Raw genomic sequence first — 144,179 nt, forward strand, 5'->3', positions numbered from 1 at the left:
CTGAAAAAATAGAGGTACACAATTTAGTGTACACAATTCAGTTTCTAATGGATATTTTTTGTTTCTATTTTGGGGTATATGAGTTTCTTTCTACATGTGATGGTGAGTCTGGTGTGGATGGAGGCAGTGCAGTACTTTGAGTATAGCAAACAAAAAATAATCTGCTTTTAAAATTACAGTGGTGACTGACTAAGCATCTAAACACTATGAAAAGAGATCTAGTATGAAATCTCAGTGAGCTCCCTGTTAGAATAGGTACTGCATAGTAGAAACATCCATTTGAATAAAACAATAGCAAGTGTTTTCCACATACAAATTTCCGTGAAGTACAGATGAAAAGTAAAACACTGCCATCTGCTGACAAAATGGAAAATGGCAACAATCAGCTAAGGTTCTTGCAGTGAGATCCTGGCCCTCTTGCAATCAATGGGAGTTTTGCCATTGACTTCTAGAGTCAGGATTTCACACTTGCTCTTAATTTGTAGATGAAACAAGCTGAACTAAGGTCTCTTCATACTTTTTTCAAAACCATACACATCTCTTTGCAGTAGAAAACAGTAGATAGAGATAAAAAATAGAGGCAGCTAAAGATGGATTTTGGCAACAAATTTTTTCATATGGAAACATGCTTCCTTTAAACACATAAGAAAACAAAAGTAGAAAGAATGCTGGAAATGGTTGCTACATTGTAGCTGTAACAATACCACAAAGGACAGGGCCTCACTGTATTCATCATATAGTGCAAAAAAGTTGTCTCAGGGCAATCTATTGCTTCTCTGCTCCTGATGTTGCCATTTCCAGCAGCATAAGTGCATCAGTCTCCTGTACTGTTGATTCCCAGACACACACTGACATGATTGGAGGGGGCCTAGATGTACCACCTGTATTTATATATTTTCTTGTTTTAAACAGAAGGAATAAAGTGGATAGAGGGGAAGGCAGTCTCTGTGGCAATAGGATTATTATTTATATTACAATAATAGATAGGAACCTGGATCAGATACTTACTGTGTTTGAACAGTGCCTAGTACATGACCAAAGAGACAGGTCCTGCTCCAAGGAACTTATCTATTGTCTGTAACTCACCCCCCACTAAACTAACCATGGTGATGTTTGCTTCCTCATTTCCTTTTCTGAGCAAGCTACACACAAATCCCATTACATTTGTTGTTGGCAAATGGAGCCCTGAAGATTCTGGGTCAGATTCACTGAAGCTAGGACCTATAAATTACACACAGTTGTGCCAACATAGCTCTTGGCCTTCTTGGGGGGATTCAGCCAGTAAAGATCAGGTGTTAGAACACCCAAGAGAGAGCTCAGTGGCACTAACAGAGATGGAACATACTTAACTCTGCTGGCCATTCCACACCAGTTGCAAGGGAGTATGCAGTCACTTCCCACAACTACATACTCCTCCTCTGGCATGCTTTTTGGGCTCCTGGCCAGAATTTATGCCTGCTGAAGTGAAGACTTCAGTAGGAACTGCAAAGAGCATTAGCATTTAATCTGAAAGCCAAGTTATATAAATGTGTCATGTGGATAAATCTCTATGTTATGCATCCTGGACATACATATCATCATGGAAACGAAGTGTTGGTCCAGCATCCCAGAGTAGTAACTAGAACTACATGATTCGGAAGAATTAAGCTATAGTAGTACAAAGTTTGCATTAGAGTGCTCATCTAAGACTACAGATCATATTGTCTGAACACACAAATGCAATCATTAAAAATGCTATGTCTGAATCCTGTGGTTGCAGTTACTCTGTATCTAACAAAAGCAAAAGTTGTGAATGGAGATGTGGAGGGGTGTTAATATTTCACTGGTAAGAATTGAGAGAGATTATTGCAAAAGTTCTAACTGTTCAAATATTTTAAAGTTTTTAAGAAACCAAGGAAAGACCAGTGGAAGTTCAACTGAGAACAAAGGGAGAATTTCATGTTGGATAGTCCCAAGTAAGTCAGTTGTTCTAGGCTAGAGCAGTATGCCGCAAAGGAGAGACAAACTCCACTAAAATTTGCATTATATTTTCTTTGAAACTGTGAATGAAAACTTGACTTATTTGCTCCACCGTGGTATGGCACCTGAAAGTGAAATTGCAGTTTGAGACTAGTAAAAGACTGTATAATAAACAAAAGAAAGTAAAGTGAAATTGCTAGTAAGACAATGAGACAGTGAGACATTTGGCATATGGTCAATTCTCTTCCCAAGTGTATGCTGGACTAAATCCTGCTCTATTTACATGCTGCACAACTCCCCTAAAATTAATGGAATTGCACAGGGTACAAATCAGGGCAGAAGCTAGCTCTAAATGTGTTTGTGAAATCAGCCATTCCTGAGAAGCTTTTGATAAATGTTGACTTTTATTGAGTTTGGAAAGTTCATGTATCTTTCTATTGCCTTTGTTCTCTGCTTGAGTTATTTTATTGCAGGCCTGTATAGAAAGCTTTATACAGGATTTTAGTTTACGGGGTGTTTGTGTGCATGGTATATGTGATGCTCTTGTCCGGTTCAGATTCTTCTCTTTATGCTAGAAGCTATTAAACCGTACCACTAGGTTGCTGGTTTCAGCCAAAATTTGTAGTAAGTGCATATAACCCTTCTCCCAGGTGGAGTCAGGAGCAACAAGGGCTGGGTTCAGTATCTAGGGGTTTCTCTTAACAATAGAAAACAGAACCAGCTCTAGCTCCCACTCAATAATCTGGGAAAAGTAAACACCGCCGTAGGCATCTCTAAGAGGGAATACTTCCCCATTCACAAGCACTGAGTCTGGATATGGCAAAGAAACCTTTTTAACAAAAAGGGGAAAGGAATCCAGCATTAATGTGGGAAAACACCACAACCAGATTTGAAAACATATGACCCTGAACAAACATCCACCGCAGAGTATGTTGGACAGTGTCTTTTTCCCCAGTTTCTTACCTTGCAGTGTGAAAGTCCAACAAACAAATGTTCCTTTAACATGCCACCCCCTTCTTCCTCCACTGAGAGAATTAGGGAAGGTTGTCCATTTAAAAAATACAATCCATCAGAGAAGTATTTCAGTTACTTTCCTTACTGTACTTCTCATCAGAACTCTAGCTCATCCCTCCTGGTATTGCCGATGTCTGGTGATGTGTTCTATATAGATGTCCTCAACCATCTGATGCATCTGACACCATGAGTTGCTGCATCAGCCGAGCGTAGCATTGACCAATTCCACATTCTCTCAACACTCGGTTGTTACTGCGGTCTCTTGAGCCCAAGGCTCTGACGATCAGTGCGTGTGTCTGAACCTGGTGACCCCTAGCTCTCAAGGTTTCAGCTAGAGGGGCATATATCTCCACTTTTTGAGCTCGGGCATCATGGAAGGCCGGGGTCCTGTTCTTGAAGGGCACTATGAGGTGTCCACCATGATGATCTTCTTCTGGTCCTTGTTGGTGAGGATGATGTCTAATCGCAATTGGCAGTCGGTCCCGGGGATGGAGTTCACGGCAACCTTCCCTATGGGTGGTGGGATGGCTCTGACCAGGCGATCTTGGATGGTGTTGATTTGTAATCCAACACCAGCTGAAATTGATCATTATGGCAAAGCAGCTCCATCATGCGGCGCACCTACGTAGAATAGGTGTATTTATGCAAATACTGTCTGTTCCTGAAGTCTTCCCTCCCACCCCAGCTCATCATTAGATGTCAGGGGAGAGCTCATTCAGACTTTGCTTACATACAGGAGGACATTTTTATTAAAATTACAAAAAAAAATCTTGTCCTCTCCCCCGCCCCCACATCGCAAACATACAGCCCAAAAGCTTTAAATTCTGTAGAAGTGATGGTTTTAATACCAAGTCAGTTTGATATTTAAGGTTGGAAAACCCTGCAGAGTTTAGATCATGTGAGCCACAAACTACATAAAAAAGTGCTGTTCTGTTCATAGAGATGAACAGGCAGTGAGACAATCCTGCAGGTTTGCAGGGAGGTTAGCACTTCTCTTCCCCACAACGTTGAAGAAACTCCATCCTCCTCAGAACACCCCTATAATCATCCACCCTCATGGTCCCCTCCCTCCCTCATCTATAAAGGATGCTTAATTGTTGCAGCACCCCTGCCCCCATCTCACTATCTACTTAAGTACTTATATTGCCATTTTACTACATATTTAAAAAGAGAAATAAGTACTAACATCTCCTTTGAACCTTAGCCTGTCAGAGAAATAGCTGGATTAGTTTATAGGGTTGGCTAGGTGTGTGTGTGTGTGCTGCATAAGAAGATGGAGGGAAAGCTAAATAAAGAACTGGGTTTTGCATTCAGTTCTGAAAGCTGTGATGGGTGTGATCATCTTATTTTATGGGGATGAGCATGCCACACTTTTGATCTAGCTACTGTGACAGTTTTGTCCTCCAATGGGGGAGGCTTGAGGACATTTTATTTGTTTCCAGGAGATGCAGCAGTTGTATGAAGTCATGGCTGTAGAGGGAGATAGGACAAGGTGATTTCTCATGTATCTAGGACTAATCTCATAGAAGGCTTTGGACATCAGAACAAAGACCTTAAATTGGCCTTTGAATTCACTGGAGAGCCAGTATGGATCAGAGCACTGAAATTATGCCTTCAGAGACCTGGGCTGCAACACAGCTTTTTTAGGGTTCGTGGCTTCATTCATGGATATAAACCACAATCACTAAGTCTGCATATCGCAAATCCGTGGAGGTCACCATGACCAGATATGGGTCTAATAGACTGGGGCTAAGCCTGCAGCCATTCAGAGGGAGATGAGTGTTCTTTACTGCTGCAACTATTTAGGAATCCAGAAGCACTGAGCAGCCAGAGGAGCCTCAAGTTGACAAACCCAACTTAAGCTAAGGACAGACTCTCAAAATAGTAGATGTTATAGAGTAAGACAGTCTTTAGAAAGGCTTTACTCTTGCTGTGAGCATCAGCTCAGTCTTGCCTGGTTCAGCTTTAGCCAGCCATTCATTCCAACTAGGACCTGAGAAAGCAGGGAGGGGGTGCTGGTTCCATTTACCATAAGAGAGAGAGCTGGGTGCTGAGTGCATTCTGCTGGTACTTCAGCTTATGTTGTCTCACATAAATGAACAACATGGGAGAAAGGATTCGATAGTTGATTTGGTGAAATCTTGGAAGTTGGAGGAACAGATTCGCATAAGAATGCTCTGGGTTCAGTCTGAGAAAACCTGAGTCTTTTTAGGGTATTTCCATTCATATTGGCAGCCTCTTTGAGGCAGGATAGGAGTGTTTGATCAACAGTAACAAATGCTGCAGAAGGATCCTGCTGCATATACCTCTTGGTGACAAGAATCCCCGCCCCAGTGTGTCAGGGAGACAGAGTGGCCCCTTCAGCAGGGTTTTCAAGGTAGAGACACCAACTAATGGCCACTGCTCATGATTTATGGCTATAGGTTGGATGTAACTTTCACACTTCTTGTAAGATAACTGCTTCATACAACTAAGCTCCTTTAATGAAACCAGATAACTAAAACGATAGTGGCCCCCACTCCAAGAAGAGGTACGTGTAAGTAGAGGGGTCTAGACTGGCTATGGTTTTGTGAAGGTTTGTGTGTCTGTGAAAGAGACAGAAATGCCAAAGAAGATAAGACAGTAAGGAAGCATCAAACACAGCCTAAGCAAGCACTGGGAGTGTGGCCCTGAGACAAGCCTAGCGAGCAAGCTTTTGGGGCTGAGGGCTGGCTGAAAGAGGCGTGGAGCTGTGAGCAAATAAACTCTTATTTGAATCTTCCTTGGGCTGTAGCATAACATTGCTTTCGTAAAACATTACTCTTACAAAACCAAAAAAAAAAAAAACCATATTGTTACTGGAATACAAAGAGCCTTAAAAGAAGTGTTTTATTTTTCTCCAGGAGACATTTGGTTCTACTTTCTCCCTAAAAAGAAACAAGTAGTTCCAAGTCAGCTTGTGATAAGTAGCAAGCTTAGAGGCCCTGAACTTAAGTTTAAATAGCTAAGCTTCAGTATGCTCTAGTTAAAACTAGAATTATTTTAGGGAAGTTCTATAGCCTGTGGTATGCAGGAAATCAGGCTAGATAATCTCAGTAGTCCCTTAGAAGCTATGAACAGTGCCTCATCCAGCCTTGATTCCTTCTCCACTTCTATACCACAAATGCACAGCTTCCCCAACCCCCAAATTCCATCTCCCTGGCACCTTATTCTCAGACACCCTCCTCAGCCAAGTCCAAATACACAGACAATCCTGCACACCTTACTCTAAGAAGCAGAAGAGAAATGTTGCTAGAAAGTTGCTTCTCTGCCTTGTAGTATTGCCAGCTCCCACAATTTTATTGAGTCTTGCAACATTTATTTGTTTTTCATGAAATCCCAGCTCCTGAAGTCATGCAATTACATGCAACACTGCTTCTGCTTTAAAAAGAGTTTCAAGTCTTCATCATTGCAGAGAAAAGCTTGAAAGTGTGAATGCCAGCAGGCAAATAAATGAACAGGAACAAAGATAAATTTAAAATCCTGTTTCAGGGGCCTGACTCAGGATGTTTGAATGCTTGAGGCTGGCACTTCCATGCACAAGCCATTCTCCTCAAAACAAAAAACAAACAAACATTCTGCACTCTGTACCCCCTGCAGCTGGAATAAATTCATGACTTCATGGATTGCTTCCTCTCTGCCCCCTCTGTCACTTCCTGTTCAGAAAGCAATACAACTCTGAACATCACCTGGAGCCTATTTAAGCTACTGGCTGCTTTACAAATGAAGAAGAGGTTTTTATTTTTCTTCTGCCTCATATCTTTACCCCACTCCCACAAGCCCTTCCTAAAAAGTAATTCCTCAACAAAAGCAAGTTTGTAGGCAAAACAAGCAAAAACAAATCACCAACACCACAACTTTGTTAAGTTAAATACCATGCATAGGGGGTTAGCATCATATTGACATTGATGATGTGCCCTCCGTTCTCACCCACCACTTGTCACTACAGAGGTGATTCACACTGGAACTTTCTTAGCTGCCAACTGTGTGAAGTGAATGCAGTAAAGCTGGTCAAGAAGTGACCAGAAATGGTTTTCCAAAAAAAACAACTTTTTGGTAAAAAAATAATTAGTTTCCCTTTGGAACTGATATTTACATTTTTGACACATGCCGAGGAAAGTGGGGGGGGGGAAGGGAGAGAATGTCAGAAAAATTGAAACAAATGTTCAACTGGTTTATGAAAAAAAATCAAAAAGTTTCTGTGAATAATTTCAAATGTTTTTAACTTAAAGTTTTCATAGAATATACTTAGTAGCCCTAGAGCACAGCAATTCTACCCAATTCTTCCTTGAATATAACAATCTCTGTTGGAAGAGTGATGGCATAAATGAGAACATGGACATTCAAGAAGTCTGCCTTGATTCATGCCCTGCCCCTTGCCAGCTTTAGTGGGCTGAACTAAGTGTAAATCAAAGCAGAGTTTGGCCCATAACTTCTGCTTTAGGCTGAGTGTGTTCTCCTTAAGCAGCATTTCACCTTGCCAGTATTTAATAACAAATGTAGATATAAGAAGTGTCTTGATTTTGTGTATCAATTCTTTTGCTTTCATGTACCCTAGCAGAATTATTTTACTTCATCCTTAAGATTTCATTTATGCAAGAATGAAACTTAGTGGCAGAACATGTAGGATGGGGTCCACAAAGGGGCTTAGCAACGCTGAGCATCACAGGACCTAACTTTCAGACACCTAGAAAAATCACACAAACAACACTGGGATCCACAAAGTTGTAGCTTTTGATAAGTTAAGAATGCAAATTGCACTGGTTACAAATAACAGGTTCTTTATTCCAGCGGTTACATAAAGATTTTTGTTCAGGATGAGATTGGTGGATACACAAGCTTTTAAAACATGGTCTTCCATTTTAGATTTGGCAAGGAAAGGACAAATTGTATTTTCCCCAATGGTGGCAACATTTTGCATGTATGTATGCATTTATTTAGTACAGACAAATAATTGAAATAGTCAAAAAATATAATAAAGCAGGACAGATATAGCATTATGCATACTTACAATATCATGGAGCCCATCAGAAGTAAAGATGGAAAGAAAAGTATATGGATGGTGCCCTATGTGGGCTTGATGGTACTACAACTTCCACCATTTGTCATCTGTAGTATCTCAACTAGGAGTTGGATTTACACATTATTTTATACTTCATATCTCCTTTTCCTGAACACCCAAACATCTGGTGACCATATTCAGATTGGTTTCCTGGACTGCCATACATGGATTGAAGGCTGGAACACATAGTTACAATTTCATACAGGATTGAGTTAGATGCTCCACACACAACACTAGCAGGTGTGGGAGGCGGCTACCTTGTAACTTTTAGCCCAGTGATCAAAGCACTCACCTGGGATGGGGAAAATCCAGGTTCAATTCCTCCATCCCTGACAGAGGGGGAGAAAGGATAATGAAAGAGTAGTTGGACTGAACCTTGAGGGCTTCAACTGGAGAGACTGAGGGAGCTGTATAGCTCACTATCCCAGTGATTAGAGAATTCTCCTGAGAGGTAAGAGACTCTGTTCAAATCCTTCTCTCCCTCTGGCAGAGCAGGGAGTTGAGCTTGGGTCTCCCACATCTCAGGTGAGTGCTCTAACCACAGGGCACCAAGAGGGAGAGAGCAGTGCACAAGCTCAGAGGCAGAAGCTTAGGTGCCCAGGGAATTTTTACCTTGAAGGCTTAGATGCCAAGTGAGTTTAGGCTCCTATAGGATTCGGTGGGAGTTTTGTGAAATGTAGTAGAGCCAAATCTGGGATTTAAGTACCTTCATAGACCTCACCCATAATCTCTTGTGCTCTCTCTGCAGAACAAGCTCCCACTAGGTTTTTACCACCCCTCCTCCCACACACATACAAATAGCAAAAACAACGTGTATGTTCTCCCATCTAAAAGACTTGTTTCCTGTTTTGAAGAATCTAAAACAAAGGAAGAAATAAAGCCTACTAGAGAGAGCGGGGACTCCCTGGAACAGTCTGCATCTGATGTGAAACAAAGTGATGGCACCTGCCACCTGCTTCTACAGCGGGCCAACTACTACCTTTACAAAGAGGTATACACTGGATTTGTCAATGACGTTGGAAACCTAACTCCCTTCAACTCCATTGACAAACCCAGCCACATTACACAGACCTCTCTTTTCAGTTAGAGACGCAATGATTTTAGGAGACTTTATGGGTTGAAGTCAGTTATTAGTTAGGGCAACACTTTGTTATTTTATTTTACTCCCACATGCAAAAGTCACCTTCTGAGTGTGGCACCAGGAATGCTAAAAAAGTAATCCTGGTTGTGCCATTTATTCACTTTTTGAGCATGGGAAAGTTATTTAACATCTATAAAATGGGAGTTGTGTTCACAGGGAAGGGAGGCCTAGTTCCATCTGCAATGGTGATGAACATTAAAGTACTAAGAACAGGAGTACTTGTGGCACCTTAGAGACTAACAAATTTATTTGAGCATAAGCTTTCGTGGGTTACAGCCCACTTCATCGGATGCATAGAATGGAACATATAGTGAGGAGATATATACACATACAGAGAACATGAAAAGGTGGGTGTTGTCCTACCAACTCTAAGAGGCTAATTAATTAAGATGAGCTATTGTCAGCAGGAGAAAAAAATTTTTTAGTTATAATCAAGATAGCCCATTTAAGATAGTTTGACAGGTGTGACAATACTTAACATGGGGAAATAGATGGCTCAGGCATTCTCAATCTCTGTTTAAGCCTAAATTGATAGTATCTAGTTTGCATATTAATTCAAGTTCAGCAGTTTCTCATTGGAGTCTGCTTTTGAAGCTTTTCTGTTGCAAAATTGCCACCTTTAAATCTGTTACTGAGTGGCCAGAGAGGTTGAAGTGTTCTCCTACTGGTTTTGAATGTTATGATTCCTGATGTCAGATTTGTGTCCATTTATCCATTTGCGTAGAGACTGTCCTGTTCTTTTTGCGGATACAGACCAACACGGCTGCTACTCTGAAAGTACTAGAAGGTGCTAAGAAGAGTTTTTAAAGAAAAAAAAATCCTACCTTCTAAACAATGCTTTCACTAAGCAAATTTTTAAAACATGGTCTTCCATTTTAAGTATGGCAAAGAAAGGACAGTTTGTGTTTTCCCCAATGGTAGCAATATGTGTGGATGGAGAGGTGATGTTGAATTTACCTAGTTCAAATGTGACCAAAATACTTGCCAATATTAAATTTTCTAGCTTTACCCAGTTAATCCTCCCATCAAATATGGCCAAAATTAGTTACTGGAGATAAAAAGCCTGAATATTTGTTAAGAGAGACATTTAAAACAAAGCTTTTTGACTAGCCACTTTGAAGGATTCTAGTGTGTAGCCTACATCAAACTAGAGTGTTCGTGACAAGAGTTGCTCTGTTTAATTACAGTGTGAGAACCAGGATCTCTCAGTAATTTTAGTTTTGTTCTAGGAATCACTTAAAAAGTGATTGAAAAGTATTAGAAGTGTCAGCTCTAAGGCCCTTACATGCTAGCTGGAATAAAAGCTTTCCTTTCACGGCTCTGAAACCTGTTGTCCAGTCACCATTTTGATTTGTGCCAAGTATTTAGCATGCCAAAAGTTTGCTTTTGAGAAATACTTAGGAAAGCCAGTCTCCCACTGACTCAAATTGCATTTGTTTTTCCTATGGAAAAAAAGTAATTATCCAAACTTCACCTTGGACCTATTTGCCAGAGCCAGGCAAGGGGAAAAAAAAAAAGGTACTGTGCTTAAACCAATAAAGGCACCAGTAAGAACTTGGATAGGGAGACAGTGAGAAACAGAGTCTTGAAGCCAGGAAGAGTGTTTCAAGGATGATTTATTTAACAATTAAAAACTTGTTTTTTTCCTTTATCCAGGAATGAAGATAAAATCCCCAGGTCTTGAGCATCTCCCAGGGAACTTCACCTATCAAGGCAGCCACACCACTGTGGGACCTTTGGAGAGTCAGGGTTTTGAGTCTTGAGCTGTCTGATCATGTCCACATAACTAAAAGCACAGTCTCTACCTAAACTACTTTCTGGTTTCTTTAGTGCCTTTAATGCTAGCTGAAGCACCACCTGTGCTGTAATAATAAAGCACACACACCAGGACCTTTAGCAATGCCTAACAGCAGGAAGAAGGGTGGACTAGAGCCCATTTCCTGCATGACAAAGGCCCCTGCTGGAAAGGACTTTAAACATCAGCAAGGGAGCATAGGGTTGTGTTTTAATTTAAATAAAGAATTTTCTTCAAGGGTGAACCTCCATAAAGAGAAGCAAGTTTACTGCCAGAGGAAGAGTAAATGTGAAGTGTACATCAAGAATTGCATATTCATTCAGCAAGTTAACTGTACACTGAAGATTTTGGAAGCTTCTTTGCAGAAGGACTACACAAGCTGCTAGGCCACAGAGAATTATGCCCACAAGGTAACCCCAGCAGAGTCACAGCTAAAATGGGTGGTGCCAGGTATGGACTAGAAGGGAAATTTGGGATGATTTCTCTGAAACAGTTCTTGGTCTGTGTGACCAGTCATAGCTCCATTAGAGATAGAACAGTTTATACCAGCCAAAGATATGCCCCTCTATCTCCAACAGACTTTATCCCTACTCTGGGTTCTAAATTATTCCTGACATGACTTCTCCCTAGCACTCAAAGTAATTCTGAAGAGCACATTGTCTTTGGTTTTCTGAATGGATCAAATTGCAGATATTTTTTTTAAAGATTCCCTCTGGGAATATACCTGAGTCCCCTGTCAGTTTCCACTTCAGCCCCAAACTTCACTTTGCCTAGTTCCGGGGCTTAAAGTCTGAGATTATTTCCCAGAGCTCCCATACCCCAGTTAATCAGGGTTCCGGGCTTCAGCTGTGATACAGGGGCTCTCAAGGCTTTAGCCCCATGCAGGGGACGGGAGGGCTGGGTTTCAGCCTCATGGAGCACACATAGGCTTGGGGTTTGGGGGCTTCAGCCCTGCTGGAGGCACCAGGGGTCCTATGTGTTTGAAAATATTTACAGGAGCTCTGCTCTGGATGGCTTTGGCTGAATTTAAGCCCTGTCTCGTCCCCTCATCTCTGAGAGCATGCACACACCCCTGAGACACAAGTTTTGCCACAAACTGAGAGGTAGCATTTTTGTAGGTGCACCCTTGTTAACACTGGCAGCTCATTTATTACACAGAATTTAAAGGCAGGGGAACAGGAATTTTACCTTTCCATTTCAGAAGCTCCACGCATCAGAGACACACACATTTACAAACTTGGAGTATCTAACCTTGAAGCACTTGAGTTCCTATATCTCAAACACCACTTTTAGAAAGAGGCCTTTGAACTGTCCTCAAATGACATGTAAATGGAGAAAGTTTGTTCATCCTCAGTTAACAGCTTGAACAGTTTATGCGTGTAATAGTCACTTGCAATTAGGGTGACCAGATGTCCTGACTTTATAGGGACAGTCCCGATATTTGGAGCTTTTTCTTATATAGGCGCCTATTACCCCCCACCGCTTGTCCTGATTTTTCACAATTTCTATCTGGTCACTCTACTTGCAATAGTCACTCCCAATGGGAGTTAGGCACGTAAATACTTTTGAGAATCTGGGACTGTGTTTTAAAATAAAAAGAACTCAGGTTTAGTACAGACAAAGTGTAATAAGAAGTTCTTGTAAACATTCATTAACTGCATGCACACACCACCTGCAACATCATACTCAACAGATAAAAGATTTACCATAAGTTAACTTGCTATGGCCACATTGTAAGCTCCCCTGTACCAGCTGTACACTGTAACTGTATTGACTCCAGTAGAATTAAGTTCTGTTTACACCAGTGAGATCAGAATTTGATCATAACCATTTTAAACTTGATGCTTCCAGTAGCTAATCATAAAACAAGGTTTCCGCAACTTTGCCTATAGCCAGAAAGCCATGGTAATGCATCAAGAGTGGGATAAAAGTAGTAATATTTCTAAAGCTGTATGTTGCGCTGACTCCACTGTGTCATTTTATAAAGCCATAAATTTATACTGGTTTAGGACATGAACAGAATGTCATCTTTAAATGAAGCATGAACCATCACCCACTGATCTGGGTAAACATTTTTGTCTACACTGATAAGCCCTGCATCTTGATATCAAGAAATTTGGTACTCTGTTTAGTCATACAAGCGTCAGAACTTTAGGAATTGCAGTTTGTACAGAGAAGTACTTCACCCTGATAAATGGTTTATTTTGTGCTTAAATATTAAAGAACTGGTTGAAGTTTTTCAAGTAAAAAGTTTGTCAAAAAGCAATTTTAAAAACATTTAGATTTGGTCACAATTTTCAAATTTGATAGGACTGGACTATATTGTCTCATCATTCCCACCCCCTCCTTTTACAGTAGAACAAAACTGAAATATGGAGAGAAATACAGGGGGAAGGAAGGGGAAGATTGTCCAAAATATTTTGGACATCATTTTCACAAGAAGATTAATAAACTAAGATGTATTTACAAAACTTGCAGAACAAAAAACAATGACTGAAATTTCTCACATATCTTGAATAGGGATTTTGTACATAATGATATAAGCTTAGGGTATGTCTACACTACAAGAGTAGTTCGATTTAACTTAGGTCGAATTTGTGGATTCGACCTTATGAAGTCGAATTTGTGTATCCACACTAAGGACACTAATTCGACTTTGTGAGTCCACACTAACGGGGCAACCGTCGACATTGGAAGCGGTGCATTCTGGGCAGCTATCCCACAGTTCCCCAGTCCCCGCTTCCCATTGGAATGCTGGGTAGAGCCCCCAATGCCTGCTGGGGGAAAAAATGTGTCGAGGTTGGTTTTGGGTAACTGTCGTCATTCAACCGTCACTCCTGCCCTCCCTCCCTGAAAGCGCCGGCGGGAAATCTGTTTGCGCACTTTTCTGGTCAGTGACAGCGCGGACGCCACAGCACTGCGAGCATGGAGCCCGCTGCGATCATCGCTGCACTTATGGCCGTTGTCAACTCCTCGCACCTTATCGTCCACCTCTTCCACAGTCAGCTGCTGAGAAATCGGGCGAGGAGGCTCCGGCAGCGCGGTGAGGACATGTAGTGTCAGAGTGGCACAGACCTCTCACAAAGCACGGGACCCCGCGCCGCGGAGATCATGGTGGCAATGGGTCACGTTCATGCTATGGGATGGCGATTCTGGGCCCGGGAAACAAGCACGGACTGGTGGGACCGCATAGTGCTGCAGGTCTGGGATGAATCACAGTGGCTGTGAAACTTCAGGATGCGTAAGGGCACTTTCCTTGAACTGTGTGACTTGCTGTCCCCTGCCCTGAAGCGCCAGGACACCCGGATGCAAGCAGCCCTGAGTGTGCAGAAGCGAATGGCCATAGCCCTCTGGAAACTTGCAACGCCAGACAGCTACTGGTCAGTAGCGAACCACTTTGGCGTGGGCAAATCTACCGTGGGGGTTGCTGTGATGCAAGTAGCCCACGCAATCATTGACCTACTGCTCTCAAAGGTAGTGACCCTGGGAAACGTCCAGGTCGTCATAGATGGCTTCGCCGCGATGGGATTCCCAAACTGCGGTGGGGCTATAGATGGGACTCACATCCCTATCCTGGGACCGGCCCACCAGGCCAGCCAGTATATTAACCGAAAGGGCTACTTTTCAATGGTGCTGCAAGCACTGGTGGACCATAGGGGACGTTTTACCAACATCTACGTCGGGTGGCCGGGCAAGGTTCATGACGCGCGTGTTTTCAGGAACTCTTGTCTGTTTAGACGCCTGCAGGAAGGTAGTTTCTTCCCGGACCACAAAATAACTGTTGGGGATGTGGAGATGCCTACAGTGATCCTCGGGGACCCAGCCTACCCGCTAATGCCCTGGCTCATGAAGCCCTATACAGGCGCCCTGGACAGTGACAAGGAGCTCTTCAACTACCGGCTGAGCAAGTGCAGAATGGTGGTGGAGTGTGCTTTCGGACGTCTCAAGGGGAGATGGCGGAGCTTACTGACTCGCTCAGATCTCAGCGAAACCAATATCCCCATTGTTATTGCAGCTTGCTGTGTGCTCAACAATCTCTGTGAGAGCAAGGGGGAGACCTTTATGGCGGGATGGGAGGTTGAGGCAAATCGCCTGGCTGCTGATTACGCTCAGCCAGACACCCGTGCGATTAGAAGAGCCCACCGGGAAGCGCTGTGCATCCGGGAGGCTTTGAAAGCTAGGTTCCTCAGAGAGCAGGGTAACCTATGACTGTCCAGTCACTTTACAGAGAAGCTGAACCTGCCCCTGTTTCAGTTACTATTGACTTTTTTCAGCGGTTACATACCCCGTTCACCAGGTTTCCCCCCTTCCAACAGACGTTTAAAAATAAAGTTATTGGAACATTTTTAATTAACAAAGTTTTCTTTACTAACGAATTCGCGTTAAAGGGTTCAAACAGGGACGCAGACTGTGGTGGGTACGGTGTGCAGTGATGTACAGACCGCTTCTACACTCGAGGAATGACAGGCTCCTGCTCCTACAGCGGTCTCTGGGGGGAGGACGGTTACAGGAGGGTGTGCAGGAAGGAGTGGGTTTGCAGGAAGGGGTGAGGGGTGTGTGGGAAGGGTGAGTAGGTATAGGGGGATGATGGCTCTGGCTGGGGCTCAGGGCATCGGAGAGGCTCATGGCTAGGATGGAAGGGCATGGTAAGGGCAGCCTGCCTTGCCATTTGTGGATGCCAGGCGCTCGGACCCTGGGGCAGCATACACCTCCCAGACTGACCTGGGGCAGCAGACACCTCCCAGAGTGACCCGGGTGCCTAGTGACTGCACTCTGTGTGTGACCTGCTGTTGATCCTGCCCCCATGTCTGTACCCTGGTAATGGTGGCTGTCCTATGCAATTAACAAACCCCTATCTCCCCTTCACACAAAGTCTTCTGCAAAGAAACATGACGGAAACAGTAATGAACAGCAAACTATTTTTAATATTCAACTACACAGTTGGGGGATGAAACTGGGATTTTGGATTGGGTGAGCCAGGAAAGGAAGCAATTCTCATACTTTAGGGAATGAGAGCTGTTTGTTACATGAGCGCTCTGCTGGGGTGGAGTGACAGTTTTCACGGCCCCTAGAGCCCCTCCTTCTTGTGATTTTGGGTGAGGGGGGGACAGGACTTTGTGGCGGGGGAGGGCGGTTGCAGATACAGTTCAGGGGGGCTCTCTGCTCCTGCCTGCGGTCCTGCAGAACATCCACAAGGTGCCGGAGCGTGTCCGTTTGCTCCCTCATTAGTCCAAGCAGCGTTTGAGTCGCCTGCTGGTCTTCCTGCCGCCACCTGTCCTCCCGTTCGCTGTGTGAGCGCTGCTGCTGAGAGAGGGTCTCCCTCCAGTGGCTCTGCTGGGCCGCCTCGGCTCTGGAGCAGGCCATCAGTTCAGCGAACATCTCGTCCCGAGTCTTTTTCTTTCGCCGCCTAATCTGCGCCAGCCTCTGTGAGGGGGATGCCGGGGCAGGTCGGGAAACAGCCGCAGCTGTGTGATGGGAAAAAGGAAGTGATTTCCTTGCAAAGATACATGTTTGCGAACACTGAACACAGTCTAGTCTGTTTCTGTGAACAAGACCATACACGGCACCTATCTCATGCGCTCTCAGGACAAGTTCGAATTTTCGGCATTCGCTTTCATTGCCTGGGGTCTTGCACTGGAGATCAGACAAGCGGAGCAGGACAGCAGAATCCGTGTAGCAGCCAGGCCTGGTAAGCCGTAAACTTTAGGCTGCTTAACAGTTAATGGATAGCAGTGCCCTCCTGGTGCAGGCAATCTGGAAAGCATAAAGTCTGACCCTGTTCCACCCCCTCGCAGCTGTCCCCGGGAAAGATCCCTGTATGCTTTCCCTCTGCAGCCTCCACCACGTGGCTGTTAAACGACGGTCATTGTTATGCAAAGGAAAAGTCAAGCATTCCCAATAGTAACATTACACTAATTCCCCTAATTAGATGCAGCAGTCGCCGAGCGAGATCACCCTGAGGCGGGTCACTAAGAGAGACAGAGAGCGCATGCTGCGTGAAACCCTGCACAGACCAGGGCCCTATGCTGCCATGCTCGTCGAGGCAATGCTCCCACTGTACCTCAGGATAGCCTGGCGCGGAAGAGTGTGCTTCCACGGAGCACCCAATAAGGCACCTCTCCCCAGGAACCTCCTGTGGAGGCTTTTCGAGTACCTCTACGAGAGCTTCGTGGAACTCTCCCAAGAGGATTTCTGTTCTATCCCCATATGCATTGACCTTCTTTTCATATAGTTTTTATTCCTGTTTTTAAAAAAATAAATGTTTACATGTTTATAGCACTTACCGACTGATCCTTCCCCTGATTCAGAGTCCGGGTTAATGGCCGGGGAGGGTTGGTAGGGGATCTCTGTGAGGCTGATGAAGAGATCCTGGCTGTCAGGGAAAGCAGTATTGTAAGCGCTGTCGCCTGCCTCATCCTCCACAAACCCTTCCTCATCTTCCCCATCCGCGAACATCGCCGAGAAACTGCCCGTTGACACTATCCCATCCTCAGAGTCCACGGTCACTGGTGGGGCAGTGGTGGCAGACCCACCGAGAATGGCATGCAGTGCCTCGTAGAAGCGGCATGTCTGGGGCTGGGCTCCGGAGCATCCGTTTGCCGCTTTGATTTTTTGGTAGCCTTGCCTCAGGTCCTTGATTTTCACGCGGCACTGCGTTGCATCCCGGCTGTATCCTCTGAGTGCCATGGCTTTGGAGACCTTCTCGTAGGTCTTTGCATTCCGTTTTTTGGAGCGCAGCTCCGAAAGCACAGACTCATCGCCCCACACAGCGATCAGATCCAAGACTTCCCGGTCAGTCCATGCTGGGGCCCTCTTTCTACTCTGAGATTGCATGGACCCCTCTGCTGGAGAGCTCTGCATCGTTGCCGGTGCTGCTGAGCTCGCCCCGATGTCCAACCAGGAATTGAGATTGAAACTGGCCAGACAGGAAAAGGAATTCAAATTTTCCCAGGGCTTTTCCTGTATGGCTGATCAGAACATCTGAGCTCGGACTGCTGTCCAGAGCGTCAACACAGTGGTGCACTGTGGGATAGCTCCCGGAGCTACTAAGGTCAATTTCCGTCCACACATAGGCTAACTCGACATAGCCATGTCGAATTTAGCGCTACTCCCCTCGTCGGGGTGGAGTACCGAATTCGAACTAAAGAGCCCTCTAGGTCGAACTAATTAGCTTCCTGGTGTGGACGGTTGCACGGTTAAATCGAATTAACGCTGCTAAATTCGACATAAACTCCTAGTGTAGACCAGGCCTTACATGCTGCTTCACAAATTGTGTATATATATAAAAATTTCGACCATTGAAGAATTTACTGTGCAAGACATAAGCCAAATAGAGATCAGATGCAACACAGCTATTCAAATAAGGGAGGATGTGTGGAGAGGTGAGGTGGAATTAGAAGAACTGAGTTTGAAGGAAAAACACGAAGACCTTGCTAGACAGACAGTTAGACAGACTGTTCCAAGCATAAAATGTAAAACCAAGGTGATAACCCAGACATAGTTGGGGGAGGTTATCTGGGGTCTTGAAAGAGAACGAGGAGAATGAATTTAATAAACAAATATGCAATTTTTTTAGAGAAATCCTCTGCATATACAGGTTAGTTTTTTTCTCTGCACTTCTTAATGTTTCAGTTTGAAATGACATTCCCAACTTTCTGGCTATAGAGGAAGTGAATGCCAAGTTCTGTTCAGTGCTATAACAGGGGGAGAGGGCGCATGGGGGAGAGAGAGAGAGAGAGAGAGAATACCATCACTGACCAGCTTTGGATATCAACGCAAGGTAAAAAAATGTAGCATCAACATTAATAGATGTACAGTCTAGAGTGGTACAATAACTAGTTTAAGATAATTATATCCAAGGATAACATGATTCAGAGGGACATACTAAAATCATCCAAAAGTTGAAAAACTGTGAAATACTTCAGTCATATGACTCATAATTTCCTGGATATACACACTACAATACAGACACTAGTGTAAAGTACATCCCATAGTGCAAATGTATATACTTAGTATATATTTATGAAGTCACAGTAATTGATAGGTAAGACAGCAGTGCACCATTAAAAACAGACAGAGAACCTGAGAGTGATTTCAATGGAACTCAAACTAGTGGTCAGTTTCTTTCCAGGAATCTCCTATTTCCAGCATTGCATCTTTCTTTCTCTCATAGAAAAACACATGAGGTTGATCCCAGATGACTGATAAACCATGTTCAGTCTGTCTTTAGGATTAAGCTTCTAGAGTAGTAGACTAGTGTGTTTGATAAAAACAGATTTGACAAGCATGGAACACTTAGCAAGTTACAAGCAGTGTGGGACAGTGCATAATTCATGGCACAGTTTTTCACATTCAGCTGTTGAAATAATTAGAGTATGGACGGTTGGTTGCAGTAGTTTCAGATCATTGAGCACAACTGATCCATGATTGCCCTTAAATTCCTAAATTCCATTAATGGATTCTTGCTGTCATACCTCTAGTTTCCTTCATAGTATGTCCATTGGAGTAGGCCACAAATACTTCAGGATGGACAAACGTAGTATAGTCCTGTGTTTGAATGGTCTACCATTCCGCATTGTCCTTGGTTTTTGCAATCTAATAGATGAAATGGCAGTGTTTGGTCTTCAGTGGCCTATCTGAGGAACTGCCCTAAGTTTCCTCTTCTTGTATTAATAATCGTGATAACAATTCATAATCTTGAGGAAGATTTAGATTTTGCCTTTGTAGCTGCAAAGAGCTCACACATTTAAGGACAGATCCACAGCTGGTGTGTCATAGCTCCATGGTGATATGAAATTTGCACCAGCTGAAAATCTATTCCTAATTCACAACTCCTAAATTGCAATCAAAGCATCATTACTCACCCTTCTAAGTCAGTTTACAAAATGTGACAGATACTGCAACTGCATGTGGGATCTTCGGGGACCATACTGTATTACATTTATGAATGTTCTATGTATCATTGTGGGCTAGGAATTGTATTCAGTTCCATGGAGGCAGGGCTATCACTCTCCTCCAGGAACTAAAATGGGGAGAGGGGGTGATTACTGCAGACCTTGAGATAGTAAACAGTTCCAGAGAAGTATCACTCCTGGGATGGTTTGCATATACTGGTTCAAAGAGGTACCAGAGGCCCAACAAAAAAACAAAACAAAACAAAAACTGAGTTGGAAAAGACTCAGGGCCTTTCGTTTTTTATTAAAAAACACCCATGACCTTTATAAATCTTGAATAAATGTACTCTGCTTATGAAGGCTGGCTGGTCACTGTCATTGTTCTTGGAGAGAAACTAAGGAGTAGGGGGCTGGACGTCCATCAGACCTGCTTGTGATAATCACAGTAAAGAAGAGGGGGAGGCAGCCTAAGAGTTGGAGTCAGAAGGGAGTAGGACCTGGGTGTCTGTCCAGAGAAAGAACGGCTAGAGCCCTGAGACTCGAGAGAGCATTCCTTGAGAAAATCATGGAGGGGAATTAAAGGTACAGTTACCCCAAACTTATGACACGGAATCCTCTCCCCAATCACAGTTATACTACCATAGTTAAAGGATCAGATGCTATCACAAAATATTGCTAGCCAACAGCATAGTTCTGGCACAGCACTTTCACAGCCCATAGGCTAGCAGCAGCTAGCTGAGTTCTGGATGTTTTGCCAAGTATTGAAGGTCAAGTTTCAGTGCCATCCCTTGTATTTTGTATAGATTTTTGATGCAATATATGTGCTGTGAAGTTTGTCAACAAAAATTTGGAAGTGGGTTACTTGCATTACCTTTCACAGCTTTATCAATCACTAATTCTAACCAGGGACTCATGCACTGCACTGTGGCACTATTTTCTCATCAAAAATCACAGCCACATCTGTATTTATTTTAATTAAGAAAGACCCTTATAAACAGAAAGACATCCAGTTCTTAGCTAGTAGGTCACTCAGTATTTCCTAGCATGGTGTTGATGCAGACAACTGTTTTCATAGTGCTATTAGAGCTTCCTGATATGAGGTCTGAAATGAAGTCTGGCTACTGCAGTTCCATGCTGATCAAACACATAACTTTTATTAGTAGATACTTTCTAGTGAATGCCAAATAGATTCTTTCAGACAGATGCTCTTCACTTTCACCTTCAGATACTTTCTGCTACATAAGCTGCAGTGTTGGTACATTTATAGTACAATTGAACCATCCTTTCCCTCCCCACCTATTCAGCTGCTGCAAAACCACATCCATACAGAAAATCTGAACGGCTGACAAGTTTAGACTAGAATTTAAAGGTATTTAGGCACCTAAAGATGTAGACAGGCAACGCACCTAAGCACCTTTAAAAATCTGGCTCCTTGTGTACAGTTCTAGATAGCCTAAAACTGGTTATGTCATGAAGGGGAAATTAGAACCAAGACTTGACTACTTGGATTTTTTGGCCTGCTTCAACGTCTGCAGTGGCAGCCCAGTGACGGCCCTCTTAATGATTGCTGCTGCTGCAAAGGGACGTTTCCAACTTTTGTAGCTGACCAGGATCTCCATTCATTACATCCCACATTTTGTGTAGCTACACAATTATAGTCAGGTCCATTTTCACTCACTACAAGCCAGACTTTCTTTACATTTTTATAATCACATATCTAAGGTTACGTTCATCCTTGCCTTTATTGGCTAGGATAGGTGCCTCAGCTCCCCTCCCCCCACCCAGCCTGGGTCTCCAGGCCAAGTCTACCATTTTCTATAAAACAACCATTTTACATAGTTCAGCATAAACTCCTCATTAAAACTATTCTAGTCCACTTTCCCTCCAACTAATTTTCCTACTACATTTAATTTTGTTTTCAATTTGCATTTCCTCCTGGATCATCCTTCTCTTTTTGCTTCAGAAGTTCTCTCCTTTTACTGATTCTACATCTCTTATCACCTCAACTAAGTGCCTTTGCTCCACTGGTTCAGGCCAATACAATTTGATTGCCTAACGTGAACAAGGCCCACTGAGATTTCAGCCAAGTTACCAAGTTTTAAACTGACCCGTGCCATTCTAATACATATTAAAACCACTTTTGATTTATATTGCTACTATCCTAGGTTACAAAAGCTAGAATTTTAGAAATCCAATATAATATTTGTTTTTTCTATAAGATTAGACTAATCATTTCCATTTTCTTCTATAATTAGTCTCATTTGCTTGCTTTACATTACATTAGCAAGATGCTGCAATGCTTCAACATCCCTGTGAGGGGAAGAACATCTCAACTGCCCAACACTGTGGCCTTTAATTTCAAAAGGGGGAACTATACAAAAATGAGGGGGTTAGTTAGACAAAAGTTAAAAGGTACAGTGACTAAAGTGAAATCCCTGCAAGTTGCGTGGGCCCTTTTTAAAGACACCATAATAGAGGCCCAACTTCAATGTATACCCCAAATTAAGAAAAACAGTAAGAGAACTAAAAAAGAGCCACCGTGGCTTAACAACCATGTAAAAGAAGCAATGAGAGATAAAAAGACTTCCTTTAAAAAGTGGAAGTCAAATCCTAGTGAGGCAAATAGAAAGGAGCACAAACACTGCCAACTTAAGTGCAAGAGTGTAATAAGAAAAGCCAAAGAGGAGTTTGAAGAACGGCTAGCCAAAAACTCCAAAGGTAATAACAAAATGTTTTTTAAGTACATCAGAAGCAGGAAGCCTGCTAAACAACCAGTGGGGCCCCTTGATGATCAAAATTCAAAAGGAGCGCTTAAAGATGATAAAGTCATTGCGGAGAAACTAAATGGTTTCTTTGCTTCAGTCTTCACGGCTGAGGATGTTAGGGAGATTCCCAAACCTGAGCTGGCTTTTGTAGGTGACAAATCTGAGGAACTGTCACAGATTGAAGTGTCACTAGAGGAGGTTTTGGAATTAATTGATAAACTCAACATTAACAAGTCACCGGGACCAGATGGCATTCACCCAAGAGTTCTGAAAGAACTCAAATGTGAAGTTGCGGAACTATTAACTAAGGTTTGTAACCTGTCCTTTAAATCGGCTTCGGTACCCAATGACTGGAAGTTAGCTAATGTAACGCCAATATTTAAAAAGGGCTCTAGGGGTGATCCCGGCAATTACAGACCGGTAAGTCTAACGTCGGTACCGGGCAAATTAGTTGAAACAATAGTAAAGAATAAAATTGTCAGACACATAGAAAAACATAAACTCTTGAGCAATAGTCAACATGGTTTCTGTAAAGGGAAATCGTGTCTTACTAATCTATTAGAGTTCTTTGAAGGGGTCAACAAACATGTGGACAAGGGGGATCCGGTGGACATAGTGTACTTAGATTTCCAGAAAGCCTTTGACAAGGTCCCTCACCAAAGGCTCTTACGTAAATTAAGTTGTCATGGGATAAAAGGAAAGGTCCTTTCATGGATTGAGAACTGGTTAATGGACAGGGAACAAAGGGTAGGAATTAATGGTAAATTCTCAGAAAGGAGAGGGGTAACTAGTGGTGTTCCCCAAGGGTCAGTCCTAGGACCAATCCTATTCAATTTATTCATAAATGATCTGGAGAAAGGGGTAAACAGTGAGGTGGCAAAGTTTGCAGATGATACTAAACTACTCAAGATAGTTAAGACCAAAGCAGATTGTGAAGAACTTCAAAAAGATCTCACAAAACTAAGTGATTGGGCAACAAAATGGCAAATGAAATTTAATGTGGATAAATGTAAAGTAATGCACATTGGAAAAAATAACCCCAACTATACATACAACATGATGGGGGCTAATTTAGCTACAACGAGTCAGGAAAAAGATCTTGGAGTTATCGTGGATAGTTCTCTGAAGATGTCCACGCAGTGTGCAGAGGCGGTCAAAAAAGCAAACAGGATGTTAGGAATCATTAAAAAGGGGATAGAGAATAAGACTGAGAATATATTATTGCCCTTATATAAATCCATGGTACGCCCACATCTCGAATACTGTGTACAGATGTGGTCTCCTCACCTCAAAAAAGATATTCTAGCACTAGAAAAGGTTCAGAAAAGAGCAACTAAAATGATTAGGGGTTTAGAGAGGGTCCCATATGAGGTAAGATTAAAGAGGCTAGGACTCTTCAGTTTGGAAAAGAGAAGACTAAGGGGGGACATGATAGAGGTATATAAAATCATGAGTGATGTTGAGAAAGTGGATAAAGAAAAGTTATTTACTTATTCCCATAATACAAGAACTAGGGGTCACCAAATGAAATTAATAGGCAGCAGGTTTAAAACAAATAAAAGGAAGCTCTTCTTCACGCAGCGCACAGTCAACTTGTGGAACTCCTTACCTGAGGAGGTTGTGAAGGCTAGGACTATAACAATGTTTAAAAGGGGACTGGATAAATTCATGGTGGCTAAGTCCATAAATGGCTATTAGCCAGGATGGGTAAGAATGGTGTCCCTAGCCTCTGTTCGACAGAGGATGGAGATGGATGGCAGGAGAGAGATCACTTGATCGTTGCCTTTTAGGTTCACTCCCTCAGGGGCACCTGGCATTGGCCACTGTCGGTAGACAGATACTGGGCTAGATGGACCTTTGGTCTGACCCGGTACGGCCTTTCTTATGTTCTTATGTTCTTATGTTCCGTTCCAAACACAGCATAGAAGCAAAATGCCTTCAAAGATAAGGTTTAAGAATTTTCTGGAAGCATTTATTTTTATGCTGTTTTATGGCTATCTGGCAATTTGCATGGAGCTTGTACTTCAGTAAGAGCCAGCTGCACAGTAATGAGGCAGCAGGTCCTCAAGTAAGTCTCAAAAGTTTAGAGAGCTATTTTAAGGGTTCAGACGAGTGCCACAACCTGATTCTGTTTCAGCATAGTTACATTTATTTGGGAAGATAAGAATATCACAAGCAAGAAGCCTGCAAGAGTATTAGTGGGTCCATTAAGCCCCAGGGCATGGGTGCTGACTCCATGGGTGCTCCAGGGCTCAAGCACCCACAGAAAATAAAATAGTGGGTGCTCAGCACCCACCATTCAGAGGTGCCACTGACCAGCTGTTTGGCAGCTGGGGAAGGGCAAAGAGCGGGGGTGGGTGGGGGCCTCAAGGGAGGGGTTGGAACAAGAGTGAGAAGAGGAAGAGTGAGAGTGGGGCCTCGGAGCGGGGCAAGGGTGGAGGACACCCGGGGGGAAATAAAAGTCAGTGTGTATGTACCAGGCAGTAAAGAGAGTAATCAGGGAGAATAAGGACATTGCAAAGAAGCAAAATGGATTTTCTTTCCTTCACCTCAGAGGAAGCCAGAAATAACTACAACAGACCTAATCTTTTCAGGTAAGAAGATGAGACACTGTTAGAGACTGAGGTGTCAGAAGTAGTGTTGGAACAAATTCACACATTAAACAGCAATATGTCACAGGACTGGATATGTTCATCCTAGAGCTCCGATAGAACTTAAATGAAACGACTGAACTAACAAAACAAAAAAAGTAAAAGGCAGTCTCTGAAGTCAGCTAATATACTAGGGGCTTTCAGGGTAGCAAGTGTTGTGTAAGGGGACTGTTGCCCCCTTACTAACATTCAGTGGGGGTGTTTTGGTTGCCTAGCTCCCAGCACTAACTGACTGTAGGGACAGTTCCAAAAGAAATTAAAACTGAAATGATCTCACTGGTACATGATAATGGACATATGGGAATAGATAAAAATATGACATGATATATGTCAGGGGATATGTACGCACTTATCGGACTATTGGGAGAACAAATATTTATTCCGTTAAGGATTCCTCTGTCTATTGACATAGGTATTCAACGAATAGAAAATGTATAATTTGATTTAGTGAATCTTGGAGTCGGTAACAGAGGATTCATTGGTACAGATATTATAAGAAGGTTAAATTGATAGATATAAAAGCAAAAGTACTATGGAATGTTGAATAGGACAATAAGAAGCAAGAATAAGAAAAGTATGATATAGAAGGTGCAAATATTAATAGATATTAGGTAGAGTAATAAGAGTAGTTATAAGTATAGAGTATAAGATAGAAAATAAGTGTAATAAGAGATAAGTTAAAGTTTAATAATAAGGTTAACAATACTAATAGTAAGTACACCTCTACCCCGATATAACGTGACCCGATATAACCCGAATTCCGATATAATGAGGTAAAGCAGCAGAGAGCCCCCGGCCCTTTAAAGCACCACCCAAGCACCGCTGCTTTACCGTGTTATATCCGAATTCAGGTTATATCGGGTCACGTTATATCGGGGTAGAGGTGTACTTACTATTAGTATTTTATTTCATTATTGCTGTGAAGGTACTGTAAATATACTAGAAGACGAGGAAGTGGGACTTGGAGAATGAATGGTCCTCACTTTAGTTATCCTTTCTCTTTTACATGGATATCTAAACCAGAGTCAACGGGCATTGGTCTCTATGTTGTGAAAGAGGATATCAAGAAACAGTTGATAATAGATCCCACCTATTCTCTAAAGAAAGTAATGGTAGACTTAGAACATATGAATATTTCATGCCAAAATCCTCAATGTAAAAAGTACACTAACCCATATTTGAGGGTTGGAAAAAGTGGATGGAAACTCAACTTCAACTGAGAACTCCAACCGATAGAATGAGAAGAGATTTGATGGGTACAATATTAGGAGGAACAGGTACAGGCTTAGGTGTGTTAAACAGCATAGATACCTAGGTATTGGCCAATAAATTAAATTCAGGGGCAACATTTGGGAGCAATTTCAAAACCTTTACCATCATCTCTGAATGATATGAGTGTTAGTCATCATTTTATCATGAATTTGCTTCCTGTCTGGGAAAAGATCATTTGACTACTCTAAAGACAGTAGAGGTATTGCAAGACAATGTATCCTTAGCTTTAGCATGTATACAGGCACAAACTTGGACAAATGATGTGGTAAGGATATTGTAAGAAATGGAATGAATGGTATTTTTCCTCTTGAAATAAGAATCATTATGTGGAAACATGCCTCTGAAGCCAAGAAGAGATTATACTCCTGGTGGAGGATGGTAAACTCTACATACAATCCTCAATTAAACCAAGCAACCACATTCATAATTATGATGTCTTAAGCCTATATTAAATGGATATCTCCAATTATCACTTGGGTTAAAAATTAACGCAAGTGTAATGCAACCAATTGAACATAAACTTTGGGCAATAAAGTAGAATCAGACATGGAAAACTGTGGAACTTGAGGTTTGTATGGAAGAAGGAGGAATTGGATATCTTTGTAGTAATGATGCAATTCAACATTATGACATATGTTTAAATGAAGAAAGAGGAAAATGCCATTACCAATTAGATCCTTTTCCATTTAATGGTTCAATTGTTGTATATGTTGGAAGAAAATGTGTATATATTAGAAGTTGGTGCACATTATTTGAAAAAAATTACATATACAATGTAACACACAACCTTTATAAAAACAAGTGCTTGTATAATGTTACCTCAGTGAGTGGATGCGATTTCAAGTCTGCACTACCCAAAATTGAGAGTGAGGAAATTAAAGATCAATATCAGATATGAGAGAATTAACCCAATCCCTTTAGGATTAAACATAAATTTAGTTAGGTAAGTGATGGATCATCCTGAATTACAAAGACAGTTACAAAAGGATCAGGAGAATGCACAGAAAGTTATGATCACTGTCCACCCTTCCACTAAGAAAACTGAACAAGTATTGAGCATATAGGAAGTGATACCAGACATAGATGGTGGGAAGTGTTTTTAGGACGGTCCCCCACAGCAATGGGATTCTTTAATGTAGTTTTTCATCCAATTGTAGTAGTCTTAGCATTCCAAATTTTAATGATAATTACACTTATTGTCCTGGTATACTGGGTCAAGTGAAAATTCAAACTAAAGTACATGCAGATCCCCTACCTGAAAAGGAATTATTAAGAAACACCAAGGAGTGTAACCAAAGTGAGAATTGAGGGTGATGAGGGATTGTGCCAGTATGAAGATATGATGGCTTGGTTTCCGGCAAAGGAAAGCCTTGAGTCTGCTCTGGACAAGACCCCACGCTCATTCAACTCACTGGATTATGAAAATGCTGGATAGATAAATGAGTTTATCATACCAGCAAGGAGGGGAGTGTTACCAGTCTTTCTTTTCCTTTCTTTTTCACTTGCTTAACTTCTGGGTAGTTTGCATCACCATGTATAAATATCTTCTGTCTGTGTGTTCCACTCTATGCATCCGAAGAAGTGAGCTGTAGCCCACGAAAGCTCATGCTGAAATAAATTTGTTAGTCTCTAAGGTGCCACAAGTTCTCCTGTTCTTTTTATGGATACAGACTAACACAGCTGCTACTCTGAAACCTCTCATGGAGATACTGACAGCCAGGAGAGGGGAAGGGGTGAGAAACATCATAACAATTCACCTCTCCCAGTTAGCATTTCAAAGGTAGTGTTAGTAGGCTAGATGCTTTAGGGAAATTATAATTAATGATAGTTTATAGTTAAAAATCCAACATGGCTACCGCTATTATTTTCTATTAGGAATTCCCAAATGGAGGACACAGACTAAATTGACCAATAGCAAATCAGAAACAAGGGTTGAACAAAGTTCAGGAGGATGACTCAAAATACCTGCAGGGAGGGGGCAGCTAAATTAACAAATCAATTTAGAATTATAGGCAGACCAATATTGAAGTACCTTGGGTCCAAAATTTGGGGTAACATGTTCATTGAGGATAGGACAAGAAATAATGGGCTTAATTTGCAGCAAGGGAGATTTAGGTTAGATATTAGGAAAATCTTTCAAATTATAAGAGTAGTTGAGCTCCGGAATGGGCTTCTAAGGGAGGTTGTAGAATCTCCTTCCATTCAGGGTTTCAAAAACAAGTTTGACAAAAACTTGTCAGGGATGGTCTAGGTTTACTTGGTCTTGCCTCAGTGCAGTGGGCTGGACTTTATGACTTTTCAAGGTCCCCCTTCCAGCCACACATTTCTGATTTTATAAAGTGGCCACAGTATGTAGCATACATGCATAGCTTCTTCAGATCTTTGTAAGACTATCAGCATTCTCATTTTCAAAACATTTCTGTGTTGTCAGAAAAATCATCCAACAGCAGATATGTGCATGCGCGTGCATCAATAAGCCACTGATGTGAAAGGGCTGTCTTCAGCAGATATTTATAAAATTTCCCCCACTCCTAAAACTCTGATTTTCTGTTATAAGGTGAGTAAATAAGGCGTGACCTGCTGTGACATATCTGAGGTACAATACAGACTAGTGAGTATCTGTGCCACCCCTGCCCTCTAATCTGGGGTGCCCTTGACACTGCTTTGCCGCTGTAGCCTCCAATCAGGACTGTTCACAAAATAACCACCACCATGTAAGTCACTCCCAACTTTGTGCGCATCTGCAGCCTACGAATCACTCCTAGTCTCTTACCAGCCTGAATTACATTGCAGGGTGACTCCAGCACACTCCCAGTCCCAGATTTTTCCCCAGAAACATATGTCCTGTTCAGCCTTCTCCTGAACAATACAAGCTTATAAAAAATCCATCATTTAATTAACAGAAATGATATGCATCTACCGGTATCTTGTTACCCCAAATGGAGCTTCTCAAACACTTCATTTAAACATACTGTATTAGATAAAACAATAAAACAAGTTTATTAACTACAAAAAAGATAGATATTGTGAGTACAAGTAATGAAGCATAAAAGTTAAAAATGGTTACAAGAAATAAAGATAAGTAACTAGTGCCTAATCTAAGTTTTTCTCATCACATGCTCTGAACAGTCTTACTGGCCAAACTTCTTAGGCCAGGACCCCTTCTTCTATTTAATGGCTGCTTCCTTTGTTCCTTCGGGTGCAGTGAATCGATGGATAGAGAGTGAGGAGGATGGGGGGTACATTGGGGTGTCTGCCCCTTCTTTTTATAGTCCTGTCTTCCCTTGGAGAACCATTTCTGGCTGGGAGCATGGTGACAGGTGACTGCATGGACGGGGACTCCATGCTGCTTCTTTGCTAAGTAGATTTTTCACCCTTGTCCCCTTTCCACTTAGCAAGTAATTGCCTATTGACCTTGTTTACACTAAGCTGAGGTGTCAGCTTGCCCTTTGTCTCTGAGGAACTGGTTTGTCCACTCCCCAGACGTGGAAAATATTTTAGTAACACCACCAAGTAGAATCTTATAACTTCACATACAATGATGCCACACATTTTACCAGGACAATAATGACAAGAAAATTAGGAGCTTTGAAATGATACCTCACAAGCATACCTTGTACAAAGATTATTACAATAGTGTGAATATAGGGGTACAGGGGTGAATACAGGGATACAGTCCATCACACTGCCCAAGTGGCTTGCCTACAATAAAAACATCCTATACAGCTTCAGAAACAATACAGAGCACATGTAGTAATTGCCACCATAGGCACCAACTCTGTGGGGTGCTCTGGGGCTGAAGCACCAACATGGAAAAAATGATGGGTGCTGGGCATCCACTGGCAGGTCCTCCCCCTCCCCGCAGTGCCTCCTGCCTGCCTGCGGGCCCTGTTGATCAGCGCCTCCCCCTCCCTCCCCACACCTCCTGCCCGTCGCGATCAGCTGTTTCACAGCGTTCAGGAGGCTCGGAGGGGGATAGGGGGAGCAGTGAGGATGCAGTGTGCTGGGGGGAGAGGGTGGAAAGAGAGGGGTGTGGGCAGAGGCGAGGCCTGGGGCAGAGCCAGGGGTCAAGCACCGCCCCCCCGGCACATTGGTAAGTCAGCGCCTGTGACTGCCACACCATTTATGGATGTTTCTGGACCAGGTGATCAGTCCTACACTCTGCAGATGCACTGAGACACAACATCACAATGTTTTAGGTAAGCTGAAATTATTTTTGTTGCAGCCTATCAGGCTGTGTCTCCACAACTTTGTGGCTATCACAATAATGGATTAATTAATATTATCATCATAATGTAAGAAAGGTGTAAACTCAACAAATGGCCACTTTACTTCTGAATGAGAGCGTCCACACAGGTTTAAGATGCTGTTGTAACCCACACACCTCCTGGGTGTGGTGTTCCTAGCCCATCTAGTGGCACCGAGACCACTTGGAGAGAGGGGGAGGGAGAGATAAAATGAGTCTGCTCTACAGCCTTAGCTAACACCCAGCTGGCTTTTTGCTCACGTGGTAGCGGCTCATGCACTAAGCTCCAGAGATCTCAGCTTCAATCCCACCCACCAATGACCAGGGGCTGTTGGTGTTGCACTGTAACTTATGCACCTTAACTTCACACCTTTACTGTCATACCATCTAGATAGTCACTCAATAAGGGAAGAGAATAGGGGGAGGATATCTTAATTTCTTTAGTATAAAATGCTTTCAACTGATTTTCCATGACACCTGCATAAATGGGGTCTATGGATATTCAGGCTATGTCTACACTAACACTTACTGCAGATTAACTTATGTTGCTCAGGGATATGAAAAAGCCACTCTCCCTGAGCAACACAAGTTACATCAAGCTAAGGGCTGGTGTAGACAGTACTATGCTGGTGGGAGAGGTTGTTCTGCTGACATAGCTACTGCTGCTCACGGGGCTGGCGTAGTTAAACCGATGGAAGAGCTTTCTCCTGTCAGCACAGAGCTGTTACATTTAGAGAGTTTACAGTAGCGCAGCTGCATTGCTGCAGTTTCCCCACTGTAAACTGTCTAGCATAACCGTGGCCTCAGATATAAATCTCTCTACTGGCAAAGGAGTAGCCACACAATCAGCATCAGAGTGGTCAAGCAATGAATAATAATGGTTCATTTAATATAGTCTGTGTCCTCAGTGCTAAGAGAACGTGAGTTTTTACCATGGGGTAACTAACATACATTAGCTATCCCACTGTAAAAACATGGTAGAGATAGGACCCGTTAGTTTCAACAAAAGGCAAATTAGGTGAGGTCAGCTCCATGCCCGCCCCCCTCCCCCTTATCCAACCAATGCAAAGGAGGAAAAGGATAATTCATTTTTTTAAAAATCCTTGATTTTGGCAGCACAGAGCAGTAAACTTGTCAAAATGAAGAACATCACTAAAATATATCACATCAAAATATGAAGCATACATAAAAGGCTATGAAATTAAAATATCCATAAACAATTCAGTAGAAATTTTAACATTTATGTATGTAACCAATGAAGCAATAAAAGAGTGAAGTGTGCACTTCAGTGTTTGCAGGATGGCAAATTACTTACAGAAATAAGGGTTTTTAATAAGTTTTCATTTACAACGGGCGCAGAGAAAAAAACACATCTTACTGGAAGTCTAAAACAGCTCTGAATGTTATAGGAATGTACAACTGTTGTAGGTATATGGATTCTTTGGGAGAGGTAATGGAAAAAGTATGAAGCTAGTGCCGCCTAAAGGCTCAGAAACAAAAAGGCAAATTAAAAGAACCTAAAATGTATTTAATTTTCTGACTTTTGGGAGCATAACTCATGATTTTTGAATACTTGTGGTTGTATACTTATATTTAGAAAAAATTACAATAGAAATTTAAGTTTGAGAAGGATTTCACAGAAGATAGTATAGTGCCCTCTGGGCCAGATTTTTAAAGGTATTTAGGTGACTAGTGGGACTTTCAAAAGCATTGAGACATTGACAACCTTTAAAAACCTGGCCTGTAGAGACTGTTTGCGAACCATATTCTACACACCAGTGGCAAAGGAGGAGGGTGCTGGATAGCAAGGCAAAATAACAGTTGACAAAAGCAATTTTGACTGGTGGATTAAAGGAAACTTAAGTTTGACATCAACCCTGGAAATCAGTCAGCCTTGATGTGATATGATCCTAAAGAATACACCGGTGTATTAAAAAAAACAGAATTAAAAACTAATTAAAACAGAATTAAAAAGAATATAAACAGGAAGTGCTACACTAGAAACACTGAGATGTGATTGCTGAACCTACTAGCAACTATGAATATTTTAAAATGATTATTGCTCCTAAAATATCATCTAAACAGCACAATGACATTCCTCTGCCATGGGTTAAGGAAGGTGAATGAAGTGCTAAGAGTAATAAAAATAACAGTTTAAAAATAAAGAACTTAAAGGAGCGAAACTTGACTTCCCGGCGATGAAAGGGGCAGGCCAATTCAGGCAGTGAGAAATGCAGCTCCGACACATCTGTGAAGCGCGACGAGGCTTTATACAGACAGACACAGACACTGACACGGGGCGCGTTTAAACAGTGGCCACGCTCATTTCCAGCGGGATGGCGGGAGGGCAGGTAGGACACGTCTCCGTGACCCGCTCAGCACAGGGCAGAGCTGCCTGGTCTAGGCATTGGGATGCGCTGCCCTGCAATGGGGGCAGCCCCTCCGCCCGGCCTGCACCCCGCGCTCAACCCCAGCTCCGAACCCCCCTCCCCCGCCTCCAGGTGTCTGGCCAGCCTGGGCCACCGCTTCGGGCCCCTCGCCCCGGAGACCTGCCGCTCGAGCAGCAATTCCCAAGCCAGGGCAGCGTGAAGGCAGCGGCTTCAGCAGCCGCTACTGAGCATGCTCACTTCACTGGCGCATGCTCAGAACCAGTCGTCCCACCCCCTCCTATTTCTCTCCGGTGCGCGCTGCCAGGGCATCCCGGCGACCCGCATCGTGGCAGGCAGAGGCAGGGGCGGGGCGGGGATTGGAAGCGCCGCTAGCTCAACCGGCTGGTAAAGACGGCGCTGCTGCGCGCAGCGATGGGGCTGCGCCTGGGGAGGCCAGAGCCGGAGAGTTCGGCTCGGATGTTCCCGCCGTGGGACCAGGGGCAACGGCCGCTCCTCCCCATCGTCCCTTAAAGGGCTAGTAGCAGCGCCCCTCTCACTGTGCGAATCAGCCCCTACCCGCAGCCGTGGCGCCGCTCTCGGTCACTGCTCCTCCCCGCTCGTTGTCTCTCGCTTCCTCCCTCCGTTCCCTTTCACTTCCGGGGTCAGAGTTGCCGCGGCTGCTACTCGGTAACCAGCCTTTGCCTGGAGCCTGGGCAGCGGAGCCGGCAGCCGCCCGCGCTCTCTGAAGGCCCCGGTCCCCCCATGGCCAGTAACCCGCAGCCCCAGCCCCCGCCGCCACCGCCTCCTCCTCCGCCCCCACAGCAGCAGCCGCCGCTGCCCGGGGCCTCCGGAGGGGGCGGCGCGGTGGAGCCTGAGCTGGTGTCCGTGATCGTTAATCACCTGAAGAGCCAGGGGCTGTTCGACCAGTTCCGCCGAGACTGCCTGGCCGACGTGGACACCAAGGTACGGGGCGGGGCAGGTCTGAGGAGGGGGTGAGGGACACAGACCTGCCCCGGCTCTGCGGGAACATCCGCCTCCGCTGGCTGGGCTGGGGCCGCCCCGGTCGGGGGAGGGGGGCCGGCCGGCTGGCTGGCTGTCTCCTCGAGGCGCGCAGCAGGGTCCGCTCAGGTGAGCCGCGAGCGTTGCCGGAGGCGAGGCAGGGCTGCCCAGGGCACGGAGCCGGCGGCTGTTCGCAGCGTTGCGGAGACTCCTGCCTGGCTAGAGTGTCCGGGGAATATCGCTCCCCATGGGCAGGGGACACATCGCAGCCGCACATCAGCGCTTTGCCTCTTGCGCTAGACCGCTGACATCCTCGTTAGCGACAGATCCGTGGCGGTTCCATGTTCTGCCTGCCCAAGGAATGAGCTCTCCGGTGTGCTCCCCTCGAAATCAGTTACCAGTGACTGACTTCACTAAGATCCTGCCGTTTGTTTAGAGAGGCTGGTCAGTGGGCCCTGGTTTTAGAAGAACATGTTGTTTATGTAGGTTATATAAACATGCTTCCAATACGGGTCATAAAACGGTTATAGGTAAATAGGTTTCTGTAGATGGTCTTTGCCCATCAGAGGATGGCAGACTGTGTCCTGGTATTTGTATCGACTCAGCAGTTAAGATCTAGGGTTGTTTTTTTTAAGTTTCTCAGCTCTTGTTATTAGGAAAATGAGTTTAAAGCACCTCTTCTTCTTTTTTTTTTAACATCTATTCTCACTTTTTTTGCCATTTTAGCCTGCCTATCAAAATCTGAGACAACGTGTTGACAACTTTGTTTCCAACCACCTGGCAACTCACACTTGGAGTCCTCATCTCAATAAGAATCAGCTGAGAAATAATATTAGGCAGCAGGTTCTCAAGTAAGTCACAAGTTGAGTTAATATTCTGCTGTTTTAAAAGGTGAATGGAAACCTCCAATGACAGGTGAATGGAAACCTAATTAGACAAAGAAGTTCCACAACTTCTACGAAGAGAGAATATTTTCTTAGCTTGAAGGGTTGGCATTGCATCAGATTATAATAGTTAAAGTCAGTCGTGTGATATGTTGTAATAGCCTCACATGTAGGGATTCTAGCACTACTGCTACCTCATAAGTAGGTGATTCAGCAAGTTACTAGTTGTTGTTAGGTTTTGTGGGTTAAATATTTGGTTATTAATAGGATTGTGGATATGATAATCCATGTATGTAGAAGCACAAGTCAGTTACTCAAAGTCATGTTCACAAAACAAGAATTCTTAGACAGACATGATTTCTATAGACAGCAAAAAGTTTTGTAAGATTGCTGGTAAACAGTCATATCCAAATAACTTAGAATAAGCATTTACAGTGACCACACTTTGTGCCATAAACACATTTACCTCATTCTCCTCTGCCTAGTGTTGCCAGATACACTAATATAAGAAGCAGCCTAATGTTACTCCAGACTAACATGTGTAGATTAGGGGTGTCTTCCTGTCAACTTTAGTGACAGATGAGAAACTTGAGAACAAAAGTACTGGCTGTGTAAATAGTGAGCCTTTGCCACCTGTTGCACAAGTTAGTTGTAGGAATCAGCACTTGAGGATAGTGCAAAGACAAGTGTTTTGTAATTCAGACTTGATGAGACCTGGTTTCCATTTATGGTGTTAAGTGAGGTGTAGCCACAGACAGCCTATGCAGTTTTCTAGAGTGTGATGAACAAAAGATAGGCCATTAGGAAGCTAACTGATTCAACACTTAACCTTTCGATTTAAATACAGGTAAGTTAATTATCTGAACTCCACTGTTTAGTAGCTGTCACCTAATGCCATACTGAGAAATCTTGACATTGGGATTATGAAGACAAATGATATAGTGCTGACACATTCCAGGGTGCCCCTTCTGCATGGAATACCCTCCTCAAACTGATTTATAAAGATAAATACCCTCTTATCTAAGTCCCTGCCCAAAACCCACTATTATCGCAGTGCCTACAAGAAGTTAGCTATTGATGGCATGGTAGTATAGCTTTTATTACTATCTTTCATATTCTGCAAGCTTTTTTTTGGACAGGAACTGTTTATTCCTGTGTGTGTTGATAGACGTTTTGAGTACTACCTAGACACAAGTCCACTATGGGGGTTCCTGAAGCAAGTGAAAAAAAGTTACTTTCTGAGAACTTAGTGCTTTATTGGAAGTTGTGTGTGTGGAAGGAACACCCTTTAGATAAACCAGATCTGTTTAAGGTAGCTTGTGGGAATAAATTTCCTTATATTTAAATATTAAAATGATTTTGTTTCAGGTCTGGAATGTTGGAGTCTGGAATTGACAGAATTATTTCTCAGGTTGTGGATCCAAAGATCAACCACACATTCAGACCTCAGGTGGAAAAAGCTGTTCATGAGTTTTTAGCCACATTAAATCACAAAGAGGAAGCAAGCCCCAGTACAGCCCCTAGTGAGGAAAAAGCAGATGTTTCCATCACAGTACAAGGTATTTTGCCATTACTCTATGTTGTCTGTTTTCTACCTGGTTTTCTCCTCTTGGCAAGTGGTATTATTGATCATCACTAGTTCTGCTGTTAACACTAAATATTTGAGGTGTCAGTAAGATGAGCTTTGTGAGAGAGAACAGCCCAGGATACCGATTTGTTGCTGCTTTGAGGGGTGAGGAGAAGAGGCGACACTTATCACAATTTCACTACTACTTGAAGTTACAAGGAAATCAGTCTGTCCTAGAAGTGACAATCTCAAAGTTAAATACTGACGTTCACAACAGGATCAAGTAGGATCTAGGCTATGAAAGATGAGTAGCCAATTATGTACTGAGATGTAACTGTCTTAATGCAGTTTTTTTGTTTGGAAAGATTTTTGGGCATTTAGGCTGTCCTTAAGATACCTTAATTCTGTCCCTTCTGCATATGTATTATAATAGTCTAATTATTCAATTTTTCTCTTAACAGACTTCTGAGATTCGAGTTTAATTTGAAAAGTCCTTCCCCTTCAAAAATAATAACCAGTCAGTGTAGAAATATTTCTTTTTAACAAATGTTATGGAAAACTTGGTTAGCTAAAACGTTTTATTTCTTTTCTAATTCTTTAAGGTGTTTCTACTACTGCTCCTAGTGCTAATGTAGCTAGTGACGCCATGTCCATTTTGGAAACAATAACTTCTCTTAACCAGGAAGCAAGTGCTGCCAGGGCTTCAACAGAGAATACAAATTCCAAGAACAGTGACAGAACTTCAAAAAGATTCTCATCTCAACAGAGTGTTGATGGTAGCACAGAGAGAGAGCAAGACTTGCCAGACCAAGAGAAACCCATTTGTGATTCTTCAGAAGGAAGTGAAGCAGTTGCAAAGTGTGAAGATTTAAATGAACTCCCCTGTCCAAGTGAAGAAATCAAAAATTCAACAAAAGATGTTAACAATTTAATTCATCCAAGCAAAGAAATTCTACAGGAAAGTGATGACCAGAAAAGTAAATTAACAGATAAAGGTGACAGGAAACCAGAGAGCACCGAGAAAGGGGAAAGAAAAAAAGAGAAAAAAGAAAAGAATGACAAGAAGTTTGACCATTCAAAGAAGAATGATGATGCCTTAAAAGCAAAAGAAGAGAAGCAAGTGAAAGAGAGAGAGGCAGAATCAGTAAAACAGTTGGCTCCTGAAAAAAGCAGCAGTAAACACAAGATAACAGAAGGTGTAAAAGAAGGTATAGAAAAGGCAACTTAAAAAATATTGTGGGATGGAGGGACATTTTGTATTGGTGTGGAGGTTTTCAAAGGTGAATTTAGAAAGTGAAAAGATGTTGGGCCAATAATATTGTTAACTGTAGTCCCCTTTAACTAGCCATGGAACAGTAAGAGTATAAAGTCAACAGTAATGCTAGCTTTCCCCCACAAAGGCCAGAACCCTCATCTGAACAGGTGGACTTGTAAGAGAAGCCTAAATCTTGCTTACCTTACTAACACAATGTGAATAGCTCCATTGTAGTCAGTGGGGTTATACTTGTGGTTAAAGCAAACATTTGGTCTATAATTCAAACTGGGTTCAGAAATAATGTCTCTCTCCTGTGTACCAGAGTTTTAAAAATGACAAACTTTTCTTAGGAAATGAGCTAAACACATTGGTTTGATAAGTTGCATGGTATGACTCTTTTTTCTTCTTTTTTTTTTTTTTAAAGAACATATCTTGGAGGATTCAGACGTGGATTTACTCAGTGATATCACTGTTAGCTCTGTCCATACCAGTGACCTCTCTTCCTTTGAAGAAGAAAGTGAAGAGGAAGCTGTGGTTTCCGATAGCACTGAAGAAGGAGAGATCACATCAGATGGTAAAAATAATATAAAAAGAATACATTTGTTAGCAATATCCTGGCTGGTGTATTTCCCTGCCATTTGAATACATAGTACCTTACAGACTGATCTATTTTGAAGTATATTTTATCATACATGTGTAGGGTGATAATAGAGAATATTTCTTTTGGGGGTGGAATTCATAGCATTTCTGCTGTTAGTAAATAATAGTCAAAATAGATAATTTGGCATTTTAAAATAAAAAATATTTATATAGTCCAGTACTTTTAAAATTATTTTTTGTATATTATTTCAAGATGTAGTGGTAACACTTCATAAAAATGCCTTCTGATTTTTGTGCTGTTTTATTATTTTTTTCCCTTTTATGTGAAATTTGTGTAAATGCACATCTGCACTGCATGCTTCTTTCTGCAGCATGGGGAGTGCATACATAGGTTGCTCCCCTTAGTATGAATATAAATAGCAGTGTAGATTGTGAGCACAGCTTAGGTGAATTGAGTAGAGACATGCCTGAAGGTGTGGGTATGTACCTGAGTACATATCCTACAAGATGTCTATTTCCTCAAGCCTGTGTCTCCCTTATCTACATCTGCATGTAGATAAACATGCAACACTGCTGTTTTTAGTGATGTCAGGCTTACAGAAGACTACCGAAATGGTTCCAAAGCAGTCAATCCTACCCAGGAGAAAATTCTGTTGACTGCTGTTTTTAGCAGTGTAGTGTCCTGCTGTCTCCCTGCTGCCAGTGCCTTTCCCCACCACAGGGAACTGCTGGAGTCTTTCTCTGCTGTAGGAAAAGATTCTGGCAGGGAGAAGGCACCAGGGAATGACTCTGCCAGCACCCCACTGCTGGAGCCTTTCCTTGCTGCAGTGAAAGGCTCTGGGAGCTGTTGAAGCCTTTCCCTTAACTATGTTAAATGTCCTTAACTATGTTAAATGACACCTTTATAGTACCAAAATGGAATGAATTTTTAGATCTAATTGCTTCTCTCACTTTATGCAGTTTATTTATATTTTGCATTTTTCTCTCGACAATGTGAATGGATTGATCACTTCTCATACTTCAGTAACATTTGGCTGTAAACACTGAATTGGAATCTCTCTGAAACCATTTTTTTTAAAGGAAACATTTCTGTTTGGTCTTTTTATGGAAGTTCGTTTTTACCAAGCTTAAATTTTATTATAACAATGTCACTTAAATTTACGTCCGCTTTTTTACTGACTAGATGAAGAAGAGAAGAACAATCAGAGTAAAACAAAGCCTCAGACTAATGAAGTTTGCGATGGAAAAGCCAAACCTGTCCGTCATGCATATGTTCACAAGCCTTTTCTGTACTCCAAGTACTACAGTGATTCCGATGATGAACGGACTGTAGAGCAACACCGTCAGTCTATTGTAAGTTTCAATACAATCACTATTAACATTTTAACTCCATCTGATTGTTTTCTCAATACAAAAATTATGCCCTTTATTAATTTTTTTTTTTCCTGGACGCCGCTGATACTTCCATAGACTGTCTCCAGCACCATGTGATCTGTCAATATTTCATGGCAGTGATCCATTGACAGTCATTTTGAGAACTACTGGCTTATCTAACTATCCAGCTCCTCCTGTTTTACAACAAACTCTGGCTGATGATAATGTCAGATGAAGCACTGAGTGTGCGGTGTCTTCCCAACATCTCAGCAAAGGATGGGTTCTATTTTGGCTAACTGAGTAATTTGGAGAAGAATGAAGTGAAAGAGACTGCACAGATAGGGGAGTCTGGGGCCAGCAAGCTGAGTGTACTCTGCCAGTTGAGGGAAGGGGAAAGAGAAGAAATCCCTGATCTACCTACCACCATCTATCAAGGTGGATTGTACATATCTTTAATATATAACAAGAACTGGTACCTGTTTGGCCCCAACCATCTTCCTCACTCTTCTTCCATGTGATGCAGTTAGTACAGCCCTTCAGCTGCAGTAATTCCTGCTGTCTCTGACCAGCATGAGGGGGGAGAGCTGTTCAGGTGTACACGTTGGCCGGGTTGGAGGGCTGGGCTCTCATTTACATGTTATGGACATGTTCTTGGAGCAAGTCTCAAAGTCTTTGTGCCTGTTTCTTCACCTGTAGAATGGGGTAAAACCTTCCCATCTCAACCAGCAAATCTATTGAGTTTCTCATCCTCTACCACCCCACTCCCATCCCCTAACCTTTCCAGGATAGACTGGCTTGCTGGACTTCCATTTTATGCAGCTTGTCTGGGTTTCAGCACCACAATACTGCTGGGTTAAACTGGGCTCTGGGTGTGGCCATGTAATTCTTATGTACAACAAGAGTTGAGGGATGAAAGAAAAGAATTGTAAAGTTATTTGAAAGTGGAGGTAGCCTTGTCTAGTGGACTGAAATTGGGGCTGGGAACCAGGAACATCCTAGTATTAACGTAGTCTCTGACATGGAATCATAACCTCCGTGCCTGCTCATTCTCCACTTGCAGAATGGGGATAAAACCTTATAGGCTCGGGAAGGGGTTAATATCTCAAAGTATTTTATGAGGTTTACTTTTAACTAAAGTTTGTACAGCACTTTGTAAACTGTAAACAGCACTATTCGAGAACTTATTGATTTTTTTTTTTGCTCTTATACTGAAACGCTGAATTCTGCCAAGGTGTAGAAATTTACTTGTATAACGTTTTTTATTTTTTTTTAACAACTTCCATCATTCTTCATTTGGTTTAATGATACAAATAAATCACCTTTTTCATTGTTTTTCTGTCTGCAGGCCAGAGAAAAAGAAGAGAGACTCTTAAGGAGGCAGATTAATAGAGAGAGACTTGAGGAGAAGCGTAAACAGAAAGCTGCTGAGAAAACAAAGTCTCTGAAAAGTGGGAGTCAGGGTGCTGAAAGTGATGGTAAAATTACAAGTTAGACTTGGGTGTGTTAACCAAATAAGGTGAAATTCTGGTTCCATTGAAGTCATTGGGAGTTTTGCAGTTGACTTCAATATGGCCAGAATTTCACTCATAATATTATAACTAAGTACTGTAGTAACTAAAATATTGTGCAAAATTCCATATGTAACTTTGTCATGTCCACAGTGACATTCCTGAAACATAACAAAAAACAGGATTGGTAATTTCCAAACTGTTTACAATGTCACTTACAAAAATAATAAAAATATGTGCTTCTCAAACACCGTAACTGTTTGTTGTATATTTTAGGTAAAAGTGGCCTGAACTTGGAAGATTCTTCAACAAAAGATTTTGAAATGAAACTTACTGGTACCAGCATTAAGGATGTTCTTAAAGAACAGAAGTTTTTAGAAAAAAAAGTAGCCCTGAGCAGGAAAAGAAAAAGAGATTCAAGGTATTCCTTATATTTGTTTTTAAAGAAATTAGATTAATACATACTCACTTTTGCTTATAAAATAACTTCTCTTCATTTTTGCAGTCGCCACATACCTATTATAACAATTTCCCCTTAAAGCATGCAATAATATTTGGGGGATGTAAGCTTAATTTGAGACCAAAAAATGTGATTTATTTATTTATTTATTTATTTATTTATATTTAAGATATTTATTTTAATTTATCATGGGGTTTTCCCATTTAACTACTATGCTTCTAGTTTAATGTATTGATAACACCCTAGTAGCCAGTTCCTGCTATGTTACAGTAAAATTAAAGTGTGTATTCTGAATGCCTCTGATGACCTTTTTTTTTATGTGCATTTAAGTGTGTGTTTTTGTGATCCTTCTAATGTCAGACTTCCAGCCCCCAGCTCACCACCTCTCTCTCTCTTGGTTTCTCTCTCCAGTCCTAAATGCCTCTGAGCACGGTGGGTGTGGGAAGAGTGAATTAACCAGTGAAGTATGCCGAAGTGAATTAATGGTCTTCCACTGTCAATTCAATCGATAACGCAACCAGACTAATTCATTGCCTGATTATGTATATTTCTTTTAACCTTTCACAAACTTTCAGTTTAAAACATACAATGAAAATAAAAGTGTATGAGGTGTAATTGAGGCTGAGAAATTCACCACTTGGTAATCATGAAGTGGAGAGTTAAGCCTGAGATTTGTACTTTAATTCTTTCCCCTTGGGCTTATGCCTTACTAATTGTTTTAATATAAATTATGTATTAATTAATATAGTCATAGAACCATAAAAATGTAGGACTCAGAGACCTTAAGAGGTCATCTAGTCCAGTGGTTCTCAGCCAGGGTTCTGGGACCCCCTTGGGGGCTGCAAGCAGGTTTCAGGGGAGCCACCAAGCAGGGCCAGTATTCGATTTTTCTGGGGCCAAGGGCAGAAAGCTGAAGCCCCATGCCATGGGGCTGAAGCCTGGGGCCCTGAGCCCCACCACCTAGGGCTGAAGCTGAAGCCTGAGCAACTTAGCTTCGTGGGGCGGCATGGGGCTGATTGCTACCCTCTAATGCTAACCCTGGCTTTTATATATGGCAGATATGGGCCATGGAGTTTTTATAATATGTTGGGGGGACCTCAGAGAGAGAGAGAGAGAGATTGAGAACCCCTGATCTAGTTTAGCCCCCTGTGCCAAGACAGGACCAAGGATACTTAGACCATCCCTGACAAGTGTTTGGAGGTTTTAAAAAACAGGTTTGACAATGATGAGGATTCTGCAGCCTCCTATAGAAGCCCATTCTAAAGCATAACTACCCTTACAGTTAGAAAGTTTTTTTCCTAATATCTAACCTAAATCTTCCTTGCTGCAGATTAAGCTCACTATTTCTTGTCCTATTTTCATGGAGATGAAGACCAATTGATCACAGTTCTCTTTATAACAGCTCTTAACACATTTGAAGACTATTAACAGTTCCCTCCTCAGTTGTCTTTCTCAAGCCTAAACATGCCCAGTTTTTTTAACTCTTCCTCATGGGTAAGGTTTTCTAAACCTTTTATCATTTTCGTTGCTCTCCTATGAACTCTCTAATCTGTCCACATCTTTCTTAAAGTTTGGCACCCAGAACTGAACACAGTATTCCAGTGGAGGCCTCACCAGTACCAAGCAGAGTGGGACAAGTACCTCCTTTGTCTTGCATATAGCCCTCCTCTTTAATACACCCCTGAATTATATTAGCGCTTTTCGCAACTGCATTGCACTGTTGGTTTATATTCAATTTATGGTCCACTATAACCCCCAGATCCTTTGCAACAGAACCACACGTAGCAAGTTATTCCCAATTTTGTAGTTGTGCATTGGAATTCTTTCCTTCTTAAGTGTCTCTATTGAATTTCACCTTGTTGGTTTCAGATTAATTCTACAACTTGTCAGGGTTGTTGTAAATTCTAATCTGTCCTGTAAAGTGCTAGCAATCCCTTGATTTCATCCACAGATTTTATAAAATGCTCTCCGCTCCACTATCCAGATAATTAATTAAAATAGTCAATAGTACTAAATCCAAGACAGACCCTTTCGGGACCCTATTAGATATGTCCTCCCGGTTTGACAGAAACCTACTGAAAACGCTCTTGAGTACACTTGAGTCTTTCAACCAGTTGTGCACCTGCAATATGCTAATTTAATCTAGACCACATTTCCCTTGTTTGCTTATGAAAATGCAACTGTGTGAGAAGCCTTGCTAAAACCAAGATGTATCATGTCCACAGCTCCCCCCAGCCCACCCCATCCACTAGGCCAGTAACCCTGTCACAGAAACGTATTAGATCAGTTTGGCATGGTTATTACTTATTACCCTATCCTTTAGGTGTTTACAAATTGATTGTTTTATAATTTTGTTCCAGTATCTTTCCATGTGGTGAAGTTAGGCTGACAAATATATAATTCCCCGAGTCCTCTTATTTTAAGATAGGTACCTATGTTTTCCCTTCTCCTATACCTGGGGACTTCACCCATTCTCCATGACTTCTCAAAGGTAATTGCTAAGGCTTCTGAGATTGCTTCAGCTAGTTCCTTAAGCTGTATTTCATCAACCCCTGCTGACTTAAATGCATTTAATTCATCTAAATATTCTTTAACATGTTCTTTCCCTATTTTGACTTGCATTCCTTCCTCCCAATGCATGGTGCAGCGCAAACTGGAATGTTTTATGCATCCTTACAAAGAGTATCAGTACAGTCTCCAGATTTGGCTTGATTTTTAAGTCTCGAGACATACATAAGAAGCCAAGTTTGTGGAATATCAATTCAGTATTTTAAAAATTCTTTTCTGTAGAAAGCAGTAGAGTAAGGATACAGGGAGGGATGTTTGTTTTCGCCTGTGCAGTGGTCCTCTTTGCTCATCCAAGTTACAGGGGACACCTAGTCATACTTAACAGTACTAATACTTGTGTAGTACTTTACATTTCAAAGCACTGCACAGACATTAATCTTCACAGCACATCTGTGAAGTAGGTAAGTATTGTCGCCGTTTTGCATATGGAGAAACAAGCTTACTGTGTTAAATGACTTGCCCAAGGTTATGCAGCAAGTTCTTGTTAGATGCTTTAGTGTGCAAATGTCTATTTTTTCTTAGTTTAAAAACTGATCATCTGTGAGTCGATGAGTTAGACTAAATTGTTACGACATTTTTCTAATGCTTTGACTATCTATTTAGGCATGTTGAAGATAGTTGGGAAAAGAAATATGAGCATCCTGAAGAAGATTCCAAAGAAACACAAAAGACAAGTGAGGTTTGTGTCATAGATCAACTAGTAAACTTTATTTTAAATTTCATATCAAAACATCTTTGTTTTACTGTACAGAAATTATCAAATGTCTCTAATCTCTTATCATTTTTAATTGGAAAAATGATTATCTGTATATACTAAATTTCTCTACTACTAGATTAATCTTTATGAATTATTTTTCCCTGTAATTCTTTCTCTTGGTTTAATTGTCTAGCCTTGTTGTTTTAGTAATGCTGCTTTGCAGCTTTTTAGCACAGCTAATATAGAAAACCTTTGTAGTGTTTCAATAAGTAGGAGTTAGGGAGATTATATTATCTCTGTATTCAACATTGATGGAATACTGTGTCCAGTCTGGCATTCATACTTCAAGAAAGACGTTGAAAAATTGGAGAGGGTTCAAAGAAGAGCTCTGAGAATTATAAAAGATTTGGTAAGCGTGCCTTTTAGGAGAGATTCAAGAAGTTTCATTTGTTTAGCTTATCAAAGAGAGGGTTAAGGGGTGATTTTGATCAATTTATGGATGGGGAACAGAAATTTTGATAGGGCTCTTCTTCTAGCAGACAGATTGCCAGAAAACACAGATTTTACTGTATCTTTATCAACCGGAAAACTCTATTAATTGGCATTTCTGATCTTCAATAGGGTTGCCAGGTGTCCGTTTTTTCACCGTACACCTGGTCAAAAAGGGATCCTGGCAGTGCCGATCAGCACCGCTGACGAGGCTATTAAAAGTCCGGTTGGTGCAGGGCCAGCAGGCTCCCTGCGTGGCTCCGCATGGCTCCTGGAAGTGGTGACATGTCCCTGCTGCTCCCAGGCAGAGGAACGGCCACGGGGGTGCTGGGCACTACCCCTGTCCCGAGCGCTGGCTCCGGAGCTCCCATTGGCTGGGAACTGTGGTCAGTGCGAGCTGTGGGGGCCGCACCTCCGCCTAGGAGCAGCAGGGACATGCTGCCACTTCCAGGGAGCCATCCGAGGTGAGCACCTCCCGGATCCAGCACCCCAAAAGCCCTTGCCATGCCCCTGTCCCGTGCCCCCTCCTTTACCCAAACTCCTTCCCAGAGCCTGCACACACACCCCACCCACCGCCCAATCCTGAGCCCCCTCCCACACCCAAACTTCCTCTCTATTAGTTAACCGGAATTTTTGACTTACCAGCACTCTCCATTCCCTCAACATGCTGGATAACAAAACTTTTACTGTAACAACATTTAGTGGCTGGAAATTGAAGCTTGTCAAAATCAGACTGGAAATAAGGTGCAATTTACTAATAGAGTGATTTAACCATTGGAACAATTTACTAAAGGTGGTGAGATTCTTCATCACTAGAAACTTTTAAATCAAGATTGGATTTATTTTAAAGATAACCTCTAGTTCAAACAGGAAATAATTCAGGGAGGCCTGCTAATTCTGATTATTATTTCATATTTGTACCTATTGGGAGGGGGGAATTAATTTTGGGTATTACAAGAAATATTATGTAACTAATTATTTCAAAGATCTAAATTAAGATGATAAATGGATTCCTCAGTGTAGTGAATGTACTGATTTTTGTTGTTTTAGACCTGTGAAAAAATCTCTTCAAAGGAGCTGAAGCATAATCATGGAAAAAGCGAAGTGACTAAGCCTGTTAGAAGAATTTCAGAGTCAGTACATTCAACTGAGGAAAGCAAAAATGATCCTAAAGTGGAAAGAGAACATAAAAGAAAAACATCTACCTCTCTTCAGATAGAAGGAACGCAGCAGGACACAGAAACAAGAGATTCCAAAAAGCAGCTGGAGAGAGCTGAGATTAGTACTGATGAACTGCAGAAGCAGAAATATGCCTTTAAAAATGAAAAACATCTGAAAAAAGATGATACAGAAATTCAAAATTTGAGAATTGTTCCCAAGAAAGAAATCAAATCATTTAGAGATAAAAATGAAAAAGAAAGAACTCTTTCAGAAGATAAATTGTTAGTAAAACATAAATATAAAGGAGACAGTGTACATAAAGTAAGTGATGACATTGACCTCCATTCTTTTGAGAGAAGCTTGAAAGGTGAGGATAGTGTTCAAAAACATAATCAACAAACAAAGGTTCCATCAGATGATAAATCTGAAAGAAAAAATAAACACAGAAGTGAAAGGAAAATATCAACAACTAGCAAAGATGGAAAAAATGTTTCTGAATACACTTTAAAAAATGAAGAAATGTTGCGTAAAGAAAATAACAAAAAAGACAGACACATTTCAACAGAAAAGTCAAGAGCGGAATACAAGACCAAAAGGTCATCAAGTGATTCTAGGCCACAGAAGGATTCTCAGGGTAATTCTAAGCAACTTGTTTCTTCATCACAGAGAAGGAGTGAAAGCTATTCAGAAGATAAACATGAAATAGAATCAACTAATTCAGATAGTAATTTAAGGCAAGAAGATAGTATTCACAGAGAGAGACGAAGATCGAAGAGCTTCTTAGAAGACAAGTTTTTGTTAAAGTCTAAATCTAAGTGTCATAGTAAACAATCCAAACCAATTGAAACAGAATTACAAGAAAGTTTTACAAAACACGAGACTGTTCAGAAACCAGACAAAGATAAGAACATGGAAGAGAATGACACAGATAAACAACGCAAATCCAAGAATGAAGATAAAGTTTTTGAAGAAAGCATTGTTGATTTTGAGCTGGAAAGTGGGATGCACTCAATTTATAGTTCACAAAAAGACATTAGTCACAGAGTTAAGTTACAAGCAGGCGAAAAGGTTACTGTAAAAGAGAAAAATAAGAGTGATAAAGATTTAAGTTATTCCAAACTAGAAAGAAAGCTGTCAGTAGAAGGTCACAAAAGCAGAAACTTAAAGCATAGCAATAAGGAAATGAAGAAGAAGGAAGAGAGTAACAAATTGGAGGACAAAGATATTAAAGAAATAGACGGTAGCCATGAAAAGGTACAAGGGATTATGGATAAAAAGTCAAGTAAGAAATTATCTTGTGAAAATAAAAAAGGAAGCTTGTCAGCCCATGAAATGACAATGGAAGAGGAAAAATTAGCAACTGATATATTTGTAACCAGTCATATTCCAGCCACTCAAAGACCAATCAGGGCTAGTGATGACTTGTTACATTCTGAACAAGGAGAAGAGCCAATGGAAGTTGATTCAGAACAGACATACACAAAGGTACATGAAGCATCTAAAATTGAAGAAAAAAGTAGTAGTAATTCACTACTAGACGTGGACTCTGAAAATACTGCTAAAGAAAATATGAACCTACATAGTTCAAAAAATGAATTAAGAAACAGGTTGGTGGATTTTGAAGCATGTGTATCAGAGTTTCCAGCTGACAGAAATTCTGAACAAACCATTGAACATGAAAAAAATCCTATTGAAGGAGTTGATGCACTAGATACTATGTCCAAACAAGCTTCTGAGGAGCAAGGACCCATTAAACAGGGGGCATATCAAATGAACATTGTATATGAAACAAGTGGCAGAATTTTACTTAATGCTCCTATTAAGGAGCAGACTTCAGAAGATGCCAGACAACCAAAAAAATTAAACAAAGTCAATCCTATTGAAGAAAGTCTTTCTTTAGCAATTAATTCATCCAGACAAGATGCTTCCCATAAAAAATCCATGGATATATGTATCTCAGACTTCACAGACTCTTTGCCTAATGTAGCTAAAGAGGAATCTCATACTTCAGATAAGATTTGTTTGAAGAAAGACTCCTTTATTTTAGACAATAATGCAACACAAACTGCATATGTGGAACAACATGGTAGCCCTGTGCTAGGTTGTGTTATGAAAGAAGCTGAGGTCACCATGATAAACACTGAAAAAAAAGATGGTGAGACTCGTCTAATTGGTGAACAAGCAGTAGAAGAAAACATGGGTGATGTAAGTATACAAGAAGGTTATGATCAAGTGACTATGTTAGATAGTGTGCAAGGAAGAAATGCATATAATGTAACTGGTGGAATAAAAGGCAAAAGCTCGATGACTCACCAAGCTGCAGATCATGGAGGTATAAGTATGAAAAAATCTGTCTTGATGAACCTGGGGAAAAAAGAAAGTTATGATAACTTAAATATAGGCGCTGCTGCAAAGGAAGAAAAGGGTACCATGGTGGACATTGTCAAAAAGAGTGAAGGACATGATATGGGTGACATGGTAGAATCTTCTTTGTTGCTAGTGCCAATGAATGTTATAAGAGTTCCAGAAGAAATAATTAAAGACTCTTTTATAGTTAGTGGAGCAGAAGAAGGTGATGGCATAATAACTGACACTGAAGATAAAAGTGAAAGCAATGTAGTGGGCACCAGTGCAGGAAGTGTTGATCACATATACAACAGGCTAGAAACAACTGAGGCCACTGCAATAGGAACTAGCACAGAGAAAATGATTGAGAGCACTGTAATGGCCACTAGTACAGGAGAAGGGAAAAGTGAGGGTGCTGCAATACACTCTGAAAAAGAAAGTGATGCCACAACCACTTGCTCAGAAGAAGAAAGTGAAGTTACTTTAATCTGCACAAGCATAGAACCCGATGAAGGTTTCACAAGTATATGGGCGAAAAGTAACAAAGGTGTCAGTTTCAGCACAGAAGCAGATGGTGAGTGTACTGTTGCAGCAGCTGAAGAAGGTGGCGGTATTGTCACTGGAGGATTTGCAGAAACGGAAAGTTTCCTGACTAGTACAAAGGAAGGAGAAAGTGGTGAGTGCACCATGATTTATACAGAAGAAAATGGTAAAGATTCAGTCAATGCAGGCAGAATAGAAATTGAGGATAATGTGAACAGTGCTGGGACAGAAGAAAAAGATGATGCTGTAACTAGTGCAGGCTCGGAAGAGAAGTGCAAGACTTCAACTTGTAGACATACAGGCAAATTTGAAGGTTCTGTTACCTGTATAGGTGAAATTGAAAGTGATGGTGCTGTAACCAGTGCAGGCACAGAAGCAGGTGAAGGATTCATGAGCAGCAACAATTCAGATGAATGCCAGAGCAATGTAACTGGTGCTGACCAGCTAAAAGAAAGTGAGGGTGCTGTGACTTGTACAGGTGCAGAAGAAAAAGGTCATGGCTTCATAATTGGCTCAGTGGATGCACAGGAAGACAGTGCTGTAACTGGTGCATGTGTTGAAATGGTCATGAACAACAATACCATGAGTGGAACAAGTGCTGACAAAGGTGAAGATATTGTAAATGGTGAAAGTGCAGTGACCAGCACAGGCATAATAGGAGAAGATGATGCTGAGACTGCAGCAGTCTGCACAGGACTAGAAGATAGCAATGAAGGTTTTGCAGTTGGCTTAGACGTAGAAAAATGTGAAAGTGCAATGGACAGTACAGAAGCAAAAGAAGAAGCTACTATCACTATGATCAGCATAGGGCCTTGTGACGATGAAGGCTTTGTGACTAGCACAGGTGCAAAAGAAGAGGATGAAGAAGGTGAGGGTATTGTGACCAGTACAGGAAGAGGAAATGAAGAAATAGAGCATGCTTCAACCTGTGCAGGAATAGAAGGTGAAAGTGCACTCATTTGTATAGCATCAGAAGAAGGTGAAAGTTCCATTATCTGCATACAAGTAGAAGCTGAGTCTGGTATGGCTGCCACAAATCTAAATAAAGATGGGGTTGACAGCAATACTGGTACAAAGAAAGAAGCTAATGGTGGCATCTGCAAAAGTGCAGTGGGGATAGTTGAGAGCAGTGTGACAAGTGCAAGTATAGCAGATGACACTCTGACCCCAAATACAGAAGAAGATGAGGATGCCATGATGTCTCTAGATGTTGAAGCGTATGAGGGTCCCATGACTAGTGTAGTGACAGAGAAAGATAAGAGTCAGTCTGCTGCTGCAGCTCAAGAAAAGAATGACAGTAGTGCCGATGGAAGTCATGGCAGAAAATGTGAGGGTCCCATAACCAGTGCAGTCACAAAGAAAGATGAGAGTCCTCCTTCTACTGATGAAGAAAAAGCTAAAGGTGACGTGATCTCTACCAGTACCGTAGAAGAAGATGTTGCTCCCATGCCATGTTCAGCCACAGAAATTGAAGGTTCCCTCACTGTTGCAAGAACAGATGAAAATGAAAGTACTGTGGTCTTAACAGACAGAGAAGAATTTGAGGCTCCTATGCCTAGTACAGCCACAGAATTCAAAGATAATACATACGCTGCCAGCAGTAAACAAGCAAAAGATGAGTGTACAATGATTTCCACTAGTATCATGGAAGAATTTGAAGCTCCCATGCCCAGTGCAGCTATGGAATATAATAGTCAGGTCACTGCTGCAAGAAAAGAAGTGAATGAGAGTACTATGTTTTGTATAGACATGGAAATATATGAGGTTGCCATGCCCAGTGCATCCAGTGCTAGAGATGATGGAAATCATCCAACAGCAAGTGGCAAAGAAGAAAAAGATGAGTGTGCTATGATTTCCACAAGTATAATGGAAGAACAAGTGATCCTCGTGTCCAGTGAAGCCACAGAGGATAGGATTCAGCATGTTGCTGCAGGCACAGAAGAAAAAAGTGACACTGCCATTATCTCCACAAGTATGGAATATTTTGAGGCTCCTATGCCCAGTGCAGCCACGCAAGATGAGGATCAACTCACTGCTTCAGGAACAGAAGGAAGACTGGAGGCTGCCATGATCACCAGAAGTGGGACAGAAGAATGTGAGATAGTCCTGATCAGTGCAGCCACACAAGCTGAAAGTCAACTCATTGCAGCAGAAACAGAAGAAAAAGATGAGGGTTCCATGATCACCCCAAATGCAGCAGAAGAATGTGAGGTTGAGACCAGTGCAGCGAGAGATGAGCAGCGTGAACTAACTGCTCTAAACACAGAAGGAAAAAGTGGTGGTTCTATGATTATTGTTAGAAAGGTGGTAGAATGTGGGGCTCCAATGCTGAGAGTTGCCAGCAGCAATAAAGATCAACACATTGCTTCAAGTATAGAAGATAAAGAGGAAGGTGCTGTGATCACTCTCAGTACAATGGAAGAATGTGACAGTCTTTTCACCTTCTCGGTCATAGAGGAAAGTCAGCTCATTGCTGCAAACACAGAAGTAAAAGATGAAAATGTCATCTTTAATAGTACCAAAGAAATTGAATGCATCCTGTCCTCTACAGGCACAGAAAAAAGTGATAGTTCTTTGCCTATGGGTGGTAGAGAAGGAGATGAATGCATATATAGGGGAGAAAAGGAGATTCATGAGGATGCTGTGATGGGAGAATCAGTAGTAGCTAAGATCACATCAGACACTGAAGTTGCAGAAACCGCTGAGACTACAGTGAACCTCATAAGTGTAGATGAAGCCCTCTGTATGGAAATTAGTACAGAGTCTACAGTCCTTGTTAGCCCTTCTACAGAGATGGGTGCAAGTGGTGAAAGAACTGAAGAGTATATTCCATATGTGGAAGTTACATCAGAACCTTGTATTCCTTCAGAAGAAGCAAAGAGGAATGATCATTTTAAAAACATAGACAATAATGTTAACAGTAGCTTATTATTAGGAAGTGACTTTTCTGAAGCAAGGACTTCACCTCCTAGGGCACAAACTCTTCCGCTAGTTTCTGAACATGAAAGCAAATTAACTGTAAATACCAATCAGGGTGAAATAACTGTAGAAGCAAAACTGGGAGAAAAGAGTGACTTCCCTGTGTCACATATGGATAAACAATTTGAGAATGATGGCAAAAGGAACACCGTGGAAGTAGATGATAACCTTGGAATCGAAGTTTCTTTTCAACAAAATACAAGCTTCAGTTCAGGTAAGGTTTTCTTTCTCTTCCCTTCCGCACCCCCTTTGATTTATAAACTGCATGTACCTAACATACTTTTGTAGTTCCTGAATCTACATATGTAGGGGAAATTCTGTTGAAACGCCCTATAATGGTCTGTCTGGTACTGATGGATCTTTTGAGAAGGGTGTAACACCTCATGAAAATCAGCCTCTCCCATTAAGGCCCGGTCTACACTGGGGGCAGGGGCAGAGATCGATCTAAATTACGCAACTTCAGCTACGAGAATGCGTAGCTGAAGTTGATGTAACTTAGATTGACTTCCTTTGCGTCCTTGCGGCGAGGGGTCGACGGGGAGCACGTTCGGGGATCGATGTATTGCATCTGGATGAGACGCGATACATCGATCCCCGATAGATTGATCACTACCCGCCAGATCAGCGGGTAGTGTAGACATACCCTAAGTAAGGTCTCTTTCCTGTCTACTGACTTACACAGTCACAGAGGCTCACAATACAGCCGCTCAAATATTACCTTCAATATGGGATTACAGATGTTATGAATGAAATTAATGCATGCAGCAACTGACAAGCATTCAGTAAAGTCTCAACACATTCTTATAATTCATACTACTTTTAACAATGGTAACACACATGTGATTCCAGCTATATATTTGTCAGTGGTCAGCTGAGACATGGGGACCTCGACATGAACTGCTAGCATCAGAGTTACTTCAGTGCAGACTCAGAAGAAATTGGGCTGTAAAAGAAAGAAAGCTCTCAGATATACTATATCTTCATTAATAGTAAAGGAAACAGAAAATACTGGTCAAGTAATTTTCCTTTTATAAATGCTTTCTTCTTCTTCTCAGGTTTTCTCACTAATAAAGATACAATGTTTAATGTATTTCTTCTAAGACACATTTTTTTCCAGAAAATATGTCAAATTGACAAACCTGAAGACTGAAGTTCACTATGTATAGAATAGGGACAAGCATGGGCCATGACAATGCAAACTACCACTCATTGCCCTGCAAATCTTCCTCAACCCTGTCTCCCCTGGGGAATACTGGGTAGTCCAATCTTCCTATTCAATTTTTGTTCTCCACTGAAACAGCCTACATGGATGCCAGTTGTACTCATTTTATTTGGTGGACTGCAACCAGTGAGTCATTTCACATAGATCATCAAGCAGCCTTCAGATGATAATGACTTTTGGTTAACACGATTTTCAAAAATGAGTTCCTGAAGACTTCAGAATCCATATTTAGATGTGTAATTAATTGACCTGATTTTCAGAGGCGTGGAGCACCTTGTGGCTCCCATTTGAAGAGTGTGTCGGGGGGGTAGGGGGGAGACTCTTCAGGATCTTGCAAAAAGACAATCATTATATTAGTTGGAGCTATTGAATATTTAGCCTCTCTGAAAAGCTGGTCATTTATTTGGATGCCTAATTATGGACTTAAACTCTTAACTTTAGGCACCTTTTAAAAAAAATAATAATAATCTCGATTTATGTCCCTTAGTGCAACTCCTGAGCTATCTAGTGACTCATACAGTTTTAGTGGTCTGTTTAGATTTTTACATAATGAAGTCTGATATTACTAACAGTATTTAAAATAAAATATTGAATATTTTCCATAATTTTGGAAATCAAGCATCAAAATTAAGCTGAGAAAAACCTGGGATCCAATGTTCTCTACCCCAACTCTCCCATCAAAAAGTAAAAAAGTGGATGGGAGAGCGAACTTTATTTTGTGGGGGACAGATTATTTTCAAAATGATTAATTCATTTCATCACTGGGGTAGCTACATCAGATGCCTCAAGTTTATATGATGTTCCTGGGGAACAGCAGTCCTATTGCGATTCTATACAAATTAATAAAATAATTGTTAATCTACTTATATTTCATCAGGCAAGAAAGAAACTTTACCAATCTTGGCTGAAGAACTGGAACTGAAAACGAACTTGAAAACTGAAGAGGTATTTTGAAAATAGCGATAACATTCTCTCCTGTGTAGTTGTGCACAATCTTAAATTGAAATTTCTTTTTTTATATTTATTACTATTTAAATAGAATGTGAATATGCTTATTATGATAAATAGTTTTTCTGAACATACTTATGCATGCATACATTTTATAATCCTTAATATCCATTAGTTAGGTATTTTGAAATGAACAGATGCTATTGATCATTTTCTCTGCTCCACGTTTTTATGCTGAGCTGCAAAATCACTTGTTTTAAGAGAAATCCAGGGAAGACTGGAAAAATTGACTGTCTAAGGAAGATATTTTTATTGCCACAACAGCTACATACTCTGGTGATAACTACTTTAGAAGAACTTGTAGATGGAATACACCACTAATCTAGATTTATACTAAAGTACCTTCAGAGAACTTCACATATAGGGAGAATAATCCCTCGAAACTGCATCTGGATTTCAAGTGATTTCTCTTGAGATCTCTACATTACAATAATCCATTGTTTCTGTGGCAGATTTAACAGTTAAGTAGAACTAATGGTGCTGTACTTTTTGGTTATATAATACTGCTAATCCCCACTACTAAGCTAATATGATGTATCAATATTTGATTGAAAAGCTGTTTAAAATCTTGTAATTCAAAGCTCTCTCGACTGCTTCGCTGAGGCTATACAGTGATACCTGTTACTATGGATACGAGACAGGGTTTTTTTTTCCCCCATAGACCTGAAGTATTTTGTTTCCTTTGTATGCTGTTTTTAGCCACAAAAGTCTAGAAGTCCAACAAGGGAAGAACTGCATGAGGAGCCTCATATTGAAGAGTGTCTAAAAGGTAGATTTATTTTGTTGTGGCTTAGTACGTCTGTTTGGCACTGGTGCAACCAGTACTGAAATATTTTGTACAGTTCTCAGGTCCACAATTCAAGAAGGATATTGACAAATAGGAGCGGGTTTAGAGAAGAACCACAAGAATGATTAAATGATTGGAAAACATGCCTTAGTGTCATACTCTGTTTAGCTTAACAAAAAGATGATTAGTCTGATACCTACATTGGAAACAAAAATTTGATAATGAATCTTTCAGTCTAGCAGACCGAAGTATTTATGGGAATGGTTGGACGCTGAAGCTGGAAATAAGGTGTACATGTGTAACATTTAGGATAATTAGCCTTTGGAACAATTTACTAGGGCTTGCGATGGAGTCTCCATCTCTGGCAATTTTTAGAAAAACCACTCAATCTTAATTTGAAAGATATATATGCTCTACTTCAAATAGGAATTAATTCAGGGAAGTCCTATGGCCTGTGTTCTGCAGGTGGACAAACTAGGGTAGGCAACCTATGGCATGCGTGCCAAAGGCGGCACATGAGCTGATTTTCAGTGGCACTCGCACTGCCCAGGTCCTGGCCACCAGTCCGGGGGACTCTGCATTTTAATTTAATTTTAAATGAAGCTTCTTAAACATTTTAAAAAACCTTATTTACTTTACATACAATAGTTTAGTTATATATTATAGACTTATAGAAAGAGACCTTCTAACGCGTTAAAATGTATTACTGGCAGGCAAAACCTTAAATTAGAGTGAATAAATGAAGACTCGGCACACCACTTCTGAAGGGTTGCCAACCCCTGAAATAGATTATAAGAGTGGTTATTTCTGTCCTTAGTTATGTGTCTCTACATTTTTATGATAGTGGTTTACAGTTTCATATTTGGGAGTTTAAGTACTATCTACTAATTCCTACACAGATAAGTTTTAATTTAGACTATGCATAGAGGGCTTGAACCAAAGGCCACTGAAGCCCATTTGAAGTCTTTCCATTGATTTTTTGGATCAGAATCAGAAAAACTAGTCATCCTAAAACTGCCTTATGTCAATCATCTTGACCCATTGCTTTAGAAATAATACCCAGGGAAAAGCAGTTTAAGTTAATAAATAAAATTAAAAAAAAAAGTAGTAATATCACAGGGGGTTAAAGACCCCAAGTTCTGCCCTGTGATGAAGTCAGGTGATCAAGGGTCACATGACGCTGCAGCACCTCCTATAAGCTGGGCTGCATAGGCTATCTGTTTACTTACTGGACGAGACATGAGGAGCAGGAAGGCTCTGGTAGTAGAGCAAGGATTGTGGCAAGTTAGGGAAGCTCGTCAGAATTTAGGCATAGGCCCTAGAAGGAAGACTGTGGAGGAACCTGCACAGCTTGGTTGGGGAAGAACTGCAGTCTCTTGAAGTGTGGCTGCAGAGAATCCTGCTGACCAAGTGAGGAATGATTTGAACCTGGAAGGGCCAAGAAAACTCACTTGATTATGTAACTAGAATGGTTCAATAAAGCAGACCCCAAGAGGAGCAGTTAATGAAAACTCCTGGGTGTGAATTAATTGGAGAGTTGGGCGGGGGGGAACTGAGCCAGGCTTAGGCTCAGTTTCCCCCCCAACTCTCCAATTAATTCACACTCAGGTAACTGTATTGCCATATCATTTGGTGGCCAGCTCTGAGCCACACTTTTCAATGGAATAGAATAAATATGTTGGGTTGGGGGTTGGAAATATGCTATTGTAACATGACAAAAGTGGCTTATCCTATGAATTTGTATTGAATGGAAATAGCCTTTCTAAAAGGTTAAATCAGAGCATCAAAGTGATTTAATACACTAAATACACTAAAAATTTAGTAATACACTAAAAATTTGCTTCATAAATCTTCAGATGCTACTATTAATTGCTTGAGACAGCAATCTCATTTCCATCCCCTTATTTCCCATGTTGGCCTCTATGGAAGATTTCTAATTGCAAACAGATTACAAACTGTTAATGTTCTCATAATGTCAGTATTCAGGTAAAATACAGCAACCTTCCCATAGGGATGTAGGACTAAACTTAGAATGTCCTTGTTTTTAGTGTTTTAACAAGTCCTTTGCAGAGATGGTGCTCTAGTAATTGCATTTCTATTATGGCTGAGTCAGAGTGTCTTGTTAGTACTGGCTTCAGAGGAAGATTTCATGTGTCTTCCCCGCTAGCCAGAAGATAGCAAATTCATATCCATTTCCCATAGTTTGAAGAGCATTTATAAGTTGAATGATGGGAAAATTGTATTTTCTTGAGTTAAAGGCCGAGTTATTTTTAGGACTATGTAACCTGTTAGAAATCTCTTCCACTGCAAATGTTTCTGCACTCACTTAATTTCTTCTCAAAGTATTTTAAAATATTTATTGCAGTTGTTTTGTTATGTCTATAAGGCTGAAAAAGAACAGTACTGATTAGAATTTTTTTTATATATTTTTCCTGTCTTCTTGATGGAGTTTGTGCTCCAGGTAATTTTGTAAGGACATTTGCCACATGACTTAGACACAGAGATCATCTTCAATTATTGCAACACCTAGATAACAAGACTAAGCTGAATTACAAAAGATAACAGGGATAACACTAGGTGTGCATGGCACTGTCCAAGGAAATTAAAGACACAGTCCCTTCCCCAAATAGTTTAGCATTGAAGGCCTAGAGTCAGTAATGTGTTACAGCTGGGTATACAGTTACCCCCCCCCCATGTTGATTTTGAAGCCAGCTGAACCCTTAGGTATGATTAGGATTCAGATGACTTGGCTGCGGGTTAGACTAGATAACCTTTGCAGTCCCTTCTAACCCTGTGAGTCTATGCTTCTACGTGACGTACCGGAAGGATAACCTTGACAAGGAGGGCAGAGAGGTAGGTTTACCTAAAATAGAATATGGGGGGTTAAGTCCATTCTTAATATAGGTAAGTAGATAGATAGATATAGACTTTAATATCAATCTGCTTCCGTTGTGTTGAGTAACATGGCAGAGCCTTTGATAAGCCCTCAGCTGACCTACTTGTATAGTTGAATTTTTTTCTGCTTCCACTTGTGTTCTTCCACCACTTACCCCAAAAAAAAAAAAGCCCCTCCTCAAAAACAGAATAAAAGTAGCCATAATTATTAACATATATCAGGCCTAAGAGTCCCAATCCTGCCAGGAACTCTGCAGAGGCATTCCCACTATACCTATGCAGATCCCTGTCAAAGTCAGTGAGACTCCTCATAGGACAGAAGTGTGCCTCCTTGGAGGGTTAGAAGGAAATTAGGAATCCAGGTCCCTTCCTCGTGTACAATATACTTTTTTTTTTTAATTATTTTGAAAAATCATCATCAGCCCTCATGTGACATTTGATCTATCCAGGAAAAGTTTTTATATGTCCAGGAAATGTTTTTATTTTGCTGATCCTAAATTCTTTAAAATTGTTTATTTTGAAAATAAAATACTTTTTAATAAATGATCAAGGGAGAAATGGAACACTTCACAAGTGTGTACGAAAGTCTGATTATGTGGTGCTGGTTAATATAAAAAATGCAATCATGGTTTTGACCAGTTTTGAAGGTTTTGACCAGTGCTTCATAGAGACCAGTGCTACATAGATGGCAAGGTCACAGTGTACACTGGGTGATTAAGCACTGCATGAGTGGCAATTTTTTTGTAGACCTGTGAGGTTCTAGATTACAAGATCTGCAAATTCCTGCTGACATGACTTTAGGTATAAATGTAATTGTAGATTTATTGTTCAGGGGATCAAATTCATACAGACAGCTTTAAAGATGTAAAAACTTCTGCTTCATAAATGCATGTAAGGAAATAGGCATTGCTCAGATATGCATTTATGCAAAAGGTTTTTAAACCGTGAATATTGGCTGCAGGGTATTATCTTCAGAGGACCGATTTTACTTTCGTTCTTTTTATTATTATTATTATTATTATTTATTATTATTACTACTACTACTACTTCTGGTCTCAGGATACCATGCTAATTTGTCCTTTGAGATTGCTGTACTTTTTAACATGCACTTCAAAGCACTTAGTTACTCAGTCATCCAGACGCGCAGTACTTAGTTTAAAATGTGTGGACTGAACTGGCTAAAGTAATCTTTCATAATGTAAAATGTTTCACAAAAGAATCCCTTTGTTGTGTAAATCATGTTAGATATGACACATATTCAAGATTTTAATGCTGTGTTGTGCTGGGTAGAGATTTTTTTAAAATAATCTCTTTGCTGTGTTTGGTATAGTTCAACATACGTAAAAGGAAGTTGTTTAAAAGACAAATGTGTATTCTGTCACTGTTGAGTATGAACAGCAGGCACAGTAGTTTAGTAGTCCAAGATTCCAAGGAATGTAAACATATCATTGCTGTTTGAGTGGCTAGGATCTAACTCTTCAATTTACAGTGCTTTTAAAAATTGAAAGATACCATTTTGCAATCTAAGGGTGAACCAGTACAAAGTTTGACTATGTTGAATACTTTTAAGTAGATTAACAATATTGCCACCATGGATGATTTAAATTATGCTGGATACTGGCTCTTGTATCTTAAATGTAGGATAGGAAACTTAAATTGCATGGAATGTTTTTAGTTGCTTTAAACCTTTAATAAGAAAATATGAAGTTGGTGCTTCAGGGACCAGATTTTCAAAAGTGCTTAACACCTACAGATGGTAACCGCTTTCAAAAAGATTTCAGCTCTCATTGACACATCTGAACAAAATGGCCAGATTTTCAAAAATACTCTAGACCCCAGCAGCTCCAGTAGTTCCCTGTCAGGAAGCAAAGAGGGTCAGTGACTTGTACAAGAGCACAGAGAGAGCTTTATCTGATCCAGAATTAGCACACAAGCCTTGTGCTCTGACTGCTAAATTATGCTTTTCTCTCTTTTTAGTGGATTACAGAAGTGACATACTTGGCTCTTGCTACTGGAATCATGTGAGCTTAGGTTCCCCTACTGAGCCTGATGCTCCAGCATTTGTTATGTACTATCCCATGATCCAGCTCTGTGATTTTAAATATATAGCGTGAGATCCTAATCCCATTGAAGTAAATAGCAGTGCACCATTGATTTCAAAAGGGCCAGAATTTCACCCATGAATATCTAAATTATCTTCAGCCATAAAACACTAGTGATTTTATACTACCTTACCCTTTAGGTAAGGTAGTTTATTTTTTTTAAACCCATTGCATTACATAGTACATGAACTTCACATATTCTGGAACCTTTTTGGGTACATCATGAGGCAACAAAAAGCTTCTGCTGGGCTTTTTGATTTCCATAAAATCAGTATTCTGTTTTATTTTAACAGATTTGCCACTGAAGAATGCTTCTTTGAAGAAAGACCCTATAGATGTAAGCTCTTGTTACATTTACTTTATTTTACGTTTTGGATTTACACTGAGCAGTCTCTGAAGGGAAGTAAGAGAGACAGGGTGGGTGAGAAAATACCTTTTATTGGACCAGCTTCAACAGAAGTTCAGCCTCATCCATCTTGTCTCTCTAATATCCTGGGACCAACATGGCTATGACAAAATTGCATGCCAAAATCTAAAGGGAAATGTTATTTCTAGTATATAGAAGGTCTATGTATCAGGTAATGCAGCTATGCAAATTGATGCAAAATTGCTACTTATCAATTTGCCACATAAGTGTGCATAGAGTACCTCAGCTCTTCCTTTCTTGACTTCACCATCCAGAGCTTGGTTCTTATCTCTGAACTGTGCTCTCAACCTGATAGGTGTTGAGAGCATTGCGGATGCAAGCACATTGAACTTTTTAGGAAAGAGGTTTTGTTACGTTACTCTGCAACAGTCTGTGGCCATTTCAGGACCAGTATTGACAGATTGAAATGAGAAATTTCATTAAATCTCCTGAGAGGAAAAATGGGGATGATGATTGAAACTTTAAGAAGGCCAGGCTTTCTGTTACATACTATCCATTGTGATCATACAAGGATTTGTAGGTTGATAAATATAATAGGGTGTAGCTGAAAAGATTGCGGATGTAAAATGTCATAGGGTATTAAAGGCACATACTTTATAACCCAAAGCTGCTAACCCAGATGACAAAATAATTTATTAAAGTATAAAAATTAATAATCTATAATGTACTTAAAAATTTTAGAATCACTAAGCATTTACCTGTCTGAGCTATTGCTAGAGAATGATTCTTTCTGTAAGAATTATTTCCCAGTCCTGTATTATGATGATGATTTACTGCATTTCTGGTCATCCTAAAACTGCTATTTATAAATTTAGCATCTGCACGTAGCTGTGTGCTGTCCCATTAATGCAGATTAGTATGTAGTCCATCCTATTACATCCTTTTCAAAACATATAAAAATATGTTTTAATTGAAGCTTGAAGGAAAGCCCTCATTAAAAATATGGTAAGTAGAAATTCTGGAAATACTAATAATTATAACAGAGCTAGACTGCTCTTCCATCATGTTGCTGTTCTGTGGTATTATAGGTATTGAAGCTCTAAGAACAAACTTGTTTGTGTTCATTCAGTTCTTTCCTTCTACTGCGTATTCTCCTTTGAGAGTAGCAATTGGGGAAAACTTTCTCCTCTTTCAGCCTTCATATCTTCAGTGAATAAAATTAAGTATATTAACTTTGCAATTGTAATTTATGCCTAGATGGAAAACTCTGACACACAAAGAGTTGAGGAGTGTAGCAGCAAAGAAAGGAAATCTAAATCTCCAGTAACTACAGATAAAGAAACAGGTAAGTAAGTACATTCTTGTATACTGTACAACAGAGCTGGTTAGAAAAACACAGAACCATTTTCAGTTGGAAAGTGCAGTTCTGTGAAAATTGAAAAGCATCAATTTTGCCAAAATTTCCTTTCAAAGAAAAAATGGGTGGGAGGGGGCGTTTCAGCCTTTCTGGGACAAAAAAATTTCCTTTTGAAACAACTTTTTGCTTCACTTTTTCTTTTTTTATTTTGTATTGTATATTATAATTTAAGTCAGAGTTGAAATAAAAGTTTCAATTGACCAAAACCAATTTTTTTGTGGAATTTTCTTTCATGGAGAATTTCAATATTTTAGGGGTTTGTTCTGAGTTAGAACAAAAACAAATTTTCAAAATCTTGAAATCCTCCTCAAAATGGAATTGCCATTTTCCACGCAGCTCTACTGTATACACACATAGCTAAACAAAAAGTGGAGTTCCATGCTAAATGTGTTTGTGAAATATATTTCTCTTACTGATTGTTTCACCATGGAATAAAGCATGACTTTATTTTTAATTTTTGGCTTTGGGATATACCAGCAAAGGGTGACTGTATGATGCTGTTTGGGACCGCAGTTCAGACTAATATACACTGTTTATTTCTTTATAACTTTCAGCACTCAGATGCATCAGAGTGGCTCAACAATCACTGTCCTACCCTCATTTTTCTCTTCAGAGATATTACTGAATTATCTGGTCAGATAGCTATTTCAGTTGTTTTTACTATTGGACATTTTGAATCCAAAAAAGTTAGGCCTGAATTTTCAGGAAGTTTCATCATGCAGTTATCATAGTTGGGTAATTCTTTACATTCACAAAACTTTTATGCATGCAAATCCCCCAAAATAAAGCAGGAACAGTGCAACTGCAGTGTACTTAATAAAGCTAAGAAGATTTTACAAACCTATTTTCATTCCCATGTATTGCATTGGCCCACAAGTGATAAGAATTCCTTGCACACCCAGATATCTTAATCACCTCCCTGTCCCCTGTTTTTTGTTTAGCTTCCTCCCACGGTGCATCAATGGTACTAGTGACCATTAACCTTTGGTCAGAGAAATCAAACTCGGCTTCACTTGAAGGCAAAGCTTCTATTGGGTTATCCACTGTAACTTCTACAGTACAATGGCAGCCTCTAATGAAGAATCTCACGCACAAGCATATTGTACAACTGTTTAATTTATGGTCAAATTAAGGTCAAACATACTCTTTTTTTGGTCAGAAGAATTAATCTTTACATACTCTTGCTTTTTTAAATACAGGGGAAGAACATATAGGTGAAAGACCTGAACACCAGAAAAAAAAGCCTTGCCTTTCCTCTAGATTTTCCTTACTGCTAGAATAGAGACAAAAAAGTCTGAATGTACCCTTTATTTTCCTTCTTGTATGTGAATGTTAGTGATCATAAAAGGCACCTCTCTGATATCTCTGCAGAGTGAAGTCCTCTGTATATTCACAGAACGGGTATAGTAAATGCAGCTGCAGTGCAAGCTTATTCACAGTGCCTTAGAACACTGATTTGGAGGGATTATCATTAGCAGGATAGTTCAGTCTCCATGCCCAATCACTAGACCTGTCCCCTGGGACTGTCAACAGATGTACTGTGTCCACTGGGAATTGGACTGAGGGAAATCAATCACAGTGTAACTTCAGAATGGAGATTTAAATATTGAATTCTGCTCTACACAGTCCAGCTTCAGGCAAGATGCAACAGACAGTGCATAAACACTCTTCAGAACTACACTTACTACTCACTTTTCTCTGAGCATTTTATATCCAATATGTGCAGTGTATACTAAGGACTTGATCATTTATATATTTATACTTGTGTGTTTCAGCACAGGAAACTTCAAATACCATAGACATGACAGAAGCAGCAAATATCCAGATTGAAGTAAAAGATCAAGAGGTAAGCATGCTTATTATATTCAGCTTGTGCAGATGGAAGCAAAACATACATAACCAGTGTACCTTGGGTTTTCTGACCAACATTCTAAATGGAACATGAAGTTGGCACATATACAGATATTTTTGAACTACCAGTGCCTGGGAACAGGATTGCCTCTTCTGTTCTCTCATGTGGTCAATCTGACATACTCCCACTTTTTAATTACAGATAGAAATACCTGATCAGGAAAAAGTGAGCAGCATGCCAGGAATGGAAAAAAACCAATTGCCTACTCGAGAAGGTGAATCAGGTAGCTGAAACAACTGCAGACACACACATTTATCTTCATAAATCTTAAGGGGTTTTTATACTTTTATGTTCAAATTTGTGTATGTAATCATGGCTCATGGGCCAGTCGGGTAACTTGATGCTAGTGCTCTGCACAGCCATGCATTAGGCTCAGGTTTGATTTCCAGTCCTAGTCTCTACCTTCAAAGGTTGATTTGGTTCCAAGAAATTTGTGGGCGTACTTGGCACTGATCATTGATGAACTGTCTCATTAGGGAGTAGCACAGGCAGGTTAGAGACATCCGATCCCTGCAGGAGGAGAGACACCCAGCCAGGACTTTGTTTTGTCCAGCCAGAACCGCAGACTTCCCTGCACATTGCATCTGCGGGAATTGGGTGTCACTGGCCCTGAGGCAGCGCAGGGAACCCTCTTCAGCTCCGTTATCATGGTCCCACTCACTCCCATGACAGCAGGGATACAGGGAGCTCCCTGTGCTGCTGCAGAAGCCATTCATCAGCATGTAGCATCCCCTGGAACTGGGGGCTCATCTTCCTCAATGCAGACGTTTGGATAATAGGGTTTCAGATAAACAGGAGTATACTGTATTTTTTTTTTCTATTTGGAGACTGCCTTCTTGTTCTCCAATATCTGTTTTTAATTTAAATAAAGTCAATAGCCCTTATGGTTGAGAAGATAACCTTGAAAACGTGCACGTGACCCATGCAGTACTGTCTGAGTTTGCAGAGAGTCAAAAACAATTACTCTGACAAGTGGGCATCGCTCCTATTCATCTCCATGGACTGTTAACTCAGATGTTAAATGTCAACATTGTTACCTATTTCACTGTTGTTAAAAGCAGTTAAGAAAGCAGAGGGATGTATTAGGAAGACCTACATAATCTGTTGAGTGGCATTTCATTTTGGTGTTATGAGTGGATGGCGCATAGGAGAGTACCACTGCCTTTTTCTCCCCAATCTGACCAGTGGAGCTGAAAGGCCAGAGGGGAGGAACAGAGCCAAGGGAGGTATCGCATCCTCATCAAAGGGCTGCCACTCATAGAGTCCAGCAAGAAATCCCCATTTCCTTCAAGAGAGAGACGAGTCCAGCAGTACCCATAAATGTAGGTGAATCGTATTGAGAGGGAACCAACTCCTGGAAGCCTGAAGATCCCAGCAGAACACACACGATCATATTTTGAACATCACAAAATCTACTGCGAATGGTGTCTCATTTTGGCATCTGAAGTAGGTGGAGCTTAGCTTGTTGGTAAAGCTTGGGAGAATATCACTATTTTTTTTTTTCCAGTTCAAGCCCTGATGGACAGGGCAGTGGAGCTTGATCTGGGAGGTGAAGTGGGGGCGGGACAGGACAAAGAGGGAAAAGGAGTTCCACTCTAATAATATCCCCCCAAATGTTTCACCTGTTCAGTTCTAGCATCTACTGTCAGAATCTATATGGGAATATCTATCCAAGCACTGTGATCTGCCCTCGGTAATATTGATTAAGCACTGCCTCAATTACCACTGAAGAGTTTTACAAAAAGAAGATAATATTGCACCTCTTAACCATAATTATTTTATACACACTACATATTAATGATAGAAGAGTAAAAATATGTGAATGATATTGGACTAATGGAAATTTTTACTTCCTCTCTTGATGACTGCTTTTCTTCTGTTGCCCCAGAGAACAAATGAATTTTTCAAAATGATTAATTTATAAATATATTGAATGCAAACATATAGCATGTAATGTAGTTTTGCTGTTTAATCTGGTTGGAGTGCAGTTGAGGTCCGTGTTTAATTTAGTGTTCCACAGCTATGAAACTGAGGTTGTTTGTCATGCTTTTTAAAAAAAAACTAAACTATGATGAGTAATATAGAACTGAAAGTCTCTTTTCATTGTTTCATGTATTTGCTCCTTCAAAGAGAAAGGACTTGATTTTTTTTTCCCCCTGATTTACATTTTTGTGGGACAACTTGGCTGATGCAAAACAGGTGTAAATGAGAAGAGGATCAGGCTCTCATAAGCATAGACAGGAGCATTTCAGTTAAACATTTAAACTGTTTTACAGATGATTATCCGATTACTCAGGATTTGGGAAAAGGAAACAAACAGAGTCAGTGCTCCAAAATAAAAGATATCAAGGTATTTTTGTCCATTTTCACTGTTGTAGTCAAAAAGATATTGAGAGAATTTTGGTGTCTGATGCTGTAGATATATATGTTTTGATTTGGGGGGTGATTTTCATAATTACAGTAATTGTAAATTCTTACAATAATATTTTAACTGTTAAATGTTACCATGAAAAGATTCAAACTGTTCAAGCCTCAATTTTGAACTCTTCCAAAATTATGAGGCTGCTAAGTGTCACACATCAGATGTGACATTCACACGTTTGGCAGCTCTTCGCACCTTCCTTCATTTCAGTATAATCTGCCTGCAGCAGAATCTTGTACATTTGGCTGGACAGCAGGTATACAACACCAGTTCCCTCTCAACCATTGCAGGCTGCTGCTACCAAAGATTCTGCTTCTCCTCTCTCTGCTCCCACTGTAGGTGCCCTGACAGCTTGGGTCTCTGGAATTGGGGGAAGAGAAGGAGGCTAGTGCTATATATTGCAGGCAGAGATGTGAAGAAATGAGGGGGAAGGAGCAGAATGGGGGAATACTGAAAGGGAGCAACAAAAAGGTGGGTTAGAATGGGGAGCAGGGACAGAGATTGGGCAGGAGCTGAAAATGAGCAGGACACAAAGGCTGAAAGAGGATTGGGGCACAATTGTGGGGTGACTGGAGAGGGACGGCTTGGTGAAGCGTGTTCCAGGCTCACTGCCCCCTAAAATCTTCCTCCTACGCAACAACTCTCCTAGGCTGTGCCAGCCTGTTCTACAGCCCCATCCATAGTCCAGGCTATCTCAACTTCTCCCCCTGAAGAAAACATCCCTTCTAAACTCTCCTTCCAACACCCCATTCTCCATTGGTTGCCCCAGTCCCCTGCTTTTGAGGTTTAATGGGAATAGGCTCCTGTCTCCCTTGCATGTATGGCTGTGGAGGACCCGGAAGGGGAAACCAGTAGCTATTTTTCATAATCAAGAAATGTCTCAGAGCTGAACAACACCTGGTTACTGTGAAATTTGTATAATCCAGTAGGGAATATATCCGGTTATTTTTTCTTCCCCCTGCATTTGATGGAAAAATAGCCATCATCTGAGTGTGTCTGAGTATATTCTGTGTGACCAGATTATCCCGCTGCTTGGTACAGTAACTCCTCACTTACCGTCTTCTCGCTTAACGTTGTTTCGAATTTACATCGCTGCTCCATTAAGGAACATACTCGTTTAAAGTTGTGCAATGCTCCCTTATAATGTCGTTTGGCTGACTTTACAAGGGAGCATTGCACAAGTTCCTCTTCTCCGCCTCCGGAATGCAGGGGCTGCAGGGCCCTGGGCTATGGGGGCCCTGCATTTACATTCATATTTTTTAAGAGTAGCTGGGAGTGACATTATAGTTGTAATAAAATACTCTTTATTATTTTTTCAAAATAATTAAGGATGTGACCTCTGGAGATGTAGCTGAGGTATCCAAAGAAATCATTAGGAAACATGCACCTCTTTTAAGTGCTGTGGAAGAAAAAGGTAATGTAAATATAAATTCAGGGCAATTTACTGAAATTGTACACAGTTAATTTCTTTAATTAGAATATATATTTGAGATAAAATGAGAATCTTTATTTCATAATTAAATATTTGCTTATCTTCTCCATTAATAGTGTTATGTCTATAAATATGTTAAGTGTAGTAGCCATTGAAAAACACTTGGTTGGCTTCTGAAATTCCCAAAGAGTTGATTCGGGGCCCCTGGAAGGCCTGTCCAGAGAAGGCGCACAGGAATGTAAGCCAGCCACTGCTTCTGCTCCATTGCATGACCTGGAGTCAGAAAATGGGCAGTTTGCCAGAGAGGTGGGAGGGTCAGGACACTTCACCAGTGAGGCTCTGTGTAGCTCTGGCCATAAATTAGAGCTGCCTTTCCTTGACAGAACCACAACCTGCTCTCCCAGAGAGGAACTCCCCCTTCCAGTCAGCTACCTGTAGGAGCAGACTGTATAAATTGCATTGACTGTGGGTGACTTAGCCCTATTAATTAATTTTATACATTGTACTATAAACAGAATTATATAGTATCCTATGAATTAATGTTGGCTTTGACTTCCTCATCTACCTTCCTTTGCATAGTGTCAATACACCAACACGGGATTGATCTGTTTAATGGCTTCAATTCTCAATACCAACAAACCTGCTGACAAATCTGAGTTTGTTTTGCAATTAACCACCTATTTGGCTCACCTCCCTAGCTTTCTGGTTGGTGGGTGTCGGGGGAAAAAAATTAATAGTAGTATCAATAAATGACTTGACTTTGGGGTTCTTGTTATAATAATATGGGTCACCCTCTCAAACTTTAAAATTCCATTACTTTAAAATCCAAAGTCCAGTACAGTAACTCCCACTTGTCTAATGAAGCAGCCTAAACAACATAATACAGCAAAAATTGTAAGACAAATATTATCTGATTTATTAATAGTATTTGTACTGACATTTAATTTATAGTACCCCCAGGCACATAAAGTAGTTTTGAGCAGTACAGAGACTGTGGCCAATTATTTTTTGTTTCTAAAGTGAAGCTATGCAGTGAAGTTGTGTCTTTGACTTTGTATTTTGTGCAGATGAGTTAACCAGCAAGCAGGATACTTGTGAAAAAGCAAAGCAGAGTCTGGAGTGTAATTTAAGTTCTGTAGAGGCAAGTAGTCTTATCCATCTTAATTCATTGCCATTTGAAAGTTTAGCATTAAGACAAAATTACATTTTGTCTTTTACTTTCTGACTGCAGCAATAAAAATAAAATATTGACTTCACCTCAGCCATAAAAGAAAACAATGATTTGATCACCTGGAGCATTGTAGAGTGACTAATTAAATAGCCAGGCCATAATGTCCAGTCCAGAATATAAGCCATAAGTAGTTCTGTCATCAGCCAGAGTTAAAAAAAAAAAAAAAATGCAGGAAAGAAGTCATATGACTTGTATGGTGTCTTATTTTTATGAGAGAGTAATCTAAAGAGAGACATGGTATGTGCTAGTGCTGTATGTGTAACAAATTGCATTTAACTTGCAACTTTGACCACTTCATTTGCATTCCTCCCAATTAATCCATCTCTATCAAGATTACTCCCAAAAGGCAAAACAGCCACAGGTGATTTTTTTTAAAACATAACCTGGCACAACATTTTTCTTTACTTCCCATATCTCAGCCTCACAAAGGTTGAATTTCTCCCTCAAAACTACAGTGGCCTGAAATACATACAAAAGTAAATTCTGAACCAGTGACAGGTTTGAGATCTGACATCTCATGACTCTTCAAAACTATAAATCACAGTAATTGTTGCTATTTACTGTTAAAAGCCAAGAACTGTCCCTTTCCAATGGTATAAGAAATCAATTTCTGGCCCTGGTATCAGGGCACAAAATCTTGACATATTGATATGTGGAAAAGCTATTGTAGGCAATTTTCAGAAGTTTAAATATATTTATATTTTTCCTCTTCAGAGAGAGATATAGCTGAATTTATGTTAATTAAGGCAGCAGCCTGGCTTTACAAACAGAGGGGTATGAAAAATAGTACCACAAAAAAATTTAAAATAGTTTTCTGTCTGCAAGGTATGTGGCTTAGAAATGTGAAAGGTGCATTGATTGACTGTCCTGGAGACTGCAGTCACTACCTAGACACAGCACAGGTAGTGACAGTGCAAATTTACTTAGAATACTCCTATTGTATCAAAACCGAAAATTGGAAGAAGCATCTCTAAAGCTATGTCTACACTATGAGTTAAAGGTGTGATTCCAAACTCGTGTGCATACATTTGTGCTAGCCTGAGAAGAGCTAGCGTGAGTATAAACAGTAGTGTAGCCGCAGTAGCAGCAAGACGGCTATTTATATTTGCACTAGCTCTCATCAGACTAGTGCAAGTATGCATGCACAAGCTGGGTATCACACCTCTAGCTTGTGGTATAGATGTAGCCTCAGAGTACATGTACACTGCAGCTGGAGATGTGAATTGCAGCGTGTGTAGACATATCTGTGCTGTCTGTACTTTAACTAACTTGCTAAAAGGAAAAGTGAGGAAACTGCAGCATGGGCTTGTGTGGGCTGCATTAGCAAGTACGTACCCAGAAATGTCAAGTGGGCTTATAAAACTTGCACTTCAGCATCCTCTTTTCCTTTTAGCGAGGTAGTTAGACTATAGCTAGCACGGGTACATCTACACAAGCTCCATTCGCACTCTCAGCTGCAATGTAGACATACCCTAGAGCTGAGAGAGAAGTAGGTTTCCTTCCTCATTCACAGCATGATCCAGAGTCCACTGAAATCAGAGGAAAGACTGTCTTTGGCTTCAGTGAGCTTTGGATCAGGTCCTCAGTCTTTGGTCTCTCTCGTGGAACTGCCAATGAGGTGCCAGTTGTGGTGGTGGTTTTTGGGATCTGGCCATCTGTCCAGTAAAAATTAGACTGAAACCTACTAACTTATTTCACAGAGGCTACAATACAGCAATCAGATGATGATTTTTGTTATTTACAACCTGGGCTAGATTCAAGGCAATGACGTAGAGATAAAAGATTGCATTCTTTACCAAAGCCTTGAAATATGTAGACCCCAACTAGTGGTATAGTGTAAGTTACATCTGCAGCGATTCTTACTCAGGACATATGTCTTTAAATAATAGAAATAAAAATCTTATTTTGATCATCTGAATGGCTCAGCTGTTTGACTGCCGACTTTTTTGGCTATTATGATTTGAAGGCTGTTCTGTATGTCATTGGAAAGATACTTTGTACTAGAAAAGGTCTCAGATTTCCCTTAAAGCCAGGATAGCATGGTCATTCTTATTATTCCCACTGTTTGAATGAATACCTGCACTAATTTAAAACCTGATGTTACAGTAACTAAAGCCTGTTTCTCCCCTTTTTTTAGGAAAATCAACCTGTAATAGTTAAGCGGAAAAGAGGAAGGCCTCGTAAATACCCTCTTGAAGCAGTACAGAGTAGTAAGTACTATGTGATACCTTCATGGAAAATATGAAAATGTTAACAATGATTTTTTCTGAATCTACTTTTTTTTTTCTTCAGGGGTGGATTCAGAAGCTGACATAAACAATGGGAATGTAAGTGTCTGAATATTTTATTTGGATACAGGGGAGTCGCATCTTACGCGGGGGTTAGGTTCTGAAGTCAGCGCATAAGGCGAAAATCACGTATAGTCAAACGCTCATTGAGTGGAATGGCGGGTGGAATCGCCCGCACTACAGGTACAGTATTTAAATTGTTATTTTTCTCTTTTTCTGTTGTTTTGCCGAGCGCATATAGTTAAAATCGCATAAGTTAAATGCGCCTATGATGCGACTCCACTGTACACACATTTTGGTCATTTAAAACTATTTTTTATGTAATTTATGATGTAAAAAACAAATCAATAAATATATAAACTAGAAATTTATGGTTGAGTGTATGGTTGTGAAAATATAATCCAATATTGATTTCTGTGAGCAAAAAGATATTCTAACCAATTGGAACTCAGTAGTAGTGTCCAGCAGTCTTGCAGTACTTTTTTTTAATCCAGCATTGTAGATGTTTATGGGATGATTTAGTTGGGGATTGGTCCTGCTTTGAACAGGGCATTGGACTATATGACCTCCTGAGATCCCTTCCGATCCTGATACTCTCTGTAAATTCTCTTTCAAAAATTGTAGCAGCAAGGAAAATATCAAACTTTTTACAGAAGTTTACACACCAACTCGAATACTGATTGCAGACATTTGTATGCTGCTATCACCTGTGGTGGGGTCATTTTGGCCTAAGTATTGGGAAAGGAGGAAAAGACTTAGACAGTTTTGCCTCCTTTCCCACCCTATTAGTTCCATCAATGAGCTCAGTGCATCTAAGTATCACTCGCCTAATATATAGAAGAGATGATCTAGTAAAAAAGCTGGTTGTGTGATCCCTATATATTGTCAGGAGTTTCAATATGGGGGATTTCAGTTTGTATTTAAGCTAATAGGCCTAGTCAGAAGACAGATATATGTGAATAGTAAATTAAGAGCTCTCTAGGTATCCCTCTAACTTCTAAGAGTCTTTGCTGTCTATTTTATTAATATTCTAACACATGCAACAGCTGCTAAAGAAGAAACCTTTTCTGTTGAAAGCATTTTTGCACAGTCCAGTCAAATTATAGTGTGGTGTGATGTTGAATCAGAACTTTTACCTCAAGTGTAACTGATTTGGAAATTTTCTGGCTCGGCATTTTTCCAAAGGCCAAGTCATGAAATTCAAAATGGTCCACAGGAGTCAGGCAGCCTGAGGAGCCAGTTGGCCCAGGATCCATGTGAAACCAAAATCCCAATCTTCCTGGCTTCTTAGCAACCCGACAAGCAGGCTGCTGAAGAACCTGAGAACCCCAGCTCCTGAGCTTTGAGGCTCCCTGCTCAGCTGAGGTTTCTAGGCTCCCAAATCCCCTTCAACCTGCCTGGCGGAATTGTTTCAAAGCAGTTTTTCAATAAAGCCCTTTTTGGATTTGTTTTGCTGAGCATCTTTCATCGTTTTTGTTTTCGTTCTGAATCAGAATGAAAACAAATTTTGAAATCTTCTGTGAAACAGAATTACTGTTCTTCATCTAGCTCTAATCCCACTCAATTTTTTTGTTGTTAGCTGACAATTTCTAACAGTCCCTTATAAGGGAATGTCCTGTGTCTTTGTGTGGTGACTCACATTGGCAGATTTATCAATCAACATAGATTGGGTCCAGAAGGAGCTGGATCTACCCTCCACCAGAAATAGTGTCCCTATAATGTGAAGCCTTAGTGGTTGGAGATTGCTTCTGATCCATTAATGCTACTGGGGATAAATGCACACTTCAAAGGGAACTTTAGACTCCTTATTGCAGACTCTCTTAAATCCAGTGGTGAAAGCAACTGTTTTTGTTGTCATAGCAGATTGTAGTTATGCAGTTTTTCCTCTATCCAGAGTGAACACTGACTTGTGGCTGTAGTGATTTTGTGAGCTTCTGTAGTAGTGTAAATTTACATAAAATTGCTGCACTACACCTTCCTTTCCTACATATCATGACATATTGTTAAATTGCCTTGACTGTGCAAAGTTAGTTTTCAGAAACTTGTGTGATCTCAGTTGTTTTCAGTAAGTGTTCAGTAAGCAGTAGCATTCCAATGTGTAAAATGCATGTTTCAATAATTTCGTAATTTGATTTGGCCATGGACTAACCTGACAAATAAATTGTTCTAAACTCTGTTGTCCAGTCATGCATGGAATAAATACAGACCAGTGTCACTACAAGAAATTAGATATAAAATGTTCAGCATGTCAATCAAACTTCTCTATTGTTTTGGGTTTTGGAAACACGTTTTTATATCTACAGAAGTAAATCTCAGTGCTTGCTAATCCATTGCTAGTGGGTATTCACCCACGAAAGCTCATGCTGCAAAACGTCTGTTAGTCTATAAGGTGCCACAGGATTCTTTGCTGCTTTTACAGAACCAGACTAACACGGCTACCTCTCTGATACTAGGTTTATCTAGTTCTATTTTAAGAAATGTTTGGGGATTTTTTAATTTTAGGTTCAACAGTCTCCAACTCTTGCTACTAGAGGAAAGTTTTCTCAAACAGGTAAGCAAGTAAATTATCCATATACCTTAACAGATGAACAGGAAAGAGACGGGGGAGACCTATAAAAGCTTACCTTCCAAACAGTTCTAAAGTGTCCTTCCTGAGCTTTGCCTCTGCATTCAAGAGTCTCTCCTCTCTATAGAAACTAAGTAAATGAATTGGTAGAAACATGATGTCCATCCCTTTTATGAGTTTTATATAGAATAGAAAGATAGCAATTAGGTTATTCTCTTTTGATCCTAGTAGGACTTATTTCAACAGTGCTGCTCCTGGTGTTAAGTAAGGAATAATACACGACAGAAAATGTTGTTATGCTATATGCACATACGCTGTGTTGGGGAGCACAGGGCAGAACACAGAAGTAGTGGCTGCTATAGTAAAACCGACTCTCAACTGCTAGTGATCAGTTTCCCTCTTTTGCTTCCATCTCTTTCCATGAATCAGATACCAAAATTGCAAATATTAAGGTAAGGGGAGGTTAAAATACAAATAGAAAAATAAGTCCTCACCCTATCTTTTCTCAGCTAACTTCACTTTTTCTATGGAAATGGGATCAAAAGATGGGTACAGATAGACCAAGGGAGGTATAAAAAGCAACAATGGGACGGTATTGGTCAGCATGATAGGCTCTTGTCTCAGCAAACCAGGAGCCTGACGACTATCTAGTTTTTTGTAGGCTTCACAGCCAAGGAGAATTTTTATGAAGTGATTTTTGTTTTTACGACTTCCCATGGCCCAAGTAGTATTTTCAAATGTATATAACTATTAAATGAAAACAGGTTTTTTTCAAACCTGACCACGGCATTACACTTCAGTGAGGCTAGTTCCATGCTATGTTTGAAACCTCAAAGTCTGGTTTAAAAATGGCTATGTGCATGGGGGTTCATTGTGGGGAGAGATTTAGTGTTCAGAATAGGAAATAGGGTTTGGGGGCTTTTCTGTATAACGAGAGAGAGAGAAACACAGTTGATTCAAATTTCTCACAACCCTCCCAAAAATAATCTTCTTTGGGCAAAACTTTAAGCATGGAAAATGTCACAAGAATTTTTCAGCAAGTTATGAGCACATGATACTGGATTTATAACTGAAACTATTTTGCACCAATTACTATCGTGGTTGTTATTGGATCAAGATTTTTTTTTGGATTATTATACAGGTTCAGGGCAGAATTTGTTTATATACTTTTATTGAAGCTTTATAGCAAAGCTGGAGTATCCATACTATATGGACTAGATGACCTCTCGAGGTCCCTTCCAGTCCTATGATTCTACCACTCTGTATTTTAAAGAAAAAGTACTATCTTGTGGGGTACTTTTTAACACACATCTATGTTTAGTAAGATTTTACAAAATGTACTGAAATGTTAATGTATTCATAGTTTAACACAGCAAAATGAATGAACTCTGTTCACATTTTATTATTCATTAGAAGGTTTATTTTGCAAGGTATATTGTATACATACAATATGATCGGGGGTAATTTAGCTACAACTAATCAGGAAAGAGATCTTGGAGTCATCGTGGATAGTTCTCTGAAGACGTCCACGCAGTGTGCAACAGCAGTCAAAAAAGCAAACAGGATGTTAGGAATCATTAAAAAAGAGAGAGAGAATAAGATGGAGAATATCTTATTGCCCTTATATAAATCTATAGTTATGCCCACATCTTGAATACTGCATACAGATGTGATCTGCATCTCAAAAAAGATATACTGGCATTAGAAAAGGTTCATAGAACGCCAACTAAAATGATTAGGGGCTTGGACTGGGTCCCATATGAGGAGAGATTAAAGAGGCTAGGACTTCTCAGCTTGGAAAAGAGGAGACTAAGGAGGGGATATGATAGAGGTATATACAATCATTAGTGGTGTGGAGAAAGTGAATAAGGAAAAGTTATTTACTTGTTCCCACAATATAAGAACTAGGGGCCACCAAATGAAATTAATAGGCAGCAGATTTAAAAGGAAGTTATTCACACAGTGCACAGTCAACCTATGGAACTCCATGCCTGAGGAAGTTGTGAAGGCTAGGACTATAACAGAGTTTAAAAGAGAACTAGATAAATTCATGGAGGTTATGGCTATTAGCCAGTATGGGTAAGGAATGGTGTCCCTAGCCTCTGTTTGTCAGAGGGTGGAGATGGATGGCAAGAGAGAGATCACTTGATCATTACCTGTTAGGTTCACTCCCTCTGGAACAGCTGGCATTGGTCACTGTTGGCTGACAGGATACTGGGCTCAATAGACCTTTGGTCTGACCCAGTATGGCCATTCTTATGTTCTTAAGGACTAATCTCATAGGTTTTTGTTATATATCTATATTAAATATAATTATGCAGGTCTTTGAATGTTAATAATAAATTTAATTCACAATTCAAGTTTTTCATTAAATCTATTGACTTAACTCCAACACACTTAAATGCATGTTTATAGTTTTAGTACATGTTTCTGCTCATACAATCTAATAATTTGGATAGATAGATGTCCTTTCTATATATGCTATGACAGATAAGCAGATGGACTAATAGGATGATCAAGCTTTGTCGAACCAAATTGGCAAAGCTGAGGCTTGGAAGTGGGCTTTTCTCATGCCTTGCAGATAGCAAAAAGAGCTAGTAGTTCTGTAGAGGGGGCGGAAAAGACAATAATTTGCTTTTGTCATGAGCCTCCTTTCTGTTATGAGGGATTTCTATCTGCACCATTATGCAGATGGTGCCAGTTGGCAAAATTCTCTGCCAGGGATGGAGTAGACTTTGTTCCAGCACAGAGTTGGGCAGGCCAAAGTTAGAGGTTGTAAGCACCCACTACAGTGACAGCGCATGTATAGTTTCCCTTTCAGGCCTGGGAGCTGCTTCTTAAGATAGTTTGCATGATGGAGATTGTATATGCATTTTTTAAACATGCACCACAGTCCTTCAGGAGTATTAAATGAAGGACCCAGTCTACCTTTACATGAATAGACCCTTTTGAGTCATGCAAGAGTTGCAGTCAGACCCTAAAACTCTGTCCTTTTCTGGTGCTGCCATCCTCATCTGTTAGATAGCAATTGAAATAGTTAAATAACTTTGCTTTTTCATTAAAGTGGAATGGCATTCACTACTGATTTTAAATCAATAAATGCAGTAAACAGTGTCATGTGACCTAAAAATCTTAATTTTAAAGACCTGAATATTTTTAATGAATTAGACCATCTCTCTTTTCAAAAACAAAAAAAGCCTGTCTTTTGGTTGCAGTTGGTTGCCATCCCTGCTGGAAAGAGAGCCTTTAAATGTGTTTCCGACTACTTTGGTGATGTTTATAAAAAGCCAATAAACTGAGTTTGGAAACTTTTTTTTAAAAAGATTGATTAGTAAAGGGATTTGAAGTTCAGTTTTACCTTTGGGTAGAGTTCTTACAGTGTTTCTTCTTTTTAGCTAAAGACACATCTAATCAGAAAGAAACAGCAAATGTAAGTGCAAGCATTTTTACAGAAAGCCTCTAAGCAGTATACTGAAAAATGGCCCGCTTTCTCACATTTCATTACTCTTGTTTGCTTTCCTTTCATTATCTCAGGAGGGTGAGGCGGGAAAAGCAGAGATGATTGTGCGTCGAAGAGGAAGAAAGCCCAGATGTTCTGTGATTCCATCAGAGGAAACTGGTAAGACATGAAATTGTGCTGCTCTTAACAGACTGAAGAGTTTACTGTGCCTAGGTATACATTAAATTGTAACAAGATCAGCTTTATTGTGTTTTCCTTTCATTGGGAAAAAAATCATTGGGTTACAGCTAGTGTAAATATTATGTAAATTGCTGTAATCTCATGTCAGAATTGGTACATCCCAGATGCTTCTATATAAACCCCCATGAATTCTGTATGAATTCTGGCTGTGAACTGCCAAAGTAAACTATTGACAATGTGTTTGAGAGATTAAGTCAAACAAGTGTGAATTAAAAGTGTTGAAGGATGAAGGAAACGGAAAATTACTTATTTTACTACAAGTCCCATTTTAAATGCCTTTTCTAAACTAAGTGTCTATATCCTTTTGAAGGGCCTTTCATGAAATTATAACATATGTAAAATTTGTCATGGACAGAAATACTGGAGCCGGAAAGAAAACGTCGGAGGTTGGCATCTGCTGCTGAAGAGGAAACGAAAGAACAGGAGGAAGATGATGATGAAGATGATGATGATGAAGAAGAAGATGATGAAACACACTCTGGAGCCACAACTAGATCAGCCACGAGATTAGAGGCTCAAAAGTAATATTCGGCTAGCTGGTATTTTTAAAAGACATTGCCACCAATTTTCTATGAGAGACGTACAGTTAACTAACCTCTTTTTTTAAAAAAAAAAAGTCTGATATTGAAAAATCTGTCAGCCCTACAAAACAGGACAGTAACACTACTGTTAAAAATCCCAGCTCCCCAACATGTTGACCTACAAATTGCAACTCTAAGGTTGTCTCTATTCTACACAATCTATGTCACCACTGCTATGCCAGCATCGCCCCCAGTATAGACACAGCCTACGCTGACAGGTTTTTTTCTGTTGGTGTAGTAACTTCACCTCCCCGAACACCATTAGTTATGTTAACAGAAGCACTCTTCCATCTGCATAGTTGCATCTACACTGGCAATTCACACCCTGACCAATGTAGCTATGCCAATACAACTTTTATGTGTAGACCAAACACAAAGCAATGTCTTTGCAATTGAAAGCTAATATTTTGTGCCATCCTCCACTCATCCTGGAAACTGACATGCTTTTCAGTTCTCACAGAACTGAAACTGGCAGAGAGAATGGTGGGAATGGTAAAGCATGTTTACCAGTAACTGGAACACATATGTTGGTGGGTTGCATGTATAAAGAGCTGAGATTTTAATACTTTAAAGTTTATCTTTTTAGCTACAACACTTAAAGTCGTGTGTGCGATCTTGTCCCTTATAAATATTGTACCTCATGTCATCGTAAAGTGAGCTCTGGTATCATCTATAGCAGTTGTAGATGTACTGAATTTGGCATTAGTTTAGTCCTCTCTCAGATTGTCATGGTATCTAGTGACTTTTTGCTTAATGAAGTTGGAGACTCTGAATCACAGTGCCAGGCTTTTTTCTATCATGTGCTGTCATATTACTCAATGATAGTCAAGTTAAGAAAATGCAATCGGGGAGAGAATGTTAGTTGTGGTATCTGATAGAAACTATCTAGAAATTACATGTTCAACCACCATAAGATGTAAAGCCCTACCCCTTCTAGAGGAGGGCAGCTAGATATGTGCTGACAAACGCTTCACATGCATAATGGCTGCATCCCATCTGCTTGTTACATCTTGGATTCCTGATAAGGAATTGATTCTAGTAATGAGTGAGTTGTTGCCTTTTGGACTGGCACCCATGCAGTATGTGTCCCTAAGATGTTTAGTGGTCATAGAAGGATCTGTTCTTGCCAACATTAGGCTGCTGCAGTTAATAAGTTCATAGATCTAAAATCCCCTTTTATTCTTGTGTAATAATGTAGTATATAGGAATACTGATAAACATGGCTCATCTAAAAGCTTTAATTCACCCTGAAAAAAGTCCAGGACATCACGGAGGTGACAAGAAGAATTCACCTGAGTCAGCAAGTTTCTGCAAGGCCAATGCTCTAGATGTTGAACTTGATGGCTACTGTAGTGGTCATAATACCACACACACACCCCCAACGTTCCACAGGCCATACTGGTATTCTTGCTGTATTGAGGAAACTAGCTGCTTTCAAGATACTCTGTGTTGTGGCAGTGCAAATAAAATTTTCAGTATGGAAAGGCCTGCCAAACTACTCCAATCCAAATTGTAGTAACCCTGTTCTTGGGATGAGGAGCCCAAATAAAGGGAAGGGTACTTGGTCTCTCCAGAAGTCCAACTTTTATATAAAACTCCTGCAGATGAGGTCATGTACAAAACTGGAGTATTCCAAAAGGTATTTCTGATTCAAGCAGACATTTAGGCTACCGTCTATTATTACATCAGCAAACTTGGATGGACAGTCTCTCTTCTCAAGAATCAAGAAGACCTGAAGATTCCCAAAGACACTTCTTTGTATCAGGCATGTAAGAACTAATTCCGGGCCCTTCTTCATAGCCCTCCGGGTAGGGATTTCTCCCAAGTTTGAGGCCAAGAGAATCTGGGTGATCTAGGCAAGCAAGAGGCCTCTGACTCAGTTCCATGCCGTTTTTCTTTTGTACCTCGAGACCATGAGAAGAAAAGGAGACAGCACCACAATTGTCGTCTGCCATTTCTCTTCTAAGAATTATAGGAAAAATGAGGACACAGCACCAATCTGCAGTGCTAAAGCAAGAAGTTTTCATTCTAGTGACCCCTTGAGATTAGAGAGAAATCTTATTTCCTGATGCCAAAAGTTAAATGGTGCCAAAAGTACTGCCCAAGAGACCAACCTCAATCTCTGTCAGTGCTGATGGATGATCTGGTGCATTCTCAGTGCAGCAAAACAAAAGTTCATTTCTAGTCTTCCTGATGTTTATGTTGAGCATAGGATTCCCATGGAACCACAGAATCAGATGTCAGGGCTTGACTAACTCAGAAGATCCTATCTTGGTTCCATTTTCAGTGGCAACGTACTTTGACACCACCATCTTCATTGGGATTCTAGTAATCACTATCTTGGCTTCATTTCTGAGGACCTCATTTTTACCTTTATGGGACTCAACTGGTGTTCAGACCACACCTTTAACAGCAATACTCTCTGGCCCTCAAGATCTTATACGCAGAACAGAAGAACAGTCATACAATTGTTGTTTGTCTGTGAATCCCCCAGGAGGAGTTATCTACACTGCTAACATCAGCACACCCAAGACCAGATACTTGCTCATAACTAAGGTGGTTCTTCAAGTGCTTCCACATTAGATGTGTGTACACTGTGTCCACCATTGCCAGAGATTTTCCCTCAGTGTTATCCGTTGTGCCCTCTGGAGCCGCATGCTTATGCACTGGTATAAGGGGCACCGCATGCCACTCATCCTCTCAATTTTCCTTCTTGCCGCCCGTGATGTTGCTGGAACGATCCCTCTTGCTTCAGCAAGGCTTCTTCCCAGTGGATTTTGGACTCTGATTCTTAGCTCTTGTTTTAAGCATAGCTTTAGTGTATATAGAGATTGTAGTTTAGAGGTAGTGTAAATAGTGTAGCTAGGGACTAATTATCACCTGGCCCCTGGGACGAACAGAGTCCCTCGATATGTGGAGTCCCTGGGCTTCAAACCTTTTGCCTCCTGCAGCAAACGTATGCCCATGCGTGACCCACACTCAAGTTCTTTGACATGCTTATGAGAAACTCACATGAGGGACAAGTGCCAGATTTGTCAGGACTTTAGACCCCTCACTAAAAAGGACAGAGAAATAAGACTCAAGGTTATCCTAATGGAAGCTACTCTCAGACCAACCTCCGAGCAAAGCTGCTCCGATTCTGCACAGAATACTTCGGTGTCGGTGCAAAGCGCTCCTCTGGCACCACGCTCTTCCCTGCACCGTTCACCATCTCCCAGTGCAAAGGAAGAAGCACAAAAAGCAGCGCACTGACAGCGGGTGCTCACCAGTGCAAAAAAAAAGGACAACCATGGGAAGGGCAGCACAGTGCGACCCACGCCGTGGTCACCAAAGGAGGACTTTTAGGCTGGAAGTAGGGTTCCCCTTCTGAGTCAGACGAAGAGTCACCTCCCATACCCTGGGCATAATTTAAAATTAAAGATAAGCACAACAAGAATAAAGGACAAACCTCAATTCTGGATTTCTTAAAATGTATTCTTCTTTACTCCCAAATTTGCAGATGTCATTTTGCATTGACAGTATTGATCCACTTGTGGTAAATGCCATATCGTTTTTTAATTTCCTGTACTTATTACAGATGCATGCTGAATATGATTTGATTATTTTGCTGTATTCATTCATCGTTGTCTGTTAACATTTCAGAAAGCAGCCAAGCAAACCAACCACCCGTGCTGCTTCTAAAGGCAACAGCCCAAGTCCAGTTTCTCCTAAAAAACAGCAAAATTCAGCAGTAAAAAAGAGGTCGCCTAGTGAGGCAAAAGTTAGCAAGTCTCCTCCATTGGCACAGTAAGTATGAAAATGGAAGCATCTTTTACTGTTTTTTTTGGACGTCATTAAATTGATCCTTTTTTCTGTATCTAATTTACTACAACGCTGAACTGCAAAGCAAAAAGGTGGGTTTTGCCTTTCTCTGATATCCCAAAACTGTTTCAAAGGACTTTTTTCCTCATTTTTTTTTCCTGTGTATTCTTTTACATTTGAAATATCAGGTCTTTACTTCCCATTCCGTGCTGGAGGATCCTGGAAAGTACTTGGGAGAGCCTGATTAACAATGTCACAATCTGAGCTGCAATTCTTTGTGTAATAGAGAAGATGCTGGGGCCAGGAGAACTGCAATTCAGGTTTCAGCAGCATGTGACATACTCAGATTCTCCAAAGAGATTCCCTCTTTCTGTCAGATGAACTTGGGAAGGGAGCCTTTGAGAGTCTTAGTACTGGCACTGGGAGGAAAGCATTTTTTTCCATTTTTAAGTTTGAGGCTCTTTCTATGTATGATACGGGAGCAATAAAGGGCACAAATAATTGTTTACCTCTACAGAAACCCTCTACAGTATTGTTTACTTCTACAGTATTCCTCCAGCCAGCGTGTGGCATTGGGAGCACGCACACTGCTTAAGTAACTTGCAGCAATAGTGACAAGCACATATTGTATATTGACAGTTAGAGGCTGCATTTCAGTTTACATTAAGTACTTTGTGATGGCCAGTAGTTCGGGCCGTGGTCATGTGTGGTTAGGCTAAGGCATGATTGGCCTACACGTGCATGCACAAAGGGGAGTGGGTAAGATGCCTTTCCTGCACAAGAGACACGAGTCAATTGCTGTTTTTTTACTGTCTTGAGTGAAGGAACTTGAACCCTGCTTATGTCTTTCTGGGGCACAAGCCACCCCCAAACAAGGGGGAAGAGAAAGGGACATGGTCCCCCCACCTGTCTTCTCTGCACCAGCCAGTAGAACTGTCTGGCTATTGAGGGTGAGTATATGTAGCATCCTTCTAAGGCAGGGGTCGGCAACCTTTCAGAAGTGCTGTGCCGAGTCTTCATTCGTGTACTCTGATTTAAGGTTTTGCATGCTGGTAATATATTTTAACGTTCTTAGAAGGTCTCTTTCTATAAGTCTATAATATATAACTGAACTATTGTTGTATGTAAAGTAAATAAGGTTTTTAAAATGTTTAAGAAGCTTCATTTAAAATTAAATAAAATGCAGAGCCCCCTGGACCGGTGGCCAGGACCCAGGCACTGTGAGTGCCACTGAAAATCAGCTTGCGTGCCACCTTCGGCACCCATGCCATAGATTGCCTACCCCTGTTCTAAGGCGTGGTGGAGTGGGTATAGTCCCCCTACATGCTGTGCAACTGAGGGAGGTGGTGTGCACGGGGGAGTTGAGACAGTATCTTCTGGCATCTCCCCCTGGGATGGAGGAGTGTGCCTCTAAGCAAGTGTACCTAAAACCCCTTTGAAAATATAAACTATTATAAAAATTCTAAGCATTATTAATAATTGTTCTAACTTCTAGGTTAAAGATGCAGACTAGCAAGCGTAAAAGGGAAGCCAGCCCACCAGCGGTACGCAGAAAAGGCCAGCTGAAAGTGGACGAAACGCCATTAAAGAAAACAAAGCGATAATTGTTACCATCTGATAATATTCATGGAAAAGTTGAAAGAGAAGAGAGTGGTCTCTGCTTCTGTTTTGTTGTGTTAAAGCAAAGGGATTTGCATGTGCTTGTTTCTGAGCTCTAAGTTAATAGATGCAGAACTTAAGTTACATTTTAAACAGTTTTATAAACTATTGTTTATACAGAATATTATACAGATTAAAAAATAAGTTTACTTTGTATCTGAAAGAAAAACAATTACAGATTTTAACACTGACTCAGAAAGCTGGAATTTCCCAATGTAACATGCTAATACAGATGCTTCCACTCCACCAGGCACCAAGGGCCTACTAATATTCTATGTATATAAACTTGTAAAAATAGGTTGTATTTTACTGTGTATGAATCTAATCAATGATGAACGCTTTATTTATTGTATGGAGAGGACTGGTCTGTAAACTTTAGTATATACCTTAGGTTTTATTAATGATATTTTAAATTCTATGCAGCCATCAGTAGGAATCTTTTTTTTTTTTAGAGCTGTCTAAAACCCGAAGTTCTCTGAAATATGCTCAGACAGCTGGTAAAATATTCTCTTGCATGTATTAAAGTAGATTAGCATAGTAAAGAGGACTCTCTTCCTTTTCTGTTTACATTCATAACTATGTATAAAATAGGCAGTGTCATCTTTCCAGATTAACTTTTCATCTCTGAATTTTGTACCAACCTCAGAGTAGTAAATAGTACTAGTTTAGCTTTACTCAGACCATTTCAGCCAAAACTACTCTGAAGTACAACGTTTTATTTCACAACTTAACTGTTCTTTCAGTGTTTGTCTTTCAATGAAGAGGGACCCATAGAAGTGATATTTAACTTCAAATAACTATGGAGCTTCAGCATTTTGTGTTACATTTTATACACAGGTATTAAAAAAGTAGAACTTGGTATTATTACCAGAATCTTTTTTAATATATTTTAACTCCCGTAAGAGCAAATGTTCAAGTTAAGTTTTACATAGTTAAGCTTTTCTTAAGATCAAATTTGTCTCTTGCAATGATATGATGAGTTGCCAAATAATCCAGGATTATTTTAACATGTTTTGTTCATATTCTTGTTTTATAATTAAAATTAGTATTCTGGTTTTTTTGTTTTTTTACTCATTATTGTAAGGCGCATATTTCTGTCAGATATTCTACTTGATTTCTTACTGAGATTTTATATATAAATTATAAAATGTTTCCCAAAACCTGAGTTGCAATATTTGTTATATCTTTAAATTTCTTAATTGTGTCACTGTATTTGTTTGCATTGTATTTACAATTGACTTGGATGGACTTACTCACATGAGTAATGATTTGTATAATCAGTCCCTTTATAAAGCCTCTGTATCACACCATCTAGGTATCATATATTTACTACAAAAATAATTTGGACAACTCATTAAGTGAATCCATGTCCTGAAATTAAAGAACTCCTCCAGTGAACTGATTGTTATTCAGACTTACCGAATATCCTTAAACTTTTTAAGGTCTGTCTTAGGCCCCAGTTCAGCAAAGCATCAAAGCACATGCTTAAGTCCTACTGAAGCCCATGAGACTTGAACACATGCTGAAAGTTAAGCACATGCTTGAGTTCTTTGCTGACTAGAGATTGACTGTCTGCAGAATGAGGGCCACAGTGCCCTAAAGACTGATGGAGTGAGGCTCTGCCACAGCAACAGAGGAAGCAAGTTCCAAAGACAAGACTACTCTCTGCCAGTTCTGGAAAAACAAGTTCCTAGTGGGGCTGAAGAGAATTTGCTGGGGGAGATTTTAATACAAATAAAAAGCTTCTAAATTCATACTTAGATCCCCTAATTGCTCTCAATTTATAACATTCAGGCCTTGTCTATGTGAGCAATTTTGACAATCCTTACATTCCAAAGGGCTGTCAATAAAAGATCACTTGAAGCTGCCATTTCAACAAGCCAATATGAGCTGGTGGAGCAGCAACTGGTGAAACCTACTGTCTCTGCAGAGCAGGATCCCACATAGGAGGAAGCAACATAGATAATGTAGGTGACCGTATGGCTTGTCGTCTTCCTTCCAACACCTGGCTTTAGTTGCATTGACTTTAATGGAGTAATACCCACTTATACCAGCAGGACTGGATTTGGCTAGTAGCTTTTAATTCTCTTCCTATCAGAGAGTATGTCTCCACTTTGGGTTTTTTCAATGCGCATGTCTTTAAGTGAACATAAGAATGAACAGATTGGGTCAGATCAATGGTCCATCTAGTCCAGTATCCTAAATTTTGGCAGTGGCTGGTGCCAGATGCTTCAGTAGGAGTGAACAGAACAGGGCAACTTATTGATCCAGTCCCAGCTTCTAGCAGTCAGAGGGTTAAGGACACCCAAAGCATGGGGTTGCATCCCTGACATCTTGGCTAATAGCCATTGATGGACCTATCCTCCATGAACTTTATCTAATTCTTTTTTTAACCCAGTTATACTTTTGGCCTTCACAACATCCCCTTGCAATCAGTTCCAGGGGTTGATTGTGTGTTGAGTAAAGAAGTACTTCTATATGTTTGTTTTAAACCTTCTGCCTAGTAATTTCATTAGGTGACCCACCACTACCACCACCATCCAGTTCTTGTATTACATGAAGGGGTAAATAAGTCCTTATTCACTTTCTCCACACCATTGATGATTTTATAGACTATCTTCTCTTAAATCATCTCTTTTCCAAGTTGAACAGTCCCAATCTTTTTAATCCCTCCTCATATGGAAGCTGTTCCATACCCCTAATAATTTTTGTTGCCCTTTTCTGCACCTTTTCCAATTCTAATACATCTTTTTTGAGATGGGATAACAAGGACTGCACAGTATTCAAGGTGTGGGCATACTGTGGATTTATACAGTGTTATGATATTTTGTCATTTATTTTAAATATATACCAATCTCCTAGAGCTGGAAAGGACCTCAAAAGGTCATCAAGTCCAGCCCCCTGCCTTCACTAGCAGGACCAATTTTTGCCCCAGATCTCTAAGTGGCCTCTTCAAGGATTGAACTCACAACCCTGGGTTTAGCAGGCCAATGCTCAAACCACTGAGCTATCCCTCCCCCTTATCTATCCCTTTGCTAATGGTTCCTAACATTTTTAGCTTCTTTTTGACTGCTGCTACACATGGAGCAGGTGTTTTCAGAGAACTATCCATGAGGACTCCAAGATTTTTCTGGAGTGGCAACAGCTAATTTAGACCTCCATCATTTGCTATGTATAATTGGGATTGTTTTCCAATGTCGGTTACTTTGCATTAATCAAGATTGAATTTTATCTGACATTTTGTTGCTCAATTGCCCAGTTTTGAGCCATCCCTTTGTAACTTTTCGAAGTCTGCTTTGGCCATAACTATTGTGAGTAATTTTGTATTATCTGCAAATTTTACCACTTCGCTATTTACCACTTTTTTCAGATCACTTATGAAAATGTTGAACAGCACAGGTGCCAGGACAGATCCTTAGAAAACCTCACTATTTACACCTCTCCATTGTGAAAACTGACAATTTCTACCCTTTGTTTCCTATCTTTTAACCAGTTCCTGATCCAGGAGAGGACCTTCCCTCTTAGCCCATGACTCTTTACTTTGCTTAAGAGCCTTTGGTGAGGGACCTTGTCAAAGGCTTTCTGAAAATCTAAGTGCACCATTATCCCTTGGCTCCCCCTTGTGCACATTCATTGGCTTGCTTGAAGCAGTCTAATTAGGGCTGTCAAGCAATTAAAAAAATTAAGCGCACTGTTAAACAATAATAGAATGCCATTTATTTAAATTTTAGATGCCTACATTTTTCGCCTTCCTCTGCAGCATGGGGTACGGGTCACTTGCTGGAGGATTCTCTGCAGCTTGAGATCTTCAAACCACAATTTGAGGACTTCAATAACTCAGACATAGGTTAGGGGTTTGTTATAGAAGTGGATGGGTGAGATTCTGTGGCCTGCATTGTGCAGGAGGTCAGAGTAGATGATCATAATGGTCCCTTCTGACCTTAGTCTGAGTCTATTTTCAAATGTATTGATTTCAACTACAACACAGAATATAAAGTTTACAGTGCTCACTATTTTTATTACAAATATTTGCACTGTCAAAAACAAAAGACATAGTATTTTCAATTCACCTAATATAAGTACTGTAGTGCAACCTCTATCATGAAAGTTTAACTTACAAATGTCTAATTATGTACACACACAAACCCTTTTGTTTTTTAGTGCAATGTAAAACTTTAGAGCCTACAAGTGCACTCAGTCCTACTTCAGCCAATCGCTCAGAAAAACAAGTTTGGTTACATTTGCAGGAGATAATGCTGCCCATTTCTTCTTTACAATCTCACCTGAACGTGAGAACAGGCACTTGCATAGTACTGTTGTAACTGGCATTACATATTTATGTGCCAGATGCACTAAAGATTCATATGTCTTCGTGCTTCAACCACCATTCCAGAGGATATGCTTCCATGCTGATGATGGGTTCTGCTCAATAACAATCCAAACCAAAGCAGACTGATGCATGTTCATTTTCATCATCTGAGTCAGTGCCACCAACAGAAGACTGATTTTCTTTTTTGGTGGTTCGGGTTCCGTAGTTTCCACATCAGAGTGTTGCTCTTTTAAGACGTCTGAAAACATGCTCCACACCTCATCCCTCTCAGACTTTGGACAGCACTTCGGGTTCTTAAACTTTGGGTCGAGTGCTGTAACTATTTTTTTTAAATCTCACATTGGTACCTATAGTGGTGCAGCTGCCCCACTCCAGTAGGCAGGGGTTAAAAGCAGCACTGGAGAGGGCTTTGGCTGGGAAAAGCAGTGAGCGCAGCTGACCACAGGGCTGATAAGAGGGCTGGTGAGCTAGGAGCTGGAAGGAGTCTCACTCTAGCCCTGGAGGGGGAAGGGCTAGCTGCCTGGGAGCAAAGTACCTTAAGCAGGGAAGTGCTGGGGAAGGGCAAAGGGAGCTAGGGAGCTCCAGCCTGACAACTCCCCAGGCTGAGGCCTTGGGTAAGGCCACAGCAGGTACTGGGGCTACAGAGGTGTAGCCTGGGGGTAGGCAGAGGCAGTTGGTCCAACCCCCTTGCCAGTGATGAGTGGCCATTACAGCCTGCAGTCTGCCCCAGTGAGCGGGGGCTAGATGATGACTGGCAGTAGCCACTGAAGCAAGGTGGGTTTAGAGGGTTGGGGGTTCTCTGGGGAGGGGAGACCCAGAGTGTGGGAGTACTGCTGGGGTAGAACCCTGAGGTATAGGGCACCGGGGTCCGTGAGGAACACGGGGTCTAAGGCAGGCGAGACACTGGCCAGAAGGAGGCACTCCAGAGCTGAAAAAGAATTAATTCCCAGGACAACCAGCAGGAGGTGCCACACTGGTGAGTCTGTGGTCTGCTACAGTACCTTCTTTGCATTTTGTCAAATCTGCAGTGACGGTGTTCGTAAATCAAACAACATGTGCTGGGTTATCATCCGAGACTGCTATAAAATATATGGCAGAATGTGGGTAAAACAGAGCGGGGGACATACAATTCTCCCCCAAGGAGTTCAATCACAAATTTAATTAACACTTTTTTTTTTTAAATGAACATCATCAACATGGAAGCATGTCTCCGGAATGGTGGCTAAAACTTGAAGGGGCATATGACTGTTCAGCATATCTGGCAGGTAAATACCTTGCAACACCGGCTACAAAAGTGCCATGCAAACGCCTGTTCTCACTTTCAGGTGACATTGTAAATCAGAAGCAGGCAGCATTATCTCCTGTTTAGCAATTGGCTGAACAAGAAGTAGGACTGGAGTTGTATGTGCTAAAGTTTTACATTGTTTTGTTTTTGAGTGCAGTTATGTAAAAAAAATCTACACTTATAAATTATACTTTCATGATAGAGATTGCACTACCTTACTTGTATGAGGTGAATTGAAAAATACTATTTCTTTTATCATTTTTACAATGCAAATATTTGTAAACAAAAATAATAGAAAAGTGAGCACAGTATCCTTTGTATTCAGTGTTATAATAGAAATCAATATATTTGAAAATGTAGAAAAACATCCCTTTACAAAAGCCTTGTTGACCCTTACCCATCATATCATGTTAATCGGTGTGTCTGATAATTCTGTTCTGTAGATTCAATATATACATAGTTTTGACTGCGGTATGAGGGGGCACATGCTGAAGCCTGTTTCACTGGCTCTCTCCCCCCACCTGGAGTGGTACCTGGACTGCTCGTGCCAGGGGTGGGAGGAGAGGGAGAATGGGCCGGCTTAACTGGAGAGCTCCTGCAGCGACCTGAGCATGGGAGTTGTGGCACTCTGCTGCACCAATGCTGCTGCTACAGCAGCCTTCCTGGTGGAGCTCCCTGCTGTCCCCTGCCCCAGTCCCCTCTTTCCTTTCCCCTGTCCTGTCCATCACCCTTCCCTACTGCCTTTTCCCCCTACCCCACCTCCTTCTACCCTATCCCTGCCCCCACTCCTATGGGCATTCCCCATTGTACAGGAAAAAAGATGGTGGCCATGCAGGGCACCAGTAGAAGATGACAGCAACAGTCACTAGGACCTGGTGGGAGGTGGCATCCACCTGCATTGGCCACCATCAGCAGGAGAAGTGACTCTGTCTTGCCAGGAAGAGGGACCGAATGAGATGGAAATGTGCTGGGGGGGAGGTGCAACGTAAAAAGACAGAGCCTTCCCACCCCCGACAGGCCAAGCAGAGCAGCTCAGCACTGGCAGAAATCAGGGAGTAGGGGTGGACATTGACCTGTGACCCCATGTGCACCCTGCCATACCTTTCCTCTGTTTGGGGAGGGAAATGCCCCTCCGCCCCCACCACCCCCACTGCACCCATGAGCCTCAAACAATTGCCTGGTACTGAAGTTAGGCATACAGGCGTGTAATTGCCAGGATTGCCTTTGGAACCTTTTTTTAAAAATTGGTGTCACATTAGCTATCCACTAGTCATCTCATAGCAAGGCTGATTTAAGCAACAGATTACATACCACAGTTTCATATTTGAGTTCCTTCAGAACTCTTGGGTGAATACTATCTGGTCCTGGTGACTTATTACAGTTTAATTTAGCAATTTGTTCCAAAACCTCCTCTATTGATATCTCAATCTGGGACAGTTCCTCAGATTTGTCACATAAAAAGAATGGCTCAGGTATGAGAATCTCCCTCAATCCCCTGCAGTGAATACTAATGCAAACAATTCATTTAGCTTCTCTGCAATGGCCTTTCTTCCTTGAGTGCTCCTGTAGCACCTTGAGCGTTCAGTGGCCCTACTGATTGTTTGGCAGGCTTCATGCTTCTGATGGACTTTAAAAAAATTGCTGTTCAGTTTGTGTTTCTTCTGCTACTTGCTCTTCGCATTCTTTTTTGTCCAGAGCCTCATTATACTTTTACACTTGACTTGCCAGAATTTATGTTCCTTTCTATTTTCCTCAGTAGGATTTAGCTTCCAGGTTTTAAAAGATGTCTTTTTTTTTGTCTCTAACTGCCTCTTTTACTCTGTTAAAAAATGTCACCATGGCCTCTTTGGTAGTCTTACTGCCTTTCTAAAATATTATTTGGGGGTATGCATGGTGTTTTTTTAAATGCTTTCATGCAGTTTGCAGGCATTTCATTCTTGTGACTGTTCCTTTTCATTTCCATTTAACTACCCTCCTCATTTTTGTGGAGTTCTGCTTTTGGAAGTTAAATGCAACTGTGATGGGTTTATTTCATATTCCCCCACCCCCAAGGGTGTTAAATTTATTACATTATGGTCGCTATTATCAAACGGCTCAGCTATATTCACCTCTTGGACCAAATCCTGAGCTCCACTTAGGACTTTAATCAAGAATTGCCTCTCCTTTGGTGGGTTCCAGAACTAGCTGTTCCAAGAAGCCGTCATTACTGGTGTCTAGAAATTTTATTTCTACATCCCATCCTGGGGTGACATGTAATCGCAGTAAGTGCTTATACAGCTTCCATACTTCTGCTCTGTGCATCCATTCTAAGCTCTCCACAAATTTCTTCATTGTTTTAGAGGTGGACTTATTTTAATTGATTCTACACTGGCTACTGAGACATTTCAGACAACTGCCTTAATGACAACCCCCCAGGCCTGTTTACAGTTCTCTTGTGTCAGCTTTTAGGGATGTTTTTCTGTGAATTTAAACTATCAGCTAACCTGAGTTTCTGCAAATCATGGCAGCTCCTGGAAGTCCTAGTACTTGCTTACTCTGACAAGTCCTAGGGTTAGGGTGACCAGAGAACAAGTGTGAAAAATCAGGACAGGGGTAGGGGGTAATAGGAGCCTATATAAGAAAAAGACCCACAAATCGGGACTGTCCCTATAAAATCAGGACATCTGGTCACCCTACCTAGGGTGTCCTTGTCCCATCTTTTCACTTCCCACTCCATCCACTCCTATAACATTCTGATTTTTTTCCCCATTTCTAGCCACACACAGATTCACCCTTGAAACAACTTAACTAAGGATGAGATGGATTTCTCATCACTTTAAGTCTTTTAAAATCAAAATTATAGGTAACATTTTCAAAAGCTTCTAAGTGATTTTGGAGTCTAAGTCCCCTTTTCAAATGTGATTTAGACACTTAGCCAAAGACTCATTAGCTCCTTTTGAAAAATTTACCTTAGATGGCTTTCCAAAAGGTAAGCTCTAGCTCAGTTCACATGGGCAGCCCTTGATTAGGGGTCAAATATTTTGTGATCCCCTTACAGTTACTCTTACATTTATAGTAAGAAGGATAAAAGTCTACATAATGTGTTGTGGTTTTGAGATGCTGACAGAAAATTCTTTACTTTGAAAGGTAAGGATGGGGGAAGAGGGTTCAGGGAGAAAGATTTCCTTTGCTTTACATTGTAATACACATTTTAAACATCTCAAAATACCAATTGAGTAACATTGCTCTAGCTCCATCAGAGGTTTTGGGCTTGATGCAGGAATTACTGGGTGAAATTTTATGGCCTATGTTATGCAGGAGATTGGACTACATCATCATAATGGGAAAACACCACAAGCACGATTCAAAGTCATGTAACCATCAGCAAACACCCAACCCACAGTACATTGGGCAGTGTCCTTTGCCTCAGTTTCCCACTTCACAGTGAGAAAGTCTACTGAACAAATAGCCCTTTAACACACTACTTCCCTTTCCCTTTGCTGCACCCCACACACACTTGGTTGTCCTTGGTCAGTGAAGATCCAGACTTTAGAGGTGCGTTCTGATGGGTTCACATCCCACCCCTGAAAAGGGGCAGGTAGCATCAAGCAACAACTCCACTGCTACCTCCATCTCTACAACTGGCTCATTGCTGCTGCTATCTCTGCTGCCCCTGGCCACTTGGTGGTGGTACTATCTCTCACCACTGGCTGCTCACTGCCACCTCTGCTGCTGCTGCTCAGTTCTGCTGCTGCTATCATTGCCACTTCTGCAATACTGTGTTCTGAGGTTTCACCATTTAGTCCAGCTCTCAGTGATTTCACTCTGTAGTGGGAACTTCTCTGATGCTGCCTCTTCACTGTAACACTGTCCCCACACCATGCCTAAACCTTAGCTCACAGACCTGCTCATCAGGGAATTTAACTCTAATAATCACTGAAAGGAAACAAGGGTGCTCAGTTGGGTCCCATCAGCTCTATCTTTAAACACAGGGAAGGGAAGGGTTAAATAGTAGCTCTTCAGACACACTCCACAACTTCTGATAGACACGTCTCCTTCTCCCCCATCCCACCTTCACTAGGATTTGGCTTCCTTACCCCCAGCTTAGCAAGTGAAGTTCAGTTTAGGGTGACCCCCTCAATCAGGGCATGGCAAGTACAGTTCTGCTGCCCTTTACTCACACAATAAGGATAACAACATTTCATTACCCTTGCTCTCAGTACTAAAAAGAATTATAACCCAAACCCAGCCAAAACTGATCATTTTGGCAAAAGCCATTTCATCTGCTGAACATCTAGGCAAAGTAGGTGTGCCCATGAAAATACAGTCTGCTCCTCTTTCCCCCAGTTCATCATTAGAAGTCAGAGGAGGGTACATTCAGAGCTGCTTACACATACATAACAAGTCAATACATTTTTCAATGGGGCACTATAAGGCTTTTTACCAACCATGAGTCAGGTTCAGAGCTGTGTGCTGCCCTTGTAAAAGCTGATGACTAGAGTCCTGAGGGGCTGGGGCTTCTAATACACTAAGGAACAGCATTTATACATGACTCCAGCTAAACCAAGTATGAAGTGCGGTTCTTACCTGATACAGCCCAGCAGTGGGAATGGGGGCCAAACTGAATTAGAACCACATTTTAACATGTTTTAACACAGTTTTGCCCCTTCCACACTGGCTGGCCACATCATGGGAAGAACTGGTTTAGCTGGAACCATAGTAAATACAATTTCTAAAAACACTGTGAAGTCCAGTTTATCACAGTCAGGGCATATCATCAATCATGGGTGGAACTGCAGCCCTCCTCTTGCTTCAGGTGTTAGGGATCTAATCAAGCATAGCAGGGGAATGGCAAATGTATTACTTTTATTGTCAGTGCAGTAATTTAACTCTTCAGTGATGGTTCAGTGCTGAAAGAGCAGCCTCCATTTTTCTAGATTTTTATTATGACTGTCACATACATATGCAATAATTTCTCTTTAAATGTCAAAGTTTATTAAGTGAATGAAGAAGAAATACAGGAAAGGGAAAATGGTTAACAATCACAGTCATAATAATCTGTCACCATTTCCAGTGTGTAAGCTTAAAAATGTCAAAATTAAATACTTGTTTCTTGTTCAAAGCCCAAAGCAAGCAGAGATCTGGAATGTGGTTTTCTTTTGAGACAATGATAGTCTCACTCTATTCTTTTAATATAAACAAATGCTAAGAATTGCTTAATAATGGGTTTAACTCTATTCTGCAAGGACTTCTCAGACTAAGTAAACAGGTAAGGCCATTTAAAAAAAAAATCCATTGAACTAGTGATAAAACTTCTTTCAACTGAATTTGAACTTAGCACTCTCTTCTGCCCCAAGTCTTGTATGCTTACGAAACACTCTTTACTAAGGCTGAATCAAAGTAAAGCGAAGATCTTGCATTCCTGGATACTGTGGAGAAGAGCCAGTTCCCTTCTTGAATCATAGCCAGTGTTGGAATGGAGAGGCAAGTACCTACTGAGAAAGCAGAAGAGAGGGGCCTCTGAGGGTGGTCTAGCAGTGGTGGCTCACCACAACCATTAAGGCCTAGATAAGGGGTTTGGAAGCGCTACCACTTCATGCTTTTTTCCTCTGGTAGGTCTGGTTTCCTCGCTGTCTGGCCTGCCTCATGCACTTTTTGCTACTTCTTGTGCTTCAATTTAGTGTGGTCTTCTAGGGTTGTTGAAGATCCCATTCCATAATATATAACATGGTAATACTCTACAGAAAATTCATACACAAGGGGAAAACAGAGGAAAGCCAAGGCCAACCTTCATCCCCACAAATCCTCAGTTCCTGTGCCTGCTAGACCCACTGATCTCCAGCACTAGCCACCCGAGATACATCTGTGGAAATAAGTTATATTGGCAATGGGTGCCCTGCCAGCCAGGATATAGACCCACGGGTCAATGAGATCTGTGGTTAATCTACCACTGCTTGGAGGGATTCTGGAATGTAAAGACTCCAGAGAATTTTTCTGTAGTCCTGGAGACCAGTTTGAAGCTGATCTCGGCAGCCCTGCTCAGGACAGCTGGAATCCCTGACATGGTAGGAAATGAAGGTATCAAGGACTAGCTGAACTGGAGATGAGAATCTTCCCAGGCAAATAGTCAAGTGAGAAAATTTACATTCCAATCTAGAGCAATTAAACGGGAAGCTACAGGCTGGGTGGTTTAAGCAGTGTTCTTTAATGCTTGCTCTTATGCTGAAGTGAAGGAACACCATTATTTGAAAAGAGACTGATGTTACTTACCTTACAGGATGAGTTTATGAAGGTTCCTTTGTCCAAACTGATCCAACTGTATGTGTGTGTGTTTCTCATGTGCACAAGCCTGGATCCTTTAACCACAAATGTCCAGTGGGACTGCATCTGTGCCCTGCACCTCCTTATATCCCCACTCAGTTCCTTCACTAGTACAGAAAATCCAGAGAAGGACTCCATATAGGCGGGGAAGGAAGGCTGGTCTGGGAGCCAAGTGGACAAAGGCATTTTGCAGACCTCCAGTTACTATGAGGTAAGTAGCCTCGCTTTCTTCTTTGAGAATTTGTTTGCCTATACTCTGCATTAACTCCTCATTGGGAACAGAACACGACATTTCATGTTCACTTTGGTAGCAAACACGTCTATCCAGGGAACTCCCCGTTTTAGGAATACTTGCATAAGAACATTTCACAAGAATGGTCATGCTGGGATGGACCAATGGTCCAGCTAGCCCAGTATCCTGTCCAAGACAGCAGCCAGTGCCAGATGCTTCACAGGAAATGAACAGAACAGGGCAATTTCAAGTGATCTATCCCCTGTTGTCCAGTCCCAGCTTCTGGCAATTGGAGGTTTAGGGAGATCCAGAGCCTGGGGGTTGCATTTATGATCATCTTAACTAATGGCCATTGATGAACCTATCCTCCATAAACTTATTGAATTCTGTTCTGAACCCAGTTATCTTTTGGACTTAACATCCTCTAACAATGAGTTCCATAGGTTGACTGTGCATTGTGTTGAAAAAGTACTTCCTTATGTTTGGTTTAAACCTACTACCTAGTAATTTCATCAGGTGACCCCTGGTTCTTGTGTTGTGTAAAAAATAACACTTCCCTGTTCACTTTCTCCACACCAGTCATGATTTTATAGACCTCTACCATGTTCCCCCTCTTACTTGTCTCTTTTCTAAGATGAACAGTCCCAATCTTTTTAATCTCTCCTTCTATGGAAGTTGTTCCATACCCCTCATTATTTTTGTTGCCCTTCTCTGCATGTTTGCAATTCTAATATATTTTTTGAGATGAGGTGACCAGAACTTCATGCTGTATTCAAGGCATGGGTAGACCATCGATTTATATAGTGGCATTATATGTTCTTTCTTATCTTTTTCCTAATGGTTCCTACTATTCTGTAAGCTTTTTTGACTGCCACTGTACATTGAGTGGATGTTTTCAGAGAAATATCCATGATGACTCCAAGATCTCTTGCTTTAGCTAATTTAGATCCTATCATTTCATATGTAAAATTAGGATTATATTTTCCAAGGTGCATTACTTTGTACTTATCAAAGCTGAATTTCATTAGCCATTGTGTTGTTTAGTCACCCCATTTTGTGAGATCCATTTGTAACTCTTTACAGTCAGCTTTGGAATTAACTATCTTTGAATATTGCCACCTCATTGTTCAGGTCATTTATGAATATGTTGAACAGAACAGGTCCCAGGACAGAGGCTTGGGGAATCCCACTATTTACCTCTGTCCATTGGGAAAACTGACCATTTATTCTGGCCCTTTGTTTCCTATCTTTTCACCAGTTGATGTAAAGACCCCATTACTGAACTCAGGCCCACTGGCAGCATCCTTAGATGCTGTGCCACAGTTGTACACTGCTGCCCTAACCAACAGCCCTAATGCTAAAGGTCTACAGAGCCACAGCAGCTACACTCCAGCCCCTGACTGGGTGGACAGGCAGCACGGCATTGGGTACCTAGACTATAAAAAGGGCCCCAACTGGAAGAGCAACAAACCATTGGCTGCTGCCTAGACCACCTTGCCTGACCCTACATTGATACCACGCTGCCTCCCCTGACTCTGCCTTATTACCCTGCTGCCATGTCTGACCTCGCCTCCCCAACCCACTGACCCAGCCCTTTGGATTGGATCTTCCAGCTACTGACCCCTGCAAGAACACTGAGACAGATTGACTTGTTAGCAACCCAACCACCCAGGCACACTTGACTACTGCTTTAGAATGGGCATTACTGTTACTCATCCATGAGAGAAGCTTCCCACTTACCCTATGACTGCCTACTTTACTTAAGAGCCTTTGGTGGGAGACCTTATCAAAGGCTTTCCGAAAGTCCAAGTACACTATATCCATTGGATCATCCTTGTCCACATGCTTGTTGACACCCTCTGATAATTCCAATAGACTGGTGAAGTATGATTTCCCTTTACAAAAGCTATGTTGACTCTTTCCCCAACATATCATGTCCATCCATGTATCTCATAATTTTATTCTTTACTGAAGTTAGTCTTACTAGCCTGAAAATGCCAGGATTACCTCTGAAACCATTTTTTAAAGTTGACATCACATTAGTTATCCTCCAGTCATCTGGTACAGAGGCTGATTTAAGCAAGGGGTTACATACCGCAGTTAGTAACATAAGAACAGCCATACTAGGTCAGACCAAAGGTCCATCTAGCTCACTATCCCGTCTTCCAATAGTGGCCATGCCAGGTGCCCCAGAGGGAATGAACAGAACAGGTTATTATCAAGTCATCCATCCCCTGTCATCCATTCCCAGCTTCTAGTAGTTTTCAATTTCACATTTGAGTTCCTTCAGAACTCTTGGGTGAATACCATCTGGTCCTGGTGACTTATTATAGTTTAATTTATCAATTTTTTTCCAAAGCACGCCCCCGCCCTCTTACTGATACCTTGATCTGGGACAATACCTCAGATTTGTCACCTAAAAAGAATGGCTTAGGTGTAGGAATCTCCCTCAGATTCTCTGCACTGAAGATCAATGTTGTGATAGATGAAGGGAGGGGGAGGGTAGCTCCCTTTTATGGACACCTAGCCAGCCTGTTAGTTACAAAATCCCTGTTAGTAACTATTCTCTACTTGCTTCACCTGTAAAGGGTTAAAAAATCACATAGGTAAAAGAAAGGGAGTTGGCACCTGACCAAAAGAAAGAGCCAATGGGAGGGCTAGAACTTTTTAAAATTGGGTGAAAAAAAATCCCTTTTTCTGTTTGTTGTTGTTCTCTGGAGAGAGGGGACAGAATCATAGAATCATAGAATCTCAGGGTTGGAAGGGACCTCAGGAGGTCATCTAGTCCAACCCCCTGCTCAAAGCAGGACCAAACCCAACTAAATCAATAGAGCAGGACAGGGTTGGAGCTATGCCGTAAAAGGCTTTAAAACCAGGTATGAAAAAGCATCAAATCATACCTCAAACCTACTTATCTGAAACCCCAGATATATAAGTAAATCAGGGAATGTCTAGCAAGACACGATTAGGGTTATTTCTTATTGGCTTGTGGACTCCTCTGTGCTAACCCCAGATGCTTTTGTTTTGCTCGTAACCTTTAAGCTGAACATCAAGAGAGCTATCTTGATGCTTTAAAAAAAATACAAAAAGTAAGATCTAGCAAAAAGCCTAAATTCCAGATGAACAAATTTATTTGGGCATAAGCTTTGGTGGACTAAAACCCACTTTATCAGATGCATGGAGTGAAAAATACAGTAAGCAGAATCTATATTATAGCACATATCCAACTTTTCATGTGCTATAATACATATTCTGCTTACTATATTTTACTCAATCATTTAGTGGCCCCACTGACTCTTTCGCAGGCTTTCTGCTTCTGATGTACTTTTTTTAAACATGCTGTTAGCTTGTGTCCTTAGCTAGCTGCTCTTTCATTTTTTTTTATTTAAATTTTATTTATTTATTTTGGCCTGCCTTATTATATTTTTACAATTGACTTGCCAAAGTTTATACTTTTTATTTTCCTAGCTAGGATTTAACTTCCAATTTTTTAAGGATGCCTCTTTGCCTCTAACCACTTTTTACTGTATTCTTTAGCCAGGGTGGCATTTCTGGTCCTCTTACTGGATTTTGGGGGTTTGTTGTTGTTGTTTTTTCCCTGTATTTTGGGTATACATTTAGTCTAAGCCTTTATTATAGTGTTTTTAAATTATATCCATGCATTTTGCAGGCATTTCACCCTTGTGACTGTTCCTTTTCATTTCCATTTAACTACTTTCCTCATTTTTGTGTAGTTCCCCTTTTTTAAGTTAATGCTACTGCGGTGGGTTTCTTTGGCATTTTTAACTCTACAGGAATGTTAAATTGAATTACATTACGGCTGCTATTACTGAGTTCAGCTATATTCACCTTCTATCTTGGACCAGATCCTGTGCTCCACTTAGGACTAAATCAAGAAGTGCCTCTCCCCTTGTGGGTTCCAGGGCAAGTTGCTCTAAGAAGCAGTCATTTATGATGTCTAGAAATGTTATCTCTGCATCCCGTCTTGAGGTGACATGTATCCAGTCAATATAAGGATAGTTGAAATCTCCCATCTCTGTGTTTTCTGCCTTTGTCGCCTCTCTAGTTTCCCAGAGCATTTCACAATCACTGTCACCATCCTGGTCAGGTGATTGGTAGTACATTCCTACGGCTATACTCTTATTGTTCAAGCCTGTAATTTCTATCTTTAGGTATTCTGACACAATTTGATTCATTTAAGATTTTCGTTTTATTTCACTCTATGCTTTCTTTCACATATAATGCCACTCCACCACCCTGGAATTACTGTCTCCCATTGATTAACCTCATTTTACCAAGATTCTACAATGCATTTTATATCAATATCCACATTTAATACCAGGCACTCCAGTTCACCCATCATAGTATTTAGATTTCTAGCATTTATATATAAGCACTTTTACATTTTGCCAATATTCAATTGCTTACCTTTGTGTATATTTAAATGGGACTATTTTACGTTTGACTGTTCTTCATTAGCTTCTATTTGTACTCTACTAACTTCTTCCCTATACTCTTTAATTTTAGTTCCCCCTTTAATGAATACATCTCCAAGGGATGTCTCTGTCTGATCCATATGTGCTTCTGCACTTGTCAGCTTTTCCCCAGCCCTTAGTTTTAAAACGCCTCTACAACCTTTTTAAATTTTACATGCCAGCAATCTGGTTCCATTTTAATTTAGGTGGAGTCCAGCCTTCCTCTATAGGCTCCTTTCCCAAAAGTTTCCCCAGTTCCTAATCAACCTAAAACCCTCCTTCCTACACCATCAGGTGATCCATGCATTGAGACTCTGCAGTTCTGCCTGTCTTTCTGGCCCTGCACGCAGAACAGGGAGCATTTCAGAAAATACTACCATGGAGGTCTTGGACTTTAATCTCTTTCCTAGCAGACTAAATTTGGCCTCCAGAACCTCTCTTCTAACCTTCCCTATGTCATTGGTACCTACGTGTGCCACAACCACTGGCTTCTCCCCAGTACCGCACGTACATCTGTCTAGATGTCTTATAATGATCCACAACATTCGTACCAGGCAGTTCTCATGGTCTTAAAAAACCCAACTATCTAGATTTCTAATAATTAAATCCCCCATTACTATTACCTGGCTCTTCCTAGAAACTGGGATTCATGCCCCAGGAGCAGTATTCTCAGCGTGAGAGGATACCATGACATCACCTGAAAGGAGGGTCCCAACTACAGGATTGTTTCCCTTTACTCCAGCTTGATCTTCTCCTTCCCAGAGACTTTCATCCTTCTCAACAGCACAAAGGCTGTCAGACTGGAGGTGGAACCGCTCTATTGTGTCCCTGAAAGTCTCTTCTGTGTACCTCTGTCTCCCTTAGCTCTGCCAGTTCAGCGACTTTGGTCTCGAGAGCCCATACAGTCTCTCTCTGAGGGCCATGAGTTGTTCACATCGAATGCACACATACAATTACCTGCCTGGTGGGCAGGTGATGTAAGTGCTGCAGTCAGTGCAATAAACTGGGTAACCCCTACTCTGCAGCTGGACTACTGCCTGCATTATTTTTACTCTTGAAGGGTTCTTTTAGTGTCTGTTTGCTTGTTTTGGAGGGAAGGGGTGTTATTGGCCTAAGTTTTTAGAGTATGTTTGTTATGTGTATCTGCCTCTCATACTCCCCTTTTAAACTGCCTTGCAAAACTCTCCTGTTTGCTGCTCCTGTTCGCTACCTCCTCCAGTCTAGGAGCTGGGTTTTTAAAACCCTATTTTCCCTGTGTTAGTCTTGTTCCCTAGTCAAGACATCCTTAAGGTTTTGGGGATCAAAGGATAACAGGCTAGAGCCTTATTAGTAGGATCTCAGAGTATGTCTACACAGCAAAGAAAAACCCAGAGGTGAAGAATGTGTGACACACTGTAACCAGATCCTGGATCTTTTGGATAATTTCTTGCGATCAGTATGCACTTACAAGGGGTAGCCACTGGTGGATCTTGGACTCTTCTGTTGTTATTGTCTATGTATTTATTACTGAATATGAATATTAAAGATGATGCAAAACTGAATCTGAGGTGATTACAAGACTGACCATAGTATTTAACATCTTTCATACAAAAATCTGAAATCCCCTTACAAACATTAATTAAACTTCATAACACCTTGTGAAGTAGGCAAGTCCAGTATTATTTTACTTACAAGTAAAATAAGGTAAAGACCAGTTAAGTGATTATGCCATGGGAAAAACTCCCATTGGCTTTAATTACATAACCAATTGTCATATGAGAAAGATGAATCCTCCTTCAAAATATAGAAGACAAATAGAAGATGAAGGGGAGGCATTAATTGATTGTAGCAATAGAAACAAAGAGGAAAGACGACTGACTTCAGTGTGAGTTTTGCCTAATTAAAGATTGTAGCATCAGACAACAAGAACATTTGATAGCATAAGAGCCTTGCATAGGACAAATGAATTTCCTTTAATGAGTGGGGATACATTAAAATTTGACTATCTTAATAAATTATCTAAGAGGGGGTGTTGCCCAGTAGGTACAGTAGATACTGGAAGCCATTCTATTCTTGACTCTGTCACTTACTTGATTTCTGATGTTGGACTTTAATCGGTCAGTGCCTCAGTTGCTCTACTGTTAAAATGGGAATAATTATACTAACCCTCCTTTAAAGCATCGAGACCTACACGTGGAAAGTTAAGTCCAGAAGCAAAGTATTGTAATATATTATTTCATAAAAGGGTTATAAAGCTTAATTACTATTTACAAGGTGCTCCCAGATCTTTTGATAAGCATGCTATGTCGTTATTATTAACAATTATAGCCAAACTTCTGAAAGATGTACAGAGTGTAACAGACAAATATATCAGAAGATAAAGAAGATACATCAATTCATTCCAGCACTAGGGGCAATAAGTGAGGGAAAAGGCTGACTAGAATGAGAGTTTTGCCTGCACATGTAATGCAGAATTGGGCCCTTAGTGAGTCAATATCCCATTGCCTTTCGGTGACACTGTATAAGTGGTGGAAGTAAATGTGCATCTCTATTTTTTTTTCCTGGGAGTTATTCAGATAATTTTAAATAAGTATTTTCTTTGTCTCCTTTTTGTGGGCAGGGGGAGGGGTGCGTTAAGGGAGATTAACTGTGAAGCCATTTGCAAAGTGCTGACATTGTGGGTTTTCAGTATTTTGCATGCCAGGATTCCACTTTTTACTCCAAAAATGAGGTTACAACAGGAGTTTTAGTTTGTTTCCAGGAGCAGTGGCTACGAGCATTTAAACGGGGCCAAATAGCGTCACCCTGCAACAACCAGCAAGATTCAGACATTACTTTCAGTTTAGTTATAAACTTCTATAGGAATGTTTGCATTTGTGTCTCCCAGTCTTAAAGGAACATCTCATTTTCCTTATATGGGGAAAAGGCTAAGAGAAACAGATTACAATCCGGCTATTAAAACCTACCAATGCTAATTTGGTAAGTATATTCTCAGCGGTTGATAAGTTTAAAATTTCTAATTTTTAATATAAAATTTGTGTTTCAAAGAGGAAAATACTTGCTTTGTTTAAATGTAATTCTAAAAATCATGATAATCTTTCTATTTAATATTGAGGAGCCTTTCCTGCAGCCACTAAAGTAAATAAAACATACCACTGACAACAATGGCAGGAGCATAAGGTTCTTGCTTTTGTAAAAGCAATTTGAGCATGTTGGTACTGCGACCATTAATCATGCAAGAAGACCCACTAATACACAAGGAAGAAATCTTTGTTGTAACTCACTTAAACAATATACATACTACAATCACCACACATTTCATCTGGAATGATTCACGTGGAACATGGTTTTTTATCAAATGTAATCCTATCCTATTCAGAAGAGGCTGACCTGATGGTTTCTTGTGAAACTGGTGTTCAGTCCAGAACGCTTTACATTTCATATACTGCAGAACCTTAAAGGAGCACAGTCATGATAAAAGTAATGTACTAGTAGGTCAGTGGCTCTCAACCTTTCCAGGAGTCTAATTTGTCTTGTGTACCCCCAAGTTTCACCTCACTTAAAAACTACTTGCCTACAAAATCAGACATAAAAATATAAAAGTGTCATAGCACACCATTACTGAACAATTGCTTACATTTTCATTTTTACCATTAATTATAAAAATAAATCAATTGGAATATAAATATTGTACTTACATTTCAGGGTATAGTATATAGAGCAGCATAAACAAGTCATTGTCTGTATGAAATTTTAGTTTCTACTGACTTCGCTGGTGCTTTTTATGTAGCCTGTTGTAAAACTAGGCAAATCTCTGCATACCCCTAGGGGTTTGTGTACCCCTTGGTGAGAATCACTGTACTAGATCATCCCCTCCACTCAGAGTCAGAAGTGGCCTTGTATTCCCCAAGCCCCATGAAAGACCTTCCATGAGGCTCTGTAGGGATTCATACATGTACAATCAGAAGGAGGTAAACAGAGAAGGGTTTGGGAGACACCTGCTCTTCAGGGGAAATCTCACCTCAAATTAATGATCCCTGGCAGGGGCGGCTCCAGGCCCCAGCACACCAAGCGTGTGCTTGGGGCGGCAAGCCGCGGGGGGGCGCTCTGCCGGCGCCGCGAGGGCAGCAGGCAGGCTGCCTTCCGCGACTTGCCTGCGGAGGGTCCATGCGGCTTCGGAGAACCTCCCACAGGCACGTCTGCGGCAGGTCTGCCGAAGCCGCGGGACCAGCGGACCTTCCGCAGGCAAACCGCCGGAGGCAGCCTGCCTGCCGTGCTTGGGGCGGCAAAATCCCGTGTGTCGACCCTGATACCGGGGCAGAATTACTTAGGAACTGTCCCCCTCCATGCTTTGGAACCACCATGGATGGAGGGAGAGCACTTGGCAGCACATCTCAGTTGCAACTGTGCTTCTATACGGACTGGGAAAGGGTTGTAAGGGATAGGAAGCCAGCGTAGAAGCACAAGCATTCACTGAGGATGTTTCTAGCCTCTGGAATTCCTGAGATCTGCATGGGTCTTGGGAGAACCACTGGATGTGGGGGGAACAAATCCTCAGCTGGTTCCCCAGGTGGCCAAACCCTACCTCCCCAAGGCAACAATGTCAGGGAAACTTACAATGTTTCCTATCCTTATACAGTTTACTCTCATGTAAAGGATGATGTAGCTCCATTGTGAAACATTTATCTGTGAGACTCATAGCACCTTACCATTTTTAAATAGGAGAATGTTAAACATCTAATTTGTTTTTCCTCCATTTATGCAATCTCTTTATTTGTGTATGTATGCATGTATGTATTTCCTTTGCATTTCACTTACCTTGGACAGTGAAAACAAGCAGGTCATTTCCATTTGGGTTTCCAACACCTCAGGGGATTATTTGTTTTAAAAGAAGAAAAAAGATGTGTTTACATTTTTAAAGCTATTTACACAACTGTATTAATATGAAGGACCCCAGGTTAAAAGAAGTAGGCCCTGTGCAAGTATTTAGTAAAAGACATTTAAGGCTGCAGCTCAGAATGGGCTAGGGGCCTGGACATGAACCCATGCACAGGTTTCTGATTAGTAGGTAAAGACTTTTAGCTACTCAGTGGATTCCAGACTGCTTCCCATGCTGTGTAATAATTGAGTATTATTATTTTCCCCATTCCACAATGGGTTCTTTCATGTGACCCTCTCTAACTGAGGGCTAGTTAGTGCTCCCCAAATGCAGGCATGTTGGATAAATCCTGCTCACTTTATGCAAGTATCCCCATTGATGTTAGGGAATGCTTAAGTGATGAAGGTTGACCAGATAAGTAAAGCATAAAACTATGTCACATTTCAGGAAATATGCACTTTGACCATTCTCCAGTTTATACCATTTTGTCTCCCCGACATGCCCCAACATTGAGAGGAGCTTGTGGGCCATCATTCTGAGTCTGAGCCTACTTTCTCTTCTGTTCTAGAGGAAAGACTCACAGCTTAAGAAAGGAGCAATTCATCTGAAATAAGGACACTTCTAACTACTCCGGAGGCAGTTTAAAGGAAAAATACCTGGGTTCTTTCAGGCCTCTGATATAACTCAAATTTGGGCCATTTTGGGCCCTATCCTGTTACCTTTACTCACACTGGTCATCCTTACTCACACCAGTTTCTATTGATTCGGTATCTAAATTGTCCAAAACTTGGTTTAAAAATTTACATTAAAAATATATCAGCACTGCACCAACTAACAGGCATGTCCTTCAGAGTATAGACTTTGTTGAAGAATGCTAGACTGCTGCCGTGTTCCTGAACTACTTCTCTGTTTAATTAATGATCAGGATCAAGATTGTTTTCAGCTGAGTTACTTAACAGAGCAGCAAGACAGCCATGAGAGAGTGAGTACTGGTACAGAACTGCCTCTAGGTGGCGCAGCCTGTCTATTTGTAGTTGTAGACCTGTTTACAACTGAGTGTTTTTAGGTTGATAATATTTAAGATCTACTATCCGAAAGCTATTTTTCCTCATATTTCTTGACATGATCTGAAAAGACAGAGAACAAAAACTGTAGGGAAAAATAGATGATCTATTCGCTGAAATTAATATGTAAAAGTTTCTGATACAGGAGATAAAGAGATGGAGCTGTATAAATTAAGCCCAAATAGATGGATGCAAAATAATTTCCTGTGAAGAACTAACAGGTAGATCTAAAGCATCACACTTTTAAAACAGATAGCAAATCTTTGTGTATATTATATATCTGCAAGTCAGCTGTATAAAATGGCAACTCAAACAAAATACTTGTTTTCTATTTTTAAGGCGAAATCGAGTCCTATAAAACACTTACTGATGGATTGAGGGAGATGTGGAAATTGCCACTTCCGGGACATTCGTATGTTACACTCTGACCTATCAATTAAACAACATTGTAAATCTTTCTTTATTGCTTACCTTTCTTCTACAGAGGAGATTTATATATTTTCCTCTTTCTCTCTCAGATATTATCAGGGAGTAATTGTTTGTAAGTGTCCTGGTCGTTTGGTGAATAATTCGATCGTGCGGTTGTAAATGGTGAGTTCAAGGTTACTGTGTGAAGCAATTTATCTCTGCAAAACAATAAGACGATGTGTAAAGGAAAGCAGTAAATATGGTTAGATCTGCAAGACTGTTTCTGTGCAGGATGGATGGCTCCAGAAAAAAAAACGTTATTTCTCGGTATACAGAGGCATTTCACTGGACCCTTGAAAAAAATGACTTTTTAAAAAACGATTTTAGCAAACTATTAAGTAAGCATTGCATCTGTTTAGAAGGCTCGGGGCTGATGATAATTAGAAGAGATTATTTGTAACGAATCATGACAAACTTGTGGGGAAAAAAATAATTTTTTGCAAGTCAGAATAAAAGCGATTTCTGGCACAGACTTCCCAATCCGCAGCAGTGAATGTGTGTTGCAGACAAGCGATCCTCTCTCTCCTCCCCTCGCCAGCCGGACTGACTGTGCGTCTCCCTAACTTTGCTCCAGTGGGATGTCTGGTGCGGGACCGGGGTACGCAGGGCTGCCTGGGGGACACCCCGATACAGACTCTCACCCTCTGAATGCTCGGAGCTGAGTTCTGGAAGCGCTGAAGCCGGCAGGCTGGAGGTTGAGCCTCGGTGGCAATTGCGCGCACAGGTCATAAATTATCGGTCTGTGGATGGCAGAGCAAACAAACGGAGCGGCTCCGCGGCGCTGGGCGTCCTGCTGCCCGATGGCTGCGGAGCTGCGCCTGCTGCTCAGCCCAGCGAGGAGCGCGGACCACCCAGTCGGTCCCAGGCAGCTGCGAGCAGCCGCCGCGCCTGGAGCAACCGGCCTGGCCCGGCCTCAGGCTCCCCGGACACTCCGGCTTCCTTCCCCCTGTTCTCCGGCGCTCGCTGCCCGGGGGCTGGGAGAGGGCACCGCCAGCGCAGCCGGGGCTCCGCGGGGGCAGCCTAGCAAAGAAGCAGCCCAGCCCTGGCGAGGCGTCCAGCAGCGTCTGTGTAAATCCGAGCGGCGGCTCTAGCGACGCCCGGAGCCTGGCCCGGGAGCGCCGCAGTCCTGCCTCGCTCCGCTCCCAGTCCGCACGCGGGCTCCCCGAGGGCGCCGGCCCCGCTCCCCGCCCGCGTCTGGACACGCGGGGCCCCTGCCCCCAGCGCGCCGCTCTGCGCCTCGAAAGCGCCTCGCGTGTTTCTGTCACACACACACACACACACCAGCCCCAGCCCCGGTCACCTACGCCAAGTGCCTGCATCTGTTACTCAGGCTGTGCCTCAAAACTCCCAGCGTGTGCGTGTGTCTCCCCTACAGCCACGCGCGTACCCCACACTCCCAGCCGCTGTTAATCGGTCCTGTACCCCGAAAGCTCCCGGCATGGCCCTTATAAACACGCGGCACAGCACCCAGACGCTCCCTGCATGTTTACTGATAGTCACTTAAAGGTGTCGTGGGCTGCATATGTCACACATACTCCCTCATATACTTCCTATATGTCTGTTACACTCTCCATCTCCCCCACCCCCCTGTTTCCTTCGCACGTCTATGGCGCGAACCCATGCACCTAGACACTACGTGCCAGAACTGATAACTACCCAGGAGCTCATGGGAACACGAGAAGAGGGAGCCCAAATAATATTTAAAGTGGCTTTATTTGTTCCCAAGCTTTAATCAGACCCTCATTCGTCATATCAAAGGCGCTTTTTGGTTTCTTTACTGCGCAGGGCAAAGCGGGTATTTTTTTGGCGGAAATACTGAAGTTTTGGGAAATATTTTGAACGAGAATCGTTCACAATCAATCGGTTTCTTGGTCGAGTGTAAAACGACGCTGCTGCGGGCAACAAAATAAAAAACGCTGGAGGTTTAGATAGGTTTATAAAAGAGGCGAGGTTCTGTTCCAGGCAGTAAAATCGTGTGTATTTATTACACGATAAAAACCGCCAGTTCCGTAACGAAAAATCTTGAGATTATATTTTTCATTGTATTGGCCCTCATCACCAAGCCCAAAACTCAAAACTGGAGCACTGAGATTATAGTTTTCATTCACCTTATTAATACGCCAGTCGGGATTTTTCGATATTTTATTAGAGCGACACTGTTTTAAATGGGGAAAATAAAACACGATACTTGAGACACATTTGTTGTATATGTTTAAATAAGTAACATTTATAAGATACGTGTTGAGTCCATAGTTTCCAAAATGTTCCTGTTATTTCGATTTATTTTCTTTCCGTCAAATAGCGATTTAGAAGTAAGAACGTTTTTAATCGCAGTAACAAAAAATGACTTTAAAGGTCCCATTAGATTAATAATCATTGATATAAAAGCATCACATTGTAAATAACTAAAATAATAGAAAAAATAACACCCCTGTTTTATGAAATTGTTGAAGAAATTTTGAATGGTCCCTATAAAGCAAGCAGCCCAAAGTCTGAACGTTTTTCTCCACAATATAAAGCTAAATAGCATACGCAGCTTTAATTCAGGCGCAGTTTTACAGTCCCTAACAGACTATGAAATAAATAATGTTAAAGACTCTTCCTAGAGAGCCGTATTTCAAAAGGTTTCCTAATTTGGAACACTGTTTACGTTTCCATTGACTGTTTCAACTTTAATTAAACCATATTTTACAAGTGGGTCACTACATCGATTTCCCAATTTAACCAACACCGAGGAGGAGGGGAAAGCACCCCCGAAACTCTGAGAGCTAATGATTCGGATTAAGTACACGGTTTTTCACAAGGAACGGAAGCATTTGTTTGGGGTGGGTTAAACCATAATATAGAAAGTGAGAGGACCGTGTACATTATAAATGGAAACCCGTGGCAATGTCTTTGAACCAGCACACGTTTAGAATGAAAAGTTGAAGGGCTAATACATTTCTGTAAACCCCTTGGGTTAGGGTACAGAAGGTCTATTCGTAGCGGATGGATCGCTCCAGGCTTGAAGGGCGCCCGTGACATGGGCATGCAGCCCCCACCCCAGAGAGGAAGGGGTTAACTAAGCCCACGTCCGACTCCCTTCTGCTCGCCCAGTCCTGTCCGAAGATCAACAGCTTCCAGCTGTGGCGCGCCAATCAACTCCCACCCCTGCGCGGAGCGCTGCCCAATGGGAAGGCTCGGGGTCGGGGCTGTCACTCATAGGTGAGGCATGACACCGGGGCTGGGAGAAAAAGGAGAAGGGAAGAGCAAAGGAACAGCTAGAGGCGGGGGAAAGTCCGGCGCCGCCGCGAGGGCCCCCGCTGCTGCAGGGCACAGGGAGCGAGGGAGGCTCAGAAGCAGCCCCCAGGCCAGGCAGCCCCCCAGGCTCTTATGGGAGGGCTGCATGGGAACGGCGTATTAAAGCCTCCCCAGCTCCCCACCGCCGCTCGCTCTCTCCGAGCCGGGGAGCCGGGGCTGCAGCCGGGGGCGGCGATGAAGTCTCCCAGCTGAAGGAGCGGGATCTGGGCGGAGACTGGATCTGGCGCCGGTGCCAGGGCAGGCGCTGGTGCAGCGGGGCGCTTCGGCGGCAGCTCTCGCTTGGGTGTCTCTGTGCCCGCTCCCCCCGCGGCGGCCCCGGGGCCGATGGCTGTCCGCAGCGGTAACGCCTTGACGCCTTTCTCCATCCAGGCCATCCTCAACAAGAAGGAGGAGCGCGCCCAGCACTCGGCCGGGCGGCCGCCGCCGGCCACCCCCACCGCGCCCGCTTGCTGCTGGAGGCTGTTCGGCGAGAAGGCGGAGGCGGGCGAGGCTTTGCTGCGGTCCCCGGCCTGCGCCCGGGCTGCGCCGGCGGCGGCGGCGGCGGCGGGGAGGACGATGGGAGCCCCGGCGGGCTGGGATTCGGACTCGGCGCTCAGCGATGACCACGAGGCCGAGAGGCGCTCGGAGGAGGAGGGCACCGGGGTGCAGCAGGGGCCGCCCGGCAGCAGCGCTCGCTCCAGAGAGGCCCCTGGTCGGGGGCGGCCTGCGCGGGAGGCTCAGCCCCGGGATCAGGAGGACGAGCCCCCGGGCCTCAGTGACAGCGAGATGTCGGCCAACGTTTCAGGTACGCTCGTGTGGGGAGAGTCGGTGCAGAGGGCATGGGCCGAGGAGGGCCCTGCGGGGGGAGCCCTGGTGGGCCCCCCAGTGCCGGCAGCTGAGCTTCATGTGCCTTAGAGAGCGGGGACTCCCGGTCCCCTGGGGTTTGCGATCAGCCCTCTGAGACCTTGGACACTGGTTTCCCTGTGTGCCCAGGTGCCCCGGACACTGGCGATGCCCAGGACCCTGATGCCTGGTCCAGAGCTCTCTGCGCCCTCCAGTCCCCAGCTCCTGATGGTGGCCGCGCCCAGCGTGCCCTGCCCTGGTGCGGCATGGTGTGTGATTGCTGCCGGGCTCTCTTGTGCCTTATGCCTCCCGGCGAAGGAGAATCGGTCTCTCCGGAGCTCTCCCGGGGCGGGCGCTGGCTAGTGGTTGTAGCTGGGGCATCTCACAAGGAAGGAGAATCAGAATAGAGATGGGGGGTAGGGGGGGGAGAAAGCCCGTGGTAGAGAGGTACAGACCCTGTGTGTGAATGGGACAGCTAAATAGATCAGTCACAATAACCATCCACCGGCCACCAGCTTTGTATTCTGGAAGTGCTCTTCAGACAACAAGTTGCTACAAAGATTCACTTGACTGGGCATGGTGAGAAGTTTACCAAGACCATAACTTTGCTAAGAAAAGAACTAGTGTGGGGGGAAGAAGAGCAGTGAACACATTCCGCGGGCTCTTGGTGAGGTATATTCCCCTGCCTAAGCCTTGGGTCCTTATGTCGGGGCTAACAGCAGCGATGTGGGGCTCACAATTTTACTTTGTGCTAAAGGAAATAGAACGCCCCGGGCCTTGCATTTGGGGTCACACTCCCTGCCGGCGGCTTGGCGGCCTCCCTGCGGCTTGTGAGAAGTGAAATATTTTCTAGCTGTCTTTTTACTCCCACAGGCCTTGGGTCAGAGGCGCCTTTTCCACCGGGGATTTATTTGTGTTTAAAGGGATAGGCCAGGCAATTGACAACAAATAATAATGATGGCAAAGAAGGGAGCCATCCCCTCGCCCCTGGGTGCCAGACAAGTCCAGATGACACAGGCAGAACAGTGCAATGAAAGCAGAGAAATGCAAAACCACAGGGGAAAGCAAGCTCAGCACAAGCAGTCACGTCTCTTGCCCAGCGATTCAGAGCGTTTGCTGCGCTCTCCGATGTGCTCCCAAAAGATAAAAGCCATCCCACTAATAATCCCTCATTACCGATCACTAGCTTCCCTGCAAGCGCTCCTTCCTTATGAATGAGAGGTGTGCAAAGCCGAGTGTGCGAAATGTCCTAGGAGCCCCCGGAGCTCTGCCTCAGTGATGGTGGGAGGAGCTGGGCCAGCCCGTGACCCCCGTGGGACAGGGACATATGCTAACCTGTTCCCCGGCTGGGGGGTGCAGTGCGGCCTACCCCTGAGCTGTGCCTGGCTGGGTTTTGGGGGTGCGGTGCGGCCCTGCCCCTGAGCTGTGCCTGGCTGGGTTTTGGGGGTGCGGTGCGGCCCTGCCCCTGAGCTGTGCCTGGCTGGGGTTTGGGGGTGCGGTGCGGCCCTGCCCCTGAGCTGTGCCTGGCTGGGTTTTGGGGGTGCGGTGCGGCCCTGCCCCTGAGCTGTGCCTGGCTGGGTTTTGGGGGTGCGGTGCGGCCCTGCCCCTGAGCTGTGCCTGGCTGGGTTTTGGGGGTGCGGTGCGGCCCTGCCCCTGAGCTGTGCCTGGCTGGGGTTTGGGGGTGCGGTGCGGCCCTGCCCCTGAGCTGTGCCTGGCTGGGTTTGGGGGTGCGGTGCGGCCTACCCCTGAGCTGTGCCTGGCTGGGTTTGTGTGACCTTCCCCGTGAACCTGGCCGCTGGGGGCCTAGGCCTGCCCTCGGAGCGGTGCCTAGGAGGCCGCATTGCGGGGAGGGGGGATGACGATCTCCCCTCGCCCCACTGTGCCTGGGTTTGGGTCCGTGACCTGCTCCGGCGCAGCCTGGCCTGTCTCTGATCTCGCGGCCGTTGCTCTCCCCCGCAGATCGCAGCCCGCCGGAGGAGGAGGACGGCGGCGGCAGCAAGTGCGAGAAGCTGCTGGCCGGGGAGGAGGAGCAGGCGGCCCCCAAGCCGCGGAAGAAGCGCTCGCGGGCGGCCTTTTCCCACGCGCAGGTCTTCGAGCTGGAGCGGCGCTTCAACCACCAGCGCTACCTCTCGGGCCCGGAGCGAGCCGACCTGGCCGCCTCGCTCAAGCTCACCGAGACCCAGGTGAAGATCTGGTTCCAGAACCGCCGCTACAAGACCAAGCGGCGCCAGATGGCCGCGGACCTGCTGGCCTCGGCCCCGGCCGCCAAGAAAGTGGCGGTGAAAGTGCTGGTGCGGGACGATCAGAGACAGTATCACCCCGGAGAGATGCTGAGGCCGCCCTCGCTGCTTTCCCTGCAGCCTTCCTACTACTACCCCTACTACTGCCTGCCCGGGTGGGCCCTGTCCGCCTGCACCGCAGCCGCGGGGACTCAATGAGACTGACCAGCCCCAGCCCTCTCAGACCCAAAGCAGCCCCGAGCTCCAGCTGCAGGACTGTATGCACCGGACAGTATTTATTATTATTATTTTATTTGATTATTTTTATTATTGTTATTTGGGTAATTTCCCCTCCCTCTCCTGTCCAAGTTGTAACTTTTGCAAATCCTCCCACCCACCCCAAGCCGAGGACTTTTGTAATTCGGCACCACTAGTTCATGGTATCCATGTTGTCACTCTATTCCCTGTAGACTTGCTTGTTTGTTTTTTGTTCTGATTTTCTTGCTCCGGATTGATAGAGACCCGAATCTGGTGTGAGAGAAAGGAAAAAGAAACCCAGATCAGAACAGGAGATCAAGGACTCCCCCATGGACTGAAAGGAAGATTATTTTTCTCTGTTGTTTGGAGTCCTTGGTCTTCCAAATTATTGCAAACCGTGTGTGCCTTTTATGGTGCTGAATGTAAGGAACCTCTTTCAAATCCTCCGTGCTCTTTGTTGCCCATGTTATTCCTGTTCTTCATGGTCCATGGCAAAGGACAGATGTGTCACAAAAGGGTGAGCCCTGCATCAAAAAGCCCAGACCTCTTTTCTCCCTGGGAGCTTTCCTTGGTGGGGGTTGGGGGCGGAGAAGTATCGAGTTTTTAGCACTTTCCAGTTGTACTAAAGTTATTGTTGTTGTTTTTATATTCAATGTGAATATTTCTAGTCAGGCTTTTTAAAAATGGACGTAATGGGGAAAATTAGTACCATTCAGTGCCTTTTCGTTTTCCTTCTTTAAATTCGTCAGCAAACCTATCATGTGGGTTTGTGATCTACTTCAGTTATATAACAGTCTCTTTCTTACAAGGTAATTCGTGACTTTTTCCTCTTTTAATGGCACTGTGCACTCAACTAGATTATTTACTTTAAATGAATTGTGAATGTTTGTAAGCTATCCGCTGTACTTTTTTAATTTATAAACTTTAGTTTAACACATAGTTATGTCCATTGTGTCCTTTCTACGTTTTGCGTAGAATTCTAAATACGCACAGATATTTTTCGTTTAGAAAGTATCTCCTCTCCTCTCCTACACTGGCAGTACTTATTGTTTCATTTCCCTAGCGGAAGACAGTTTAGATCAATACATTTTGGGTGAATCTGCGGACCATTGATGTTAGAGGTATTGACATATATTTGATCAAATATATTCAGAACAGTACTAGGTCTCTTTTCCTTCTGAGAAAGAGGTTGAATATTTTATGTCTAGTTAAATTACATTTAGGATGCAGTGAAGTCAGAATACTCGCTATAATTATAGGCTAAAAAGATAAATTCCGAAGTATTTGATTGGACGAGTACAATTTGACTTTACACAGTACACCCTTAAAGTGCCATTTATCCAGAGCGTACACTTTGCTTTAGAAAGGACTTGAGGAGTAAGGGTTTTGTGCACTGGATCGATTAACAATCCACAATCCGCTCTGGAGGAATGTGCGTGGGTGGGCAGCTTTGCTTTCTTTTATTTTTGATTATTATTTTTAACTTTTTTGTTGTTGTTGCTAGCAATAGTGAATCCTTCGGACGTCGAGGCCATATTTGTTGGTGCTGGCTCTTGTGGGGATTGTATGGAGCAAGTCGTCGGCAGCCTATTTAATAATTTCAAACCACGGAGTGGCAAAATCGTTATTCCAAGTGTATGTATTTTCCACTCTCTCATTCCTGTGCGCAGTGCTTACCTAATAACCCTAGCACGCTGTGCATAGCCAGGGGTCCTACTTCACACGACGCTTAAAGCTGCAAAACTGGATCGGGTAGGCGGAGAATCGCCTTCCAAAGTTGCAGTTCTTAATTAAACTACGAAATCCATATAAAAATGAAATAGCCACTTGGGGCAGCCTCCCTCCTTTGAACTGATCCCCTAAAAGTTCCTGAAACAAATCTATAAAGACTACAAAATGCTGTGGCAGCATGATCCTCCTAGTGTTTTATTTCCTCTGGAATTGTACACCAGGGAAAAACACTGGGGGGAGAATTTGTGGCTGCGTGAGTTGTGTGTGTGCCGATGACTCTGTACTTTCCAGCTAAGGCTCATGGCTTTTTAGAGTATCACGCGTAAATTAAGCGTCTTTACGTCCAATAATTCCGTCCAGATTCCTATTAGTGTCCGGGACCGAATTCAAGAGAGCTGCGCTTTATTGTTTCATGCCGTGAAGTCCTTTTCATGGTGGAGACACTTGGACACGGGCCCATGACAATGGGCGATAATTGCCAAGATCTCATCACTTTTCCCTGCCCTCTTTTGTTACAGTACTTTCCTTTCCGGGCTGATTGGAGGCACTTTCGAATGATTCGCACAAAAAAGAATCGCTCAAAAGAACCGAAGTAGTGAAACCGATTTTGCAAGCAGACCTAAACGCAACCTAATATATTTGTGCTTCTGGACGCGTGCGTGACTTGGGCCATGTCTCAATGCTTTCTCCTCCCCCTGAATCCCTAAAGCTACTTTGCCAATGAACCTTTTTTTCTTGGTGGTTATTATACTCCACAAAGGCTCCAAAATTAAGCGTCTAAGGATTGGGTTTATGTGCACCCATCTATGGAATATGCCCCACCCACTGAATATACATAGATCTGCATACTCAGAGATTCATCTTCCTCCTTTAAATTATTCAGGGAAGGCCAACCTCTCCATTCCCTCTGCATGGTAGTGAAAAGCTGGATTTCTCTAGCAGCGATTTCCTCGGTGGGAGGAGAGACCTGGAAATCCACCGCCCACCCCAGCGGCCTCCCTGCGCTGAGGTATCTTTCGTAACCCCAGGGAGTAGTTTGCCTTGGCAAGTGGAGTTAGGGAGAGTTTTGTTCTTCCTTGTAAATATCAGTTTTCACGAGATCTAGTTTGTAGATTTCTCGTGGTCAATGTTCAAATATTACTCCTGCAAGGAAAACGTTCAGAAACTCCAGCAGGGTCTGGTGAGGGAGCGACTTGGAAACGAGGAGGTGGGGGTTGTTTTATTTCGATTATGTTGCGGGGGGAGAGAAATGAAACGTAATTCCTTAGACCTAAAGTATTTTCTCAGGCGAAACGCTCGTGAAAATGAATGGGACTTTGGGGTTGCAAGTGCGGGGCCCCTCTCTGCCCCTTTAAAGTTCCCGATAACCCATCGTCCCTCTCAACACACGTTTGAACATTTGTTTCCGATTTTCTTTTCACTGCTGCAGCTTTTGCACGCATTAAGGCGCAAGATTTTCTCTTCCTGCAGCCACCTTTGCTTACTAACGCTAATTTAGACCGTCTCAACTGGTGTAAATTGTCAGAGCGCCATTGACTTCAAAGGAGTGATGATCATTTACACCAGAGGAGATCTGGCCTCAGCTCTTGGGTAGAGATTTGAAGGATGTGTTTGGGTTTCTAGGGTTTTTTGTAGTTGTTGTGAAGGAAAAGGGTTATGTTGAAGCTTTCTTTTGATTATAATTCAATGTGGTTTTTATTGATTTTTAATCCATATAGTGCTGCAGGAAAATGTAAAATGAAAGTGTAGATTGTGTGTGTACTAAAGGTAAAAAATATCGAGGATGATCTATATGAAATTATTCTGACGTTTTGGCTTTTATTTTTATTTTTTACATCCAGCTATCGAATATTAAAACACTAAAATTTTTCTCTTGTCTTTGATAAAACCTGATATTTAAGAAACAGTACATGTGTTTTAAACCCGAATAATATGAAACTGATCATTCTTAAAATAACCCCCCCCGCCGCCGCTTTTTAAAGTAATGATTTACATTTTATGTAGAAACAATTATCTGATTTTTATTTTCCCTTAGAGGGGAAAAATCCGCTATAAATCCAGCGTAACTTCACTGAAGTAAATAGAATTACTCTGGATTTACACCGCTGTGGCAGAGTAGGATTTTGACACTAAAAATCAGCCCTTCATCTCAAAATATGCATTTCTTGTTGTCATCAACGTTTCAGTGATTAAATCCGAAATACGTGTCCTGGTTGAGATTTTTATATCAAAAGCAGGAAACCTTGCAAATCAGTACAATAATTAGTGTGAATAAATATCCACCCACGCGTTGGCAGAAAACGAGTTTTAAATATACAAAAAGTCGTAAATCAGTAAAAACAAAAGGCTACAATTAAAGAGACGAGAAACCAAATTGTTGTATAACCTAATATTTTATTTATCTTTGTGTATCTTTCTATATATACATCCACCTACATAAATGGACACGTTTCCCTATGCCCATAGAGAGAGAGAGGCAGAAGCAATCAAAACAGAGGTCAGTCTGATCTTCCAGCCTAAAATGTCACAAGAAAAAAATACTGACAATTAAATCTCTCCGTCTAAAGGAGACTGTTTCAACCACATTGTGTCCGGTTCTTCCACTTGCTTGTTACTCTGACCTGGGCACGGTCCCCCGCCTCGCCCATCTCAACGCCCCTGGGCCTGTGCTTAATAGAGCGTTGAAAACCCCGTGGACAAGAGATCGCACCTGCCCTTATTCCAAGGGAATCCACGTGAACTGTGATAAGGAATTTGTTGGGAGCAAAGGTGATGAAAAGGTTAATGGCAGTAACGTGGCCTCTGCCACTCTGTTGACAGGCGAACGACTAAATACAAGGAGGGGATTTTTGTGGGCTGGGAAATGCTTTTGCAGGCAAGGAACAAACCTTGGGTCAGGGTTTCGTTTCAGCTCAAAGGGGACGAGGGAGACACACGTGTGTGTGTTTGCTAGCAAGGGACAATAAAAAGGGGGCTTTGATTTCACTTCCTTGAAGAAGCCTGCAGATTGGAAATCACCGTTGTATTTCTCATTCAAACGCACTGTGTAAAGTCAGGGTATTTCACCACTATTGCACCGCAAGCACAAAGGCTCGCTGCAGTAAACATCTGCATTTCGAAGCTCGATTAACGAAATAGAGCTGCTTCAGTGGCTGTACCTGCAGAATACAAGTCTGTATTAATCCCGTCTCATGTTCACTTGAATGAGAAAGTTGCCTGAGGACTGTAGGACCGCTGGCTCCCTAGGATTCCAGAAACACACCATCCCATAAGGGGCTGGCAATTTGCAACGTCTTTCGAAGCAGACGCCATTTATTTGCAGCCTTTGCATAAAATTGTAGATAAACAATGTAACAAAGTGTTGAACAGGCACAAAAGAGGCGTATTTGAGCACAGCAATCCACAGATGCTGGGAGATCTGCGGGATTTGGCGTAGACAAGCTAAAATGTCATGTTAGGGTGATTTTTTTAATTGCAAAGGGTGCAATTGTTAATGATTGCGGACGTAAGAATCATTTGTGGCTTTAAAGCAGCTTATGAGCAATAGGGCACTCCGTTATCGGTGATAGTCCTCCGGCTACAGGACAGTCTTGGGTACGGAGCCAGCCTGCAGTAACAGCCCGAAGGGACGTGGGATGTTAGACCCTGGAAGAGGTAAGGCAATAGATAAATACCGAGTCTTATTATTTACACTATTAACCATTTCACTGCTGATTTGCATATCAGAAATATCCACCAGATAGTTATCAGGTTCACCTCGCCTTATTTTTTTATTAAATTATATTAATTGAGGGAAACATCTTCTACAAGTGTATCTATTGTACTAGCTGGGAGCACGTATACACATTTTTAAAACGTCACTTTAAAAAAAATCACCCTCAGGCACCCGGAAGCCTGAGTAAGTAGAGATGAACTGCGCCTTGTGCTCTGATGCTCACCAAAAAGTATACAGGGTTGGACCGGTGGGGGACAGCTAATTCCGATGCAAGGGCTCTCCACCTCATGGTGCGGGCAGCCTTCATAATTCAAACTGGAGACTGTCAGCCACAGGGTCCCACCGAACTCAATTGTGGAGATGAAGCATGGGAGGAGAATTGGTCTCCAAGATCAACACGGCCAGGACCTTGATTGGCACTTGGAAGTAAATGAGTAGCCTGTGAAGCACAGGTGTGATATTTTCCACAGCAATCGCCACGCAGTAGATGGGTCGCTGCATTCTGCACTAGCTGAGGCTTTCACTCGGTTTGCAAGGGTACGATTAGAGGCGCTCAAGTAAGACCAATAGTAATAGGCTCCCCAGAAAGACGCAGGTTACTCTTGTGAGGCTCAGCAAGGAAAGGAGGCAATCTGCTAGCTAAGCACAGAAGTGAAAACAATCACTTCTGTTTACCGTTGCTGTCACTGAACTTAGGTGTGGTTAAGATCCAAAAGGAAACGGCAAATGCACGATCTGGGTGAGGGAGCAGCAGGGGTAGGCAGATGCATCCACGCCTATGCACCAGCACCTGGTGCATCCAGTCTGAATTTAACTTCCATCGATTTGCTTTCATCCAGGTTTCCGGCTTGGCCAGGTAACAGGAAAGCAAAGAAACCTCACCTTTAAAGTCCGATTTTTGGAAGAGAGAGCGAGAGCCATTGCAGCTCACAATGCTTCAGTATATCCCCCCAGCACAGCTGCCTCAGCTGCGCATGAAGCTGGCTCCAGACCTGACAGAGAGTGCCTTCGGGGCAGAGGCACGGTTGGCCACAGTGAGGCGGAGTATAGACCCGGTACCATTTGGGATCTCTGCGAGGAACGAAGCCAGCTAGGGACTGGTAATTCTCATCAGGCCTATCGGAGTTCACGGGGGAGTCCTGTATGGTCGGTGGTGCCAGAACGGTCTAGTGATTTCAGATCTAAACAGATCACCCTGGGCACCTAAACTTAGCCCATATCCTGAAGGAAATTAGTGACCAGCAGTCTCTACTACCCCTCCCACCCCCGAGGTCCGATTGAAGGGGGCGCAAGCTGTCCAGCCGGAATCGGGGCTGCTTAGCTAGAACCTACCCTCTCACTTCTCCCACCAAAGAAGGCTAGAGACCCGCAGTAATTTTCAAGATCTCTTCCTACTATTTCCTTCTTGCAGTGATGTCTCACAGGGGTAGGACTCTATGTATGTGATCAATTATCTTAACATAGGCAGAGATTAGATAGCGATATTATTTTTTTAGCCACAGTGGGCTTCTGTCAGGGAGTGTGAGGGAATCGGGGCCCTGCACCCCCCCTTCCCGCGAGGGACTCTCAGCCAGCCAGTAAAACAGAAGGTTTATTAGAGGACAGAAACACAGTCCCAAGCAGGGCTTGTAGGTACAACTAGGACCCTTCGGCCAGGTCCCTCTGGGTGGCAAGGAGCTTAGACCTCAGTCTTGGGGTCCCTGCCTCTTCCCAGCCAGCCCCAAACTGAAACCTCCTCCAGGCCCTCCTTCTCTGCTGAGTTCCTTCCCTGGACCAGGAGGTCACTTGACCTCTTTGTTCTCCCACACCTTTAGCATCCCCTGGCAGGGAGGAAGGGCCGGGCCATTAGTTGCCAGGAGACAGAGTGTCGGCCAGAAACTGAGGCACCCACACAGTATTCAGAGGAAACATTAAGAACAGTCCCACTTCATCACAGCTTCCATGAAGATACAAGCCCCTTCCTTGTCTGGGTGGCAGACTGGGAGCCCACCAATAATGCCTCTTGCTTGCCTTCAACAGAGGACAGCTGCAGAATGGTGTAGGAGTAGCCTGCCTCCTTCCCACGGGGTGAGCACGATTCCACCTCTTACTTTCCTGGGCAGTGAAGTATTTGGCCTGGGACTATCTGGGGTCTCTCCTACGGCTGTGCAATGTGTTAATCACAACTTCCCCTGCTCCGCCGTGAGATAGTTTTATGATTATTTAAACCATCTAGCCGCTGGCTACTGTCCTTAAAAACGAGGGCGAAGTGATATTTACAAAGGTGTAGGTTACAGATTACTGGACTCCCACGCGCGGATTGTGGCAGTGAGGCCAGTTCTTGTTGGGGTTCTTGCATGACTCTCCTTATCTCCTACCATGAGGTCTGTTATTAAATATACACACACGTGTAGGGCCTGGGAAAATATCTTCGCCTCTTCGGCAGCAAGAGCTCAGATTTGGGAGGAGGGAAGGGATCCCCAGCAGATTTCTCCTGTTGTCCCTCTGTTCCTGCTGCTAAAATAATAAACACCAGGCTGACGCTGATCAATTAGCTGCTACCTGCAGTTGTAGAGCACCCTTGTATTTACAACTTGTAAGGGCTGTAAGCGGCTGTCACATACTGCGTGTGGACACACGTCCTGTGGCAAGCTCTTGCCGGATGCCCCTCTGGTCAGACAAAGCATACATTATTAATGAAAATGTGTGATGGGGTAAGGTTTGCAGAGCCCAGCCAGGAAATGAAAGCACGCTCGGAACTCCAGTCCTGTTTTCGAAACAAGGGGTTTGAAGCTGAAATCGTTACACTGAAGCCTTTTCATGGACGGCTGGTGGCAAAACAAAATGGCGATTTACAATTTAGGAATCATATTAATAATTAATGGTAATGATGCTAATAACGAGGGTCCCTTCGGACACGAAATCTGAGCTAGGGACTGGTAAGGAGGCTGAAGAAACGAATGGAAGTCTGACGTTCAGATCCCTGTGGCCGGGGAGATTAGTCCTAGAAGCTGGAAAAACCCGATGCAGATTTGACGAACAGAAATTCAGGGTGGTAACTGCAATATAAATCATAGCACACATATGCGCAGCATGAAGCTACGTACACTGGATGCTAGGAAATCTCAGGATAAAAACACGACTTGCTTCCATACTTCGAGACGTGACAAAGACACTGATAATGAGCACTAACTAATGGGTGGGGAAGCTATATTTTAAGCTGGGGGGGGTTTCGAGGGCACGGATCATTGCTTTTAAAAATTGATCTGCAGGGGAAATAAGCTGTCAGTGCTGCAAAGGAAATAAGGGCGAACTTCAGTTTGGAAATCTTTGCACGTTTGTAGTAGAACCTCAGCCAAATCGTGTCTTTAGTTCCGTGTTCACAACTGAGTTTTGTTTGTCTGGTGTTTTTGTTTTAACCGTGAATCACAGACGTTGGACCGGCCCATCAAGCACATTCGCGCTCCCCCAAAGAATGAGCGTCCCTCCTACACAAACGTCCAGTAGCTGTTCCCATTCTAAAGGGAATCCTTTCTCTTGGTTACATAATACTAAACGTTTGTACCTTCACTGTACCTTGCCTCACGTTTTAACTAAGGGAGGGAAGGGATGTGCGCCGCAAAGGACTCCATTAATAACTAGGGACGAAATGCTTTGACAAGAACCCAGATTTGAAAACTGAAAGAATAAAAAACGAAAAAGTAAATATTTGTCTGTTGGATGGTCACTGCCTGAAAGCTCATATTTTAAATGGAGCAGCTACTTGGTTTCCTAATTCTAATGTTGAACTAGGTCCCCTTAATTAGTGGCTGCACAAAATAACTCGCAAAAATAACTGTTGTAAGGGAGCTAGAGACAGACAAAATAGTGGATTAACCTTTCGATGGATTCATGGGGGTATTGATCGTGACTGCAGGGTTTTTTGTTTTTTAGCAAATTCAAATATGGAGCAGTTCAGAAGATCGTCTCATTTCGATTTCGAAATGTTTAGGGAAAGAATCAGTATGTTACTTTTCCTTCTGTGCAGATGTACTAAGCGTTCTTTTTCGAACTGACTGGCCCTTCCTTTTTATGGGGTTGCAGCGTGTACTAGAAAATGAAAGAGACAAAGATGCATTTTAGCTATTACAAAATTTCATAGAATCAAGGATGATTTATAGTCCCAAATTAAACTGAGAACAACAAAATGGAAACAGCTGGAACTTTATGTAGACATTGAAAAATTTCCCAATAACTCGAGATGAAGAAAACTTGCCCTGATTATAAACATACTAATATTTGTGTGTGTCATACCCTTCGGAGGGTGTATTTACATCATCCACTTAGATTAGCATCTGGACTCTCAGTCACGCTATTTGTGCATACAACGAACAGCAAGTGTTCTTTGCTTGTTTGTTCTCGCCATAAAAAAAAGTAAAATAAAAAAATAGCGACCGATTTCCATTGTGCAAACTGAAGATCGTGCACTGATTTGATTTCAACGTGGACTTCTGCTTAAAAATCCATGGCAGAGTACGAATGGCCTATACATTCAATAATATGTCTATACCTTTAATGCTTCCAAAACATACTTAAATATCAGGTTAATTGTAGTGTGATCAAGCGAAGGTATGTCTGGAATTCCAGGGGAGAGGGAGAGAAAAAAAATACTGCAATCTTACCCAAATACTAACAGGATTAAAATAAATAAATGCATCCCATGGTAAGGGCACATCACTCTACTTTAAAAATAATAGATTAGTTCTCTTTCTAAAAGAGGCACTAATAGTTGTCGCTATTTTAGGCATATTTTCTAATAGACGGGAGATCCTGTTGAGTTTCAAACATTTTTCAGTATTCTCGCGCAGAGGTAATGAGATGTGTGTGTGTGTGTGTGTGAGAGAGAGAGAGAGAGAGAGGCGGGTGTCGGGCTGCAATGCAGAGACAGAGCTGACATTCTAAATGCACTGATATTGCCATTAGTCACAGGAAGGAGAGCGGATATGAGCTCAGGCGATTGGGGGGAAGAATCAAGAGATTGGTTCTGTCAAAGACTCCAGCAACAACAGGTGATGGCGATGTGTCCCTGAAGGTGACAGCTTCCAGAATATCCTTCAGCCAGCCAGGGTACGAGACCTTGTCTGTCTCCTTCCCTTCCTCTCTGTGGAAAACCACTGGAAGGCGAAAGCCAGCCCTATTAGCTATACAACGCGAATTGTTTCCCGGATGCAGCTCAGTTTCTCCCTCCTTCTTTCCCCTTCCAGTACTAGTTGCTCTGCGGTGTACAAGGTCCTCTCCCTTTAGCAGGACCAGCCCAGCCCACCCTTCCAGGTGAATTACACCCAGCAAGCGGAGGCTGCGGGATGGGACTTTGTCCTGCACCGGGAGGACAGGGGACCCATCGCTGCTGCTTTCTGCGGCTGGGATGATAGGGCAGGGGCTGGCTAGTGAACAGCTAACGGGACACGTGGGAATCCTAGAGGAGCCAGGCCACCGGCCGGCTGCCCCTCGGCTGCGGGGTTGGGGCTGGACGGGCTTTGGGGGCTTGGCTGGGCTGATCACTAGGAAGCCAAGGCGGCCCCCTCCCTCCCCGCGCTGGGCCTGCGGAATGCCAGGCCTGTATATTTGGAGTCTGATTTCGCACGTCAAGGATAATTTCTTTATACAACTTAATGGACGCGGCTTGACATCCATAATGAGCGCTAATCATTCAAATTATTTTCGCTAGCGCCCAGACATGTTCCAGTTGTTGTGACAGATCACGTTTCGCCTCTAATGACGGACAATTACCATTTCTAATTCTCCGCCTTTTGACACCTAAATCCACCCACCATATGTGGTTGAAACACGGCGGGATAATGGGGCCATTTCAGCAGTCCGCTCAGCTGCAAGCGGACCCCTGGGGGGAGGGAGATGCCAGACCAGGCCCCCTTCCCTGCATCTGGGAAATCAGCGTTTACACCCCCAGACTGATCAGCGGCCCAGCAGCTGGGTCTGAGCGCACTGTTTGCGTGGCACTGAGATGCGCTCACACAGCTGCTCTCAGCCTGTGCCCCATGCACGCGTGTCTGTGCGAGAGAGATGAGTTAGCTCCCCCCCCCCGCGCAAACGTGCTAAATGCCTTTGGAAACGCCTCATTGGCGAGCACATTGTCCCCTGCCATTCTGCGGCTGTTCACACTTAAGTGGAGTCGACCCAAGATAATTAGCTCTCGGCAGAATTCTCGTCGCTGCTTTGTTTTGCTTGGGTCCCATTCAAGTCGCAGCGATAAGTGAAGACTGATGGTGCCCTGTGTGTAGCAAAGGGCCTCTGGGAGCAGAGCAAATTCCCCTTTATTGTGTAGCCACCACCATCAAGGATAAAGGCGTCCGGAGAGCAAGCTTTGGAATGATCGCCCGCGCCTCACTTCACGGCTCCCGGCAGATCCCAGAGGCGATAGACCCCGGGTGGAGGCTCCGCTCTATTTGCTGCCTGATGGACAGGGCTCCATTTACTTCTGCCTTTACGGTAATCTTGGCGAAAACCCAGACTAGGGAGGCAGCTCGATCCGAAATTCGTTCGGATCCTTGTTTGCTAACTGCACCGTTCTGCTCTAGAGAACGCGCCATGCCCGCGTAGTTCCGCAACGTGAAGGAGAGAGATTCCAAAACCGGAGTCAAACACCTTGTCTTTCTGCTGCTTAGCAATAAGGATGAGCGGGTGTGGATTGTCATTTACTGTGTGAAACAGCACAATAGCGAAATGAAGCACACGATTCACAATCGATTTTCTGTCGTTTCCCCTAGTTATTAAACAGGCTTCTGTGATTTGTTATTTATTATTGTATTAGATTTATTTGTATTGCAGTAGGCCTAGCTGCTCCACCCATGGAGCAGGATCCCCATTGGACTAGGCCCTGTAGAAACAGAACAAAAACACGGTCATTGCTCCGGCAGGTAACAATCAAAGTAAACGGCAAACAAACAAATAAAACCACCCCACCGATATGAACTGAACACTGGTCCTGTTCCCAGTGAGATCAGGCACTGAAGTTAATGAGAGCAGAATCAGGTCCCTGCTTTAGGATTTATGGATCAGCCTATACAGATTAGTAAACTGAATACCACAGCAATATGGTATGCTATAATTACACAGATCACTCACTCAGTGAAAGGTTATAGCTCCTAGACACCTTCCTAGAGATTGCAGCAAAGACGGCTAACACGGCTACCCCTCTGATACTTCCTAGAGATTGTAAAATATAAATAGGACCCGATCCTGCTTCCAGTGAAGTCAATGTGAGTTCTGTCTGAATGAAGAGCGCAGGGTTTTGTCCAAGATTACTATTTGGCTATTTTTAATGTGTTTTCTTGTAGTATCGGATATCATTGTAGTTTCTAAACCCCCAAATGTCCATGTGGATATATTGCATTTGTTCTCCAAGATGTTAATGTCAGTGAGTGCGAAGATCTCCAAAATGCCTAGATCTCCACTTTAAAAGCTGCGTAGTAACTAAATCGCACCCAATGTATTTATATTTTAAAACGTGTCTCTCAAGTTTAGGGGCCTAGAAAACATTAACGTTTAAGCAATTGTGTGGCCCCTTTCCACTGACAGGAATAATTTGAAGGTGTACGCCCCAGTCCTTCCTGTTAAAACTGTTTAGACAGCAATCAGGTAGGGATATAACACTGCCACGAGGCCAAATCCTGCAGTCCGGTCTCCGGCAAATTTTTCGATTCCCGTCAATCCTATATAAAAAAAATAGCACCAGGCCTACCTGTATAGAACGATTAAGGACAGGGGCCAAAATAGACATATGCGTGAGTGCGTTTCTATATACAGAGCTGCATTTCGAAAGGGAGCCTCGCCTGGCCACAGCACTGCTCAGGGGCGTTTAATTAGAGGATCTCAGCTCCTTGCAGTTGCTTCCAGGGCCGTAGCTCTTAATGAACGGGATCTTTTTTGAGCTATTGGTGGAGGGCACAGAAAGGGAAGTTTCAGTTGCTGCTACAACCGTTTTGCAAGTGTTTACTCGGGATCGACTTGGACGTTTGCTCCTTGCGGTCTCTCCTCCTTGCACCCTCCTTCAAAAGCACTGGCTAGAAACTTGTTAAACAACCCAAATATTTTCAGGTTACATGGAAAGTAACAGAGGGCGTTACAGAAACGGGGGAGAAGAGACAGTGAGGGAAAGAGACTACGTCCATTAATTGTAACAGCAGCGATGGGTTAGAATCCTCCTGCTCCCCTGTAGGGACAACAGAGATACTCAAAGGTATAAAAAAAAAAGTTACTTGCTCCAAAGCACCATCTACCGCCGCCTGAAATCAGTCTGTGCAATTCAGCAGCCAGAGTGCCAGCGCCTAGATGCTGACAAACTGGATTTACAGTTTGTTTCTCCAGCTCATTCACTCTGTTTTCACATTCTTTTCCGTCACGTGATGCGAATTCCTACTTTTAGAGGTATCAAGGGTCTAATAGAGCTGCACAAACTAAAAGCCTCTTAAACATAATAGAGATCACATATATTACAGTTCATTACGCGACATTTTTTTGTAGAGCAGCAGGGGCTAAACAACGACACCCGCCTGGCTGCTCTGTATCTTAGAATCGCTGCAGTTCCTTTCAGAAATGAAGCAGAGGGATGGGGCTTTGTCAGTTTCCCTTGAACATAAATGCCACAGCTTCGGAATGCGAATACAGAAAACGGGTACTGTATTGCACAGAGCTGGGAGATTTCAGGGAGCCTGAACCCTTCAAAGCTTCTGTGGGCAGAGTGCTTCCTCGCCTAATGTGGTTTGTCAAAAACAAACAAAAAAAAATCCTGGAGTTGAGATTGTTTTAAAGTTAATACATCGGCAAGAAATTCACGTTCTAATGTCCCGAAGCACCAAAATGTGCCCTGTACAAAGACAAAGAGAACTGGAAGAATCTCAAATTGTCTTCGCATACGGAGTTCGCTTCAGTTATTCTGCATTATATTATGCTTGATTCAGAAGCGATCTAATCATTCAGTCAAGAACCATTGACAGCGGCTGTCTTCTATAGACAGAAACGCGCTAACAAAACAGTAACTGATTATTGTCCCCGAAGGGCAAAGCCTCTGTGGAAAACACAGAACAAATATTTGTAGTCATTGTATAACCGATTTAAGTATTAGAAAGAAATTAAAATCTACATGCAGGTGTTTTATCTTGCAGTGTCTATACAACCTAACCTTCAGCTGGCCCAGGTCCATAGCTCATGTGCAAGGAAATCTCTCATTAACTTCCTGTAAGATCAGAAAAAGAATTAATATTTCCCAGGTGATTATTGCAAAATGATTCTGCAAAGATCAGACAAACCAAACTTTATATCAGACTCGTTACTATGGGGGAATTAGGTGCATAACTATGGCAATGAGCATGTCCACTTATATACTTAAGGATTACGGGAATTGCTTGAGTAAAGGTTCTCGATTCCCGCAGAGGTATGTTGGTTAGAAAGTTTATTTCTAGTTAAACTTTCACGGCGTGTCTGAGGCGTTCCTGCAATTGCCCCGAGAACTAAACAAAATACTTTCTTAGCCTTAGAGTTCGATATAAATGCCATGGAAAATCAGCCCCTCTACGTGTTAAAAAATTATGGCACTTCAAGGCAATTACTGCTAACTGGCTACTAGGAGCTCTGGCTTCCCGGCTCAGAAAGTTTGTTGCTCCGAAACGCCAAAAGATGGCTCAGGGTGATCCCCCAACAGCCGGTATACAGCAAGGAAAAGGGGGAGTCAGTCCGCCGGGCCAGAAAGCCCCAGGGCTAGAACTGTGCCAATAATAATGGATTAGTTTGCTGGCCAAACTGAAAACGGGAGGGAAAGGTGATAGCTTTGGACTGATCAGAAACCAAACCAAACCAATCAGTTTTCTCCCGCGGGAGGGAGGGATATTATGGGAGGAATGAAATAGCGTTTTCAACACAGGACAAAACACTGCATTTCCCTTTCAGGCACTTATAACAACTTTTATGTAGGTTATGAAAAGCCAAGGGAATGCCGCAACGCCATTGCTAAAACCGGGTAAGGCTGAAGTGCCTCCCTGTGGTTTGGGCATTCAGGGGGCCTGTAAGAGACACTGGACCGAATCCTCAGGCCACCTTATCTGGAGCATGGATTTGAGCTTGGATCTTCCACATCGTAGCGGAGTCCCTCTAAATCTCTCCTGTTGCAGCTGTTCCACTACATCAGTGAGTCCCTCTAAATCTCTCCTGTTGGAGCTGTTCCACTACATCAGTGGTTCTCAAACTTTTGTATTGGTGACCCCTACAGCAAACCCATGAGAGCGATTCCCCCCTTATAAGTTAAAACCACTTTTTTATATTTAACACCATTATAAATGCTGGAGGTAAAGCAGGGTTTGGGGGGTAGAGGCTGACAGCTCATGACCCCCCGTGTAATAATCTTGTGACCTCCTGAGGGTGACTACATCATTAAGTATTTGCTGGGGCAGTGACTGGAATCCAGGTGAGTCCCCAAACACCAGACTATAGAGTCATTCTCACTTCCTGATCCATGTCTATTTAATTCAGCAAATTAACTATGCATGCAGAAAACTTCACACAGCTGGTGATCTAACTGGGGTCTCTCATTTCTATTCATGCTGAGAAGCCAATAATTGAGCCTTCTTCATAGCACTGGATGAGATGCAACAACCTGGGTGTTTTCTGAAGCACCTAATGACTTAAGCACGCAAATCCCATTGACTTTCAATGTGACATGTGCCCCTAAAGCTCTTTGGCACTTCTGAAAAGCCCAATCTCAATGTTTACTCCAAATGGAGCTACCAATTATTAAGATAATGGAATGTGTGTATTCACATGAGCAAAGTCTGCCATGTTCTCCTTCATTGGAAACACCAATTTTTCCCTTGCACCCACAAGAATGATCTGCAACTGCACCTCCTGGGATTTGTCCTCCTTCAAAGAGGTCCCATAATATTGGGAAATCATAGCCCAGATCCTGAAGCCTTCATGGAGGTTGGACTGAGTAAGGAATGACTATAGTGTTAGCAATCAGGACCTGCAGCAGAACAGTCTCCAGGCAGCTTCATTAGTACAGTGGGCCTGCAACTGCCTGCCTGTCTGGCTGCAGAGGCCAGCAGGCCAGCTCTTATACCAGCAGCAGCACCAATAGCAGCAGCAGCAGTTCCTCACTGGTTTCTCAGTGTTCATGCCCTTCACTGTACCTGCTCCTATGTTACCTTGTTCCGGTTGTTCCTGCCTTGCATCCAATGTTGCATACTGCCTTGAACCTCTCCTTGCCTGATACCCTGCTTGCTCCAGTTCATGCCCTCTAGACCCTTGGCTCTGGCTCCTGATGATGGACTCTGGCTCAACCCTTGGCTCTGGTATCCAGTTCCTGCCTTCCAGTTTGGTCCTTGGCTCTGGATCCTCACTGCTGACTATGGCTCTAATCCTAGCCACTAAGCTTGATGCCTGCTCTGACCTCTAGGTTAGATCACCCTCATCCCAGACAGCTGACATATAGATGCTTTTGGACATGACACAATATGGCTTTCATGTATTTATCTTGTATCCTCTTTATTTGTAAACTCTAGGGATATGCCAATGCCTGAATTAAATGATGTCTTGGCAGATGTCTGACAGACTTGTACGGCAGATAATTGAAATGGATATGATTTGCAGTTAGACATATACAGGGCCAAAAGGTACATCAGTGGGAATAGTCCCAGCAAAGTTTGGCCCTCAACCAATAACCAGCTTCAAAGTTCTTTTAAAAGGGTTAAGTCCCACTCTCCCTAGGTTTAGGAGCAGTCTAACTTAACTCAATGGCTCTGTAGAAGCAGCAAAGAATCCTGTGGCACCTTATAGACTAACAGACGTTTTGCAGCATGAGCTTTCGTGGGTGAATACCCACTTCTTCAGATGCAATGGCTCTGTTCATCTGAGTGAGGTTCAGCTGCACACCCATTGTCTGATTCAGCAAACCCTTGCCTAGTGAACCCTCTATACTCACAACTGCTAGTCTACTGACTTCAGTGGGAGAACTGGTCTACTCACCAATGAATGGTTTGCAGTATGGCCCTGGAGTTTAAAAAAACAACTCTTTTGTAATGAATGCTATAATGAGTGTGTGCGTGGTGTTGGTGGAGGAGTACTAGGAATGTCTAGGCAGAGAGATAGATCCTTGGAACAAACTACAACAAAAACCTTTGCACTTAGTATTCTGAAAAGCATGGTGAGATACAGTATTTTCTAATAACATATTTCTATTTAATTTAACTGTTCTTTATTATTGTAAAGCTTATATATAGTATGTATATTATATATATTACATAGACATGCACAAAAATGTGCCAGATTCCTATGTCTAAAATACTGGGAAGCAGCTTTTGCTGTGTAAAATTAGTATCTGGTGGGGTTCCTTTTTCTGTTACTTACACATTTGGGTCAAATCAATGGGACTATATTCAGGAGTGTAAGGATTATTCCCTTTAAGCTGCCTGTTTTCAAGAAATGGAATTAAATGGAAATCATACCTGGGTGAGAATTGCAGGATTAAAGGCCCAATCCTGCACCCACTGACATCAACTGGCATATTGCCATTGATTTCAGTTGGAGAAAGACGGGGCCTCAGGCCCATTAAAGGGCTAGGAAGATAAGTGCACCAAGTGCTCACTGGAATGGCACTAGTTAATTTCTTTTCCTTGTACTGAACTTCATGAAACACGTAATAAAACTAAAACATGGTGTTTAAGAAATTGTAAACATATTTTCTATGTCTTTTAAGGGGATTTGTCCCTCAGTTAATATACTTATTGCTCCCCTATTCTGCTCATGAAGATAGGTGATTTACAGATATGAAGAAAGTATGAGTAAAAGTTCCTCCTTCAAACAGTTATGGAAGAGTAGGGTGAGGATTCTGCCACAGAATTTTTTTCCACTTCCTCTGTTGGCAGGAGGAAACTGTGGGGCAAATGACTTTGGAAGACACATACCCTCCCTAGTCCTGAAGGTCTGCACAGAAACAGGAGCTGTCCTGTAGGGAATACTGCTTCTCTGTTAGCCTACCCTTCTTCTGCAGGAGCCATTCTGCAAATGACTGTGTCCCCCTGCAGCTGCTCAGAGGGAAGCAATGGACCACAGCACTGGACTACCTCCTACCTAGATTTCCAAGGATAGTGTTATGAAAAGTACCTCTGCCCCTGTGCTGCCTGCTCCCAATCCTGTTCCTCAAATGTTGAACTGAACCAACTTCCGGTACCTTATCAAGTTGGCACTGTTTTTCTGTGCTTGCCATCTTGTGCTCTAGAATTTAAGCTGCTATTTAAAAACTGAAAATCTCTAGCCCTTTGTGTTACAGAGAAAAATTTCTAAATGTGTAACTGATGCCTGTCTGCAGATAGCCCAAAACAATAGATGTGAGAAAGGTATTAAGTCGTTCATTTCAAGGGGTGTTTATTTTGAAGCATAATGGCAACTTAAATGTCAGTGTCATAAATAAACAGATCAGGGTTAAGGTCTCTTTTACCTGGAAAGGGTTAACAAGCTCAGTAACCTGAGAAACACCTGACCAGAGGACCAATCAAGGGACAGGATAATTTCAAATCTCTGTGGAGGGAAGCCTTTGTCTGTGTTCCTTGTTTGCTCTGCGTGCTCTCTTTGGATCTAAGAAAGACTGGACATGTCTCCAAGTTCTCCTGGAGTATTTCCTACTATCTAGTATAATGAGTATTAATTAGAAAGGCGGATTAGTCTTTTGAGTTGCTTTCTGTATTTGCAATTGTGTGTTTTGCTATAGAATTTCTTTAATTCTGTACTGTTATTGCTTTTACTGAGAAAGAAGGGAGGGGGAATTCTCTCCAGAGATTGATAAGTTTAGACCCTGTGTATTGTTCCATCTTGGTATTACAGAGATAGTTTACTTTTTTTTATTCTTTAATAAATCTTTTCTGTTAAGGACTTGGTTGATCTTTCCTTGGGGGAATTCTCAGGGAAAGGGGAGGAGGGAGGAGGACGGCATCCCTCTGTAGTTGAATCCCGGTATCTCTCCTAGGAAAAGGGAGGGGGGAGGAAGCAGGGGGGAATGGTTTATTTCTCCTAGGTGTAAGAACTCCATGGATTTGGGGCTCTTGGGATCCCCAAGGATTTTGGGGAAGGACTGTGTCCCAATACACATACATTATTGGGTGGTGGCAGCTTTTACCAGATCTAAACTAGAATTTTAGTTTAGAGGAGTCCATGCAGGTCCCCATATTGGAACCCAACAGCTCTAAGTGGGGGTGAGACCTATGACAGTCAGCTTTAACTGTCTCATTGCAACATATGGTATGACGACATTCATCCTGGCTCAGAAGGCCTATTCAATGTCCTCTATACAACTTATAGGAAGCTCTGATACAGACACAGCTGAGCTAAGTCTTTAGCATTGGGAAACCTGTCTAATGGGCCAGCAACACAGTAAAATGGAATTAGACTTTTGGTTGGGGGAAAAAATTAAAGAACATAGTATAATAGCAGTAAGAGACTCCAGGTTATTGTGAAGGATTCACTAATGTATTCCTAAGTAGTCTGAAGCATGAAGACACAACACATCCAGGTAGAACAGGCATATTTATATGCTGTAACCATCATTCATGACTCATGAGCCAATCATATGTAATATCTAGTCTCCTTTGTGTAATGAATTTTAAAATGGTTCATACTAATCTATTGCACATACTAATCTCTGTCCCCTTTGCCATTAAGTCTATGCCGAATTTGGAGATGCAATATTTACCACTGAGGAACTTTAGAAAACACATTGTGTTCTTGCATAGACAGCTGCTGCAGTTCATACAATATGTAGTGAGTTGTGCCTTCAGAAAAGGAAAGAGCTCTGAAACTCTGTATACAAAGATCTTTCAAACAGTGTGAGCATTTTTCTGGAGAACTGCATTGAAAAACTGTCCCTGTGATACCGGTGATATTAACACAGTTTTGAGAGTTCTGTGGTTTTGGACCTAATTGTGTTATCAGTTGGTTTGATAGGTTACAACAAGGTTTTGTAGAACACTTTTTGACCTGGTTGGACCCACTCCACTGATTTCTGAAGCTTTCTGAGAAGCACCTTTTTCACAAATTGAGTTCTTCATGAAGAAACTAACATGGTTTGAAAACTCTTGTAGACAGGGACAAGACCGTGTTCACAGTTTAAAAAAATTGCCACCCTTTCTACTATCAATGGGACTCCCTTGCCCATATCAAAGTGAGAGTGCTAGTTTTGTCTGGCTAAATGGCATTTTACCCTAACTCAAGCAACTCAGACAACACAGGTTAAAATGCCAGCAGCCATCTGTTGCCTGTCCACATTTGTGGCTCCCAACATTGCTCCTGCCAGCCAAGTTGTACCAATGAGACATGTTAAGAAAAACAGTCCTGTCTACACTAGACAACACATATAACAAAGCTAGACTCCTGTCCACACTATAATGACAACCATTTTCAACACCCACATTGGGTGAAGTGAGGGAGCAGCAGTGTTTGATATCCAGTATCAAACACAAGAGCTTCTTTACTGTAGAGCCTCAATGTGTGGGGAACTGCAGAATGTCTACAAAACCATTACTTTATCTTTAAATAATTTTACTTTCTCTCAAATGCAAGGCCCAGTGGTGTGTAAAGAATGGTGAACCAATGTTTATTTTACATTTTCTGTTGGGTTTTTTGGGGGGCGGTTGGGGTGAGGCTGTTACAACCTCAAGGTTACTTAAACAATGTTTTGTTTTTAATTAAAATAAGTATAGACTGTAATTCATTGTATTCTTTTCAGAGTAGTAGAAGACTTTGTAATTAGAGTAAGTGATGACAAATTTCTGGTAGGGATTCCAAAACATATGAGATTGTTAGTGAAAACACGAGGGAAGTGTTGCAAATAGTGTTAATTAAAAAAGTCCATGTGTAGTCCCTTCGAGGGCATGTGAATAAATAATATCTAATAGAGTTTCTATAGGAGTCTCCGTTTATACTGAAAATGAGGAAGTCCTTGTAATACATTACTATTAGGAAACCTTTATGAAAGGTATTTCTCACATTTCATCCTGGAAACCATTAAATAACCTGTTTTTATTATACAGAGCCAAACATTTGGTTTGGTATTTTATTTTAGAAAAGACCACAAAATCATAGGGATATTAGCCCTCTCATAATTTTTAGGGGTGTCTTAAAACCATGTACGTTTATTCCTGGCCTGAGAGTTTCCTAAAGTTACAATCTTTGATCCTTGTTCTCCAAAAAAACATTACCCAGGATGCACATAAAACAGGCATTAAAGGGGTTTCCTACCCTATGTTTCTTCATTAACCATCTACCTTACCACCCACCAATGCTGTGGATTTAAGAGAGTCTACATAATTGAGTCCATAAATTAACAAAAACCCAGACAGCTGCCGAAATGAAGCAATAGATGGGACATTGGCCCTAATGTTCTCGTATTAGCACATTAAACAAGCAAAAGGGGAGCTCTTAATTACACCTTACTTTATGGGAACATGATAAATTCCTTTTGCTGACCTTACTGCAAAGTCAATGGATTTTTGTGTGCCAGTGTTGAATTAATAGAGATAACAAAAGTGCTTGAGCTGAAGGATTATTTTGAGTATCTGAGAAACATTATAAGTAGGTAGTAATGAACCTCAAACACAACCCAAACTGCTGTTCACCCTTCTAAACTACCAGTTATTCAACATTTCAAACTGACAGCTTGTAAATGTACATTTTATTAAATGCACAGCAATAAAAATTTGTAGGTTTCTGTCACTTTGAATTTTAGTGGCTCAAAATGAGGCCTCTAGCCTTTTAAATTGTAGTTTGTATAAGCACAGCTCAGAACCATTCACCATTCTTAAACTGGTGCTTTTTAAAGCTTCATTATTTACATTTGCTCACATAATATCCTTGTCAGAACCCAGGTAAGCGTGTCTCATGTCACTGATAGGCTGACTGGCTTGTGTTTTCAGTTGCTTTTATATTGTAGACTATACATAATTTTTCTTACAAAGTTCTAGAATGTCAAAAAATAAAATAAAGCAAGCAGTGATGTCACACAGTCCAGCCTGCTTTGCCCTGGAGCCAAATGTGGCTCTGTTGATCTCAGTGGAACTCCTTTCTTGAGTAAGGTGAACAGGATTTGGGCCAAGGACCAGCTGACTGAGCTTGATATTGATGTTGAAAGTTGCAGGCTGAGTGAAAATTTTGGCACATGGCAGTTAATACCACAATACAGCAGGAAATGTTTTGGAAAAGTTCATGTGGAACGAAATGACAACAGGTGTCTGCTCACATTTAAATGGCGCTATTGGGCCGGATGCAATGGCAGTTTTGCCTGAGTGAGGATTTCAGGAAATGGCCTGAAGGGTGCATACATTTTTTTTTGCCAGATGTTTTAAATCAGAGTTTAGTTCCCACTTTGGAACCTAAGAAGTGACCAGATTTTCAAAACTGCACAGCATCCAATACATCCCACTATTGTCAATGGGAGCTGCTGGGCATTGAGGATAAATTAAAATCTATCCGCTTCATTTAGGTGCCTAAATGAAAGCTGTGCTCATTTGAAAATCTGGTCCTTAGCTACTAAATTCAGATATGACTGTAGTGACTCCCTGTGCTTTTAACCTATAAACCACTGAATATATATAATTTCTCTACCACGTAATAAATATGATGTTTGTAAACATGCAAAGGGGCTGATCTTTTGGACATGAGAATTTTTTTTGCAAAAATCTGTTAACTGGATAGTATTTATATGCATGCATACACACACATATACCATTATTTTAACTTACGGAAAAAGAATCAGTCATTTAGCTATGATGTAAAACTTAGGCCATGCCTATGCGTGGACACTAATACGTTTTTGCCAGAACAGTGGTGTTACCCTTGTGTTCTAGATCCATTCCAATTTGGGTAGCTACATTTCTGTCTTAAATTCTCCTTGTAGTTTTAATTGGATGTTGAATTCTTTTTCACTTTCTGTCCTAAACTATTATGTAGCATTTCAAGAGTTTTTTCTATAGAAAAGTTGCTACATTTCAGAGGTGGGTGAAATAGAAGCACTCCAACCTCTGGAAGTGTGATGATGTCAATAGAATGGGAAATGTGCCTTAAATTCTAGCCCTCTACCATCCAAGCCAACAAACAATATCCATTGCCTGGTGAGCTTTAACAATATTAGTAAGAATTGTTCTGTAAATGCTTTCAAATGCAATGTGCTTGTTAGTGACAAAAATAACCATCCAACATAACACTTCAAAGCGAAATATGACAAGTTACACACCTGCATCTAGTTATTGAATGTCTCTCCTATTACTGATCATCTCCTGACAATGCACACTGACTTCTCTGGTACTTCTGTCATCTCTGCCTTATGCACTGGCATTTCAAGGTGATGCGGCCCAGCTGATATGGAGCTTCTTGGGATGGCGGAAGAAACATCGGGCCTGATCCTCCATCCCCCTACACCAGTGCACAGTGTGTAGTAAAGGATACTAAATCAGAATGGATTTCACATTCATTTCATATTTACCTTGCAGTAGGGTAAATGACCACACAAGAGAATCAGACCCATGGTCTCCATACTCAGTGCAGTTTTTCCTCTTACTGAGTGACAGGAAATGCTGCATCCAATGGAGTGGTTTCAGCTTGATGTGCATCAGTTAGACAAACAGATGGAGTAATGAAGCCTCAACAGTGCTTGGGAGGAGAGGGGCATTACTGTCTCACCTTTGGGGACGTGAGGATTGAGATTTAAGGAGCTGTGACCCTGGTAGCAGATATTTTCCATAAGCTATGGGGTTCAACCCCCGCACACTACATGGATTCTCTTCAGAAAAGCAGCTGCTTGGCCAAAGGTTCATTTATCCAGTGGATCATGACTCAGAACATTTTCCTACCCCATATATAGGCTATTTAAACAAAAGTGAGGTGCCTGGGGAGCTAATTAGGAAGGAATGGCCCTTCAGTCTTGACTTCAACAACACTCAGCAAATACATGATTTACTGGGCTCAAGTCAGGACTGAACTCAACAGCATGGAGGCATGCACTTCAGCAGAGATGGATTAGCTATATATTGGGCCAGAAATAAAAAGACTGTAAGATAGTGTGTGACGCTATAGTCTGGTAGTGAGGGCTCCCACATGGGAGATGCAGGGTCTAGTTCCCCTACTACTATGTCTCTTTAATTATATATCCACAGTTAAACAGTTTCAACAGAAGAGATTAATGGATGCCCACATCAGAATAATCCAGTGCTCAATGGCTAGAGCACTTTCCTGAGACCACTGTTCAAATCCTTTTGACCCATCAGGCAGAAGGAGGAACTGAATCTGGGTCTCCCACATGCCAGGTGAGTGCTCTGCCCCCTGGGCTAAAAATTTTAAGGTGGGTAGTGGCACCTCCTCCTCCATCCAGATTTTGAATGGGAACCAGTCTGGTAGGCAGCTTCAGAGCACACCTACCAGCTCAGACCCCACAGGTGAAATAGGTACTGCTTTATCCTTCCCCAATTTGTGGATGGCACTGGGGCTTAGGTGGGAGGCAGGTCTTTGGATGCCTAGAGTGAGGCAGCAACATGCATGTTCAGAGGCAGAAACTTAGGGACTGAGGAAACTTTTACAGTGGAGATTTAGGCACTAAGTGAGTGAAGCAACTACAGGGTTAGGTGGTGGCTGAGCAGTGGTTTTGTGGATCATAATGGCTCCTAATGCTGGGACTTAGATGCCTAAGTACCTTTGTGAATCTGGCCCTTTGTCTTTGTAAAAGAGGGATGATAGTACTATGATTTCTTTCACAGGGTGCTAGGTGAGTCAGTTAGCTCATACTTGTACAGTGCTTTGGATATGGAAATTATATAGAATTACTATTGCTGCTGTGGGAGCAATTTCCTGCCATATCCTTAGGAGAGTTATTAAATTAAAATAAGTATTTTTGGGGTCCATTGTATTAAATTAATAGTTTATGCATCTTGGCATGGGGTTGGACTAGATGACCATTGTGGTCCCTTTTAACCCTATGATTCTATCTATTTTTGTGGGTCAGGATTGCATGTAACCCCTCAAGGGTTTGTGTGTGACAAATGTGAGACCTAGGAGTTCAAAGTTCTATAGTGAACAATGTGCCAGGCAAGAATGTACTTTTGGAAAAAGAAGTCTTAAGTGTTTTTTTTTATGAGGGATATCTAGTGGGAGGTGAATGCAAATCTAGCCTTTGAAGCTATGTCCTGAGGAGTGGGTCATTGTCTGCTGATCACCTGTTACATGAGGCCAAGATCAAAGGCCCAAATTATATAAAGGAAAGACTGAACTATCCATCATTGTTCTGGTTCTGAATCTAAGACAGTTATGAACTTGTAACCATTTGGAAAACCCAGTTATGGATTTTGAAGCAGTGACTCCTACCAGAGACCAAGATAGGAGTTCAGGTGACCTCTGATAAGCTTTTTAGCATGTGAGAAGGTTCTTTTATTGTTTTAATGTGTTCTCTGTAATGCTTTCACCTTAAGAATAAATGTGCTTGCTTATAAAGAGCTGTGTGGTAACATAACTGTGGGCAATTACTCTGTTCATAACTTCTGAAGAGAAATCAAAGTACAGATGCTGGCCTTTTAGGTGATCTGGCATGCTGGGGATATCACAGTGTAGGCAGGCAACTATGCAGTCTGGCGAAAAAATAGTCATGAGGTAGAGAGATGTGGGTCTCTGTCCAAAAGAGGCAATGGTTGGGAGCCAGAGGCCTAAAAGTGGGTACCCTTGGTAGACCATGGAAGGGGAACACAGGTGCAGTTGCCCTGAACTCTGACAGCTGCAAAAGGTGATCATAGAAAAAATGACTAACCTATGACCCATTATCATGACAGCTGGGCAAATAATATGTAATGAATAATTCATTCAACTGCTTTTGCTTCTTTTCCTTTTAGTGAAATGTTCACAAACAGATCACTATTTTCTCAGATTGATTTATTATTGGTAGGAGATATTGGGCTTGTTTGTCTATCTACACAACTGTAGAACAGGTGTCCAGTGTGGGTTCTTTATGGTATCTCAGATTAGAATTGCTGTTTCAATCCTAACTATTGGCCCTGTGTTATCCAGTTACCAACCTGCTGTGTTTTGCGGGGTGCATGGAAGATTTCAGTGTCTTGTACAGAAAAAAGCCATCTCCTGTCTTTACATCTGTAACCGGTAATTCTCTACCATTTCCACTCAGTTGTCAATCTGGTCAATTTTATTGTTTATAGTATTCAGTTTAACATCAAAAGAATCAAATTACCCCCCTAAAATGCGCACAGATGTAAAACTGATTCAGTAGAGACATTAGAGATGGTAACTGATGAAGTGGAAACAGATTTTTTATATATGCAAGCTTCTAATGTAGTGAGAGTTAAGGGAGAAAAGGGGTTAGACCAACACAAAACCGTAAGTGGATCTGTGGACTAAGGGAGCTTTTCTAACGGAGCTCCATCCCAATTTTTCTGTTTGGGCTTTGATTTTTTTCCAAAGGTGAGAATACCATTAGTGAAATACATGTAGTGAATGTTCTATCTGCCGGAGGAAGAATGGATATGGTTCCCAATGGAGCTTGTCAACACTGAATTGAATGCCCACCTGTGGCCTCAGTGTCTTCCATGGGCTTTAAATCAGTGTCTAGCTGCAGAGCGAAAGAGATCATTAGGGAGCAGCGGGATTCTGGTTGAAATGGTGAGTGTACTAGCTCTGCAGAAGAAACTAGGGAAAATAGCTCAGGACTGAAATACTGATCCCCTGACTCAATCCCTCTTTGTTCACTTTGAATGATGAGCAGATCATGACTACTTTTCACTTTCTCTAATAGTGGTTAACTTATCCCACACATGGAGTGTGTATCATTCTGCTTTGATGACCATCTTGTTGCGGTGAAGTTTGGGGAAGGGCATCTAAAGTAGAGCCAGATGGAATGGGGACACAAGTGACTCATTCTTGTTACAACCACTCCACATGAAGGATGTGCTCATACCCTGTTTATATATGTATTTTCACACTGAAAATGCTTACTTTGTACACTGCATGTTCACACACAAACCCTGATTTGCTTGTGACCACCTAGTCACGTGTTTTCACATGCATTTACTTATGAAGAAATGCACATCTAAATAGATAGCAAGGATTGAAAATGACTCCTAAATTGAGTAAGCTGCAATCATTTAGTGTAGCTTATTTAGCATGCAGAAATGGGAGACTAGATATTTTAGAAGACTGGTATTAGCTCTTCCTCCTCTGGCCCCTCAGTTAAAATCCAGACAAGTCAATAGTCACTGGCAGTCATTACCATTTAAAGGCTATTTGGTGGCCTGTGTGAAATAAGCTGGTCTTAATTCAACTGCTAGCAGAAAATGTACACATGGCAAAATCAACAATCATAGTGGGAAACAAAGCTACAGGCCAAAGACTGAATGAGAATGGAGACTAAATTACCTTCTCACATGGAGAGCTGGTCACTCCAGGTTAAGGCTAAGGCACATTCATGGAGTTTACACTTCTGTCTTTTCTGTGCATAAATAGAGGGTTTTCAGGACTATCAATGAAGCCCTTTTACAAAGGAAATTCAAATAAAATTTAAACAGAGGGTAAAACAAAAATGGAACAAGTATCACAATTAAGACTGGATTTTACAATAAACAAAACACTTGTAAGTAAAAGTCCCATTCAAGGTCTCTCTTCTGAGATTCTTCCCTAGTGTTCGCAAAGATGCATAAAATGAGTTTGACTCTGAGGATTAGGTACACCTACCAGACATGAGAAAACACTCTTCTACAAAATGTACTCAGTTTGTTCATTTCAGTGCTTCTCAGTATGCCCTATATTTTCCTTTTGGCCTTTTAAATAGCAAGTTCTTTGGGGCAGACACTGACTTTACTTTGTGTTTTATGCAGCATTCTTGATGCATAGCAAATAATAAACAGGATAAAAAATGATGAAAACATTTCAGTTCCAAAGTTACCCTGGAAGGGACACACCATAACAATAAGTCACACAGTACAAAACTTAATTATGTTGCTTAACATGAACAACTAAGTTGCATAAGGATTTGGAGCTTGCTTCTCCACTCCATTGCACTAAAGTAAAATGTAAAAGGAGTGTAACAGAGTGAAGAATCAGTTTTTGATTTTATTAAAACTTGTTACCACTTTAACATCGTAATGCAACTTGGACATTTGTATGACATACTCTCTCGCTGAGCCACAGGTTTTTTTTGTTTGTTTGTTTGTTTTTTAATTTTATGGTCTTATTTTAAAATGCCAAATGAGGAATTGAGCATGTCACTGACTTTCACATATCTAGTAATCATAATAGGGCTATTGAGATGTGAATTGTCTAGTTGTATCCATATTGTATGCCTCCTGGCTGCCAGTTTCCACAGGTCTTTAGAGGTTACTAATGAACGGGTTTGCCTTTTAACACACAGACTAATATATTGTTTTTCCAGTATTTGCATAATATTGATTTTTAATCCTGTTTTAATTACAGCTATTAAGCAAATCAGAAATATGTAATCAAGGCACTGTTAAATTAATGAAGATGGTAAGAGTTGGGGTTACACGGTTTTCCTCGCTCTGTTGTTCACTTTCTTAGAGCAAGAGTATTCATACCTTAAATATATTCAAGCTAAAAGAACTCATAAAGAAAACTGAAAGAAAATGAATGATCTACAAAGGAAAATTGTATGTGTAAGATCTATCTATTGTGGTATTAAGAGTTATGTCATTTTTGGTGTGTGTTTTCAATACTGGAATTGACCCTTTTTTCCCCTGTCTGTTCCTCCATCCCAGATCTACATATTCACCTGCTCCCACTCATTCTCTCTTACTGTCACACACACTGTCCCAAGAATATTCATCAAAGCTTTCTCTCAATTTTTTTTATTGTATTACAATACTCTTTTGTTCCTATGGCTTCTCCTTTTTTGCATCTTTCCCTCTTCCTCTGCTTCTTTGATTGCCTCCCACACCCTGCTTCTACCCTTCCTCTCTCTCACCCCCTCCTTGTTTCCCCTTTCCGTTACCTTTCTCTCATGCATGGCAGAACACCTTCTCCCCTCCCAACTGGTCTGTTCCTTTTCTAACCTGCCCTCCCCTCCTCTTGCTGCTCCACTGCTTTTCCCCTACTCCTGATTTAAGCAAAGCACCTAAATGAAAATAACCAGCTGTTAGCAGGGTAGAGGGAGCACTTCAGTGTTGTCTAATTTAACTCCCCCTATCCTATAGTGCAGGAACAGACCAGAGAGTGAAATTAACCAGCTGCGGTGGGCTTCCACCAATTTCACAGTTCCTTATCTTAAATTAACTGCTCTGTTCTGCACAGGAGCAGACAAAAGGAGGCACAGTGTGCAGAGAAGACAGTCATACCATGTACCATCAAAGTCTTCCATATAATGTTTCTCTATTATGCTTGAGGAGGTAAACATTATGGTTAAGGCTGAAAAGTATTTCCATTCCAGCCCCTTGTATTTGTTCACACACTTTCTGAAATCTCTTCTCTAGGGGCTCAAACCTTCTGTTCTCCAAAGGTGATTTTTTTGAGAAATGTTGAGCAACAGGAGCTGAGCTGTTTTTCAGTTGTTTAGAAGATGGGGAAAGAAGCACCTGTCTAGTTAAATCGCTGTGCACATGTGTGTTGAACACAAGATAACTGTTGTCAAAGTTAGACTCAGGACTCACAGTTTGTCAGACCACTCTGTTTTATTAGCACAGCGCTCTGCTAATAACACCCAGATAATGTGAGCACCATGCAAGACACAAACTATCTTATTTATACAGATAAAAGGGTGAGAACTTAACAAGATAACAAAGGAAGCAGAATCAGATAAGTTTACCTGGGATAGGCATGCATATCTTATTTCCTTAGTAACTATTACCGATCTTCTGTTAACGTTTCGCCATTAGCACCCTTGTTTATGCCTAATGTTTCTTTTCCTGACACCTGTATTTCAACATTTCTTATTTCTGCTTAAAGGTACATACAACATTTCTTTAATCCATTCTTATTTTTACAATATAATTAATTCTACTTTCACACTGTCCATGTGAAGTTCACACTTGGTAGGACCGTAATCCTCAAGGAGGAAAAAACATTAAACTAATCATTTTGTGGACAAACATTTCAAAAGTAATAAAG

The 144,179-nt window shown here is 42.0% G+C and overlaps 2 protein-coding genes across 3 annotated transcripts; both read left to right on the forward strand.

Moving 5' to 3' along the window:
* Positions 1-33,948: 33,948 nt before the first annotated feature.
* BOD1L1 (biorientation of chromosomes in cell division 1 like 1) lies at positions 33,949-85,060 on the forward strand. 2 transcript variants are annotated; one of them, XM_045019021.1, is made up of 27 exons: positions 33,949-34,149; positions 34,912-35,036; positions 36,438-36,628; positions 37,239-37,844; positions 38,316-38,465; positions 39,675-39,844; positions 41,211-41,340; positions 41,650-41,794; positions 45,005-45,080; positions 46,638-52,830; positions 54,716-54,783; positions 55,546-55,615; positions 60,924-60,967; positions 62,255-62,342; positions 64,190-64,260; positions 64,468-64,549; positions 66,603-66,676; positions 68,078-68,162; positions 69,248-69,321; positions 71,549-71,621; positions 71,704-71,738; positions 74,202-74,250; positions 77,661-77,695; positions 77,800-77,884; positions 78,321-78,486; positions 82,189-82,332; positions 83,843-85,060. In XM_045019021.1, the coding sequence occupies exons 1-27, from the start codon at positions 33,949-33,951 to the stop codon at positions 83,949-83,951; spliced, it is 9,339 nt and encodes a 3,112-aa protein (XP_044874956.1). In that variant the 3' UTR covers positions 83,952-85,060. The 2 variants fall into 2 exon arrangements, with proteins under 2 accessions (XP_044874956.1, XP_044874957.1); XM_045019022.1 differs by having other exon boundaries at positions 64,468-64,540.
* A 25,205-nt stretch (positions 85,061-110,265) lies between these two features.
* Positions 110,266-114,504, forward strand: NKX3-2 (NK3 homeobox 2). The gene is made up of 2 exons (XM_045019413.1): positions 110,266-111,102; positions 113,100-114,504. The coding sequence occupies exons 1-2, from the start codon at positions 110,643-110,645 to the stop codon at positions 113,576-113,578; spliced, it is 939 nt and encodes a 312-aa protein (XP_044875348.1). The 5' UTR covers positions 110,266-110,642; the 3' UTR covers positions 113,579-114,504.
* Positions 114,505-144,179: the final 29,675 nt, after the last annotated feature.

Source organism: Mauremys mutica, chromosome 5, assembly GCF_020497125.1.
Source record: "Mauremys mutica isolate MM-2020 ecotype Southern chromosome 5, ASM2049712v1, whole genome shotgun sequence".
NCBI lineage: Eukaryota > Metazoa > Chordata > Testudines > Geoemydidae > Mauremys > Mauremys mutica.

What these genes read in the sequence shown, in the direction of transcription:
- BOD1L1 (XM_045019021.1), top strand. Translation starts at nt 33,949, where the DNA reads ATGGCCAGTAACCCGCAGCCCCAGCCCCCGCCGCCACCGCCTCCTCCT. An exon ending in AAACACAAAAGACAAGTGAG is followed by an intron (nt 45,081 to 46,637) that starts GTTTGTGTCATA and finishes TTGTTGTTTTAG; the next exon opens with ACCTGTGAAAAAATCTCTTC. An exon ending in CGAACTTGAAAACTGAAGAG is followed by an intron (nt 54,784 to 55,545) that starts GTATTTTGAAAA and finishes TGCTGTTTTTAG; the next exon opens with CCACAAAAGTCTAGAAGTCC.
- NKX3-2 (XM_045019413.1), top strand. Translation starts at nt 110,643, where the DNA reads ATGGCTGTCCGCAGCGGTAACGCCTTGACGCCTTTCTCCATCCAGGCC. An exon ending in GATGTCGGCCAACGTTTCAG is followed by an intron (nt 111,103 to 113,099) that starts GTACGCTCGTGT and finishes TCTCCCCCGCAG; the next exon opens with ATCGCAGCCCGCCGGAGGAG.